This window comes from Papaver somniferum, chromosome 6, assembly GCF_003573695.1.
Source record: "Papaver somniferum cultivar HN1 chromosome 6, ASM357369v1, whole genome shotgun sequence".
NCBI classification, from domain to species: Eukaryota; Viridiplantae; Streptophyta; class Magnoliopsida; order Ranunculales; family Papaveraceae; genus Papaver; species Papaver somniferum.
In genome coordinates this window covers 177,059,595-177,203,773 of record NC_039363.1, presented here as the reverse complement: position 1 = coordinate 177,203,773, position 144,179 = coordinate 177,059,595, and the positions used below count along the sequence as shown (strand labels likewise).

Below are 144,179 nucleotides of genomic sequence, written 5' to 3'. Positions count from 1 at the left end.
TGTGGTGCTTGGCAGAGACATCAGATTTTGATGTCTATAAAGGAGCGACCGTCGGATGCTTCTGAGAAATGATCTGATGGCTGAGAACGGAGGCGCTTTTGTGTGTAGAAAATGAGGTTGTGCGCACCATTCTTCGCGGCTTCCTTGCGTAATTTCTCCCGGCTTTTCACTACTTTTCTGCTCTTTTCGCTCCGCGACTTATCCGAACTTTATTTACTACCTAAAAATGCAAAATTAATTAATAAAAATATTTATTCTTGAAAACAATGAAAATACAGAATATGGGATGAAATGTAGAATTAATGCATAAAAGATGAGTTAAAATGCCAACAAAAAGGGATAAATATATACAATATTTGGCACTCATCAAATACCCCCAAACCTGAATTTTACTTGTCCTCAAGTAAAACAAAACTAAGGAAATCCTAACTATACCACTGTCGCTGGTCTCTCGAATGCATTTAGCGCATGCACTAAGCCTTTTAAACCACTAAGTGTCCCTAGTGGACGAGTTGAAGTCTCGTGAAGGTTTACCAGAGGTGTGCCTACAAAACCTAAGGACAAAATATAAGCTCATATTCCATCAAACGTGACATGTGCAAAACAGTTAAGCTCACAGCAAAATGGAGATGTCAATCTAGCTATCGAGGCACAATCCTAGCACTGATAACAAATACGGACATGTGATAAGAGTGTAAAGTGTATCTACACATGTGTAAAGAAAGATTTGAAGTCATGACTACTAATCACCAAGAGATAGTTTCTCAGGCTAAGAACTGAGGTCGAAATCTAGCTAGCTGTCCGGACTTTACGAGAATTGTGAATGAGTTGGAGGTATTTCACAATTACTCGCGTTGTACATCAATGGCTTACACCCTCCTTGCTTATTACAACGAAACAACAAAAGATGACTATTTACATGACTCTTATTTACATTGACAAATCTCTTTTTATTTTTGGAACAAGAGATGATGGAATTGATAAATACTTGATTTTTTTCTATTTTTCTGATATATTTTTTTCTGAATATATGCATCGTTTTTTTTTTTTTTTTTTTTTTTTTTTTTTTTTTTTTTGAAAGAGAACACACTTTTGATACATACTCAACAAGAAATAAAAATTACATGACACTTCGCAAGAGGTAGCCCTTTTTGATGCACCCAGTTAAATTCGATGGTTGTTTTTCTTAATGTAACCTCCATCTTCTATCCCAACCAACCAAAGAACAAGCTAGTCCAGTTTCGTTCAGTATTCTAAAGTGATTGGCAATCGTGACTTCCTATCCAACACCTTGAAGATCGAGGCCATACATGTATTGGTAGATCGTGCGCGTGCAAATTTCTTATCACTATGTGAAGTGTGCTAGAATCAGGGTGCCTAAATATCTAGACTAAGACTCCTAATAATTATACAAATTTGCACAAGAGTCAACATTTCAAGGTAAATGAGCTCCATTTTTATGATTTTTTCATTTTTTAATTTTTTTTGAATTTTTCAATTTTTTTCAAAAAGATGGAGTTCGTTTTTAATTATAGCATATTTATCGTGGTATCTACTCTATACCCCCAAACCTAAACTAAACATTGTCCTCAATGTATGGAAAGAATTAAAATGCAACATATGGAAAGGGACATGCTGAGTAGAGTAAAAGGAGAGAGAATACCCGATTTCGGCGAAAGCAGAATTAAAACTCCGTTATTCAAGGCAAAAATCCGACATATCTCAGCCGAGATCATATTGGATTAGCAAAATATATACAAAAGGAACAAAAGGTTTTTTTTTTTTTTTTTTTTTTTTTTTTTTTTTTTTAAGAAAATAAAATTAAGAAAATAAAATTAAGAAAATAAAATTTGGTTTTTGAAATGGGAGCAAGCCCACTGTGCAAGCCTCTAATGAAATGGAATGAAGGCTGCGGCCTACGAAAATCCAAGTTTTAAGTTTTGAAAGTTTAATTTGGCCCAGTTGGTTAAGGCCCGACGTATGTTTTAAAACTTTGGTTTCGAGGTCCAAGTCCACAATTAGTTATAAGCTCAGCTGGGTCTAAACCCAGAGTCCAAAATATAAGTCCAATGGAAAAATAAATACAAGCCCACAAATTAAACAACAAGCCCACAAATAAATTATTACAAACCCAAATAGAAAATAAAAAGCCCAAAAAAATTGGGTTAATTATTACAAGCCCACAATTAAATAAATTTGGAAGCCCACAGGTTGGGTTCTCTCAATTAATGGGTTTAGGCTTACCTTTGTAGCACAGCCCAGCTGCTCTGATATTGTTGCAAAAACCCAGTTGGGTTTTGGTTCTTTTCCTTGGTGGCGTCCCAGCAGAGGAAAAACAGGTTCAGAATCAGCAGGTCCAACAGCAAATGAAATGAAGCAGATGCAGATGCAAATGCTATGAAATGAAATACAAAATAGCTAAGAAACACAGATAAAACACAGCACCAATCCCCGGCAGCGGCGCCAAAAACTTGGCAGGTCCGGAAAGTGTATAGAAAATGATGCAATGGAAACGGGCCTACAGTAATACCGCAAGTGCACGGTCGTCAGTTGTAGCTCGTGCAAGTACGGGTCGATCCACAGAGATCGGGTGTGTTTTGGAAATGTGTGTTAGCTAATTGGGTTCCTAGATTTGCTTTAGGCTTAGAAGCCCTTTTAGAAGTGTTGGGCTTAATGTACTATTGGGTTTGTTCTCTATAAAAAGAACTGAGCTTGGGCTCAGTTGGTCTTTGAAAAGCAAATTGGGCTTTGGCCTTTGAGTATAAGCTTATGGAATAAGCCCACAAGTTGGATTGGGTCTTAACCTTAACCTAAACTGGGCTTTGAGCCTTAGTGAAATGGGCCTCAGTGTACTAAACCTTGGGCTTTTGTTTCAGTCAAGAATCTGGGCCTTTGGGTTCAGTTGGCTTTGTTTAGCTAGGCTTTTGGGCTTCACTAAATTGAATTTGGGCTCAGTTGAACTTTGGACTTGGGCTGAACTGTGCTTCAAAGAATTGAGAGTGAACTGAGCTTTTGGGCTCAGTTGAAGCATCAGTCTTTGGCTTGGCCTTGGAAGGCAGCAGCAGTGGAGGCTAAGTTGCAGCAGCAGGAGCAAGAGCTGCAGGGGAAAGAAATGGCAGCAGCTTGGCAGGGCAGCTGCAACAGAGAGTGGTAAACAGCAACATCAGCTAGACAAAGGCAACAGAGCAACAGCAAAAGAAATACAGAACAAGAATGGCTGCTTTACACAGCAGCAACACTGCACAGGAGAAGCAGCAGCAGTACTGCAGGAGAAGTAGCAGCAGAGGTGCTGCACAACAGGAGCAGGTGAACAGCAATGCAAGTAGTGGCAGGAGCAAAGACCATGCAATAAAATGTGAAGAAGCAAGGACAATGAAGTAAATAAAACTACCAAAATAGCAAAGAAAACAAAACAAAGAACATCAATGACAATGGAGGAAAACTAAAGTAACAAGGAAACAATGGAGGAAATGGAACAAACCAAGGCTGTTTTAGCCAAGGGCAATGGAGATGGGAAGCTAACAGTGGTGGCATTCTAAGGCATATCAATGGAATGGGAGGAGAATTAGCTTGCTATGAGCACTAATTTCCTCCCATTGCACAATAACAACAATGCAATCAGAGTTGAGCAATTACATGGAGTGGGGAGAAAATTAGCTTGCTATGAGCACTAATTTCCCCCCACTGCTCAATCAAAACAGTGCTTTAAAGCTCTATCCTAGCATACCATCATTTCTTAGCAATGAATTAAACATAACAGTGACATTTTAAAATTGCACATTGACAGTAACAAGATACTAACATGAACATTAAAACAGGAAGTACAAACATACACATTAACAGGGTATTAACATGATATGAAACTAAACATAACAGGAATACTAACATTCACATTTTAACATTAACATCAACATTTGAACATAAACAAATTGACAAAACAGCAACAAACAAACATGGATAGTGAACTGAAATTTAAAAGTGAATAGTTAACAGAACTTGGCAGTTCTGGATGTGGGCTAGTCCCAGCATAGTTTCAACACTCACCCAATGTCCCAATTTATAGTCAATTACATCATTAAGGCTTTCCCCCAATTTTCACCCAAAACAGTAGAACTAGGGTTTGGTGAAACTCACCTAATTTGTTGGAATTGATCGCCTGCATGCTAACCCAATCTTCTTCTGACTCTACTGCTGCTTTCTCACGCCCCAATTACTCTACTAACTCAACCTAATTCATCAATTTTTCTTCTAGGTTCTCAGAGGAAGATGAGAAGAGAAATTAGTGAATTAGATAGGTAGAGGGGTAGGGGATTGATGGGAGAAGGATGGGTGTAGTTGGTTTGGGCAGGTGAGGTGATTGTTGCGAAGGTAGAGCAGGTGGAGAAGGTGGTGGTGGTGATGGTGGTTTGGCAGGGTATGGTGGTTGCAGAGAGGGGGGGGGTGATGGTGGTAGATGGTTCGATTGTGTTTGGGCTTAGGTGATGTTTGGTTGGGGTGTAGTGGCTCGGTCACTAGGGTGTTAGTCGGGATCATCGAGTTTGATGTTTGGCGAATCTCGACCGTGGGATGCGATGATGATTGGTAGATCGGACGGTGATTCGGAGGCAAGCGATGAGCGACCGTTGGATTATATGATACAACAAAATGAACGGTACTTGATGGAGTTAGGTACTGTAGTGTTAGGCGGGTATATCAAACTTCGATGCGCAGCAAGGGAGCGACCGTTGGATTCAACTACCATCTAATCTGAAGGCTTGGAATTTCAGCGCTGTGGTGCTTGGCAGAGACATCAGATTTTGATGTCTATAAAGGAGCGACCGTCGGATGCTTCTGAGAAATGATCTGATGGCTGAGAACGGAGGCGCTTTTGTGTGTAGAAAATGAGGTTGTGCGCACCATTCTTCGCGGCTTCCTTGCGTAATTTCTCCCGGCTTTTCACTACTTTTCTGCTCTTTTCGCTCCGCGACTTATCCGAACTTTATTTACTACCTAAAAATGCAAAATTAATTAATAAAAATATTTATTCTTGAAAACAATGAAAATACAGAATATGGGATGAAATGTAGAATTAATGCATAAAAGATGAGTTAAAATGCCAACAAAAAGGGATAAATATATACAATATTTGGAACTCATCACAAAGCCGGGATCATCAGGACCCTCCTTGGTCTCTTTAGAGAGTCTATCAGTCTCTTCATTCTCTGGATCAGCAGGGTGAACTACAACATGTTCACTATCAGGCATGGCAACCTTGTTGTCAACCTTCTTTCCACTCCTCAGGGTTGTGACAACATTCACATGATTGTACGATTTCTCTCCTTTGGGGTTAGGATCAGTATGACTAGGGAACCTTCCATTTTCTCTCTCACTTATAAACTTAGTTATTTGTCCTACTTGAAGTTCTAATTTGGCAAGACTCTGAGAATTATTCTTCAACTCTTGCCTAGTTTCTTGTTGAAAGCTAAGGTGGTTTTTTGATAACATGTCATGGTTATTTACTAACATAGTGAGAGTTTCTTCTAAGGTAGAGATCTTTTTCTCAGAAGTGTTCTGAAACTGGGTTTGACCTGAAGAGTTCTTAAAAGAAAAACCTGGGGAGGCTGAGAATTGCTAGACTGGCCTTGACTCTGGCCCTTAGACCAAGAGAAATTAGGATGGTTTCTCCAACCAGGGTTGTAGGTTTCTGAGTAGGGGTCAAACTTCTGACGGTTCTCAAAACTAGCGTTGTTATAGACAGCATGGGCTTGTTCTTCACTAACTTGACCTTCCAAAAATGAATTTTCGGGCTCTATTCCACAACTAGAGACTTGAGAGGCTCTATTAGGTTCAACAAGGGACCTATTTTTAGTCTGACCCATTTCCAAAGCTTCTAACCTTCTGGACAAAGCAGCAAACTTAGCATCTGACGCAAAACTCGTATCTCCATATTGGTGCTACTTCTATTGACCAAGATTCTTTTAGGGGGTTCAACACAAGATTCCCACTATTGGGATTTTTCAGCGATAGCTCCTAAGAAGGTAAAAGCATTATCAGCATTTTTACTAGTGAACTCACCAGCGCACATAGACTCAACTATGGCTTTGGTCGAATAGTCTAAACCATCATAAGTAATCTGTACGAGTTTCATATTATCAAATCCATGGTGAGGAAACTGAGATAGGAGATCACTGAATCGCTCTAAAAACCTATAAAGAGACTCTCCCTCTTGTTGCACACTAGCACTAATTTTCTGCCTAACAGCTGCAGTTTTATGCTTAGGGTAGAACTTCATATAGAAGGCAACGATAAGTTCCTGCCATGTTTTTATGGATTCAGACGGTAGGTTGTTCATCCAGGTCTTGGCTTTGTCTCTCAAAGAAAAGGGAAACATCTTAAGTTTCAAGACTTCATCGGTAAGGTCCTTTATTCTAATTGTCCCACAGATTTCCTCAAAGTCCCTAATGTGGAAATAAGGGTTCTCATCATCTTTTCCTAAGAATATAGGAATCATCTGAAGAATACTAGGTTTTATCTCGAAATTGGCCGTAGTGGTTGGCAATTTAATGCATGAAGCTCGGTTGGTCCTATTTGGGAACATGTAATCTTTCAAAGTTGCCATCGATGGCACAACAGAAATACTAGGGGTACTTTCCTCACAAAGAGACAGATTCTCAAAACTGAAGTTTCCAAAAACGGGGCTCTCAAAAGAAGAGTCTTTGAGCTCCCCGCTTCCAAAAACGGGGCTCTCAAAAGTAGGTCTGTTCTTCCTCTTCTTCTTCCTCCTCGAACAGCAGCAGCAGCAGCACTGTAACTCTCTGTAATCGCTTATCCTCGGATATCCTAGACTCTAAGCTCTCTCCTAAAGGTTTCTACCCCTTCTATGACTTAAACCCAACTATTTATAAGCTTCGAATCACCTTGAAACTCGATCAAACTCGTTGAAAATCTCCATTATTCTCTACGGGCAGTTTGAAGAATAATCCTCTTCTTGTTGCGTTCCACCCTGTTTTTAGCTATTCTCTCGTCTCAAATATCTTGTAGGACTTGGACTCAACTTATTTGAAGTATATCCCACGCAAGAAAATCCCATACATCTCTCTGACCAATCCCAAACCCTAAACAGAGAAGACGTATCCTGTTGGGACTTTGATCAATTATTCCGACTTATCCATCCCAATTAGATGGGTCTAGACGGTTGCATTAGGCCTTTTATGTCTTGTAGAGTCCGTAGGTACCAAATATGCCCATTGAATCTCCTCCTAAGTCTCTCAAATCTCTGCTCAAAAACTGTTGTCGTTGTTGCCTTTTTTTCCCGCCAATTTCTGTTTTGAATTTTGAAGATGACCTCCCCATATCCAGTTCCGGTGTCCCTTTAGTACATGCCCTGAAATGGGGTTCCCCTTATCCAAATTAGGGGTGCCTTTAGCAATTCTTCTGGGATGTTTTCCGCACTTTTTCAAGGTTCCTCCGGGGTATTTCCAGTACACTTCTGGGCATTTACGATACACTATCATCGGCAATCCAAGGGCCACATTTTTAGCCAATTTTTGCCGCAAAGCCTTATTTATCCAAAAACAGCTACAAAGAGATTAAAAACCAAAATAAGTACAACAATGGGAACTAACGATATACACAATTGAGATAAATTAGACACATAAATGCGTCTATCATTGTCTTGTCTCGTGTTTTTGAGTGTTTTGCTCAGTTTCGTCACTTATTCCACTTCTCTTGGAATTGGCCACTTGAATTCTTGGAGTACTACTCTTATAAGCTAATTTTTATCTTTTACAAGAATGTTGTTGGTGAATCACTAAGAAGGGAGTTCAAGAATGGGCAGTAGTTGGCATTATTATGGAATTCTTGAATGTTCACAATCATTTTATGTGAACTATGGTGCATGGTCGTTAATGACTTTGTATGATCTTCTTTGTTAATAAAATCATTTTATACGCCTTTGGTAGCTATTGTTGGTATAAATCCGGGAGTAAAAGATTGATTCTACCCTCTAAGGACAAATCATCTTATATGTGCATCACGAGTTTGTCTTGATGCTTAGGAAACTTCTTATGAGAATTTATTCTTGTTTTTGAGAAGGATTACTAGAGTTTGGAATAGCTCTTATTGCGATTACGCATAGATATGTCCAATATTTTCATCTTTATTTTTTAGGTTTATTGGTTTTAAATTCTAAAAATATTCGGAGGATGATGATTATTGCAGTATTTTCTTGGTTTGCTATATTGCAATATTTTTATGGGATATGTATTGTTTGCGTCCGTGAACTTGAAGGTCCCATATTGCGGTCAAAAGTAAAGTCGTCCATGAATTGGTATTCGTATTAATGAAAGGACGAATGGACTTTTGACATATACAAAACCTATGCCTATGCAATCATGTATTCGATGGAAAATAGGATTAAATCTTTTGTATGACAAGGATAAAGTCTATTATGTTGTTATGCATATAATGATGCAAAGATAGAATAGATCCTTTATGTTATCCACGGTATTGATCTTCATTGATCCATTTTATTATGTTTTACCATGAAGGCTCCATTGTGTGTCTTATGTTGAGCACCTTACAACTAAGTCATTAACCTTGGCTTTGTTGGTTATTCCGTAAGATGCTATATGTTGAGCATTATGAACTAAATTAATCACCCTTGATTATTCAGTTTTGTACTCCATAAGTCTTCTTTCTTATGTTGAGTACATGTACGGTTAAGGTTGCCATGTCTTATGATAATCTTAGTCGGGGTTCCATAATCTCTTATGTTGATCCCAAAATAATTAAATTGATTACCTCAGTGATTAGTTTGGTTATTTGTTTGTATTCCGATTAGATTAATTATAGGTTCTCTTTTAATTAATCTAATTGAGTTTTCATATATTCCACAAGTTCTTGTGTTGAGTATATGAACGGCTACACTATCATGTTTTATTGGTTAATGTAGTCACGTATTCCTTAAGGTTTTCCTTATGTTGAGTAATTCAACGGTTAAGTTAGTCACCTTCATATGATTAACTTAGTCGTAGCCTGCTGCTCCGTGAGTTTACTTATGTTGAGCACTTTCAATTAAATTGATCACTTTTGTGTTTTTGATTTAATTGCGTATTCCAATTAGAATACTCATGGGTTTACTTGTGAGTATTTTGGTTGAGTTTTGGATATAAAAAATCATTCACATGATTTTTGGTGTCCAAATAAAAATCCTTATTTTCTTTCGAAATTAAGGTCGCTCTTGTTGTTCCTTTGGGAATGACATCAAATGGGGGAGAGTTCTTTTGAACTTGTGCTTAATGGTAATATCTTGCGGGGAGTGCCGCTGTGGAATTTTATAGGGGTTATCTTGCGTCATAAAACTCCTTGATGAATGCTGTTAGCTTCGGCTATAAGATTGCATCTAAATTAAGATGATATGTTGTCTTTCTTTTGGTCATGAAATGGCTCTTGTGGAAATTTCATTATCAACCCGTTCTTGTACCTTTGCCAATTTTATTGAAAAAAAGGGGGAGAAATATTGTAGGTCACACTACAAATACATATGGTTTTCGGATCATTGTGTAAGGGGGAGTGGTTTCCATGATCGAGATGGAGTATTGACTAAGGGGGAGTGATACATATCACCATAGTATTATTGTTAAAGTCGTGATGCAATTGTACTTTGATGTTCATAATAATACTATGACATTGTATAATAATGATCGAGAATCTAAATTTCTATCATTGTTATAGCTACGGATCTTCAACAACGGTGATACTAAACTTACAACCTTTGGGATCATTGGAGTACTTGGAAGGACGAAGATTTCAAGGAACGTTGAAGATTGGACTATGGAATAGGAGCCACTAAAGTTTATCCTTTTTGTATTCCATATGTATTAATAGTTTTGTCACTAAAATTGACAAAGGGGGAGATTGTTAGAGCATAGCTCGGTCAACCTCGCATGCGTTGCTATATCAAGCATGTTTGTCAATGTTAGTAATCAAAACTATAAAGTCTTGATTTCTAGCCTATTATCTATGTCTCGGACTAGGATAGGAAAAGCGTAGTTGAGCTCAAGGACTTCATGGTAATTCAACGACGACGACGAAGATCTACACCAAGGAACCGTGGAACTTCATCAACAAAAAGGTATGTGAAGACTTGAACATATCTATCACTCTAAAGTTTATTTATTCTTCTCCTACTTTTTATGAGACAAAAGTCGTATGCTATATAGACTAGATCATATACACTTGATATTTCGAGTTGAGTATTCATTGCTTATCTTTTACTCGAAATCATGTATTGGTAAAGCGTTTCGCTTTGATCAGGTTTATCTTCACCTAGTGATGAAAGTCATGAAAGTTTCAATCACTTCGGAAATTGCTCTGACGAGAAAGGTTTGTTGTTCTTCACGACTTAATATCGCCCTCTGAGAATGTTTCAATGATTGAAAATAAAGTTTAGATTATATATCCATGTATTCCTCGAACCGAAGTTTTCGAACTTTGTTGATCAAGAGAAATCGGTAGGATTGTGGAATTGGCTTGCCAAGTCCGCGAACCCAGTCCGCAGACTCAATCCGCAAACTGACGGAAGTTCTCGACCGAGAATTTCTGCTGGGATTTCCAAAACTCGTTTGTGTGCTAAGTCCGCGAACTGGAGGAAGTTCCCGACCCGAGAATTTTTGCTGAGTTTGGAAAACTCAACCGATTATCTTAAGTCCGCGAACTTGTTTGTGAGCTTAAGAGGTTATGATCTAAAGATGTGCTATGAACATGAAACATTAATTATTAAGGAATGCTTTATGCAAACCGTGGATATAATGTTCATGAGCCGATTCTAATCGAATCGAATCATCTTTGTTTCAATTGTGTCTTGTGTAGTTACATAAGATCTCATAGCAATTGAACAACTCTAAACTAGTTCATTTGAGTCAATTGAACTAGTTATGGTGAAGAACATGATTAATATGAGATGCTCATATGGTTGACCTTTTGGGTTATCATGTTGAACAAACATACGTGTACTCGCTTGGGCATGGTTTTTCTCAAACCCAGTAAAGGTGTACCCAAGTGTGTGTGACAAGCTATGTCTTTCGGTCTAACGGTTGAGAGATATTGACTTGAATCTAAATCAGGTTTTCATCTAACAGTGAATAGAGTTTGCTTTGTACCTAAGGAAAAATCCTGATTTGAAGGCTATAGAAAGGAGACATCTAGCAATGAGCAAACCCAATCCCCACACGTCTGTGTGCTACTAGTGCTCTCGCTAGAGTCGATCTCCATTAACTCTTGAGTTTCTCCTCTAAACTCGAGTTAACGACTTAAAGACTTCATTGGGATTGTGAAGCCAGGCCGATACTACTTTTATCGTAGTTGTGTGATCTGATCTTGCATCTTCTATCGTACGAGTACAATACATTGATTGTCTTGAGATCGTGAGAGTTCTCCGATAGGCAAGATAAAGAAGTCACAAACATCTTCGTCTCACTGTTTGTGATTCCTCGACAATCCGCTTGTGTAGTCAGGAAGGATTGTAGAGAGGTGATTGATTAATCTAGGCTGTTCTTCAGGAATATAAGTCCGGATTATCAATTGGTTCATGTTACCTTGATTTTATATCTAAAGACGGAACAAAACCTAGGGTTTATCTGTGGGAGACAGATTTATCCTTTCGATAGACTTTTCTGTGTGAGACAGATTCGTTTATTATCAAGTCTGTGATTTTGGGTTGCATCAACTCTTAGTTGTGGGTGAGATCAGCTAAGGGAATCAAGTACGCATTGTCCTGATAGTATCAGAGGCGTAGGAGTACAACTGTACCTTGTATCAGTGGGAGATTGGTAGGGGTTCAACTATAGATCATTCCGAAGTTAGCTTGGAGTAGGATAGTGTCTGTAGCGGCTTAATACAATGTGTATTCAATATGGACTAGGTCCCGAGGTTTTTATGCATTTGCGGTTTCCTCGTTAACAAAACTTCTGGTGTATGTGTTATTTCTTTTCCGCATTATATTTTATATAATAGAAATAATACAGGTTGTGCGTTCGTGATCATCAATTAGAAATCCAACCTTTGGTTGTTGATTGATATTGATTGATCCTTGGACATTATTCTTTGGTACCGTACAAGTTATTCCTTGTATTTGATAAAGACTCGCTATTGATTTTAGCTTGAGTAGAAATCAAATCAAGAGAGAGATATTAACTCCTTGAGATATTTTTATCTAGATTGAGTCTGACTGTCTAGTTTATTCTCTAGCAAAGTATTTCGGAGTTAGTCCATACAGATTGCTAAGCGAAATATTGGGTGGTGTTGTTAGACCACCGATTTTTCAATTGGTATCAGAGCAGGCAAACACGTTTAAGAGCTTACAAGTCTGTGTTTGTAGCGATCTGACTCTATGGACAGTAGTGCTATCTCAATAAATGCACCACCAGATCCAGGGATTCCAGAATTCTCTTCCATGACTGATTTGATAAAATTTGTAGAAGAAATTCTATCTAAACATCCACCAGGTTTAAAATCCTTTGAAGTGTTTTCAGGGCTTGAAAAGAAGCTTGAGTGCTTATCTCTTGATGTTGAGTTATACCTCCAGAAAGAGCAAGAATCTCTTGACAGGCAAAATCAAGTTATGATAAATAATATTCATGTTGAGGTTGATATTGATTTACTAATCAGTGAGAGCAATGCTCCTCCTCTGCGTGATCCAATTAGTTGTGATAAACTAAACGAATTACAAGAGGAGTTTGAGTCTCAGTCATCTGAGTATATCACCTCAAAGCATGAATTGATTCGTTGCTCAATTCCTGATACTTCCTATCAAGATAGTAGTATTGTCTTCTTTTATGAAGAATTTAGGACGTCTCTTTTTATCAAAAGAGTTTCCTTTCGGAGTACTAAAAACTATATGCAGAAACTATTTTTTATAAGTTGGAAAACAAGAAATCAGAAACACAAATCTTTTTGGGTTCTATTGAAGTTCTTTGATAGACTTATAAAAACAGTTCCTTGGGTGTTTCTCAACACTACAATATTTAAGAGTTGTTGGAAAGAAACTCTTTCTTGGTGCCATGATGATCAAGACATTGTTCACCTCAACACAACTTTTTTGTGCTGAAAGTGCATCCTCACCAAGAAATGCCCTGCTAATTATACGGTGAGGGAAGCACAACAACTGGGGCGCACAGATTATATTCGATAAGGCTGTAGAATTGAATTGGACGTTTCTAAAAAAGGTATGTCTATAAACTTGAGCAAGTTTTATGTTTTCATTACCTGTTTGAGTACTTATAATGATCCATGTACCTTGATTATCGTTCATTTCTACCTAACTTGATCTGTGTTTAAGGTTCTTATTTGTGTAGGTTTGAAAATAATAGTTCGGGATGTTTGGACTTCATGGTAGACATATCAAGTATGCATAACATCTTTAAAAATCAAAATCCAGGGGTTTAAGTCCAAACCCAGTTTGCAAACTGCTAAAAGTCATGAAAATTCGTTTGCGAACCCGTATGCATACTTGCCTATAGACATCGATATTCGGCAAACTTGTTTTGGCCGTACTTTCTTCGTCCGAACTCGGAATGACCTTATTGTTTTTGCTTTCTCTTTCTCTTTGAATTCTCTTCAAAATAGAGATGAGAAACCTTGAATTTGGATGAGTTAAGATTGGTATTTGTCCTGTCTCTTGTTTTTGAGTGTTTTGCTCCGTTTCACCACTTATTCCACTTCTCTTGGAATTAGGCACTTGAATTCTTGGAGTACTACTCTTATAAGCTAATTTGTATATTTTACAAGAATGTTGTTGGTGAATCACAAAGAAGGGAGTTCAAGAATGGGCAATAGTACGCATTATTATGGAATTCTTGAATGTTCACAATCATTTTATGTGAACTATGGTGCATGGTCGTTAATGACTTTGTATGATCTTCTTTGTTAATAAAATCTTTTTATACGCCTTTGGTAGCTATTATTGGTATAAATCCGGGCGTAAAATATTGATTCTACCCTCTAAGGACAAATTATCTTATATGTGCATTACGAGTTTGTCTTGATGGCTAGGAAACTTCTTATGAGAATTTATTCTTGTTTTTGAGAAGGATTACTAGAGTTTGGAATAGCTCTTATTGCGATTATGCATAGCTATGTCCAATATTTTCATCTTTATTTTTTAGGTTTATTGGTTTTAAATTCTAAAAATATTCGGAGGATGATGATTATTGCAGTATTTTCTTGGTTTTCTATATTGCAATATTTTTATGGGATATGTATTGTTTGCGTCCGTGAACTTGAAGGTCCCATATTGCGGTTAAAAGTAAAGTCGTCCATGAATTGGTATTCGTATTGATGAAAGGACGAATTGACTTTTGACATATACAAAAGCTATGCCTATGCAATCATGTATTTGATGGAAAATAGGATTAAATATTTTGTATGACAAGGATAAAGTCTATTATGTTTTTATGCATATAATGATGCAAAGATAGAATAGATCCTTGTATGTTATCCACGGTATTGATCTTCATTGATCCATTTTATTATGTTTTATCGTGAAGGCTCAATTGTGTGTCTTATGTTGAGCACCTTACAACTAAGTCGATTAACCTTGGCTTTGTTGGTTGTTCCGTAAGATGCTATATGTTTTGCATTATGAACTAAATTAATCACCCTTGGTTATTTAGTTTCATACTCCATAAGTCTTCTTTCTTATGTTGAGTACATGTACGGTTAAGGTTGTCATGTCTTATGATAATTTTAGTCGGGGTTCCATAATCTCTTATGTTGAGCCCAAAATAATTAAATTGATTACCTCGGTGATTAGTTTGGTTATTTGTTTGTATTCCGATTAAATTAATTATAAGTTCTCTTGTAATTAATCTAATTGAGTTTTCATATATTCCACAAGTTCTTGTGTTGAGTATATGAACGGCTACACTATCATGTTTTATTGGTTAATGTAGTCACGTATTCCGTAAGGTTTTCCTCATGTTGAGTACTTGAATGGTTAAGTTAGTCACCTTCATATGATTAACTTAGTCGTAGCCTGTTGCTCCGTGAGTTTACTTATGTTGAGCACTTTCAATTAAATTGATCACTTTTTGTGGTTTTGATTTAATTGCGTATTCCAATTAGAATATTCATGGGTTTACTTGCGAGTATTTTGGTTGAGTTTTGGAAACAAAAAATCATTCACATGGTTTTTGGTGTCCAAATAAAAATCCTTCTTTTCTTTCGAAATTAAAGTCGCTCTTGTTGTTCCTTTGGGAATGACATCAAATGGGGGAGAGTTCTTTTGAACTTGTGCTTAATGGTAATATCTTGCGGGGAGTGCCGCTGTGGAATTTTATAGGGGTTATCTTGCGTCTTAAAACTCCTAGATGAATGCTATTAGCTTCGGCTATAAGATTGCATCTAAATTAAGATGATATGTTGTCTTTCTTTTGGTCATGAAATGGCTCTTGTGGAAATTTCATTATCAACCCGTTCTTGTACCTTTGCCAATTTTATTGACAAAAAGGGGGAGAAATATTGTAGGTCACACTACAAATACATATGGTTTTCGGATCATTGTGTAAGGGGGAGTGGTTTCCATGATCGAGATGGAGTATTGACTAAGGGGGAGTGATACATATCACCATAGTATTATTGTTAAAGTCGTGATGCAATTGGACTTTGATGTTCATAATAATACTATGACATTGTATAATAATGATCGAGAATCTCAATTTCTCTCATTGTTATAGCTACGGATCTTCAACAACGGTGATACTAAACTTACAACCTTTGGGATCATTGGAGTACTTGGAAGGACGAAGATTTCAAGGAACGTTGAAGATTGGACTACGGAATAGGAGCCACTAAAGTTTATCTTTTTTGTATTCCATATGTATTAATAGTTTTGTCACTAAAATTGACAAAAGGGGGAGATTGTTAGAGCATAGCTCGGTCAACCTCGCATGCGTTGCTATATCAAGCATGTTTGTCAATGTTAGTGATCAAAACTATAAAGTCTTGATTTCTAGCCTATTATCTAAGTCTCGGACTAGGATAGGAAAAGCGTAGTTGAGCTCAAGGACTTCATGGTAATTCAACGACGACGACGAAGATCTACACCAAGGAACCGTGGAACTTCATCAACAAAAAGGTATGTGAAGACTTGAACATATCTATCACTCTAAAGTTTATTTATTCTTCTCCTACTTTTTATGAGACAAAAGTCGTATGCTATATAGACTAGATCATATACACTTGATATTTCGAGTTGAGTATTCATTGCTTATCTTTTACTCGAAATCATGTATTGGTAAAGCGTTTCGCTTTGATCAGGTTTATCTTCACCTAGTGACGAAAGTAATGAAAGTTTCAATCACTTCGGAAATTGCTCTGACGAGAAAGGTTTGTTGTTCTTCACGACTGAATATCGCCCTCTGAGAATGTTTCAACGATTGAAAATAAAGTTTAGATTATATATCCATGTATTCCTCGAACCGAAGTTTTCAAACTTTGTTGATCAAGAGAAATCGGTAGGATTGTGGAATTGGCTTGCCAAGTCCGCGAACTGGCGGAAGTTCCCGACCCGAGAATTTCTGCTGAGTTTGGAAAACTCAACCGATTATCTTAAGTCCGCGAACTTGTTTTTGAGATTAAGAGGTTATGATCTAAAGATGTGCTTTGAACATGAAACATTAATTATGAAGGAATGGTTTATGTAAACCGTGGCTATAATGTTCATGAGCCGATTCTAATCGAATCGAATCATCTTTGTTTCAATTGTGTCTTGTGTGGTTACATAAGATCTTATAGCAATTGAACAACTGTTACTAGTTCATTTGAGTCAATTGAACTAGTTATGGTGAAGAAGAACATGATTAATATGAGATGCTCATATGGTTGACCTTTTGGGTTATCATGTTGAACCAATATACATGTACTCGTTTGGGCATGTTTTTTCTCAAACCTAGTAAACGTGTACCAAAGTGTGTATGATAAGATATGTCTTTCGATCTAACGGTTGAGAGATATTGACTTGAATCTAAATCAGGTTTTTATCTAACGATGAATAGATTTTGCTTTGTACCTAAGGAAAAACCCTGATTTGAAGGCTATAGAAAGGAGACATCTAGCAATGAGCAAACCCAATCCCCACACGTCTGTGTGATACTAGTGCTCTCGCTAGAGTCGATTTCCATTAACTCTTGAGTTTCTTCTCTAAAATCGAGTTAACGACTTAAAGACTTCATTGGGATTCTGAAGCCAGACCGATACCACTTTTATCGTAGTTGTGTGATCTGATCTTGCATATTCTATCGTATGAGTACAATCGATTTATTGGCTTGAGATCGTGAGAGTTCTCCGATAGGAAAGATAAAGAAGTCACAAACATCTTCGTCTCACTGTTTGTGATTCCTCGACAATACGCTTGTGTAGTCAGGAAGGGTTGTAGAGAGGTGATTGATTAATCTAGGTTGTTCTTCGGGAATATAAGTCTGGATTATCAATTGGTTTATGTTACCTTGATTTTATATCTAAATACGGAACAAAACCTAGGGTTTATCTGTGGGAGACAGATTTAGCCTTTCGATAGACTTTTCTGTGTGAGACAGATTCGTTTATTATCAAGTCTGTGATTTTTGGTTGCAGCAACTCTTAGTTGTGGGTGAGATCAGCTAAGGGAATCAAGTGCGCAGTGTCCTGCTGGGATCAGAGGCGTAGGAGTACAACTGTACCTTGTATCAGTGGGAGTTTGGTAGGGGTTCAACTATATAATAGTCCGAAGTTAGCTTGGAGTAGGCTAGTGTCTGCAGCGGCTTAATACAGTGTGTATTCAATCTGGACTAGGTCCCGGGGTTTTTCTGAATTTGCGGTTTCCTCGTTAACAAAACTTCTGGTGTCTGTATTATTTCTTTTCCGTATTATATTTTATATAATAGAAATAATACAGGTTGTGCGTTTGTGATCATCAATTGGAAATCCAACCTTTGGTTGTTGATTGATATTGATTGATCCTTGGACATTGGTATTTGATACCGTCCAAGTTATTCCTTGTATTTGATAAAGACTCGCTATTGATTTTAGCTTTAGTTGAGATACTTTTATCTAGATTGAGTCTTACTGTCTAGTTGATTCTCTAGCAAAGTATTTCGGAGTTAGTCCATACAGATTGCTAAGCGAAATATTGAGTGGTGTTGTTAGACCCCCGATTTTTCATTATTATCATTTTGACAAATAGAAAAAAAAAAGTTAAAGGAAGAACCTTTTTCATCATTTATAAACTTCTCCTTTTTCTTCCTTGAGGATTGGATTCCTTCACAAATATACATATTAACTGCTTCTACTGCATCCCTTTTTGTGGTACCTCTAGTTATATGAGCTATGATATTGTATCTTTTAAAGAAAAAAAGAGTGAAGGGCATTTTGATCAAAAATGAATATAAACGGAGCACCGGACAACTAAACTTTAAAAAGAATTTTGAAAAAGTCTTCACGATTCGCAATCAATTATCTATTTTTGATAAGAAAATATTTGATTGCAAATCTTAACTTATATAACTTTAAAAATTCGAAGATAAGGAATTAATAACTATATATAACTTGATCAACCTTGATGAAATCCTCATATTCCCAAGTTAATAATGAGGCCGCATATTGGTGTAATTTCTAAGATGCACACAATATGCTTGCAAGTATACAAGGTCAATATTTGTAATAAAAGAGTGAGTAGGGGTTTGTCCACAGGGAGAGGAGCATATGAGAAGTTTTCCTAGCTAAGGTGTGTGACAATGCACTATGGCAGTGAGCTAAACATGTAACTGATATGAACCAAGGCTTGGAAAGTAAAGCAGCAAAGAAACAGCTAAAAGAAGCAGCAAATAACCAAGGCTTGGAAGCCAAGGGCAGGTTGAGTTCAGTGCACTGACTTCAGTGCACAATAGCTACAAAATGCATGAAAATGAAAGGCAAGAAAAGTAACTGAAATACAAGCATACAGGACTGAAATTAAAAGTGACTGAAATTAAGATTGACTGAAAGAGAAGTGGTGGTAAGCCAAGGCTTATGATCCACCTTGTGTCCTAATCAAGTGACATGGTCTAGGTTATGTTCAATCCTAAGCATACACTAGAAATGAAAGAACACCAACTTGCTCACTAGTCTACCCCTAGCATTGGCTGTCTTTTGACAGTACAGCCAATCACAGGCTCTATGAGCATTGGCCTCTCTCAATTACACAATCAAAACACAGCAGGGAAGAACTATCCTAGCTCAATCACACTTGACAGTGCACAAGGCTTCACTGAGCCTTGGCCTGAAGATGATTAGCTCATGCTAACCATGTTTTGGCAACAAACATACATCATATGAGATAAGTTAAACATAAATTGCAGCATATCAAATAACTACAACACATAAGCAAATTGCAACTGTAAACATACAAGCACTGAAATTTTCAGTTCATAAAATTTTTCTCCAATTCTCTACTGGCTAGTCCAGAGACGTAAATAGTGTCCTTCTAATACTTCCCCCAACACCCATTTATACCCCATACACATAATTTTGGTTTTCCCCAATTTTTCCCAAAGTCAGTAAAATTAGGTTTTGGTGAAAAATTAATTTACCTACTGTTGATGAAATTCTCGCTCCATCTCGTCGACCCAATCTTCTCCTGCTTCTTCTCGTTCCTCTCCAGCTCCAATTGATGCTTTAATCATCATATATATCACCAATTTCTCACCTAGGGTTTTAGGCAGAGAGATGAGAAATTGAGGTTGTAAATGATGATTAAAGAGATGGTACGTGATGGGTTTAGGTAGAATAGAGAGTTGGTGGTATGGTGGTGTTTGGTGGCGGTGTGGTGGTGAAGAAGACGGTGGCAGGACATGGTTGCAGGGAGATGGTTCTGCAGAGGGGGGTGGTGTAGGTGATGGCTCGACTGTTTGGGAGAAGGGGGTTGTTTGGTTAGGTGGATGGGTTCGGTTGCTAGGGTGTGAGGCGGCTTCATCGAGTCTTGATGTTCTGTGACGCTGAGTCATTGGATGCGAAGCTGGTAGGTAGATCGGACGGTGATGTGGAGTGAAGCTTGGAGCGACCGTCAGATTATATGATACAACAAAATGAACGGTACTTGATGGAGTTAGGTACTGTAGTGTAAGGCGGAGATATCAAACTTCGATGCACAGCAAGGGAGCGACCGTTGGATTCAACTACCATCTAATCTGAAGGCTTGGAATTTCGGCGCTGTGGTGCTTGGCAGAGACTTCAGATTTTGATGCTCTATGAAGGAGCGACCATCGGATGCGTCTGGGAACTGATCTGACGGCTGAGAACGGAGGCGCTTTTGTGTGTAGAAAATGAGGTTGTGCGCACCATTCTTCGCAGCTTCCTTGCGTAATTTCTCCCGGCTTTTCACTACTTTTCTGCTCTTTTCGCTCCGCGACTCATCCGAACTTTATTTATTACCTAAAAATGCAAAATTAATAAAAAAAATATTTATTCTTGAAAACAATGAAAATACAGAATATGGGATAAAATGTAGAATTAATGCATAAAAGATGAGTTAAAATGCCAACAAAAAGGGATAAATATATACAATATTTGGCACTCATCAAATACCCCCAAACCTGAATTTTACTTGTCCTCAAGTAAAAAAAAAACTAAGGAAATCCTAACTATACCACTGTCGCTGGTCTCTCGAATGCATTTAGCGTATGCACTAAGCCTTTTAAACCACTAAGTGTCCCTAGTGGACGAGTTGAAGTCTCGTGAAGGTTTGCTTAGAACGTACCTACAAAGTTCTAGGTCAAAATATAAGCTCATATTCCATCAAACGTGACATGTGCAAAACAGTTAAGCTCACAGCAAAATGGAGATGTCAATCTAGTTATCGAAGGCACAATCCTAGCACTGATAACAAATAAGGACATGTGATAAGAGTGTAAAGTGTATCTACACATGTGTAAAGAAAGATCTGAAGTCATGACTACTAATCACCAAGAGATAGTTTCTCAGGCTAAGAACTGAGGTCGAAATCTAGCTAGCTGTCCGGACTTTACGAGAATTGTGAATGAGTTGGAGGTATTTCACAATTTCTCGCGTTGTACATCAATGGCATACACCCTCCTTGCTTACAACAAAAACACAAAAGATGACTATTTACATGACTCTTATTTACATTGACAAATCTCTTTTTATTTTTGGAACAAGAGATGATGGAATTGATAAATACTTGATTTTTTTGGTATTTTTCTGATATTTTTTTTTCTGAATATTACATCGTTTTTTTTTTTTTTTTTTTTTTTTTTTTTTTAAGGAAACACTTTTGATACATACAAAAGGAAAAAAAATTACATGACACTTTGCAAGAGGTAGCCCTTTTTGATGCACCCAGTTAAATTCGATGGTTGTCTTTCTTAATGTAACCTCCACCTTCTATCCCAACCAACCAAAGAACAAGCTAGTCAGTTTCGTTCAGTATTCTAAAGTGATTGGCAATCGTAACTTCCTATCAACACCTTGAAGATCGAGGCCATACATGTATTGGTAGATCGTGCGCGTGCAAATTTCTTATCACTATGTGAATTGTGCTAGAATCAGGGTGCCTAAATATCTAGACTAAGACTCCTAATAAAAATACATATTTGCACAAGAGTCAACATTTCAAGGTAAATGAGCTCCATTTTTATGATTTTTTTTTTTTAATTTTTTTTGAATTTTGATTTTTTAATTTTTTTTGGAATTTTTCAATTTTTTCAAAAAGAAGAAGGAGTTCGTTTTCAATTATAGCAATTATCATGGTATCTACTCTATACCCCCAAACCTAAACTAAACATTGTCCTCAATGTTTCAAAATATGGAAAGAATTATAAAACAATATATGAAGGGAACATGCTGAGTAGAGTAAAAGGAGAGAGAATACCCGATTGTACGGTGGTAGCTCGATTAAAACTCCGTTATTTCAAGGCAAAAATCCATCATATTAGCAGTCACAATGGATGAGCACAAAATATACAAAAGGAAATTTAACTAACACATTATCTACAAGAAAATTTGGTTTTTAATGGGATTGGACTTTTTGGAAAAAATTTGGTTTTGTTGGGAAAACGAAAAATTTTGGTTTTTAGGGAAACATTTGGAAAACTGTTTGGTTATTTAGGGAAAGAGTGGACCAGTTTAGTCCACATAGACTGGGTCCTCCAGGTCGGTTGTTTCAATGTCGGGTGGAAATGGCTCAAGGAATGGCTTTAATCTCTGCCGTTGACTTTGAAAACGTTCTTGTTGGAGACATCCCAACTCTACAGCTCCATGAGGAAAAACTGTGCGTACTAGGTACGGACCCTTCCATCTGGAACGCAGTTTTCCTGGAAAAAGATGTAATCGGGAGTCATACAGCAAGACTTTCTGACCAGGAGTGAAGGATTTGCGTAGAATACGCTTGTCATGAAACATCTTCATCTTCTGCTTGTACAGCTTGGCACTGTCATAAGCCTCATTTCTCAATTCTTCCAACTCGTTGAGTTGAAGTTTCCTTGAATTCCAGCTTCGTCCAGAGGAAAAGTTCAGCTCTTTGATTGCCCAGTAGGCACGATGTTCTAATTCCACAGGTAGATGGCACGGCTTTCCATACACTAGACGATAGGGGGACATGCCAATTGGTGTCTTATAAGCTGTTCTATAGGCCCACAAAGCATCATTCAATCTCAATGACCAATCTTTCCTGGACGGGTTGACCGTCTTCTCCAGAATGTGCTTAATTTCCCTATTAGACACTTCCACTTGTCCACTAGTCTGAGGGTGGTACGGAGTAGCAACCTTGTGAGTTATGCCATACTTGCGTACTAAAGACTCAAAGTACTTGTTACGAAAATGTGAACCGCCGTCACTGATGATAGCTCTAGGGGTACCAAAACGTGCAAATATGTTTCCTTTAGAAATGAAAGTACCACCTTGTGGTCATTTGTTCTGGTTGCTATGGCTTCTACCCACTTAGAAACGTAATCAACTGCGACTAGGATGTACAACTTGCTGTCAGACATGGGAAATGGACCCATGAAGTCTATCCCCCAAACATCAAAAATCTCCACAATCAAAATGGGGTTCAATGGCATCATGTTTCTCCTCGAAATGCTTCCTAGCTTTTGACAGCGTTCACAAGCAACACAATAATCATGGCAATCCTTGAACAATGATGGCCAATAGAATCCACACTGCAAGATCTTTGCAGCGGTTTTCTTGGCACTGAAATGGCCTCCACATGCTTGGTCATGACAGAAAGATATCACATCTTTCTGTTCAGTGTTGGGGACACATCTCCTAATGATTTGGTCTGGACAGTACTTAAACAAATATGGGTCATCCCAAAGGAAATGTTTGACTTCAGCCAGGAATTTAGAGCGGTCTTGTCTCGACCAACGTGAGGGCATCCTACCTGTAGCGAGGTAGTTAACAATATCAGCAAACCAAGGAAGGTCTGAGATAGACATCAGCTGTTCATCTGGGAATGATTCTCTAATCAGCTCACATTCATCAATAGACTCTAAAGTTAATCTAGACAAATGATCAGCAACCACATTCTCACAACCTTTCTTATCACGGATTTCGAGATCGAATTCCTGTAATAAGAGTATCCATCGAATAAGGCGAGCTTTAGCATCCTTCTTGGAAAGAAGATACTTCAAAGCCGCATGGTCTGTGTATATGATGATCTTAGACCCTATCAGATAAGATCTAAACTTGTCTAATGCGAAAACGACGGCAAGCAATTCCTTCTCGGTAGTTGAATAATTGAGTTGGGCATCATTAAGGGTTTTGCTAGCATAGTATATCACATATGGTAGTCTATCAACTCGCTGTCCTAAAACAGCACCAACAGCATAATCAGAGGCATCACACATAAGTTCGAACGGAAGCTTCCAATCGGGTGGTCGGACTATAGGAGCGGTGGTGAGAAGGGTTTTTAATTCCTCCCATGCCTTCACACAGCAGCATCGAAATTGAAGGCAACATCTTTGGAGAGAAGACTGCACAGAGGTCTGGAGATTTTGCTGAAATCTTTGATGAATCGCCGGTAAAAACCAGCATGACCTAGAAATGATCTGATCTCCTTCACAGAGCAAGGTTGTGGTAGATGTTGAATGAGGTCAACTTTAGCTTTATCCACTTCAATTCCTTTTTCTGAGATGATGTGTCCTAGAACTATTCCTGAATTCACCATAAAATGGCATTTTTCCCAATTTAGAACAAGGTTCTTTTCTTTACATCTGGATATCACGAGGGCAAGATGCTTCAAACATTCGTCAAACGAGGAACCAAAAACAGAGAAATCATCCATAAAGATCTCGAGAAAACTATCTATCATGTCAGAAAAAATGCTCATCATGCAACGCTGAAAAGTAGCAGGTGCATTACACAACCCGAAGGGCATACGTCTATAAGCAAACGTCCCAAATGGACACGTGAATGTAGTTTTTTCCTGATCTTCCGGAGCAATGTGAATTTGGTTATAACCGGAAAAGCCATCTAGAAAACAGTAGTGACTGTGTCCAGACACACGTTCTAGCATTTGGTCAATGAAAGGGAGCGGGAAGTGATCCTTCCTTGTTACTGTGTTCAACTTCCTGTAGTCGATGCATACTCGCCATCCTGTGGTTGTACGAGTAGGGACTAATTCATTCTTGTCGTTCTGAACAACAGTAATGCCTGACTTCTTAGGCACAACTTGAATGGGACTAACCCATTTGCTATCGGGAATTGGGTATATGATACCCGCATCAAGTAGTTTCAGGATCTCTCCTTTGACTACATCTCTCATGTTAGGATTAAGTCTCCTTTGCATTTCCCTCGATGGTTTGGCATTCTCTTCAAGGTTAATGTGGTGCATGCAAATGGTGGGACTAATTCCTTTGAGATCTGAGATGGTCCATCCTAAGGCCTCTTTGTGTTCCTTAAGTACTTCTAAAAGCTTACTTTCCTGTTCCGTGTCTAAACATGATGAAATAATGACAGGTAAAGTATCAGAAGAACCTAGGAATGCGTACTTCAACGTACTAGGCAATGTTTTCAATTCAAGCTTGGGTGGCTCAACAATGGATGGAAAGCTGGAATCAGAGAATAGGGGTTGTTCCACTTCATATTTCCTTTCAGTGACGTCCATTTGAGGTACAGATTCGAGCAGAGATAGGACGTCACTACAGTATGCATCATCATAGAAATCAGGGTTAAAGTTCTCCATACATGCTTGAAAGGGGTCAACGGATAGAATGTTAGTCAACGAATCTTGCATTAATCCTTCAATCATATTAACTTCATGCACATCATCATCATCAAGATTCACAGGTTGTTGACTAATAAACACATTCATTCTACCGTCATGTTACCAAAAGACAGTTTCAACACTCCATTCCGACAGTTGATGATCGCGTTGGACGTAGCCAAGAAAGGACGTCCTAAGATGACAGGAATGTGACAGTCTGGGTTTTGTACAGGTTGAGTGTCTAAGACAATGAAGTCTACGGGAAAATAGAATTTGTCAACCTTGATCAAAACATCTTCCACCACTCCACGAGGAATCTTGACAGATCGGTCTGCCAGTTGTAGAGTGATAGATGTTGGTTTCAACTCCCCAAGACCTAACTGCTCATAAACAGAATATGGCAGTAGGTTAACACTTGCACCTAGGTCTAATAACGCTTTATTGACCGTGTGTTCTCCTATAGTGCAAGAAATTGTTGGACATCCTGGATCCCTAAACTTGGGTGGAGTTTTGTTCAGAATGATGGAACTCACCTGCTCAGCTAAGAAAGCACGTTTTTGCACATTGAGCTTGCGCTTTTGAGTGCACAAGTCTTTGAGGAATTTGGCATAAGCAGGGATTTGCTTGATTGCTTCAAGAAAAGGAATGTTGATGTTGACTCTCTTGAACAGATCTAACATCTCATTGTAATGGGTACTTTTCTGTTGATAGATCTCTGAGGAAATGGAGCAACAGGAAGATGAGTTGGCAAAGGGACATTCACAGCAGTAGAATTGTCAGATTTTCCAACTTGCTCAGATTCTTTGGTTTTCTGGGGTTGTGGAGACAACGTGGAATTTGTATCAGACTCATTAGGTTCGCCTACGTTGTTCTCGATGACTTTACCACTTCGGAGGGTGGTAATGGCATGGATTTGATCAGGTGAGGTTTCAGTGCAGGATGTTGTGCCTGTTTGAAATATCCTCTTTGGATTGTGTTGGGGTTGGCTCGGAAGTTTACCCTTTTCTCTCTCACATATTTGATCCATCTTTTGATCTAGATTTTTCTGACTTTGCATCAAACTCTGGAACATTTCCTCTAAGGTGGATAATCTCTTGTCTGTATTGTGCTGAGGATATGATTGTTGTTGAGAGTTTGATTGTTGTGAGGGTTTCTCGGGTGTTGATAACCTTGATTGTTCTGATATCCCTGATTGTTTTGATAGCTCTGATTGGGTTGAGATGGTCCTCCTTGAGTGGGCCTTTTGACCATGAAAAGTTAGGGTGGTTTCTCCATCCTGGATTGTAGGTCTGAGAATAAGGGTTATGCTCTGGTTTCTGAAACATGGCATGTGCCTGTTCAAGCCTAGACTCCTGGACTGCAAGCAAATCTGGACAATTTTGGAATTGATGGTTGGGGTCGTTACAAGCAGCACAAATAGATGAAGCGACATGTTCTCGGAGAGTAGTGGTGGAAGGTTTTGAATTTTTATGTAGTTCTAACTCTTCTAATCTCCTAACTATTGATGCCATGTTTGCTCTACCCTCAAAATCCGCTTCAATCCTAAAAGCCTTTGCTTCGATGTAGTCTTTCTGGTTTCACGGATGGATTCCCACTGTTGCGTCTTTTCAGCTACTTCAATCAAGAAGTCCCAAGACGCGTCAGCAGTTTTATCTACGAATAGACCATTACACATCGACTCAACCGTTGTTCGGGTGGACACATCTAGACCTTCATACAAAATTTGCACAAGTCTCCATTTTTCAAAACCATGATGGGGACATTGGAGCAATAATTCATTGAATCTCTCCAGGTATCTAGCTAAGGTCTCACCTTCTAATTGCACAAAGCTATTCAGACTTTGACGAATTGTCGCAGTCTTGTGGTTCGGGAAAAACTTTTTGAAAAACTCCTTTGTGAGGTCATCCCATGTCATGATGGATTGAGGCTGTAAAGCATAGAGCCAGGCCTTTGCCTTATCTTTCAGGGAAAAAGGAAAAAGCCTTAACTTCAGGGTTTCGTCGGTCATTTGAGTGAAACGCAGAGTTCCACAAATTTCCTCGAATTCTCTCACGTGGTGGTAAGGGTTTTCATTCTCAACACCTCTAAAAATAGGAAGCATCTGTATTGTGCTAGATTTCAGCTCATAATGGCCATTAGCCTCGGGCAGCAAAATACAGGACGGTTGACTGGCTCTAGTTGGGTACATATAATCCTTGAGGGTACGTGGTTCTCCCATTGTTTCTGGTTGATCTGGACTGTCTCCCTCAGAACTTAGAATTTCGATAGGTTCGTCTGGGTTAATTCTAACAAGTCTGTTTGTCTGGTCTCTGTAGGTCACAATCATGTCCTAGTAGGTACCTTAACTAACATGTTGGTCAGACAGAGCAATCAGAAACAATTTGGCCCAAGGGTTATGAAGATTTGGTTTTGTATGGGTTTTGGTTTAAAGAAGGGGTTTTGTTTTTGGGTTTAAAAATTTTGGGTTTTTGAAAATTTTTGAACTAAACCTATCATAAATTATCACAACTCATAAAAGAAAATAAAAACAATAATAATAATTTAAACAAACCCATAAAAGAAAAAAGAAAAATAAAAGAAAAAAAAGAAAAAAAAAAGAAAAAGAAAATAAAAATTATTACAATCCCAAAATAAATAATTAAATAAATTATTACAAGCCCAAATTTGAATTTAAATGAGGCCCAAGTGGGTTAACTCATGGGTTAGGCTTACTTGTTTTTTGGAGGGAAGCCCAAAAAGATAGGCTTTTAGTCCCCTTTTAGTTGCAAGGCCCAGTTGGGCTTTAGGATCGTCCTAGCAGCTCACGTCCAAGCCCAGCAGCAGCAAGTGAAGCAGATCCCAGCAGCAGCAGCAACGGAGCCCAGCTGAAGTTGCAAGCCCAAGAGCAGTTGAGGTTACTGAGCCCAACTCAGTTGGTTCAAGCCCAGTTCAGAAGAAGTTGCACAAGCCCAGTTCAGAAGAAGTTGCACAAGCCCAGCAGCAGAGGTTGGCAGCAGGCCTGGCAGCAAGCTTGGCAACAAGTTGGCAGCAGTTGGCAGCAAGCTTGGCAACAGCAACAGCTTGGCAGCAACAGCACCAGCAGAGCAGCAGCAGCAGTTGGCAGCAGTTGGTAGCAACTTGGCAACATCAGACTTGGCAGCAGCAACTCTACACCAGCAGCAGCAGTAACTTGGCAGGGCCAACAACAGCAGTAGACTCTGAAAACTTCAAAAATATGGCAGCCAGCTCCCCGGCAGCGGCGCCAAAAACTTGGTGTAATTTCTAAGATGCACACAATATGCTTGCAAGTATACAAGGTCAATATTTGTAATAAAAGAGTGAGTAGGGGTTTGTCCATAGGGAGAGGAGCATATGAGAAGTTTTCCTAGCTAAGGTGTGTGACAATGCACTATGGAAGTGAGCTAAACATGTAACTGATATGAACCAAGGCTTGGAAAGTAAAGCAGCAAAGAAACAGCTAAAAGAAGCAGCAAATAACCAAGGCTTGGAAGCCAAGGGCAGGTTGAGTTCAGTGCACTGACTTCAGTGCACAATAGCTACAAAATGCATGAAAATGAAAGGCAAGAAAAGTAACTGAAATACAAGCATACAGGACTGAAATTAAAAGTGACTGAAATTAAGATTGACTGAAAGAGAAGTGGTGGTAAGCCAAGGCTTATGATCCACCTTGTGTCCTAATCAAGTGACATGGTCTAGGTTATGTTCAATCCTAAGCATACACTAGAAATGAAAGAACACCAACTTGCTCACTAGTCTACCCCTAGCATTGGCTGTCTTTTGACAGTACAGCCAATCACAGGCTCTATGAGCATTGGCCTCTCTCAATTACACAATCAAAACACAGCAGGGAAGAACTATCCTAGCTCAATCACACTTGACAGTGCACAAGGCTTCACTGAGCCTTGGACTGAAGATGATTAGCTCATGCTAACCATGTTTTGGCAACAAACATACATCATATGAGATAAGTTAAACATAAATTGCAGCATATCAAATAACTACAACACATAAGCAAATTGCAACTGTAAACATACAAGCACTGAAATTTTCAGTTCATAAATTTTTTCTCCAATTCTCTACTGGCTAGTCCAGAGAGGTAAATAGTGTCCTTCTAATACTTCCCCCAACACCCATTTATACCCCATACACATAATTTTGGTTTTCCCCAATTTTTCCCAAAGTCAGTAAAATTAGGTTTTGGTGAAAAATTAATTTACCTACTGTTGATGAAATTCTCGCTCCATCTCGTCGACCCAATCTTCTCCTGCTTCTTCTCGTTCCTCTCCAGCTCCAATTGATGCTTTAATCATCATATATATCACCAATTTCTCACCTAGGGTTTTAGGCAGAGAGATGAGAAATTGAGGTTGTAAATGATGATTAAAGAGATGGTACGTGATGGGTTTAGGTAGAATAGAGAGTTGGTGGTATGGTGGTGTTTGGTGGCGGTGTGGTGGTGAAGAAGACGGTGGCAGGACATGGTTGCAGGGAGATGGTTCTGCAGAGGGGGGTGGTGTAGGTGATGGCTCGACTGTTTGGGAGAAGGGGGTTGTTTGGTTAGGTGGATGGGTTCGGTTGCTAGGGTGTGAGGCGGCTTCATCGAGTCTTGATGTTCTGTGACGCTGAGTCATTGGATGCGAAGCTGGTAGGTAGATCGTACGGTGATGTGGAGTGAAGCTTGGAGCGACCGTCAGATTATATGATACAACAAAATGAACGGTACTTGATGGAGTTAGGTACTGTAGTGTAAGGCGGAGATATCAAACTTCGATGCACAGCAAGGGAGCGACCGTTGGATTCAACTACCATCTAATCTGAAGGCTTGGAATTTCGGCGCTGTGGTGCTTGGCAGAGACTTCAGATTTTGATGCTCTATGAAGGAGCGACCATCGGATGCGTCTGGGAACTGATCTGACGGCTGAGAACGGAGGCGCTTTTGTGTGTAGAAAATGAGGTTGTGCGCACCATTCTTCGCGGCTTCCTTGCGTAATTTCTCCCGGCTTTTCACTACTTTTCTGCTCTTTTCGCTCCGCGACTCATCCGAACTTTATTTATTACCTAAAAATGCAAAATTAATAAAAAAAAATATTTATTCTTGAAAACAATGAAAATACAGAATATGGGATAAAATGTAGAATTAATGCATAAAATATGAGTTAAAATGCCAACAAAAAGGGATAAATATATACAATATTTGGCACTCATCACATATATCACTATAATTAGACAATGACGGAGTGGTCATAACGACTCTTACCAATGGGTAAGTTGTGTCTAGGCCTGCACGCAGCCGGTGTAAAAACTTCGCCGCATCTTTGGAGAGAATATCTTTACGAGATATTATCTCCGACCCACCCGGTACTTATTACTGGAAAAAAGGGCTCTGGTTTCTGGCTTCTAGAGTGAGCAGAATGCTCACACCTTGTGTCATATGGTGACTTATCAAGGTTTGTTGTATAAACAGACTTCTTACCTCGTCTGACTCTGGTTCTCTTAGACTTCTTCTTGTCTTCATGAGTTCCATGTTGATTACCCAAAGCCAGATTCATCCTTTGCATGTCATTCTGAAGTTTGGCAATTTGTTTGTTGTTCTTCTTGAATTTCAAACACTTACTTTGAACATGTTCAAAGAAGAATTTTTCGTTTTGCTGATTTGACTCATGTTTATCACAAGTTTCAATATCTATTACTCCAAAACTGGACGGAATAAAAAGTTGTTTGTGCTCACAGTCTTGCTTTTAAACCCTCTAACCCATTTGTGTTTCTGAAAGACTTCTGACCAAATAACATTGCTGAAATCTTGTCAGAGCCTTCAGACAAACTTTGCAGGTCACGCTTAATAGTATTATTCTTTTTTTTTAGAGACATGGTTCTGGTGAATACATCATTAAGAGAGACAATCTCAAGATTTTTCACCTGAAGTGATGATTCAAGTTTCTCCAACATCATCTTTAGTTGAAGGTTTTCTTAGTGAGTTTATTTATTTTTATCCAAGATTTTCAAAATCTCAGTGTCAGACTCGTATTCTAAATCATAATTTGAGTTAGAAGAAGTTTCTCCTGTGAGAGCTGAAATTTATGTGCAAACTTCGGAAATATGCGAATTGACCAACTAATGTGATTTTTCTTGTATTGAATCATCTGAAGCATCAGAGAGAGAGAGAGGGAGAGGGTTGTTGCTCAGGTCTTTTGATTCTTTTCACAATATCCTTGATATTCTTTACAACCAATGACCTCTCAAGATCAATATGATTAGGACAACATTCATCAGCCAAGACAAGTTAGGAGAAACATTTGTGTTAGTCACAAAATTGAATGTGGATGTTTTGACTGTGTTCTGATCATGATCAAAAACTTTTGACTTTCCATGAGTGAGTTTTTGGAAATTGTTTCAATGTTATTTCCATCAATGATGGCATGTTTCTTAGAATCGTATCTGGCTGGAAACGATCTGAGAATTTTCATCATAATGTCCTTTTCAGTTAATAGTCTTACCCAATGCAAAAGATGCATTAACAACTTCAGACACTTTGTGACTAAACTCATCAAATTAATATTCATCATCCATACGAAGGTTTTCCCAATACGAATTTAGGTTTTGAAGCCTATCTTCTTTCTCAGAGGTATTCCATTGAAATACGATTTCTAAGATATCTCAAGCATCTTTAGACTGAATGCACGTAGAAACATGGTGCTGAAGATCTAGGGTAATGGCATGGATAATAGAATTTAAACCTTCAGAATTTCTTTTTGCAGCAAGAATCTCATGATCTTCATACTCACCAAAATCCTTTGGAACTGTTATACCGTCTATTGTAACTGTTAGAGGATTATAGCTATTAACAACACGAACCCATGATTTTCCATGATTGAAAATCACGCGCTTGAAGAAACGAACGAATAGAAATTTTCTACCATAAGTAATTCGAGTCATCGAAGACTGGCGGTACGTTTATAGAGACAACATTTCTGTCCATAGAGTCAGATTGCTACAAACACATATTATGAGGTCTTAGCGTGTTTTCCTGCTCTGATACCAATTGAAAAAGAGGGGGCTAACAACGACACCCAATATTTTGTTCGGCAATCTGTATGGACTAACTCCAACATCATTCCAAGCGAATCAAGTAGACAGTCAGATTCAATCAAGGAAAGATATCCAAGAGTTATATCTCTTTCTTAAATCAATCAGCAAATCAACATGAATGAATCTGTGAACTGATCGGTATCCGAATAACTTGAACGGTACCAAAGACCAATGTTCAAGTGTCAATCAATTTCAATCAACAACCAAAGTTGGATTTACCAATTGATTGAACTATGCACAACCTATGATATTTCAATTATATAAACAAATGTAATGCGGAAAAGAAATAACACAAACACCAGAAGTTTTGTTCATGAGGAAAACGCAAATACATAAAAATCTCGGGACCTAGTCCATATTTAAACACCACACTGTATTTAGCCTCTACAGACACTAGCCTACTACAAGTTAACTTCAGACTGGAATGCAGTTGAGACTTAGCCAAGTCTCATACCGATTAAGGTACATTCGTGTTCCTTACGCCTCTGAATCCCAGCAGGATTGTACACACTTGATTCCCTTAGATGATATCACCCACAACTAAGAGTTGCTATGACCCAAAGTCGAAGACTTGTAAATAAAGTTGTCTCCCACAGAAAAGTCTATTATGATAGATAAATCTGTCTCCTACAGAAATACCTATGAAGTTTTTTTTCCATTTTTTGATAAACCAAAATGAACAAGAACCAATTGATAATTCAGTCTTATATTTCCGAAGAACAACCTAGAAATATCAATCAGCTCACAATAACTTAACTATATGGTAGTAGAAGAAGTTATTGTGGAATCACAAAGAATGAGACGAAGAGATTTGTGATTACTTTTTATATCTCACCTATCGGAGATAAATTTCAAGCAAATCTTAGAGAAGATAGTACTCAATACGATAGAACAAGTAAGATAAGAACACCCAACTACAGAGAAAATAGTTGGGCCTGGCTTCACGAATCCAAAATGAAGTCTGCAAGTCGCTAACCTATAATGGTTTTGGAAAAACCTAGGTTAAAGGAGAATCAACTCTAGTCGCAACTAGGACACATGAAGTTGGAATTAGGTTTTCCAGTTGCTAGAGTTCTCCCTTATATAGTATTCAAATCAGGGTTTGATATCTTAGAAATAGAGCAATCAGTATTCACCGTTAGATGAAAACCTGATTTAAGATTCAAGCTAAGTTTGCTTAAAACCAAAGCAATATATCTCTACCGTTAGATGGTCTTAGCTTGTTAAACACAAATGAAAAATACCTTTATTTAGATATGGGTAACCGTACGTAAACGTGTACATGGAGTTGGCTCAACAATAGTTAACCGAAGTTAGCCATATGAACACTTTTGTATTAACCACATTCATCTAACACTTCTAGATCAAATATGATGATCAATCAAACATGAAAGATAAATAAATGAATCTAATTGTGTTACTCATAGAATTGTTCATATCTCATAGAAGTATATAAGAAACAATTGAAGCAAAATCGGGTTGATTCGTAATCGTACAAAGTACTTATACCGAAATGAATTCATGAACATTAAGACACGGTTTCTGCATTACTTATATTACAAATGTATTTTTTCATGAGTATGAAAACATACTTGACCAATTTCAGAAGATAACCAACTAAGTTTGCAAAGCGGTACGTAAAATATAGTTTCGGACTTTGGTCTTGTCCAGCAGTTTGCAAACCGGTAGGCATACTGCCATCCCGGACCTAACTCAGGTAGAAACGTTCGCATATTGTTATGCAAACTTGGTTCCAGGACTTTAACAGTTAAAACCGTTCACATACTGTTATGTGATGGGTTTCAAAAGTTGTTGTAATAGTAGAGTTCGTCTAAGACTTGTGAAGGTTCGATTTTTAAATTTAATAAAAAAAATATACAAATAATGTTAACAATGGTGAGAGGTACTACGACTAGGATTCCACCAAATATTCAAATTCATGCGATTCACCTGTTTATTCTAAACCATTATAGCTCATTCAACAAGTATTTTGACTCTATTTCTTTGCCTAAGGTATATTCTTAAAATATTAATTGTAAATCTTAAGCATGGCATATCAAAAGAATTAATCCTAAGCATAAACCATCAAACGAAATGATAATTAATTAAGAATTTTTTTTTTTAATTTTTTTTAATTCAATGCAAATAGTCAAATAAAGAATTAAATGAATTTACCGCATGATGAATTTTGGTTTCCTCCGTCGTCTCAGCATTGGGTTTAGCTCATCATGATGAAAATACGCTCAAAAGATTTATTTATAGCTCAAATGTTGTCTAAAATGGAGAGAAACGGAGAAAATAGTGTGAAACTGTAATCTGCGACGCACAAAAGGCGTCACAGAATAAACGATAAATAGTAATGGTCACAGACGCAGTATCTCTACGACCCACGCCTGTATGTCGTTCTCACTTTTGGAAAACGACTGTCCTGACGAGTCTGTTCTTCGTGTTCTTTAGAAAATGCAGCAGCAGCAATGCTAATTCTGCAACTTGATTTTCACGCCTCTGTAATGTTCTCTATCCTCCCAAAACTCTCCCTCAATTTGTCCGAATTCAGGCCACTCTATTTATACTCACATGACCCATATATCTCGTTGTAAATGCAAATAATCTTCCAAATCTTCTCATTAACGCCCGGGAATAATTCCATTTGTTTCTCTTCTACATGCGCATGTAGGTGTCTAGCATACACCAACTCAATGCAGCACGACTCATAATATACTGAACATGCTTCTTACGCAAGATTTCTTTCCAAACAATCAACTAAAAGCCCGAGATATCCTCAAGATACGTATCTTCCTCTGCTTTGCTTAATCTCGTGTAAATCTTCTTTATATTCAAATTCAAGACACGTACCTCCCCTGTTTAGATAAAACAGGGTCAAAGCAATCCAAACACTGCAAGAATCTCGCCAAATAACTCCACAAATTCTCACGGAATAAATGCAGGAGAAACCTGAGCTTGCTTCCTGTTTTGCTTCCTGTTTTGCTTCCCAACGATTATCCAGCCCAACTTAACTCAATCGAACACCCATACCAGTATTGTATAATGAAAACAGGTCTAAACCATGAGAATCAGCGATTGAATCTCATTAAATCCCTTCCAAATCACAAACCCTAATCTGGATAGATGCTGCTACATTTTCCCGCCAAAAATATAATTCAAATGGAGAAGATGACCCGAAGCTTGTATCTACCACATTGGTGCTACTTCTATTGACCAAGATTCTTTTAGGGGGTTCAACACAAGACTTCCACTGTTGGGATTTTTCAGCAATAGCTCCTAAGAAGGTAAAAGCATCATCAGCATTTTTATTAGTGAACTCACCAGCGCACATAGACTCGACCATGGCTTTGGTAGAATAGTCTAAACCATTATATATAATCTCTACAAGTTTCATATTATCAAATCCATGGTGAGGACACTGGGATAGGAGATCATTGAATCTCACTAAAAACCTATAGAGAGACTCTCCCTCTTGTCGCACACTAGCACTAATTTTCTTCCTAACAACTGCAGTTTTATGCTTATGGTAGAATTTCATATAGAAAGCATCAATAAGTTCCTGCCATGTTTCAATGGATTTCGATGGTAGGGTTTTCAGCCAGGTCTTGGATTTATCTCTCAAGGAAAAGGGGAACATCTTAAGTTTCAAAACTTCATCAGTAAGGTCTTTTATTCTAACTGTCCCACAAATTTCCTCAAAGTCCCTAATATGAAAATAAGGGTTCTCATCATGTTTTCCTAAGAATATAGGGATCATCTGAAGAATACTAGGTTTTATCTCGAAATTAGCTGTATTGGCTGGAAATTTAATGCACGAAGCTCGGTTGGTCCTAGTTGGGAACATGTAATCTTTCAAAGTTGTCATCGCTGGCACAACTGAAGTACTAGGGGTACTTTCCTCATGAAGAGACAGATTCTCAAAACTAAAGTTTCCAAAAACAGGGCTCTCAAAAGAAGAATCTTCGAGCTCTCCGCTTTCACAAGAAGAACTTCTAGTCTCGTCACTAATCAAACGGCCAAAAGTATTTCTTTTCCAAGCCATTTCGGGCATACACTAGGAAAAAATAATATATCCTAAAGAAAGGGGGGTTCTAAGCAAACACACAGCAGGCTGACTCCACCAAAACAAACCTAAAGATTTCTAGCAAACAAAAAGCATGATGGCTCTACTTAGATTTTTTCTAGACCAGCTTCTAATCTTTCGAAAAGGAATTCGTTAAAATCTGAGCAAACCTGTCTGGAATCAATCCGAGTTTAAGTAAGTTGAATTGAGACGAGGGAAGCTGCGAGGAGCTTTGATACCCAAGGTCTCACCGGTATTATAAGGCGGCGCAGTCACGCATTCAACTCGCACAAACTATCATGAACTTCAAAGTATGCTCAAAAGAGTAACCAATATTTTTCGAACGACTTTCCTATTAAGCTCGTTACCCTATAGGTCTCGTTCTAGTCAAAATTTGAAGATTAGGTTCGCGTTTGGTTTCGTTTTCCTAATGCGGGCAAGAAAGAAACGGTGATGAAATCCGAGTCCTTATCTTAATTTGTCCAGGCCTTGCCCTTTACTAGGAAATTAAAACAACCGTATTCAAATCCTCAGCATATATTCACCTTAAGGCATACAATAAACCCGCTGACAGGGGATTCGCAGGTGTTTCGAAAGCTTACCTCCCGTACCAGACGGGCGAAGAACCGCTGAAGTCGACTCGGGCCACGACTCCTATGTCATGTGCGAACCCGAGGGACCGAGACGATATTGTAATCGTCGTCCTTCCCTGCAAACAGTTTTATATTTGATGTACCCTTCCTTAGGGTTTAAAAAAAATAATTGTCCAAGTCCAAAGTCCAAATAAAGTGCAAAAGAACAGAAATAAAAAAAAATAATTACAAAAAATGGAAGGTCTCTAAAAAAATAAAATAATAAATTCTCTTTTTTTTTTTTAAATTTTTTTTTCTTTCGCTCTTTTTTTTTCTTTGTCTTTTTCCTTCTCTTTTGGCTTTAAGCTTTGATTCCAAGTCTTTAGTATCCAACTTCAAACCTGTAATACAAAGACACACCCAAAGAAACGTAAAAAGAACAAATGAAATAAAAAAACCTAAAAATTCTACCTAAGCACAAATCCGCGTCGGCGGCGCCAAATATTTGATGGGTTTCAAAAGTTGTTGTATTAGTAGAGTTCGTCTAAGACTTGTGAAGGTTCGATTTTTAAATTTAATAAAAAAAATATACAAATAATGTTAACAATGGTGAGAGGTACTAGGACTAGGATTCCACCAAATATTCAAATTCATGCGATTCACCTATTTATTCTAAACCATTATAGCTCATTCAACAAGTATTTTGACTCTATTTCTTTGCCTAAGGTAGATTCTTAAAATATTAATTGTAAATCTTAAGCATGGCATATCAAAAGAATTAATCCTAAGCATAAACCATCAAACAAAATGATAATTAATTAAGAAAAAACTTTTTTTTTAATTTTTTTTAATTCAATGCAAATAGTCAAATAAATAATTAAATGAATTTACCGCATGATGAATTTTGGTTTCCTCCGTCGTCCCAGCGTTAGGTTTAGCTCATCATGATGAAAATACGCTCAAAAGATTTATTTATAGCTCAAATGGAGAGAAACGGAGAAAATGGTGTGAAACTGTAATCTGCGACGCACAAAAGGCGTCACAGAATAAACGATAAATAGTAATGGTCACAGACGCAGTATCTCTACGACCCACGCCTGTATGTCGTTCTCACTTTTGGAAAACGACTGTCCTGGCGAGTCTGTTCTTCATGTTCTTCAGAAAATGCAGCAGCAGCAATGTTGATTCTGCAACTTGATTTTCACGCCTCTGTAATGTTCTCTATCCTCCAAAAACTCTCCCTCCGTTTGTCCGAATTCAGGCCACTCTATTTATACTCACAGGACCCATATATCTCGTTGTAAATGCAAATAATCTTCCAAATCTTCTCATTAACGCTCGGGAATAATTCCATTTGTTTCTCTTCTACATGCGCCTATAGGTGTATAGCACACACCAACTCAATGCAGCACGACTGATAATATACTGAACATGCTTCTTCCGCAAGATTTCTTTCCAAATAATCAACTAAAATCCCGAGATATCCTCAAGATACGTATCTTCCTCTGCTTTGCTTAATCTCGTGTAAATCTTCTTTATATTCAAATTCAAGACACGTACCTCCCCTGTTTAGATAAAACAGGGTTAAAGCAATCCAAACACTGCAAGAATCTCGCCAAATAACTCCACAAATTCTCACGGAATAAATGCAGGAGAAACCCGATCTTTCTTCCTGTTTTGCTTCCCAACGATTATCCAGCCCAACTTAACTCAACCGAACACCCATACCATTGTATACCCAAAACATGTCAAAACCATGAGAATCAGCGATTGAATCTCATTAAATCCCGTCCAAATCACAAACCCTAATCTGGATAGATGTTGCTACATTTTCCCCCAAAAAATATAATTCAAATGGAGAAGATGACCTCCCCCTAATCTTGTACGGACGTCCCTTTAGCACTTTCCTTATGGTGTGTAGATAGCAGTTGGTGTGCCCCTTAGTAATTGGATGCCCCATAGTAATAGGTTGCCCCATATCCAAAACTGCGAGTCCGGATAACATGTGTCCTCCGGGTGCCTTTAGCAACTTTTGGAACCGAGTTTTCCAAAGATGTTTGTTGCCCAAAAATACCTACAAACACACAAAAAAACATAATAAGGACGAAAACGAACAATGCGAAACATTGAGGACAAATTAGACACATAAATGCGTCTATCAGTATGCAAACTTGGTTTCCGGACCTGAATCATACCACAACAATGTGCATACTGTGTTATAGCCATACAATGGATAATTGTTCTAAAATCCCATTTCAATCACTGAAACATCCTAAACATCCTTAGAAGACGACAATAGCTATCTCACAAAAACTATTAGCTTATAAGTAATTTTCAAGTGATCGAATTATCAATAGGAAACATTCTGAGTCGACATCAAATGAATTTGTCACACAAGTCATGTAAGATGTTTCAAGGCAACACATGATCATCTTTTGACTTATTATGTACTTTCCAGCAAATAAATTATTTCCAACTAAACTCGTCAAGAATAATGATGAACGTAGCTAAAGCAAAAAGCTTCCAACCCATATTTCGAGAAATAGGTTAGCGAGATAAACTCGGCTCGAAATATCAAATGTACATAATATAAAATTCTACATAGCTATACGACTTAGTATCATTAAGATATAGAATAGAATAGACTTTTGAGTGATAGATAAGTTTTAGTCTCCACATAACTTTAATTTGTTGGTGAAGTTCCTCCAAGCGCTCCTCAGTAGATCTTCGTCTTTAATCGATGTACGATGTGAAGTATAAAGCTCAATTACACATTCTATCATAATCCGAGACATATCTATAAGTAGTGTAGAAATCAAGACTTAAAGTTTTGATTACCTAAAATTGACAAACAAGCTTGAGATAGCAACGCTTGCGAGTTCAACCGAGCAGTTCTATAACAGACAATTTATTTGTTGTCTTCCAAGGATGTTTTAATGATTAAAACAGAATTTTAGAACGACTACCATATCTGGATATAATACAGGTTGTATACTTTGTATACTAACTATGTAAGTTTAGTTGAGGTCTAGAACTATACTTTGCGAACCTTGTTTGCGAAATGGATTACCTGTAAAGGTACAGAGCTGTTGTTCGCGTACCATGTTGGCGAACGAGTTAGAAAAATCCAAGTCCGTATATGGTGTTCGCGTACCTTGTTTTTGACGTCTGGACAAATCCAAAGTCCATAACTTTTGTTGGTGTACTCAGTTTGCGAACAGAATGCTCAAGTTCTAAAATCGGCAAGTATGGATTTTCATATTAATGTATTAATGTATGTGAACTAGTTTTACAAACCTTGGTATTACTTTCATGAATTGGTTCTTGTCTAAGAAATTTGTACAGTTACAAACCAAAACGATTTTGTTTCAAATGGTTCATATACATATTCCTATAAGACGATGAACATTTGAACAACTCTTTTGAAACACATTTAGATTCATTTGGTTATCTGTCATGATTGATTGATCATCATATTTGGTCTAAAAGTGTTAGATGAATATGACTAAGTTATAAGTGTTAATATGGCTAACTTCGGTTAACTAGTATTGAGCCAACAAGGTATACACGTTTGGGTACGGTTCATCTACATATGAATATAGATATATTTCATTTGTGTGTATCAAGCTAATACCATATCTAATGGTGGAGATTGATTGCTTAGTTTCTAAGAAGACTTAGCTTGAATCTTAAATCAGGAGTTCATCTACTGGTGAATATCAATTGCTTTGTTAAGTCAAATTCTTTGAACCTTCAACTCAGTTGCTTCTTCTACTGTTAAGTCAAATTATGGTGGATTCTTATACCCAAGGGTTTTGTTATCGATTCTTACAAATTCAGCTATCCACCTAATTTCTTGTGAACTAATATCCTCAAAGATCAAAAGAGGTTTTCTTCTATTTGCACCATCAACACCAACACCACGGAAACCTCGATGTTCAAGAACTCATTCTTCACCTTCACCACTCCGAGCAATCATTTTTTCCCTATGAAACTCCATCATAGGATTCTAAAAATAGGAAGAAGATATAGTCATTCCAAGAAAAATGTTAAAAGAGAGAAGAAAATAAAGGCTACTTGAAAGAAAACAGTTGAGTAGTATTTAAAGAGAAAGAAGATTTCATATGGATTAATTGTAGACTCTTTAACTAATTTGGGTTGATCAAATAATCATCAATGATGATAAGTTAAGTCTAGCAGGTGAAGTTAAGTCTAATCATCCGCATTAAAAATTATCCTCGAATTTAACATCTCTTTTTTACTTTTCAATTTTACTTCTGTCTATAGTTCTTGCAGATCAAACTCAACAACAAGGTGATGTATGAGTCAACTGTTATGATATAAAACTACACTTTTGTTATACACGACAAGCTTATGGCATCCCATGTGTGACTAACACTTATATAACATTTGAATCAAGATTAACATGTGTCCTTATAATTCCAGAAGCATAAAACATGTAAATCAATTTTGTGCCAATTCAATATAAAAATGTTTTGGACAATGTTAGGCAGTATCTATTTCCAAGTTAAAATTTTCCAAACACACCCTTATTTGTGCTATATAGATAATAGTGTTGGGAATGAGACAAAGGGTAAACCAAGAAACATAAAGATTCCAAGTAATTTTCTTAATCTAAGAGAATTGTCTCTCTCCGCCTATATATGTGGTACGGAGGGAGTACAATTGGGTTCTTATAAACATTGAACAAGAGAAAGTACTGTAATAATTAAGATAATTAAACACGGTTGTTTAATGGAGTTATTGAGTTTTTTTTTCTTTTTTTTTTTAAGCATGAGTTATTGAGTTGATATAACAAAAAGATAGTTCTTGGAAATGACTGCTATATAATCCCATATGGACCATTGAAAAAAGATTCTCTTGATACACAATCCGTAATTTCTTTATACACAGTCCAAAGAATACAATGCCGACCGATATTTAACAATAGAAAATCATAATATCTCCATGAAATGTTTTCAAAGATAAGGAAGTAATTTTTCATCTTCGATCTATACGGGATGAACTTATATACTTTATTTTATCCATTTATAAAACCCAAAATCCCCAATAAAGACAATGCTTCTTCAATTGTTAAGTCAAATTCGGGTGGATTCTTATACCCAAGGGTTTTGTTATCGAATCTTATAAAGTCAGCTATCCACCTAACTTCTTGTGATCCAAAATCCTCAAAGATCAAAATAGGTTTTCTTGGATTTGCACCATAAACGGCAACACCACGGAAACCTCGATGTTCAAAAAATCTTTCTTCACTTTCACCACTCTGAGCCATCATTTTTCCCCAGTGAAACTCCATTATAGAATTGTAAAAAACAGGAAAAAGTTGATTTCCAAGAAAAATGTTATATAAGAGAGAATAAAATAAATGCTACTTAAAAGAAAACAATTGAGTAGTATTTAAAGAGAAATAAGACTTCATCTGGATTAATATTAGACTCTTTATCTAATTCGGTTTGATCAAATTATCATCAATGATGATAAGTTAAGTCTAACAGGTGAAGTTAAGTCTAATCATCTGGATTAAAAACCATTTTTGGGTTTAACATATCTCTTTTTTACTTTTCAATTTTACTTCTATCTATAGTTCTTGCATATCAAACTCAACAATGGAGTGATGTATGGGTCAATTGTTTTCACAAAAAACTCCACTTTTGATATACACGACGGGCTCATGAAATCACATGGGTGACTAACACTTATATAATATTGGAATTTAGAAATTTAATATTGACATGTATCACTATAAATCTAGCAGCATAAACACATGTAAATCAATTTTGTGCTAATTCAATAGCAAAATGTTTGGACAATTTCCAAGATATTTTCCAAAATTACCCTCATTTATGCTATATAGATAATTGTGTCGGAAATAAGACAAAGGGTAAAGCAAGAAACATAAAATTTTGTGAATTCCAAGTAATTTCTTAATCGGAATAAGACAAAGGGTAAAGAAAAAAACATAAAAATTTATGAATTCCAAGTAATTTTCTTAATCTAAGAGAACTGTCTCTCTCCGCATATATATGTGGTGCAGAGGGAGTACAATTGGGTTCCTCTATATATTGAACATGAGAAAGTAATGTAATAATTAAGATAATTAAACAAAGTTGTTTAATGGAGTTATTGTGTTTTATTTATTTTAAGTATGAGTTATTGAGGTGATATAACAAAAAGATAGTTCTTGGAAACGACCACTATATAATCCCATGTGGACCACTGAATAAAGATTTTCTTGATACATGTGTTGGAAAGTAATTTTGTGTATATTTGTGTTGTAGGATTAGATGTATTCCGAAAATTTACAACATGTTATGGAACATACAAGTCCATTTTCTTCTAAATACCATAGTGAGCACAAGGTAAAATGCCGAATGGTAGAGTCTAGGCTTAACCAAGAAGACATCGAAGCAGTATAAGAAATGTTTATCAATATTGTATGGCGCAATTTGCATATTTCCACACGCTAGACAAATTGTGGACAACCGTGGTTGGATCTATTTTCAAAATACGTTTTCCAAAACCATAAGACTTGTGTCTAACTAGTGGTATATTCGAAAGGTGGTGGCACACCACCAATACATTTTGTTTCCTTAGTTTTTATATAGGGTTTACCCCACTAAACTTCACACAACTTGCTAGAATTCCTATTGTCTAAGGAGAACCCATATAATTGCAGAAAATCAAAGCTGAAGAATTGCATGAACTTGCACCCTTTACCTTAGATTGTTTTCTCCCATATATTGGCGCGACAGTGGCAACAAGAAAAACGAGGGAAGGACAAGAATCCAAATTCAAGTAATTAACATGATTAAGAGAAGTCAGACACGAAGACAAAGTCGATTTGAGAAAAAAACTTGTGATCGTAGTAGCCAAGGGATCAAGACTAGTTTGATTAAAATGTTTCTTGATCATAGAGTTTCCAAATACAATGATATTGAATTTAAGAAACAAATGGAAGGTGGTTTTTGATGTGGGTTTTTGGGAATGTGCTTTTCCCAAACAAGAGCGATGTTGTTAAATGGCTACCGAATCGAGGGATCTGAATGTGATTTATTCTTATAACTGGGATTCGGCGATTTATGGTTGTATGTTATGAGGATTGAGTAAGGGAGTAACTAGGCCCTTGGCTGAGATGCAATTCTTCTCGTATTTGTTAATGGTAAGATATTTATACATACTTGCAAATTTACTTTCTTTACTTGTTTCTTATTGTTGAACGTATAATGTCGTTAGTCGTTAATAATATTTAATGATTTTGCTGCCTTGGTTTTAGTCATATTTCCGATGGATATTTCCCAATATACAAACGGATGATGAGATAAATCTAGATCCATGGTCGGCGAGTATGTTATATGATAAAGACCAAAGAGTAAAAACCAGAGACGCACAACATGATACCGATTTAAATTAATTAAAGTCACACTTATTAGTGTGACTACTAATGTGTAACAAAAGAATAACATCATATTTATTACACTAATAAGCGTGATAATAAATAAGATGTCACACATATTAGTATAACTAAATGTCTGATTAGGTGTAGTATAAAATTTTAGGGTTTTATCGTGTGCGAAAGAGATGCCAGAAGAGACCAAAAAATAAAATAAAAGTACACTTATAGTATCAAAGGAATTTGTTTTTATTAAAAGGTTGTTTGGGGAAATGCTAGGTTTACCGACGAGATACCCCGACTGAAATAACTAGTTTTTCTCATGTGCGATGCACGAGTCTGTTTCTCGCTTATGAGATATAAAATCCATGTTTTGAAATTAATTACTAATAAAACATTCAATAAGCTAGTGAATAAAATATTTTAACAAACTCATAAAAATTCAACGCAATAGAAAAATAAAAATGTCTTGGACCTGTTTTTCAAAATCAACAAATATTACGACACTTATTCTAACTTGATAAACTAACTAAAAGTTATGCTACTCCAATCCTCCGATTTTAATATTCATTAACTTTTCAATATAGATCATCAGGAGAAGCGTCATCAAGATCGTAGTACATCGTATCTTCAAACAAAAAAGAAATCTTGTTTAAACGCTTGTTTTTTATAGATTCTTGTATCTCGATTATGTCATTAGATCTTGTTGGTACTTTATTAAGGTAAATTTGACGTCGAGCAGTGATTTAATTTCTTTGGTAACTTAATGACGTTTTTAGTTTTCCATCTCTCTAACCTAAAAATGTTTTTATATGGAAATTATGAGTAACCAAACATATAACAAATTTTATATATATCGAGTGTATTTAAACCCGTGAATTATACTAACTTATGCATTTTAAACACGTAAATATATTGCATTCATGTCGAGTAATTTATACAATCATTGCATGTGTACTTGTAAATTCCAGTCTATTAAAAGGGATAATTAGACTTTGGTACTTAGGTTTTGCCCAACACTAGGCTTTGGTCTAACATTTGTCCAACATTAGTGCTTGGTACCTGGACTAGATGTTGACCCACGTTGACTAAGTTAAGTCCCAACTTATTTTTAGTAATTATTAAGAAATTTATATAAAATGTGAATATTTAACGAAATTACAATTATACCCTTTTCTCTGCTAATATTTACACAGTAATCCTTCACCTTCTCCTCCTCCATACCGTCGCCTCCACCACTATCAAATTCTAAGCAAACCCTGTTTTTTCTCATGTTTCCGAGTCCAAAAACAACCGAGTCTTCAACAATCTCTGCACCATTGGTTCCTTGTTCTTCTTAGTCGCTAAACATTGTTCAAGTCCATCGAATCAACACCGTGAGTGAGTGGAAGAAACAACTCCTTGTTCGTCTTTATCTGTCAGTTTCTCGCTGCCAAAACCCATGTTTAAACCCTTTCTTCTTCATGATTCGAATTCCTAGTTCTAACAACAAACAACAACAACTTCTGAATCAAACAACAAACCCATATCCTCTATCAATTTCGACCTAAACAACGTCTGAATCAAACAAAACCCAATTTTTCGAATCAAATCAAACCCAGACTTTAATTCCTTCTTGTCCATCACTGATTGAACCTTCAATTATATTCTTGTTCTTCAGAATTGAAGTAACCCTAATTTCTTCGATCTTAAACAATCAACACTATAACATAAATCAACGATAACCCTTTCGTTCTTCAACTATCAATAACTCAATTATCCTATCAAATTTGTTCAATCTCAAAAATCAATCTAAAAACCCTACTATGATACTCTGAGATGCATCTCCGATCTCTTCTACCATTTACATCAACCTTATCACCTTCAACGTCCTACACTTGCATCAATTTATTTCCCCCAAATCAAATCTCAATCAACACTCACAAATCAGCTGAACTCAGCAGCAAAAGAGAAGAAGGGAGGAGAAGAAAGAAGAAACGAGAAGAGGAAAGAAGAAAAATAAAAGAGAAAAGATTTCTCCTTGATCTGGTTTTGGTATAATCCAAAACTAAAGAATTTTTGTTTGGATTTTAGCCGTCGGATCAGATTCTATTTAGGGGTACATTTGTAAACTAATAATTTTACTCCCTCCGTTACTTTTTAATAGGCCAGTTTCTATAAATAAATATTTCAAAAAATAGGTCAGTTTCCTAATTGGGAAAGTCAAATGTTACTTTAATTTTCTGGGACCACTTTTCTTTTAACTTCTTTTGATGACAAGTGTTATGTGGACCATTTCAGTTATTTCTTTGGCTGACAAGTGTCATGGGGACCATTTCACTTCACTTCTTTTATTGACATTTGTCTAGAGGACCACTTTCAATAATTAGTTCTCTTAATTTCCTTAATTTTCTCAAATAAAGAAACTGGCCTATTAAAAAGTAACGGAGGGAGTACATGATTTTTATTTTACAAAATTAAGTGAAGCCAGGTCATAAACAGTCAATGCATGTCAACGTCTGGTCCAGGTACCAAGCCATAACATTGGAAAAATGTTGGACCAAAGCCTAGTGTTGGGCAAAACCTGAGTACCAAAATCCAATTATCCCCTATTAAAAAGAATGCGTGTTTTGCTTCGACACAATAAAATATTTAGGATTATACCTGTGATTTGATCCGAGGAACTATTGTCTCTTGCAATGTTCCACTACTTTGGGGTAATTAGTGCTCCAATGGTCATCCTGGAACTCCTTTAAGTTTCTCTCATATCTTTCCAAACTCATCGACCAAATAAATTTTTCCTACGCTTTCATGAATAACCCAAATTTAATCCCACCTTCTTAATTTCCAATCTTCGTCTTCTTTCTTTTTCTCCTCTTTAATTAATTAGTTAGTTTACTAAGACGTTCATCTTCCTCTTTTTCACGTTTACTACCTTTCTTTGCCTTTCTTTTTTGGATATGATTCCATCAATTCTTTATAAAATTGCATTGTATGTGCCACATGCAAAACAAAATTTGTGCTTTGGGAAAAACTATCCTCACGGCATTCACTCTTGCTTGCTCATTGTCGGTCACTACAACCCCAGGAGCTTTGCCTTCGTGGTAGAGAAGCTTCAAAGTTTCCAATTCCCAAATACAACTCTCATCCTTCTCATAATCCATAAAACACAATGCCGCCGTGAATGATTGCTTGTCCGATATTTTTCCTACAATGTTCGACAAAGGAATGTTGTACATATTCGTCTTATAAGTACAATCCATGAACAAAACTTGGTAAAAGCACTGGGCCAATTGAATCATATCGGGATGCGCAAGAAAAATACGATCCATCCTCCCCTCTAATGACTCCTGGTGTCTCACTGTGTAGTTATATTTGTAGGCCAACCATTGTGATTCTTTCGTTAAATTTCTTCTATCCCATTCAATTATTTTGATAGTTGCTTTGGCCACATAAATTGTAGACAATGAAGATAGGTTATTATTATCATCCCTCTTGAACTTATTAATAAGTATATTACTTGGTTTAATTCCCCAACTTGTTCTTAGTTGTTCGAACTCGTGGGGTTTCAACTTGGAAACTTGGGGGTGTCCAACAAGACTTTGCGGATCTTTATGGTTACCAACATCAACTATATTCATTCTCCACATGTAACTCGGGTGTTCGTTCCTCCAAAAAATAATCTTGAATGGTCATCCACACTTCTTTGACTTCGTCTTGTACACCCTATTCGTCTTCTTAGGATACACATAACCCTTTCTCTTGTTCCTTACATCCAATCCACTACACTCTCAAACCATTTCAAACCGCGTATATTTTTGTTGGTTGTTTTTCACTAGAACACACATCTTCTCTTTTGCTTTCTCAACAACCCAATTGATTACTTCGTTTTTATCCAACCATTCCAAATCGTTAGCATTACGTGTGGAAGTATCAGGACCCCTAACACTTTGCGCTTGAGGATGATCGTTTAACACCAATACAATCTACAGAAACATCACAAGTTAGTAGATAATTAGCATAGATAATTAAACGATAGTAGGTAAGGTCGTTATATAAAATAATGACGATCAAACAATGGTGGGTAAGGTTGACAATTAGAATACTGACGACCGAAAAACGGTAGGCTAGGTCGACATTTTCAAAAAAATGACGGCTTAAGCATTCCACAACCCAGTTCTCTGTGCTGCAAAAGACAGTTAGCCGATAGGGTTCTTATTTATGATCCTGGCGACTTAAACAAGGGAAAATAGTCGTTACGTTTGTTTTTACAAAAATGATGACGACTTAAATAATACCCATGAAAAGTCATCGGATTTGGTGATAAAAACAATGCCGACTATAACAGTCGGCACAGTTGGACCATCATCGACCTTGACGATACTGGGGAGCAAAAGGTGAAAAACCAAAACCCAAATCCATCATTTTCATGGAAAAATCAAAATCTTCACCAAGTATGTTCTATGCCTGATTATTTTCATCTCCCTTTTCTTCTCCTGGGTCATTAGATTCTACAGATGGCTAAAGACATTCATCACTTCCCAGTCTTGAGTTTGAAGAAAATAAAAGTGAGGATTATGCATATAATCCATTTCATCATGATTTGATAAATTATCATACAAATATTCATCTCTAGGAGGAAAATTAGAAGACTCCCCACTTCAAAATCAGTATTAGAATCACTCATCTTGGCAAGGTTTACAATTAGATTACAGACGATCAAAAAACGGTCAGCAAGGTCGACATATTCAAAAAATGACGGCTTAAGCATTCCACAACCCAGTTCTCTGTGATGCAAAGACAGTTAGCCGACATGGTTCTTATTTATGATCTTGACGACTTAAACAAGGGAAGATAGTCGTCACGTTTTTTTTACAAAAATGATGACGACTTAAATAGTACCCATGAAAAGTCATCGGATTTGGTGATAAAAAAATTCCAACTATAACAGTCGGCACACTTGGACCATCGTCGACCTTGACGATACTGGGCAGCAAAAGGTGAAAAACCAAAACCCAAATCCATCATTTGCATGGAAAAATCAAAATATTTACCAAGTAAGTTCTATGCCTGATTATTTTCAGCTCCCTTTTCTTCTCTCGGGTTATTAGATTCTACAGATGGCTCAAGACATTCATCACTTCCATATCCATCTTGAGTTTGAGGAAAATAAAAGTGAGGATCATGCATATAATCCATTTCATCATCATTTGGTAGATCATCATACAAATATTCATCTATAGGAGGAAAATTAGAAAACTCCCCCCCCCCCACCCCCCCCCCCAAAAAAAAAAAAAGAAAAAAACTTCTTCTACTGCTTCACTATATCTCTCTCTCAATTATTTCTAAATCCAATCATATAAATCAACTAACTAACTTAACTAATTTAATCATATCAATTAAGTTATAGTGTTAATCATTGCCGGGACAATTTAGCCATTTAGAAAATAATTGGTTAAGGGTGTTATGTTTTACTTCAAAATGCCCCGAAACTTATCTCATTAAAGCATCTCCATCGGAGGGTGAATCTTCTATTTTTTTAGTGACACGTAGGATTTTAGACCCCCATTTGGAATAAATCCATTTGCAACAGTAGGGTCCTACAAACTAGGAGGGACCAATTACTAATTATGAAGGTGTTCAAGAAAGTGTTATCTACACCTCCGTCTCTACCTGCACGTCATATTTTTCGCTAATTTTTTTAATTAAAATTCTATGTTGTTGGAGATGGTGTTTTAGACGTGAAGTCCTATATTTACTCTATGTGTATGTCCCATAAATAAAATGGCTAAATAGAAAAGCCACATAGCATTTTTTGCAACTTCTGTTGAAGATACTCTTTGGGTAATCGGGATATACCCCAATCTAGCCACGTATTTTTAGTTTAATTTAATATATACTCCACTTCCATTATGTGGCACCCTATAGTTATTTCCTTCGAGCACTTTCATAGTCTCAATCATGCAAGCTTGGAATGGTAGGAAAAGATAATTGAGGCTCTCAGCAGAAACATTTTCAAAAGTGACTTCTACTGCTTCAACCAATTTATCAATTGTTTTGGGTGCATATTGATATTGTAGAGATTGAACAACTCGGAAATAACCAAGAATAAAAACATTAAAATCTGGACTATTCCGTGGTTGAATGTCGAATCCATCTTTGGAAGTAACTTCAAGAAAGTCTTGGTCATTCGGGTCAATATGTGGTCTTGCATTGTCCCGTAGAATGAATATAGTCTCCGTATTCTTACCACGTGGCAAGGCGCTCTGGATTGGTGGCAAAACTTTGTTTATCAGACATTACCGGATGACAACCTTATTAACATGTAAAATTCCTTTGTTATTGCCTTTTTCTAGTCTCTTCGACAGTGAAAGGAAAAATTCCTATTTTTCCAGAAAACCTTTCATCCAACCTAGGACGGAAAACAACCGATAAAAACATCACTTTGGTGGCGAAATGCTTACTCTCTAACTCCCTTGTTAGATAAAACCACCTTTCGTCAATGTGCAAGTAATTGAACATGCTTTTGAAAGGAGTATTGGGGACAAGATAGCTTTCGAGCATAGATACAGAAAAACGAAGCCTTGCATCTCTATTGTCATTGGTTAACACTGGTCTCTGTACAACAAGAAAAACAAATGGGTGTATCAGTAAACATGATTTTCTACTGTTCAAATGGGAGTAAATTACAAATGGGTGTATCAGTAAATGCGAATAGTACATGATACAGTAACTCAAGCAAAAACACAAACATTTATGGGATACTATTGTACTACTCCAGGACACTACCAGTATGGCAATATCAATTACATAGGAATTTCGTATTCCAAAAAAATGAATTTGTATACAGTATAAATCATCTCTTGCATCAAGTAAAAGATCGGGCCTTACAAAATAAAACAATCACATAAAGAAACAATCAACAAAATGAAATGGAGGATTGGTCGATTAAAATGTGTACCTGCATTTTCCTTGCTGCATGGAGACGTTGCTGCTGGGAGACGAGAAACATAGAGACTTGCAGGTTTAGAAAGAATAATTGATTATGGGTACTGGTTAACATGGTTATATACATGGGAAATGATCAAAAAAATTTATGAAAAAATCTCAAATTCACGATTGAGTATATCTAAAGAGAAAATAATCTACAATTTCAATTTTTTTCCCTCTCAAATAAAAATTCCAAAAGCTCCAAAGTTTTAGTGCGGGAAAGGAAAATCAAATGGAGGAAATTTTTTTCTTAAATTGTGGATTTCATAATAAAAGCCGTATAAATTTGCTTTTAATTCTTAAAATATTTTCTAAAATAATAATACTATCCAATTTAGAATTTTAAAACTAATAATTTTAGTTTTAGTAATAACATAACATTAAATAGGTTAGTCAAGGGCTAATCATGACATTTTATAAGATTTCCTTAATATCTTGGAAAAATTTAATTTAGGACGGAGGGAATAATATATTACTACAATTTTTTTCTTTACAGACGGAGTACAATTTTTTTCTTTATATTCTTTACTCAAGGATTTTGTTGGGTGCTAATAATAATATCTAAAGCGACTATTTAGGTTCATAATGATATCGAATTTGAAATGGTTTTTTCTCTATTGTTTTCATCTATTTGTCCACACTCGTACTCCCATTTATCCTTCTCTAAATTTGGGGAGTTTATGATTAGCTGGGTGCACAGCGAAAATCATGTCTCGATGAGGAGAACACATGATTTAAACGTGCATAGTCATTTAACAAAAAAAATAAAACTCATCTCAAATCACTCCCAATAGATCTAAAACAACATCAAAGGATTAACTTCTTTAATTTGTCATTCAACTATCTGTTTTAGAATTCCTAAATGTCTTTAAAAATTTTCTGATTTAAATTTTCAAAATTTCTAAATGTCAAACTAGGTTTCTTTTTCTCCCCCGTGTTTACAGATTGTGTTTTCCAAAATGGTGTTGGCCTGGTATCATGTGGTGATTATAGCGTTGGCTGCTGTTATTTTCTTGCTTGTTGAAGCTACAATTTCATCTGGAAATCTCATTGTTATCAGTGTTCTCATGAAGAAAGTTCTATACATGGCCGATTCAATCAATCAAAGAATTAGATAGGTGAATTGCTCAAGGATGAAGAGGAAAATCCGGTACAAATTTGAAAATTTTGAATTCCTCCTTCTGTTTTGGTCAATTACTGCTCAATTTCTTTCATTTTCGGTTTCAATCATGCATAAAAATATCTCAATCCCCAAATTCCAGGGATTTTATTCCCCCTATTTTCAGTAACCCTAAGTTGAATTGTATTTATCTAAACCCTAAAATCTATAATCTTATTCAAGTTAATCGAACCCGTCAAATGGCCGAAAACAACACTTCTAAAGCTATAGAAACCAGCAAAACAATTGAAGTTTCTGATTTAGCTATGAGATTCAGAAAAGAAACAATTGAGTTGAAGGCTGCTGAAGATACCATAGTCCTGCACCAGGAAGTATCAGATAATAAAGTTTCCGAGGAAGGAGAATGGGATTTCTGCTTGATAGGTAAGATAATTACTGAAGGAAAAATGGGACATGCTGCGGTGGAGAGGAACATTGTTTTCACCTGGAACTTTATTCCTCCTGAAGAGATCAAAATTATTGATGTTGATACAAATATAATGATATTCAAGTTGAAGAATAAGGATGTTGTGGATCAAGTAATTGTTGAGGGACCATGGAACACTGATGGGTATCTGTGCATTTTGTTTGACTACTTTCAAGGCTTAGTTCACCAAAATCTTGATTGGACTAAGCAAGAGTATTGGATCCAACTGAAGTACCTGCAACCGGAACACATGAACGTGAGATCAGTGGAGGATATGTGGAAGCTATTAGGAGAAGTGCTTGCGATTGAACCTTCAAATGCAATCCCAATCGATGGAAAACCAGTGAAAGTATGTGTGAATATTGAGCTTACCACACCACTAAGAAGAGGGGTCTTCGTAATCACGGCAGCTGGAGTCACAAAATGGGTCAAATTCTATTATGAAAAGCAACCTCACAAGCTATGCAAAGAGTGTTTTCTGATTAACCACTGCAATGATGCATGTAAGGATGCAGCGGAGTATGTGAAAGTTGTTCATGCCAAGCAGTTACCTTTTGGAGGAGTTGGGAAACTTAAGACAAAACCACAAGTTCGAAGCACTGCCTCGATTACTCCCAAACCAATGACGAGAAGATTTGCCAAAGATCCTCCATTTGTACCTCCAAAAGATGGAATCCAAATTAAGGTTCAAGAAGTTCTAGAGGCTGAAGACGTACATGAAAGACTGGGAAAGCGACAACGCTTTGTAGAAATTGAAGATGGAAATATTGGTCAACTTACTGGGAAGGAGAGCACTGATAACAATGAGGGGAAAATGGTGAAACAAATAACAACTAGAATCCCACATAAGGACAAACAATCTGGAACTACTGCAGGTGAGAATGAGGTAATCTCTAGACATTCCTGCAATCTTAACTTACTTAATCTGTTTTTCAATTCATTATATCTGTTTTCCCATAAGTTTTTTAGCATGAAAAATCCCCTCTTGGAATGTTTGTGGGTTTGGAAATAGGAACACTAGATATTATTTAAAAGACCTTATAAGGTCTAATTATCCCCACATAATCTTTTTAATAGAAACCAGAAATATGCAGAAAAAATGTCTCTTTACATTGCCCAATTCAACTTCCCAAATGTGTGTTATATTGATCCTATTGGTCTTTCAGGTGGTTTGTGTTTGCTCTGGAAAGATGGCATTGAAATGCAAGTCCTAGATATATCTCTCAATATGATACACTGTAAAGTGAATATAGATGCTAAAAGTGGATATTCTCTAGTTACTTTTCTTTACGGGGCTTTAAATGATGTTAATAGGAATCAGCAGTGGAATCACATGCAAAATATTGCCATACAAACTAATATTCCTTGGTTAGTTATTGGTGATATGAACTTTATTCTAAAATAGGAAGAAAAGGAAGGTGGTACTCCAGTTAGCCAAAACACTCTAGATAAATTTAATGACTTACTTGATAGTAATGATCTTCACTCACTCCCATTTATAGGTAATCCCTTTACTTGGACAAATAGGAGACAAAATCATGAGCTAATCCTGGAAAGGTTACATAGAGTTGCTGCTGATACATGTTGGTTGCATCATCCCAAGGCCATTAACCAGCGACCATTGCCCCCATAGTGCTTGTTACTAATAGAGATAATGCTAATACCTTTAAACCCTTTAGACTAAACAAAATGTGGTTTAGAGATGTTAGATGTAAGGATTTGATTTCAGAGAATTGGCATATGTCTGAGAATGGTTATGTAGCTTTTAAGTTCTCTAAAACTCTGTTTCATACTAAGCAGATTTTGAGGAAATGAAACATGGAACATTTTGGTAACTTTAATACCAAAACTGCTCAAATTAAAGCCCAAATTTAGAATTTGAATTCTCATAATATTAGTCCCAATGACCCTCAAATAATTCAGTTGCAGGATAGTCTAGCTCATTGGTACAATGTTGAGGCTGATTTTTATGGCCAAAGAGGAAAGGAAGATGATATGCTCGTAGGGGAAAGAAATACAAATTATTTCCATCACAAAATGAACTTTAGGAAAAGAAGAACTCAGATTGATACACTCCCAGATAGCACATATATTTGGTTAACTGAAAGGAATGATATTGCAAACTGTCTAAAAGCCCACTTTGTCAGCATGAGTAGAACCTCTAAGCCTCCTCCAGCTAATAATTATCATGATTTTATATCTCCATGTATTTCTGATGATGATAATGCTATGTTGATTGCTATGCCTACAAGTGATGAGATTAAATCTGTTATTTTTGATATGAAACCCTGTACAACCCCAGGCCCAGATGGATTTTCACCTGACTTTTATCAAATTATGTGGGATACTGTAGGAGTAGACATTGTGAAAGTTGTGCAATCCTTTTTTCATTCTGGCCATATTCTAAAACAGATGAATCATAACTTTATTACTCTTATCCCTAAGAACAATTTTCCAAAACATGCCGTAGATTTTAGACCTATAAGTTTATGTAATACCTCCTACAAGGTTATTTCTAAACTTTTAGCAGCTAGAGTGAAGACCATTCTAGGTAAAATCATTACTCCTTTTCAAACTGCTTTCATTGCAGGGAGATCCATAACAGATAATATCGTGATTGCACATGAGTTAGTTGATTCCATGAAAAAAAGTAAAACCAAAAATGGGTGGATGGCTATGAAACTTGACATGTCTAAGGCCTTTGATAGGATAGAATGACCATTTTTTATCAGCACTCTTCAAGCTATGGGATTCTGTGATTTTTTTTGTGATATGATTTTTGAATGTATAAGTACTGTGTCAACCTCTAGTTTACTAAATGGTTTACCTGGTGAAACATTTAAACCTGAAAGAGGTTTAAGACAAGGAGATCCTTTATCTCCTTATCTCTTCATAGTTTGCATGGAATCCTTCTCCAGAGCATTACTTCAAGCTGAAAATGGTAATCACATTCATGGTATCCAAATGAATCAAAACTTCCCCTCTATTTTTCACTTGTTTTTTTTCTCCAGATGATTGCTTAATATTTGCAAGAGCAAATGCAACTGAAGCTAGACATTTGGCCAACATTATAGACCAGTTCAGCAAATACTCTGGCCAATCCATCAACTTCCAGAAATCTAGTATGGCTTTTAGCACTGGAGTTTCTAATCAGGTTGAAAATGAAATTTCTGGTATCCTAAACATTAAAAAGCTTGCTTTGAATGATAAATACCTAGGAGTTCCCCTCTTTTTGCAGAGAAGTAAAGTTAAATCCTTTTTCTCCTCTGTTAGAAACCTATGATGATAGGTTAGCCACTTGGAAATATAAGTTTGTTAAACAACCTGGTAGAAATATTCTAGTACAGTCTGTTCTTGGGTCTCTAGCTACTCATCATATGGCTGTCTTCCCTATGCCAAAACAGCTCACTGACCAAATGGATAATATACATAGAAAATTCTAGTGGAACAAGAAAAAAGGTATAACTCTTAAAAAATGGGAAGGCGTTGCTCAACCAAAAGTTTATGGGGATATGCGTATAAAATAATCTGCCATCTTGAATAAAGCTCTCTCAGCCAAACTGGCTTGGAGGATGATCAATTGTCCCGATGATATGTGGGTAAAGCTCATGAGAGGTAAGTATTTTTTTAATCTTAATCCTCTTACTGATTCTGTCTCTGATAATGGCTCTTGGGTTTGGAAAGGTATTTGTGAAGGGCTGGAAACTATTAGAAAACATGCTTGTTGGGAAGTAGGTGATGGAAATCATATTCACATTTGGAAAATTAGATGGATACCTAGTATTCCAACTACTGTTGATAGTAGAGTGTCTTCAACCAACATGAAATATGTCTCTCAGTTAATTGATTATGATACCAAAACTTGGAAAATTGATGTGCTTCATGCTATTTTTGATGATGATACTGTCAACAAGATTACTGACATTAGAATTCCCATGCAGGGCAGTGATCATATTAGGTGGCAACCTAGTTCAAATGATGAATTTAGTGTGAAAACTTCCTACAAAGCTATTTTGAATGATGCCAATGCTGAAAATGGTTTCATTCCTAATACTTTAGTGAATTGGAAGGTGTTTTGGAAAAAAAAAATTCCACAATCCATCCTTCACTTCTTGTGGAAATGTATTAGTAATTGTTTACCGACTAATGATAGGCTATCTAGATACTGCAATCACTTTAGCACTCTTTGCCCTCATTGCAATACTTTTGATGGATCTATGCAATACCTTTTCATAGAATGTGATTTTTGCTAAATTGGTCAGGAATGTTGTGAATGTCAATTTCCCTCTTGAAATTGCTAATGTAAATGTGCAGGAATGGATCATAAATATGTTTAAGGTAAGTACTTCTCAACACACAAGTATACCAATGCTTGATTACTATGATTTTGTCTTGTGGAACATATGGAAATCCAGATGTAAAAAAGTGTTTGATAATATTCAGCTGACATATGCACAAGTTGCACATAATATTCAATCTGATTATTCTGCTTGGTATAGACTGCACAATAATCCTACTGTTTCTCGTAATATGTCTTTTGCTGCTCATAATATATGGGAAAAATCTATAAATGGTTTTGTCAAAGTTAACTTTGATGCTTCATTCTTAGAGTTAACTAAAAACATGGGAATTGGCCTGATAATGTGTGATGTTGCAGGTGACTGTCATGGAGGTAGATGCTGGCACTCAAAAGCCTTAGATCCAGAACAAGCTGAAGCTTTTGCTCTCATGGAGGCGATTAAATGGGCACAAAGGAAATGAGTTAGAAAGCTTCACTTAGAAGGCGATTGCTCAAATGTTATAAGAGCTTTAAATGGTAGTTTAAATGTAATAAAGTGGACAACTAGAAACATTGTCCTAAATTGTCTAGTTCTGTTAGTAGATTTCGAAAACTAGTTATGCACTTATGCTCATAGGGATGCAAATCATGTTGCAGATTCTCTTGCAAAACATGCAAGAAATCTCAACAGTGAGGAGGAATGGAGTGAACAAATACCCTCTTGGATTATAAAATGTCTCCCAAAAGATATTCATTTGCAATCCTTATCTTATCAATAAAATTCCTTTCGTATTAAAAAAAAAATCACTTCCATACCCAGGTCAATAAAAACATTAAAAAATAATCCTTTTTTTTTAATAGTCCCTTGTTTTCTCTTTCTCAACTCACCATTTACATGGTAATATATCTTGTATGCACTAAGAATGGAGTTAGCCATGGATCATCCACAACAACATGTAGCTTGTATGCCACTCTCATGTGGATACCGAGGGCCCGGTCTAGTCAGAATGCTATTTGTCTGTTTAGGTGACGGATAATTCTTTGAATATCAGAAGAACATGGCAAAATATTATTTGTCATCTCCCAAAACTTTCAAGAACATAACCGCACATCAAGGTAGTTGGTACCTTAAACCCTAGTGATCAGAGAAGGAGAAAATGAGAAAATGAGTCTTTTAGGAGATATGTATATTATTGTATATTTTGTATATATGGTCATTAATAGGTTAGTTAGGAAAGATATTATTTTATGTAATTATGCTAACCATGTCTACCAATTTAGTCTGGGAAGAAACGATTTGTAATCTAAGCTTTCAATAATAAGAAATATTCATCTTCTCTACCTTGTCGTTTCATGGCATCTAAGCTAGGAAAGACTTAACCTAATTAAAATAAAATCAGAAAATTATGCTTAAGATTAGCACCATGACTTGTGTAGCTAATGTAGCGATCACAACCATTAATTCTGGTAGGAGATCTTTATTGTTTCAAGATCGACTAGGTTTTGATAATACTCTTACTGATACCCAATGGGAAAGCATTATGCAAATGCTTAAAAATTCGAATAATTATTCGAAGCTTTCTGGTAAATGGATACTTGATACAGGGGCTTCACGACACATGACAGGAACTAAAGAATTTTTGTTTAAAACTCATGAAATAGAGTTTTCTTCCGTAAAGCTTCCGAATGGCACATATTCTCATGCTCCATGCGAAGGCACTGTGGTGTTTGGAAACAATTTGAAATTATTCTGTGTTTTATTCGTTCCGGATCCCCACTGCAACTTGATTTCCTTAGCATGTTTAATTAAAGATTTGAGATGTATTGTCACTTTGACTGATAAATTATGTGTGATACAGGACCGCACTACGAGGACGGTGATTGGTGTGGGTGAGGAAAGAGACGGGGTCTATATTTTTCATAGCGGAACGCTCATTACTGCAAATCGAGTATCTGATGGAGAAGATTATTGTTTATGGCATAGACGTTTAGGTCACGCGTCTAATAAGGTTGTTTCTTTACTTCCGGGTATGAATAAAGTTGATTGTCGAAAATTTCTTAATGAACCATGTGATATTTGCTTTAAAGCTAAACAAACTCGGACTACTTTTCCGGTTAGTGAGAATAAAGCGGATGATTTCTTCGATTTAGTTCATTGTGATGTATGGGGTCCTTATCGTACTTCATCTTCTTGTGGTGCACATTATTTTCTTACCATTGTCGACGATTACTCTCGTTGTGTTTGGGTTTATCTGATGGCACATAAAACTGAGGTGGTGCAAAATTTTCGGAACTTTTGTGCTATGTCGAACACACAATTTGATAGACAAGTTAAGAAGGTGCGCAGTGATAATGGCACAAAATTTCTTCCATGAATTCCTTTCTTTATTGAACAGGGTATAGAATTTCAAACTTCATGTGTGGACACACCGCAGCAAAATGGGCAAGTTGAACGCAAACATCGTCATATATTGAACGTGGCGCGTGCTTTACGCTTTCAAGCCAAGTTACCTCTTCGGTTTTGGGGTGAGTGTATATTAAGTGCTGCTCATATTATTAATCGCACACCTACTCCCTTACTCAATGGGGGAACTCCATATGAATTGTTACATAAGAAGCCTCCCATTTATACTCATATTAAAGTATTTGGATGTTTGTGCTATGCAAGTCTTGTCCCTCGTGATCATAATAAGTTCAATTCACGAAGTCGAAGATGTATTTTTATTGGTTATCCTTGTGGAAAAAAGGGTTGACCGTTATTTGATTTGGAAACGGAAAAATTCTTTATATCTTGTGATGTGGTTTTCTTTGAAAATAAATTTCCTTACGCGGTTGTTTCTTCGGCCGATGTTTCTTCGGATGATAATAATAATGAAGAACGCCGAGTTGAGTTGGAGCTCCCTACAAAACAGTCTGATTTTTTATTGTCTGACACAGCCACTCCAAGTCCAGCACATAGGGGGAGTAACATATTACATACGGATTTGACAATGTCAGATAGTATTCCCATGCCCGCAGTTAGTTCAAAGAAACGGACAGATGGTATTCCTGTAATCGGTACACAGGAAATGTCAAATAGTTTTGTCTCATCTGATGTTAACAGTCAGAGTGCTCCAGGCGAGATAACCAGAACTGGTGTTGGACATGAAGTCAGCAGGTGTCCCGTGCAGTGTGTTCCAAACACTGCTGTGCAGATTTTGTCCGGTATTGACAGCAATGCTGCTCCAGGCAGTGATGTAGGTGATTCTTGTAGTGACATAAGTCCAAGTGGGCAATGATGTACAGATTTTGTCCGGTAGTGACAAGACTACTGCTGCAGGCAGTAATTTGCGTGATGTGCTTTATAGTGACAGAAGTCGAACAGTCACAGGAAGTGACAGAAGTCGAACAGTCACTGAATCATCTTTAGTTTTAAGAGAAAGTGATGATTTTGTCTCTTCTGGGCTCCAACGGAATACGTCATCCGTCAGGGAAAGAATTGGTTATAGTTCCGATGCAGCTTTATCACCTGCTAAGGAAAGTGATGCTACGGGTGATAGTTCTGATAAGGCAGTTCGACGAAGTGTTCGGACTCAGGATACCTAGTACTCAGTTAAAGGATTATATATGTAATACTATCAAACCAATAGACCCGCCTCCTCCACTCCCCACTCGTCAACGTCCTTGGATACGCCTTACCCATAATTAACTATGTGTCTTATCAAAAAAAGTTTGCTAATCATATTCATTTTTTGGCGGAGATTACTACTCTTAAAGAACCTACGAGCTATGCTGAAGCTGTTCGTCTTCCCGTTTGGGATGTAGCTATGTCTAAGGAGATTAGTGCTCTTGATAAGAATGGCACGTTATGTGTTACGGATCTTCCCCCATGTAAGAAGGCTATTGGTTGTAAATGGGTTTACAAAATTAAATATAATTTTGATGGTACTGTCGAGTGATATAAAGCTCGCTTGGTTGTCCTTGGTAATAGACAAGTGGAAGGTGTGGATTATCATGAAACATTTGCTCCCGCAGCTAAGATGGTTTCAGTTGGAACATTTTTAACAGTCGCAGTTGCTCGTGATTGGGAGTTACATCAAATGGATGTTCACAATGCTTTTCTACATGGGGATCTTGATGAGGAAGTATATATGCAACTTCCTCCAGGATATTCGACTAATTCTTCTGGTAAAGTGTGTCGCCTCCATAAATCTTTGTATGGTCTTCGTCAAGCTCCTCGTAATTGGTTTGTTAAGCTTGCAGGTGCTCTTAAGACTTTTGGATTTATACAATCTTATGCTGATTATTCTTTATTTACCCTGCGACGAGGTGAGAGTTCTATCAACGTACTTGTCTATGTGGATGATTTAATTATTGCTGGGAAGAACTCCGCTACTATTAATGCTTTTAAAGCATACTTAAGCCATTGCTTTCATATGAAAGATTTGGGCCATCTCAAGTATTTTCTTGGTAATGAAATGTCTCGAGGAACTGATGGTTTGTTTTTATCTCAACGGAAATACACCTTGGATATTTTGTCTGAGACTGGACTTCTTGGAACCAAACCAGCTTCTTCACTCATTGATCAACATCATCGTTTAGCTCTAGATGATGGACCATTGTATTCTGCTTCATCCCGGTATCGTCGGCTTAATGGACGTTTCATATATTTGACCATAACTCGTCCTGAATTGTGTTACTCGGTGCATGTTTTGGCTCAATTTATGCAGTCTCCTCGGGTGTCTCATTGGGAAGCTGCTTGATGTGTTTTCAAAGTTGTTGTAGATAGTGATAGAAGGGTTGTTTTAAGACTTGTGAAGGCAATAAATTTTAGACTTAATAAAAATTTAAAAACAAAGAAAACTTATTACAAAATTGACTTCAAGATATTAGAAAACAACCAAGACACTGATTTCACTATTACACATGAATAAATTATGGTAAACAATCCAAAACTCTAATTATCTTTTAAGACTCTTATTTCTTAATTCAAAAATAATCTGGAAAATTCTCAAAAATTAATTGTATCCCTAAACATAGATTATCTAAACAAAGCATAACCTATCTAATTGAATCACAACTAATGAAGAATTTTTTTGCAAACAATTAAAAACTCTGCAAAAGCAGTGATTGAGTGAATTATAAATTATAAATTATAGGAAATAAATGATTACCAATTATTCATGCGTAAATATCTTCCTCACTGCCTTGGTTGTGGGAGAAATTAGCCTCTCATCATGTTGGAAACACGCTCAAAAGTTGATTTCATTTATGCTCAAAGATGGTTTTACAAATGATGGAAAGGGAGAAATATAATGAAAACCGGGTTTGTAACAGTTATATGTGTTATTGTTTATCTAAGACCCACGGTTATGTGTCGCTGTCACTGTTGCAGATAAGTCTGCCCTAGTGTCGCTGTTACTGTGCAAATAAGTCTGCCGCTCCACTGTAGCATGAACGACGGTTCTCTGTGGGTCGTTGTTCTTCGTGTGTTCTTCACCAGAAGCAACAATGGAGTTCTCTGCAACTTTGATTTCTCGCCTCTGTTGTCTTCTAAAGTCTCCCTAACTATCCCCCCCTTCATCTCTGTTATCCCAAAAACTATTTATAACCCAACAGCCTCAAAATATCACGCAATAACTTCATCGAATTCTCCATTACTCGGCATTGATGAAAAAATATTCTCGGGAATATTTTCTTCCACTTTTAGCTCTTCCACGCGTATACATCTACTGAATCTTCCTCATTTAACTTCTCCACGCTTCTGCAAAGACCCAGCTCAATCCAAACACGATCAGCACACGTTTAACCATGCTGTAATCCCGTGGATATCTTCTTCCATGTACGTGCTGCCCTGTTTTCTTCTCACGGATTTTTCAGCCAAATTTGATCGAAACAAACACCCATACCAGCTTTGTTATGACATATCATGTCTACCCATTAAGTTTCAGCCCTTTAGTCTACCCAGAACTCCTTCAAGAATCGATCGAAAGTTACACAGTTGAGAATAAAATTTTCCCGCCAAAAAGAATTTTTGAAATGTTGAAGATGGTGTCCCCCTAACCAAACTGGGGGTGCGAATAACAGGTGCCCAACTAAGGTGCCCCTTATCCAAATTGAGGGTTCCTTTAGTACTTTTCTCTGGGAGTCCAAATAGCACTTTTTGAGCAACTTTTTCCACACAAGTGTATTTCTCCAAAAATACCTACAAACACACAAAGCATCAAAATTAGTACAAAAATCGAGCACTAACAATAGAGACGTTGAGTACAATTTAGACACAAAAATGTGTCTATCATTGCTCTTCAAGTTCTTCGCTATCTAAAGGGTCATCCGGGTCAAGGGATTATTTTACGCAAGGATAGTGCTCTTCAGCTTACTGCTTATTGTGACTCTAATTGGTCCTCATTTCCTCTTAGTCGTCGTTCGCTTACTGGTTACTTTATTTTCTTGGGAGTCTCACCTATATCTTGGAAGACAAAGAAGCAACATACCGTATCTCGTTCTTCTGCTGAGGCCGAGTACCGTTACATGGCTCATACTTGTAGTGAACTCACGTGGCTAAAGGCATTGTTGAAATCTCTAGGTGTGTTTCATTCTCAGCCTATGCGTCTTTATTTTCATAGTCAATCCGCGCTTCATATTGCTGCTAATCCTGTTTTTCATGAGCGTACCAAGCATATTGAGATTGATTGTCATTATGTACGCGATCAAGTTCAGTCCGACGCTGTTACTACTTCTCATGTTCGCACAACCGTCCAACTTGCAGACATTTTTACCAAAGCTCTTGAACGACCCCAATGTGAGATGCTTCTTAGCAAGTTGGGCATTCGTGATCTTCATGCTCCAACTTGAGGGGGATATCAGGAGATACGCATATTATTGTATATTTTGCATATGTGGTCATTAATAGGTTAGTTAGGAAAGATATTATTTTGTGTAATTATGCTAACCGTGTCTACCTATTTAGTCTGGGAAGAAACGATTTGTAATCTAAACTTTTCAATAATAAAAAATCTTCATCTTCTCTACCTTGTCGTTTCAGAATCATAAAGGAAAAGTTGAGTAATTTAGGTGTTTTGTTTATTAATTCACCCCGGGTATGAGTATCCACTTGGTACATCCCTTGTTTCTTGTTACATCGCTTGTTTCTAGTCTCTAGTAGTCTCTAGACATCTTGGGAACATGGCTGGAAAATAACTTAAAACAAAACAAAAATTTAGAATTATAAGTATAAATTTAAGAGAAAAAAAAACACACGTAATAATTATCTGTTCCAACAAATAACATAAAAATATAACTCTCAATCTCCTTATCTTATTAGATTTTTTTGTTAAATTCTCGTCTTGGACTTCTCTCCCAATGCTTTAATGGAAACAAGGCTGTTTAAGTGCGGAATTGCTTCATTCAAAAACAACCTGCCCTCACCCCAAAGTTTGGTTAAATTTGTAGTCTGCGGATCATAGTAAAAGAGAAATCCGCCACACCACAGTAGAACTTGATTACTGTTTGTAACTGCAAAAGGAAGATACGCACGGTCCATCGTACCAGTGTTCTCCCATGAGAAACTAAACTCTTCATTCCAATACCACAAATCATCGAATGCGGGTTCTTCAATTGCGGAACTAGTACACTTACTCTTTTTCTTTAATGCCCATATACGAAAAAATGTTCTTTCTTCCCCTCTAGTGGAATTAATAACAGATAAATACCCTCTCAATAATCTTAGACAAGCTGGAACCGGATTCTTCTTCTTCAAAGGTATAGGTGGTAAAGGAATTATACTGAACTCTTCTTTGGCTAAATCAAAAGACACTATCTTACCATATCCAGACCAGTAAAGGGCTCCATTTGCACAAATACTAGGGCCAATTCGACATAAAAGGTGGTCGAGTCTTCCTTTATCTCTCCACCCTTGACCGCTACCAAGGGTGTATACTTGGACTTTGCTACTAACGTCCAAGTAAACACCAGACCTGCGGTACATTCTAACAACTTTATACTCATCAGTTGAGTAACTGTAACCGAATCCACACACAAAATAACAACCACAGTGAAAATCTCCGTCTCCGTAGATGTATTTTGGGAGATAAACATATTCTCGGGTAACGGGATTACAGATGTAGATGGGATCTTGCACCCAAGCGTCCAGATCAAATATCTTCAAACATACCAACCCATTACAGGAACCAACCAAGTCGCCCAAGGCCCGCAAGGGTTCTTCCAGGGGATAAAAATTATCCATCTTGGGAAGTGTCTTATAGGAGTACTCTATCTCATGGATATTTATATCATCGCAGTATTGCTCTCCTCCATAGTAGAGCCTTCCTCTGAAGCTTCCCAACTTAAAAAGGAGACCTGCTTTGATATTACTTAATAAGTCGCGCCAGCGTTTGCAAACTAGTTTGCAGTTAATGATGCATCGGTATGGTAAACGAGACAATATGTTCAATATGATATCATGGTGTAGATTCTTCATGCTAATGGATTGGTAATTCGCTGTTCACAAAAAGATCAGGATCTCAAAATTAGAGAAGGCAACTGACAACTTGTAATAAGCAACATCTGATTGATAATAATCCTATGGCCAATCTAGGTTTAGGGAAATTAATCATAAAAAGAAAAAGAAAAAAGGTGCAGTGAACAAGTGATAATCCATAAAAAATATGCTTCAACAAAAAGAAAATCCAGAAAATACTAATATGTAAGAAGTTGTGGTCACCTGTTGTTTGGATTTCCCCCACTACACCGTTCCTCTTTTGCTCTGCATGCAGCCCGCAGGGGTGGTCGATTTGGTTTTGCTATATTTGCTTTAAGAGTTAGATACCTATGCACCCTGTATAGGCGCTACTTAAATAGGGGATCGAACTTAAATAGGGAAAGTAGTACGATGACAACAGGTTTCGACACCGCAGAGTACTTTTGATTGCTATTCTTTGTCCCGTGGTTAATACGCTTACAACATTACCATAAAAGCAAAAGGGTATTTAGTGAGTGCATCTAGGTACAATTAGTAAATAGAGGTTGCACCTACTCCGTGTCTCCGTCCAACAATTTTGAGTTCACACCCATTGTTGATTTTCCATCCAAATTTGGAGCACTATGAATGTAATTGGTGGAAGTTAAACCAAGATATGGTGATTTGGTTAGTGGATCAACACGTGTTGTTGACACAGTATGAAGAAGAGTATGGATCAACTACTGTAGTTGACGTAGTCAGATTGGATCAACAAGAGAAGTTGACACAGCGTGTCATATTTGGAAGTCGAGCTAACTTGAGAAGCAAGTTGAGCCGGTTGCTGGTTTTAGAGTTTTACTATGTTTAGAGTTTCTTTATGTTTCTAGAAGTGTGCTTTATTTAGATTTTGATTTTATTAGGAAAGTACTCTGAGTTGATCGTCAAATTTGTGAGACTATAAATAGACTATTGAGCCATAAGAATTGTAACCAAACTGATTATCAATGTAATCGTTTTATTTGCTTCTACATGTGCTCTCCTCTCTCTTGCTCGATCCTACAGTAATACAAATATTTTTACCTTAATGATCATCATGTACCCTTCCTACTCAAAAACTTGGTGAGCTGAAAACCATTAATCCACTCATTTGAGGAGCCGTGTTTTACTTTAATGTATATAGAAAAAAGAAACGAAAAGAAGTGAATCAAGTGATAGTGTTTTTATCATAAAAGATAGAAGGTGTGGTTGTGAGAGAGAACGAGAGGGGAAGGTGGTGGTGTTGTGACAGAGAGGGAGGGAAGATTGTGTTACGGTGGTGGTTTGCCATGTGAAAGAAAGAAACAGAAAAGAATCGCGAGAGAAAGCCCCTAATATATGATCCTAGAGCTGTAAATTTGGTCGGGTCAACCAATTTATGGAAAATTTCAGCACGTTAAAATTCGACCACAGCACGACACAACACGTGACCTCGTACAGTATAAGTACAACATGTTAACTTAGTGTGTTACGTTGTGTAAGACAAATAGACACATCAACATGGTACAACACGTGACACATGTCACGTGTAAGCACGCGTCACAACACGGCACGCGAAGAAGCACATATCAAGCATAAAATAGAACACTATACATCAGATTTAATGCACAAAAAAATCTTTATTTTTATCTGTCTTTAACATTTTATTTTATTCTTGATTTCTGTAATAGTACATATACAAAATAAGGTATCTATAAAATATATACTTTGGAAAACATATGGGAAAATTAGGCTAAGGCCCAACTGATGTGGCCGGAAATGGTCCTAAAAATTCTACTGCAAGTGCACAGTGTCGGCAAGCAACACAAGGCAAGCACAGGTCAGTTCCACAGGGACAAGGGGGAGCAGATTTGATCTTTCTTATTGTGACACTAAACAGAACCAATCATCAGCATTAAACAGCACTAATCATTAGCAATTATCAGCATTTATTTCTCACTAACAATCATTAACAGAACAGGCATTAACTTCACAACCATAAACATTTATTACTGAGCTAGCATTAACTTCTCAATCATTAACAGAACTAACATTTATTTCAAACAGTTGTTAATCATTAACAGTTGCTAATCATTACTCAAAGCTCTCATTTATTTCAAACAGAAAGTCACAGAACAGCATTGATTTCTCACTAACATTTATTTCTTCACTGCATTAATTTCAGATTATCCTCAGATTCAACACAGCTTTTATTCCTTTAAGCATTAATCACAACTACCAATCATTAACATTAACTGAGTCATTACTATTAATCATTGACCACTAACTGAGCTTTAATACTAGCATTTATTTCTAGAGAACCAATCATAAATCATTAAAACCAATCATTCACAATAACTAAGCAGCAGAATTTGAGGCTAATCATTGCACTAATCCAATCATTAAGACTGAAGCAAATTAAACAGAGAACTGATGTGAATCAAGCAAGAGAGCAGGGTGAAAATTTCTGAACTGTAAACAGTAACAAGGGTGATGGGAATTAGATGAGTGGAAACTGGGGTTGAGAATTCACCTCTCAGCCCATACTAACATGTGAACTAATGAACTACTTCAACTTCTTTAGATGGATAAATTACCTCCAATCACTCAACCAAGGCAAGTATGAGTTGTCTGTTTAAAGCACAACTAATCAAACACAATAACAAGCAATGTAGAGTTATTGAACAAACATAGAGAAACTCTAACTACCTAGGATGCTTGACATTCTAGGTGAAAGCAACATGTGTTCAATACAAAAATTTAATCCTACACAGTGACAATGATCATTTCAGTAGCATATCAGCACACATATTAGCAATCAGGCTAAGGGTTTCATCTTAACCCCCGTTAAGGTGCTTAGCTTATAGTTAGAGAACCTAACATGCTGCTAAGAGTGTTGGTGTTCATGGAGAAAAATTAACAGTAGCAGGACACAGAACAAAAACTTGAAAGAGAAATTTCTACTGAAAATAAACTTGGGTTTCTTCTCTCTTTCCCCTTACAATGTTACAGTGCACACTTTTATATCAAAATACACAACCCACATGATGAATCCCCAAAAACAAAAATTAGGTTTTTCTGAAAAATAAAGAAAGTGATATGACAATTCTCACCCATACTTCTGCTGCTCTTCTTCCTGCTCCTCTTCATGTCTTCCATGCCGCTACGCTCCAGCTCGACCTTCCTCTGCTTATCAACCTAGTTCATTGATTTCAAAACCCTAACAGAGAGAGGGAGTGTGAAATCAGTGAAATAGGTAGCATAGGATGATGGGGGAAGGATGGGTTTTGGTTGTATTGGATGTAGGGTGGCTGTAATGGCTGGTAGGGGTGGGGCGATGGCAGAAGGTGATGGTGGTGGCAGAGCTGTTCTCTGCAGAGGGAAGAAATTTTCGATGGGAAGAAGAGAGGAGTGTTTGGTTGAGAAGAAGATATTTGTTGCTAGGGTGTGAGGCGGGGATTATCTGAGTTGATGTTTGGCGAGCTGATCCGTAGGATGTTCAGATGGTAGGTGGATCCAACGATGAGATGGAAGGCTATGGGTAGCGACCGTTGGATGGAGGAATACAACAAAATGGATGGCCCAAGATGGAGATCTGCGTTGCGATGTAGAGCAGGAGCTTCGGAGATTGATATGCTACGATGGAGCGACCGTAGGATGCTGAGAGGCGTCAATCTGACGGCCGAAATTCGAGACGGGCTTGGGTAATGGAAATGGGTTTGAGAAAGGATTTTGGGCTTTGGATATTCCAGGTCCATAACTTCTATGAGAACAATTCTTCCTTCTTGAGCCCATTTCTACCCTCTTGGTCTTGTGCACAACATTCTTCGCGGCTTCCTTGCGTAATTCCTCCCGGCTTTTCACCACTTTTCTGCTCTTTTTGCTCCGCAATTCATCCAGACTTTATTCATTACCTAAAAAATGAAAAATTAAGTAAGAAAAATATTTATTCTTGAAAACAATGAAAATACAGAATATGGGATAAAATGTGGAATTAATGCGCAAAAGATGAGTTAAATGCCAACAAAAATGTATATAAATATGCACTATTTAGCACTCATCACCAACCCATGGATAACCCATAGTATGAGGCCCCTAGTTAAAAGAAGTTTAAATCTAGGCCCGAGTTATTAAAAGACATCCATACCCTTTTTTATATTTCCAAACCCCAAATTAAATAAAATTTAAATTTAAGCTCAAAATATTAAAATATACTAAACATGATGTCACAACCATCTTTAACGACCGCCACCACCACCAACCACCACCTCCGACGACCGCCGCCACCAACCACCACCTCCGACGACCGCCACCACCAACAACCACCACCAACAACCACCTCCGCCGGCGACCACCAGCGCCTCCGACCACCACCACCGAAACCACCACCAACCACCACCTCCGACTACCGCCACCACCAACCACCACCGCCAACCACCTCCGCCAGTGACCACCAGCAGCAGCAGAAACCACCACCAACCACCACCTCCGTCGTCGGCGGCCACCACCGCTGACCACTGCCTCCCACCAATAATATATGGATGTGTAATCTGAAGTTACACATGCAACGAGCATGTGTATCCAGAAGTTACACATGGGTATGGCATGAAAGGGTTACACATGTGTACGACATGTGTAAGCAGAAGTTACACATGCATATAACATGTGTATCCAACGGTTACACATCCATATGGCATGTGTAATGAGAAGTTACACATAAAAAAATAGACATAAAAAAGTAAACACAAAAAAAATACATGTATTACACTTTAAGATTTATTTACAATAATTTCTTAGCATTAGTTACACACGTATCTGTCTAGTGTAATTGGGAGTTACATATGCATCTATCTAGTGTAATTGAAATTTACACAACACTATGCACACTTTCAACAACATTATCCTACAGCTACCACCATGACTCATTTCATCATTCTCTACCAGCATCAATTCCTGACAAATCCACTGCAATAGCAACATACATTGGCAACTCTGCACCTGTTTATCCTAACATGCATCTAGCATGCAATATTGAGTTCTCAGACTCAGGCCATAACTTACCACATATCAATTCCATCGGAACCCATGTCCTGCAACTGCAACCAACACCAACTGAGTACAAATCTCAGCACCAGCCAGCTTCATTTCCTCTATTCCATACCACTGTCTTAACTGTAGTTGCACCAGTACATGTAATGTTAACTCCTAACATAAATCTACCTGAGCATCATTAACTCAAACCATTCTGATTCTTCAACCAGTGCATACCTGAGCTATATGATAGCAATAACAGTACTCGTTCATTACAAACCAATGCCAAATCTGCATCTGTACAACTTGCACACTCCTACAGCTCTCTATGAACTTTCATACTCTGAAATCAACACATCCATAACCTGTTCAGTACCATTTCATTACAAAAGATCAGCATACCTTCCACTACAAATTTCATCAAATCATAGCATATGTATAATCAGCTAACTAAACACTCATAAACAAGCATGTATAATCATCTAGTACACATAAAATGCATGTGTACTTTGGAGTTACACATGCATATAAAATGTGTAATTTGGAGTTACACATGCATATGAAATGTGTAATCAACAGTTACACATGTCATATAAGGTGTGGTGGCTCTGGTAGTCACTCCAGCAGCTGCAACCATTCTTCAGTATAGCACCAGCCATCACTCTGTAAGCACCATCACCTGCACTTCCTACCACAGCCACCACACTTGTATATTTGACAACTGAATATAGCAAAATCATGAGCATCTTCCTAGATGCTCATATACAAATCACCTCCAATACATGAATACTAGATACTTCAGTTGTAGAAGGCCAAGGAAGTACCTATTCAGATATAAACGAAGACTCACAAACATCAAAAAAACATACAACTACAGGCCAGGAGCAAACAGCTAAAAAAGGATTGGTTTCACATGAACATCATTCTTGGTTCAGTTTAAATATGTCAATATATGTGATGATATCAAGTGCCAAATCTAGTCTATCAGTCAAGTCCAGTGAATTACTTGTAAAAGTTTCAGACAAAAAAAAAGGTACTGGCATTTAAAAATCGAAACACAAACCTTCATCCTTGCACTTCTGATACAATTAAGCAAGCTCTATGTAGTTTAACGTAGTCAATCCACTACAAAAGAAAAATTCAGGAACAAATAAAATAATCAAAATTATTGCCAGCACCATTCAATATTTTCTAAGAACTGTATATGCATATCTCATCAAATTAGCATGTGTAACTTATAGTTACACATCTAATTAACATGTGTAACTAGTAGATACACATCCATTTAGCTTGTGTACCTATAAGTTACACATTTAATTAGCATGTGTAACTACTAGTTACACATCCATAGTCTACCAATGCTAGTTAAACACGCAGACTGTCACGTAGAGTACACATAGCTGCAAACTGATAAACAAGGATATGGTTATAGAAATCACATGATATCCTTCTCAGAGTCGATAAAAGATGAGATTATAGATGGCTAACATATTTAAAACATGATGTGCATACAAATATATTTCATACCAAAACACCACCACTAAGACAAACAGAATGTAAAGTAGATCCAACTTACAGTGTCTAACACAGCTCCAACATCCATACCAAACCTCTAAGCTTCATACCAAAACACCACCACTAACTCCAAATACAAATTATCCATACTAAACCTCTTAGCTTCATACCAAAACACCACCACTAACTAGCAATTACACGAAGATAAGACCTTGGGTGTTTTGGAAGTAATGTCTCAACAATGGGGGGAGGAAAGTGCCTGCAATTGCTTTTGTCTCAACAATTGGGTGCTTTTGTTTGCTTAGCATGTGTAATTAGGAGTTATACATGCACCTGACTAGTGTAACTGAGAATTACACATCCATATATGACATGTGTATCCAGCAGTTCAATGAAAACACATATGTAACTATAAGCTACACATTCAATTAGCATGTGTAACTCCTAATTACACATGTGTATACGCAAATTATACATGTGTATACGCAAGTTACACATGAAATTTGGATGTGTAGACGCAAGTTACACATGTTGTGCATCAGAATTCTAAGACTCATACACTTGCACAGTAATTTCTAAGTATCAAACTATCCATACACATTAATGAAACAACACAGAACATGTCGTATTGCTATAAATTTGTACACAGAATACAAAATTAATGAAACAACACAAAACATGTCATATTGCTATAAATTTGTACACAAAATACATCTATTCATAAAAAATGTTGAAAATAAAGCAAGTTATGTCAAATAAGAAAGAAAGAATCAGCTTACTTACCACTGACTTCAGATCCTCCTCCAAAACTTCTCCAATACCACCAACTCAACCACTACAACCTCCTCATCTTCCACCAGAACCTGCATATCCACCACCAACACTGCCACAGATTCATCAATCAAACGATGTGTAGGCGAGATAAGCAAAATAAAAACAAAAACAAGTCAACAACAACAACAAAAACAACAGAAACAACAATATCCTAAACGCATACCTAGATTTAAAACTTTTTGATTCAATTAAAAACGAGAGAAATCTTATTGATTTTCAGATATTTTCTCGTACGACGAATTCATTTCTGCTGCTGTTGAAGATCTTCTTAGTTCCATTGTTGAATCTGCATAAAAAGTAAGTAATTAGGGTTAAAACTACATTAAAGATCTTCGATTGATTCAAAAAAAAATCAGGTTCTTCTTCTTCTCATATATGAACAGAATCAATCAAAATAAAAATCAAAAACCTAATCGAATTAATCGAACTAAGAAAAGTAAGAATGATGAACCTAATCGGAAATGATTTCTGCTGCTTCGAATCGACTGAAACTTAGATTCGATTCAAAATCTTCAAAAAAAACAGTCGATCCAACGAAAACCTAACCTGATGCAGCTTAAAAACCAACTAAAACCTAGATTCAAATGAAATCGATTGAATGATTGATTCATACTTGAAGATTAACTGATGATCAGCTGCAAAACTACTGGATCGATTCGTCTTCTTCTTCTTCACAGATCTGAAACGCTGGAGCCGAGAGAGAAAGAGATAGAGAAGAAATAGAAAGAGAAAGAGAATGAAGAAATGAAATATCTTCTGATATATTCCTCTTGTATATATACTAAAGGTTAGTGTTGCCATTATTAAAATTCATAATAATTAATTATGGGCCAGATCTGAAGAAAATTTGATGTTTTGGGCCTAATAATATCATTTTCTGAAAGTATGGAGTTGACAATATATGATCCATTTAGTGAGGCTTCTATATATTGAACCCATATAGTAGGGGGTTCTAGTATTTTTCACAACATAAAACAAGTGTGTTAGCACATCATGATGACACAACAGGTTTATATTTCTGACACAGCACAACACGTCATTTAGCATCGCACATCACAATGCTTCTGAATCTCTAGAACAACCCAGCACGTTAGGCATGCAACTTCGTGCGCTACGTTATGCTGGGCTGGCACATTTTACACCTCTAGGTAAATACCCTTTCTAAGTACCCACATAAAACTCACTGTTACCTAGCCTAGAGTCTGTAAAGACTAATGACAATGAAGAACATTCTACTCATATTTGAGACATGAAAGATACTTCTGAAAGGATTGAAGATATTGAACCTAGAAGGAGTAAGAGGGCTAGGATAGAGAAAAGTTATGGTCCAGTTTTTATAACATATTTTGTAGAAGGCAGTAAGAATGAAATTCTTAGTGTTACCAAGTATGTTATGCATGTTGACGATGATCATAAAACTTATGTTGAGGCTAGTTTCTGGAAAGAGTCTATCAAAGATGAAAAGAATTCATTTTTGACCAACAGTACTTGGATATATTGTGATTTACCTCCAGGCGTAAAGCTTATTATATCAAATGGATATTCAAAAGAAAGTTGAATACTGATGGATCCATTGATAAATTCAAAGCCATATTTCTTGCTAAGGGTTATAAGAAAAAACATGGAATAGCTCACATTGATATATATGCTCATGTTGCTCGCATCACATCTATTTGTTGTTTAATTGCACTTGCATTTGTTCACAAGTTAATTATTCATCAAGTGGATGTCAGAACTGCTTTTCTAAATGGTGATTTAGAAGAAGAGATACATATGGAACTACCTAAAGGTTTCATATTACCAGGACAAGAAAAGAAGGCTTGCAAGTTGGTTAAATATCTATATGGTTTGAAGCAAGCTCCCATGCAATGGCATGAAAAGTTTGACAAAGTAGCTTAGTCATATGGTTTAGTTGTTAATGAAGTGGATAAATGTATCTATAGAGTTGGATTTAGCCCAATATCATTACATTGAGAAATTTCTCAAGAAGTATCGTCATTTTGATGACATTCCAGTCATCACTCATTTGGATCCTAACTGTGATTATCAGCTAAGATTTTTGATGTCACTAACAAGACATATAATGGGAAGTCAAGACATGAAAATCTTACACATCAAATTGTAAGACAACCACTGAAGAGAGGAGTAGTTTCAGTTAACTTTATTGAATATCAAAGAAGAACTTGGTAGACCCTTTCACAAAAGAGTCTACAAAAAGCAGTAAAATGTGGGGAAATGAGACTAAGGTCTGTGAAAGAAAGTTGATCAGTCATAGCAAAAAAACTCAACTTATGTTTTGAAAAAGATAAACAAGGTTCAATGTGGTACCAACAAGTTATGGATGTGGTTCTGGTGCAGTAATTATAAACTTAACATTTCAAACCAGTGCAGTGGTTCTGTAAGAAAGATGGTGGATAAAAATCCTTAATGAGTCTATAGTTCTTTACAGTTGTATCGCTGGAACACCTTATAGACTTACCTATATGAGTATGGAAATGAGGCAAAAAACCGCTCTCTGAGAAGACTCATGAATACAGGATAAGCACAAAACCATTAATGTGCTGGGCTACATAACACATAGTCTTTGAAATCAGTACGTGTGGAGATTCCAGTTTTATGATCACATGGTTCAAGATTGGTTTCACTACTGAACGATCTTCAGAAAAATGCCAACAATTAAGATTTTATCCCGTGGCGTGATCGTTAGATTCACTTTTGCCCAACTTTCCACGTGTTTTCATCCCAAATCCATAGGCAGTCGAAGATATCTTGAATACGAAAGAGGTTCTCGCGTGCATTAAGAATCATCACTTTATCTTGCTAACTGCCTTGGATGCCTTCCACGTGACTAGCAAATATTTAGTTCTAGTGTCAATTATCTAAATGTCTCTTGTTAAAACGGTCGTGTGAATTAATGTTTTAAGACTAAAGTACACTTCGCCCATGGTTTCGGAGAAACGGGTTAGTTCTCCGGATAAAAATGGTTGTTTTCATTTATTTATTTATTTTTATTTTTTTTGCTCGATAAAGAAAATTATATTAAGACAGAGGGCAATTTACAAAGCTGCAACGCAGAGAGCCACCAAACAGAGAAAAAAGAAAAATAGAATCCAAAAGCAAAGAGAACTGACTAAGGAGGATCAGAAAATAAAGCCCTCCAGTTAGATATTACATCATTAAGACGATAACCAACCATAGAAGGAATAGCAGTAGCCCAGTGGAAGGCACTAATTTTAGACTCAACAATGGTAGCCTCTGCAGATCTCTTCTTCCCAGTGAAGATTCTGACATTCCTTTCGAGCCACACATTCCAACAATTGCTTGCGTGAAGGCGTTTCCAAATCTCCTTACCACTTGTGGAGATAGAGAACTGACTCCAATTCTTGAAAAGGTCTAATAGGGAACGAATAGAAGGAAGTTGAGAATTATTTTGAGAAAAAATAAGCTCACACCTGATTTGTATAGATACAATCCCAAAACAAATATTTGCCACACCCCGGCACCAAATTGCAAAGAGGACAGAGAGAAGAAGCTGAGTTACCATCAAAAGCCACCAACGGAATATTTCTTCTATGAAGATTATCAACAGTTGGATGCTTCTCTAATACCATTTTCCACGAGAAAAAAGCTACTTTATGAGGCCAAGCTCGAGACCATATTTTCTTCTTAGGAAACGCAACATTATTAATAGAAATGTCGTCGTCGTCATAAGCATACTTGGTTGTTTTCAATTCTCCCATCGAAATGGTTCAAATTTGTTATGTAATGAAAAGAGTGGTTCGAGAATATTTTGTAACGCCCTACTTCGAATTCTAAGTCGGACGTCCTAAAATTTCAAGTATGACATATTCATGAACGACTTTACACACTCAAACCGTCAAGCCAACAAATAGAGACCCGACAATTGTATAGAGCACATTAATAAGATCCATAAATAAATGAATTTTATTTAATAAAAATGATAAAAGTTGTAAGGTTTAATAATATCTTTAAAATAAAATTAATCTGTAACACCCATGTCGGTTCCCAAAATAAATACTAAGAATTTATTTAAAAGAATCAAAAGTATAAAGTAACGACGAAGTAGCTTTTCGGAACATAATTCAATCTACACGGTTTCCTGCAAAAAATAGTAAGTTGGGTTTGATCCCAACTAATAGGAGGCTCTCCTACCCTTGTAACATTTATAAATGATATACAAATCTCAAACAGTGCATAAAAATTTTAAGAAGTAAAACATTATAAGGATAACATTTTTCTAAGTTTTTTAACCAAACCGCTACCGCATAAGAAAATGGGCTAAGGGAAAATTGAACCGATATTAATAACCAAAAATAGATTGTTTTATATAATGAAAACATGTCGTTTTAAATTAACCCTCCCAAAATCCGTTTCTAACTATCGACTATCCCGCTCTAGTGTTTACTCTAACCATAAAATGCACCGTCTCATCCCTGGAATAGTCCAAATAATTCTCCTACGTCGTGTCGGAGAAATTAAATGTTATTGATCTTAATACAAAATAATAGAGCCATATCTTTTAGGCGACCTCTCGGTCATCATCTAGTAATCCATGTAATAATCCATGGGTGTCGAGCCACTATGGGCAACGATCAACACAAATGATAGTTAACTACACGTACAACATTTGTTTGTTCACTGTACACCTAGATTCACTTAGAATATTACCTCAACTGTCGAAAGAAAAACCACACCAACAAATAGCAGATACACAACTTCTGCCCAATTGGCTAGCTAGGCCCATAAATACCATACAGTATCATTCAAAATGCAACTTCCCGTCCACATGGAAGTAGTAACTACAAATCGTCCATACTAGCTCATACACAAACAGTAGTCCAACACCCGTTGCCTATACTGTATAACCAACTAACTTAATTACCATTCCTCCCCACTATTATCAGCTAATACTAGACAGAGCCTATTACATCAAATACATATACTTGATTCTGGAGTTACAAGCTCTTCAGATCAATAGGAGATTCGCTTGGAGGTTTAATTGATATTGCATCAAGCACTCTAAAGAAGGAAAGTCTTCATCTTTTCAGAATATCTGTTAAGGGTGATTTTTCGGAAACTCCAGCGGTTTTTGTGGTCGAAGACGGTGACCAAAAATGGGTTGTTTCCATTGAATGGGATTACAAATTCAACCCTATGAATTAAGGCATCTTTGGAGGAGTTTAATAGGCTGTTAATTTGAATTTGAAAAAAAGCAATTAATTTCAAATTCAAAAATAGTCTCCACCGCTATATCAGGTGCAAGATCGGTTCGAGTCTTGGAGTCAACTCCGTGTGATTTGAGGCAGAAAACTCAGGTGAACGAGTCAAGTCTTGGCTTGGCTTACAAGACAATTTTGGCAAGTTCGAGTTTGTCTCAGTCAACACATTCAGAGGGTCATGTTCAGGAGGTTGTGCATGATCGTTCTGCTTCTCTTAGTTTGAATGGATCAGCAGGTGGAGATTCAGTTCAAGCTAGGGAGAAAGGTATGGTTGTTTCTCTTGAAGAGAGAATTGGAAGTGTAGGTGTGGTGCCCAACTCTCATCAGGGAGACAATGTATACTCTATCAATAAATTTCAGCCTGTAGCTGTGGATAGATGTGAAGGGGTAGATCCTATTCCAGCTAGATTGGAAATAATTGATAGCATTTTGGCGGCTGAATCTAATCATATGCAGGATGTGGATCCCAAGAATTCTTGTATTGACGAGATTTCAGTTCGTCGGGGTTTTTCTTTGCCTTTTAATGGCAGTGGAGGAGATGTTGATACTGCTATTGGGGTTCAGAATCACTCTTTAATGGTTGCAGATAATGGGTTTTAATTCCTCAGGTACACCTGACGACCGTCAAATTGTCTTGCATAATGGTGATTTGGAAGTGGGAGACTCACCATCGGGTGTTGTTAAGGGTACGCTGCCTCTACAAGTTATCAATCCTAAACAGTTATTCAATGTGACAGGGGACCAAATAGTTATCAAACTGGGTGATATACAGGACACCAATATTGATTCTAATGAGGTCATATTCTCAACTTCTAAAATAGTGTTTGAATTATGTTGTCGTCTGGGGAGCATAACTGATAAGGATGAAAAACAAGTTATTGAAGAAATCCTATTTAAATACAGGGATAAATATAAGGCGATTGCAGATGGGAAAAAGGTGCAGGATAGTTGTGATTCTACCAACTCAGGTGACTCTAGCGATAAGGAGGTGGAGATTGATGAGGTGAACTCAAGGGAGAATATGGGTTGTAATGGGAAATAAAATCCTTGATTGGAATATTCGGGGTCTAAATTCTTATGATAAGCAGATTGCTTTGAGAGATCTCATTGCTACTCACAAATGTATGATATGTACTGTTCAAGAGACGAAAATGGTTCAAATCTCGAGCTGGTTTGCTAGACAGTTGTGGTTCGATGATGATTTTGGAATGGAAGTTTTGCCTTCACAAGGAAGTGTTGGAAACAGTGGAGGACTTATTACAATGTGGGATGCTAACGTTCTGGAGCTATTGGATAAGCGATTGGGTCTCAACTCAATTACTTGTCTCTTTCAGTACAGGTGTAACGGTTTCAAATTCATTCTTACTAATGCTTATTCATCGTGTGATTATAATCTAAGGGAGGATTTTTTGAGGGATTTAGCTGAAGTAAGAGATTGGAGTATGGAACCTTGGTGTTTTGTGGGTGATTTAAATTCAGTTAGAAGTGATGCAGAGAGAAACAAGAATGGTGGTGATGCTAGAAACATGAACTTTCTTAACGAGTTATTCTTGAACAGGAGCTGATAGACTTGCCTCTTAATGGTGGATCTTTTACTTGGAGTAACAGGCAAGACGACCCACTATTATGCAGGCTTGACAGATTTCTTGCATGCACAGCGTTTGATGCTAAGTTTAGCGGAGCAACTCAAACAACTCTGGTGAGAACAATTTCGGATCATAACGCATTATTGCTGGAGTTATCTTCGAGTGTTAAGGTAATCTCTAGTTTTAAGATAGAAAATATGTGGCTTAACCATCCAGATTTTGTTAAGTCAAGGGAGCAGTGGTGAAAGGATTTGGTTTTTGTGGGCACTCCAGATTATGTTCTCTGAAAACTTCAAAATTTGAAGTATTTTATTAAGAATTGGAGTAGGACAGTTTTTGGTAATGTGAGAAAGGAGGAGAACGAGCTAACTGAAAAGATTAAGGCTTTAAATATGGAATAGGAGAGTGTTGTTTATCATCCTTTCAAATAGAATAAAGAGCTAAGCTCTTGATGAAGCTAAATAAAGTTAAGGTTAATAGAGCAAGGATGGCATTTCAGAGAGCAAAAGTTAGAGGTTTCAAGGAGGGTGACAAGAACACGAGATACTTCAATCAGATTGCTAATGCGAAAAGAAGAAGAAATTGTATTACTAAATTGGATGTGGCAAGAGTAAATGTGTTTAACTAGGAGATCATTAAAAGGGAGATTCAGCAATATTCTTCTTCTTTATTTACGGCTTCTTCTTCGGTTAGTCCTTCGTTTGATAATATGTCTTTCAAGAGTATTGACGGCACTCAAAGAGCGTGGCTGGAGAGAGCTTTTTCCGAAAAGGAGGTCTTGGAGGCAATAAAGAATTGTGGTGCTAATAAATCACCTGGACCAGATGGGTATAATATTCAGTTCTATAAAGCTTGTTGGGACTTCATGAAGCAGGATGTCATGGCAGCATTCAATTCTTTTCATAGTAAAGGTAAACTCGGCTGGAGTCTAAATATGTCTTTCATTAAACTCATTCCTAAGAAAGAGGATTCTGCTACGTTAAAAGACTTTAGACCGTTAAGTCTTATTAGTAGTTTCTACAAGATTATTTCTAAGTTGTTAGCGGAAAGAATCCAAACTATTATGCCTTGTCTCATCTCTAATTCACAGGGAGCTTTTATCAAGCATAAGCAAATACTGGATGGCATTCTAGTTGCTAATGAGTGTATTGATAGCAGGCTAAGACAGAAAAAACCAGGAATCCTATGCAAAATAGATATGGAAAAGGCTTTCGATAATGTAAGCTGGCCATCTCTTTTTACTATTTTGAGAAAGAATGGTTTTGGAGATAAATTGATTCAATGGATCCATTGGTGTGTAACTGGAGCTCAGTTTTCCGACCTGGTTAATGGAGAAGCTACAAGTAGAATCAAGTCTTCAAAAGGGATTAGGCAAGGATACCCTTTATCACCTTTTTTGTTTCTTTTGGTTGTGGAGGTTTTATCCATTTTACTCAATGAGGCAGTAACAAAAAATAAAATTGGTGGATTTCAAGTACGAGAGGGTGGCACTACTGACTCTCATCTTCAGTTTGCGGACGATACTATAATCCTTCTCAATGCTTCGAAGGAGGAGGTAAGAAGATTGTTGATTATTTTAATGATGTTTGAGATTTTAACAGGTCTTAAGATGAATTTGGATAAGAGTTGTATGACTAGCATTGGCGCTGATGACTTAATCAATGATTTAGCTTTGGAGCTGGGGTGTAAGATTGAAACTCTTCCTATTATATATTTGGGCATGTCAATTGGTGCGTCAAAAAGAAGTGTAGTTATCTGGGATGTGATTATCGAAAGGATGAAGAGGAAGTTGGCTCCATGGAAAAGAAAGTTCTTGAACAAAGCAAGAAGGGTAACTTTAATAGAGAGTTCTCTTGAAAGTATGGCAATATACTTCTTATATGTTCATTATTTTCCTGTGGCGGTGGAGAAAAAGGTCAATACCATTATGAAAAAATTCTTATGGGGAGAGGATGAAGATAATAGAAAAATGAGTTGGGTGGCGTGGAGGTCTATTGCTAAATCTAGGAGAAAATGAGGTTTTGGAATTAGGTGTTTACGTCGCATAAATAGATCATTGTTAGCTAAGTGGCATGGTCGATATGTAAGTGAGAAAAATGCTTGGTGGAGGAAGATAGTTTGTGAGAAGACAAATTCTAATGAAGATGGCTTAGTTCCTTTGCAAAGTAATGAACCAGTTGGGAGGAGTATGTGGTTTGAAATTCAACGAGCTAACAAAGATTTTTTTGATTGTGTTAATATTCAGGTGAAGAATGTAAGAGGTTTATGCTTCTGGCACGACTGGTGGGTTGAGAAAAGATCTTTTAAAGAAAAGTATCCAAGATTATACAAGCTTAGTCGTCAGAAGTTTGAAACTGTTGCAAATATGAAAAACGTTCATTGGGAGTTTGTTTTTTCAAGGGAGCTGAACCCGACAGAGAGGATTGACTTACTTGAACTTAAACATGATTTGAGGAACGTAATTCTGGTGCAAGGCGAAGAAGATGCAGTGGATTGAGATTCCTCGGCAAAGGCTATTTTTAACAAGTTAGAAGAAGCTAATGATGACCGGGAGTTTCATGGCGTCGTGCATAACAAGCTAGTACCTCCAAAAGTAGCTTTTCTCATCTGGGCGAGTATGCATAACTCAGTCCCTACAAGGTTAATCTTGCAGAGAAGAGGAATGGAGATTAATTCAAACGTATCTCTGTTCTGTAACTCGGAAATTGAATCTCAAGAGCATATTTTTATACATTGTAACTGGGCTAGGGATATTTGGTTAAACTTCATAGATTCATTGAAGATTAAGTGGGTGCTGCCGGCAAGTTTACAAAGTTTGTTTCTCAGTTGGAGAATTGAAAGGGTTTCGAAGAGAGTTGGATTGATTTGGCAGGTCCTTCCTTTTGCGATTTGCTGGGAGTTGTGTTTAGAGCGTAACAGAGCGTTCATGGAGGAAGGAATAAAGATAGGGGGAAGTGATTCATGCAGTTAAGCTAGATGTTTTCCTTTGATGTTCTAAAACGGATGTTTTAACAACTTTACAATGAATCAAATTACGCATCACTGGGAAGAAGTAATCTACATGTAATTGAGGTTTTTTTTAAGTGCTTTGGGAGGTCTTTAATCTGACCTGTTGTAACCACCGTAAATACCCTTGTAATTACCATTTTTTTTCCAATATATAACCTTTTTTCATCGAAATAAAAATAAAAATCACAGCATGGAGTCTTAAAATGGGCTTAATCCCAACTCTAATCATCACAGCACGTTCATTAGCCAACAGACCAATGGTGGAACGATTGGAACATAGATATATGTTATTTACTGCCCCACCCAAAATTTGAATGATCCAGACAGATCTAACAAAACTATTGCCGATTAATCATTAATGGCATATAGGTACACCTTACATCTCTAAAAACTTCAGAGTACTAACAACTCCTTTTGTCTCACAACCTAGTTAGTAATTCGGCAAATGATCCGCGAATCATTCGTGAATATGAACGTATCATCGAATAACGTTCTGTTCGTCCGAACTATTCCAACACCGAACTGGCTATGCGCATTATATGGGAATTCCGGATTATCAGCGGATTATTCGGTCAGTTAGTTCGGACAGCTGTCAGACTGAGTCAGCAGTTGTTAGTTGGTATCAACTATGCTTTGGACTAGTACTTGCGGGTTATCCATTTTTCCTATAAAAAACGGACTATAAGTAATGGGCTTGCGGGGAAAATATTGCAAATTTGTACTTGTCGAACCAAAATTAATTAAAATAAAAAAATTGAAACAAAATTATTTCTAAAAACATATTTTTCAAAATATTAAAATTAGAATAATATAAGGATTGTTATAAACCATTGTTTATTTACTAAGATGTTCTTTGTGTCTAAATTTAAGATTTACACATCTTGAACACCAAGTATTCCATCCATATAAATAGAGGCTTAAACATTGTATTCTACACACATGAATAAGAAATCTCTTTTTTTCTGTTTCCTTCTAATTTTACAAGACGTTATCAGCACGAAGCCCTACCGACTAAGCGAAAAAGAAAAATATATACTCCCTCCGTTCCATTTTAGATGAGTGTTTAGGATTATTTTTTTGTTCCACATTACTTGATAGTTTTCATATTTTGTCCACAAAATTACCATCAACGCCCTCACATTTTATCTTGGAACCATAAGTTTATTTTTAAACACACTAATAGCAATTAATGCTTGAAGATTTTTCTCAAGAGCATAAATAGAATTTTTTTATATCTCTCAATTTCTTAATTTACGTGAAAACTCCAAAAATATCGTCTAAAGTGGAATGGAAGGAGTATTATTCTCCGTTTGTATAGTGCGATCAAACGGGGATAAACTTTTCATCACATATGGGAATATGGAGTCATTAAGGAGAAATCTTAATCTTTATTTTCAAGTTTATCATATACACTTTTATCATGTAACAAAGATTTGTTGCGTGTTGGTTCATATTTAATATCTCAGAACTAACTTTCTTTTTCTCCTTTTGTAGATCACGTCGGAGCACTCACAGTAAGCTAGGGAGATTTTAATTCTCCAATCCTAGTTAACCGTGGTCTGCAAGATGAATTAAGTCTGCTCATGGATGATTTGTCATTTGTGCTTACGAAGTTCCATTAGTATATTTCATCAAAGGCACGCGAGCCATAAGGTATCAATTAAAAGAGACATCTGTCAACCACCACAATACATTAAAATCTCAACATAATTTTATGTTTTTTTATTTTGAGTTTTTTTTTTCTTTTTAGTTATTGTACATACTAAGGTAATCAATTTTTATTTTAATCGTTGATTTTCCTTTCTTCTCTATATTTTTCATTGAGAAAGAAGAAAATAAATCCATCAAAAGATGGCTTATAATTTCTATTCCTCTAATGAAATTGTAATCACCAAAAATTGGTGTTTTGTTTCTTCTCTAATTTTTTCAAAGAGAAGAAAAAGGATAAAAAAAGAAAAAAAAATCCATCGAAATATGATTTACAATTTCTATTCTCCTAATGAAATTGTAATCATCGAAAATTGGTGTCATCGCGATTTAGCTGCCTTTACGGTATTTCATCACATGCATGGTTGAAAAACCTACGGCCAATTAAAATAGGTATTCTTGTCCCTTAGATAAGGATCATGTATATGGTTTCTATTTCTTTATAAGAAACCATACATCGACCACAAAAGTGGATTTTTTTCATTACGATGACTAAAACGACGACTTTTTATATTTATTTTGTCCATACGAGAGTTTGATAAATCGTATAAACTAAATGGTGCTAATTCTCTCCATCGTTTCCATAAATTGACATATTTTAACAAAAAAAAATTGCCAAAAGGGAGTGAATTTTTCAACTACATAATGGATTTTGTTCTTTCAAAGTCGATAATGACAATGATTTTTTTATTTATTAACAAGAATCATATAAGTCAACCGAAGCTGGTTTCTCTGTAAATCCTAGAAGGATGAGATGTCGTTATCATGTATTCATAATTGCAAATATCAATGAGATGGAGAATTGTTGCGTTCCTGAGGGATATTTAGCAATATTTAGTTCTCTTCTGATGGAGAATTGTTGCGTTCCTGAGGGATATTTAGCAATTTTTAGTTCCCTTTCCTTGTATTATTCTCCAAAATTTGAAGTTGTTTCACTTGTAGTTGGAATTGGACACTAAAGATCAAAGGGTGCGCACCCAGCTTATTAGCCTATATTTTTAGTTCTTGAGCGACTTAATTGATCTTTTTATAAATTTCTTTTGCTAATGTATATAAGTGTCCATAATTTTATTCTAATTTTATTTTTTGGAGAGTTTCCGTATTTTATATGCTTTTGTATCAATTAATTTTGGGTTCCAAACGGAATCCATGGTTGATGTTAAAAATGTATGTTTATTAAGAATACATTTTTTATGTTGAAAGACATATGTCATAATGAGTATATGTCTCGAATTAATCGGTTAATACTTTATGAAATTTGAAGTTTTCGTACATGAGATAAATATAAAATTTCCACCATGATCAGCGCGAGGGCATACATTATCTTTTTTTTTTTTTTTTGATCGGGAAAGAAAAGATTGGATTGATCAAAAAAGAAGAGGGTATAAAAGAGTTATACCACCAGTAGTTACAAAAACACAAGAAAGAAAGAAAAGATGGTAACAGGGTGCCAATCTTAGTGAGCAAATTAAATAGTAGACCAGTTTCTCATAACAGTATTCGCATCCACAAACTCAAACTCTTTTATAGCTAAAGTCCAAGTAAACAAGCAATAAACTGCTTTGCTGATAACAGCTCTTGCACTGCTGCTTTTGTCATTAAAAGCTCTATCATTTCTTTCCTTCCACAGGCACCACATTATAGTTGCATGAATTAAGTACCAAACAACTGTGCTTTCTTTGCTACTTTGATTTATACCCCAAGCTTGCATCATAGTGGTCATGTCAGCTGGCATGGAGAAGAACCAATTTAAATGACGAAAGAAATCATTCCAAACCTGTCTTGCAAAGGTGCAGTGAAGTAAAAGATGAGTAGAAGTTTCTTATTCATCACAGAACCAGCCTTGTGGTACTTCCATCCCTCTTCTTCTTAAAAGATCTCTAGTTGGAAGTCTGTTGTAAGCCAACAACCATAAGAAGAAACCAATTTTAGGTGGACATTTAAGCTTCCAAATCAGATTGAAAATTGGTCCAGTAAGCAAAGTATCACTATTATCATTTAGTTTGTCATAGACAGAACTAATAGAAAACTGCTTTGATTTTGTAAGAGACCATTGCAGTTCGTCAGAAGCAGACATATTGAAGCTGAAACCATTCAAATCAGCAGAGAGAAGAGCAAACTCAGTTCTAGCAGCAACATTTAGTCTTCTAGGAATAATACACTATCAGAAGCTTGTGTTAATTAACTTAAAAGTTATATCCATTTTTCTCCCAACATGATCAAATCGAAAAAAGGCTGTCATTATCAATAGGTGTGAAATGTTACATATTGCTTTTATATAAGTTTTTGCCTCTTGATAGGCAAATCCAATCACATATAGCAAAACGTAGCATTTTAGAATAAGCTACAGATAGTACTTCAATAGGGTCTATCAAAACAAGATCCACATCCTCATAGTTCATATCTCCCCACTGGAAGATGAGGTGATTATAATGCCTGAGGGCGCTGGTATCAGTAATTTTGTGAATTCTTCATGATATGCATTTTGTGGGATCATGGTAAGCTAATTTTGTTGTCGAATATTACAGTAGCTACTAAAATAATAAAGATAGTGGTTGTTAACCCCTCTGCAGAGGAATATCGGCACATGTGATTGGTTGGCATACAATCCAAATATATTGGATTATTATAATTTCTAGATTAACGCAATTTTGAATCCAAGACTCAACACCTTAAAATTTCCAAGGCCTATTACTTACAGGTTGGTATAGTCATAATGCGTTATAGGAGAAATAAGTTTGTTGTATAAACGATTTGAGGGTTTTATTTTTTTTCTCAGACCCAATGATTGATTCAAAAAAATTTTGTTCTTCATGTATGATGCTTTTAGCGTGGTAGTACTTGAAGGACTCGCATTGCATTTACACAAGAAATGTGGTTCTGAACATATTCAGGCAGCCACCTGATTTGATTATGTCAGGTTGAACAGTCCTTTATATTTTTTTTTCGAAATTTGGTACACAACCAAAAATCCGGATTAATTAGTTGATGATTTCAACGTAATAGATCTCTTTAGGAGTCCTTAAAAACATTAAAATCTGCGTTTTGGCAGCATAAATTCTATTATTTTTCTTTCTTAATCTACAGTTAGAATTATGCTATCTTAAACTCATCTTTGAGGTAGACTAGAGTTATGATTTTGATGCTCATTTTCTGTAATACTCATATAGTTGAGTTAGCATCCATAAATCGACAAAAGTTGTACTCTTTTTCTTTCGTTTCAGGTTTTGTCCCACGTGGTTTTTCCTGACAAGGTTTTAACGAGGTAACATCTTGTTGACGTTTAATTTTCTTTTAAAATGTTGATATTTGTGCTCTTTTCCTTCGTCCAAATTTTTTTCTCATTGGGTTTTATTGGCAAGGTTTTATTGAGGGAATTTAATTCAACATGATGGTCATCCAAGGGGGAGTTGTATCAATTTTGGTTGTTTAGTGGATGCCCGCATTTGATTAAACCAAATCAACTTAATCATCTCCTAAGAATTTGGATTTCCTTCTCACAAAGACGATTTTTGTTCACTATGATAAGGTATTCATATCTTGGCATTTTGTTGAAGAACATCAACTATTTCTGCAAATCATCTCCAAGAAATTAGCAATCCAAGACTCAAGTACTTATTGTATTGAAAGAAACATGAAGACTCGAGAACACCACTATTAGAAGACTAACACAAAAGAAGACTTCATCAACTGGAAGATTTCTCACTAAAGCATTGCTATCTCCAGCACTCAAGAAATTCGTTTATCGAAATTGGGAAGTGTCGACTCAAAGATTTGCAAGCCAAGATTTAACTGAAGTACTCATCAGGGGGAGCACCATCATACAAGGAACATTTTACTGGACGTAACGCGTTGTACTCTTTTTCCTTAGTCAAGGTTTTGTCCCACTGGGTTTTCCTTGTCAAGGTTTTAAGGAGGCAACATATGCGTGTCCAACACTGTCAGAGTCTTTACATGCTCATGTAATTTCAGGTTTTTCTCTTCTGAGTTTTCCTGGTATGCTTATAATGACTTAGCCACATTGGTCATCAGGGGGAGTGTTATAAACCATTGTTTATTTACTAAGATTCGCTTTGTGTCTAAATTTAGGGTTTACATATCTTGGACACCAAGTCTTCTATTCATATAAATAGAGGCTTAAACATTGTATTCTACACACACATGAATAAGAAATCTCTCTCTTCTCTGTCTCCTTCTCATTTTACAAGAAGGACATTTGGTCATTAGCTAAAGTTTGTGGACAAGGATAACTTCACTTTACTTCTAAAAGTATAATTAAAATTGAAACCATGGTCCCTTCATTTATGTGGCCATAACTCCATACTAATTATATCCATGGGGTCTTATGAGATTGAGCTCATTCACTAATCATAACATCCTAACAGGCTAAAAACTATTAGGTGTAATCCTGAAGATACATATGAATCAAAACATCAGGTCAAGAATGACCAACTGAAGCGAGGGAGGACCTTAATATCACCATTTTTTTGTAAAAAAATGTAGATCAGTTTCAATCAACAATGAAATGTCAAAAGAGCCCCTCTAATTCATTTTTTCCTTTAGACATTTTCGGAAATAAATCGAAGAAAAAGGGAAATATGTATTAGACATTTTCGTAAATAAACCAAAAATGAAGGACAATAAGTATTAGGTATTTTTCTTAAATAAACTAAAGAGGAAGGACAAATAGATATAAGTGTCAAATTGTATTATAATTTTTTATGTATCATTATTTTATAGGGATATAATTGACAACCAAACTTTAATATAACATATATAAAAATCCTTTCGTTGGAATTTTACAAATTTTATCCCGTTGGAAAGGTTATAAAAAATTCTATCCAATGAGTACAAATAACAATATCAAATTTAGAGTTTTTACGAAAAAATTGGAGATACTTATCGTTTTAGGCACAATTTTAGAAAATTAGATGTATATCCATTATGCAAACCACTACAAAACACAAATGATACATAATACTTCATGTGGCCATTATGTAGCCATATTTTGGTTTATGCATCGACTAATTTTTCGTTCCAAATGATAAAAGGGTGTTTTGAGTTTACCCCTAAACGAATTAGTGATTGAGTTTTCCCCCCTAGTTTGTTAATCTTAGTAGCTTTCCCCCTAAAACAACATTTTCGTCAAAAATACCCTTATTTACATCTACCATACATACATATGCGCACCCATCACCACCACGGTACCTCCTCCTCCCATCACCACCATCAACAATAAAACTTGAACGTCATTCCTTCTGGTAATAGATCAAAATCAATATTAAACAAGCCCAGTAATAGACCATTTAATAAAAATCAACATTAAACCTAATATACCTATCACAATCTTGTTCAATCTCCAATACTAGTACGACAAAGTTGCTAGAGAAGGAGAAAAAATGGCATGTTTCGAACGTCATCCAATCAAGCCCTACAAACCTAATCTTGCACCGGATCCCTAAACTTAATTGATATTTTGATTCTCTTTTATGCGGAGAGCCATGACATACAACCCTAAAATGAGATATCAAATGAATAAATTTGTCGCATCAATGATACGTAGAGATCATTGTAAATAGTCTTTACAAACATAATTAATTTTCGCAAACAATCAACAGGTTTTGATTAAACCTAATTTCTTAATTTATTTGTTTGTAATCACTTTTAGTGGATGTACTGTTGACGGTGGTGCTGGGGAGGTGCTCAATAGTGATGATGGTGGTTGATCCGCACATGAAGGTCGCACATGTTAAAATAAGGGTATTTTTGACAACAACATTGCTTTAGGGGGAAGCTACTGAGATTAACAAACTCGGGGGTAAAGCTCAATCACTAATTCATTTAGGGGTAAACTCAAAAACCGCATAATAAAACGATGTACTCCTTCCGTTTCAAGAAAAGTGATACTTCCACTTTAGGCAAAATTCTCGAAAATTGAATGCACAACCATTATGCGAACCACCACAAAGGATGCATAACACATCATGCAAATGCAACCACATTTTGGTTTATGGATCTACTAATTTTCCAATTCAGAAAAAATGATACTTTCATATTCCATTTCAGGAAAAGTGATATTTTCGCCCCGTTTTGGGAAAAGTGTTACTTTCGCTATGTTTCGGGAAAAGTGATACTTTCGCTCTGTTTCGGGAAAAGAGGTTTGCGTTCTCTCCCATTCAAAACTGATATACACTTGTCTTTATGTGCTTGTTGTCTAGCCCAACTCTTCTGTCTCTGCTGGATCATTGAATATCGAGTCATTCATGTAGTGATGGCATGTGTCATCATACAAAATATCAACCGGGGAAGGTTGATTTTCCATTGGTATTGGATTACATGCAACAATATCACAACGTCAATGCCAACCACAAAAAAAAACACTTAGTTGGTCGGCAATGTAAAAGTTTTATCGACCATGCCGAACAGAGAGTTCGGTTATCTAGTATCTAAAAAAATTGCCATCTTGCCGAACTTAGGATACCAATTTTCTTCTTATAAGTTCGGCAAAAAAAATTAGTAAACTCGACTAAACCGAACTCCAAAGTTCGGTTAGGAAATCTAAAATAGTAATCTGCAATCATGCCAAACTAAAGGTTCGGCAACCAAAATAACAAACTATACTAAACCGAAATATTATCTTTCTACTCTATGCAAATAGTTCAGCAACGTTTTTCGGAAAAATATAACTGAACTCCGAAAAACCTCCATTAAAATGGAGTTCGGTTACTTGCGTATGTTGCATCAAGTAACCGAACTGCACATATAGAAGAATTCGGTTAAATTTTCTGCAGGTTAGGTAACCGAACTACTTTGACCTAGCCGAAATGTGTTCCTGAAATTTTCAGTTTGACCAATTTTTTGCACAATTCAAGCTACATTAACTAAATTTGAGCCGTACCTGAATACCCATAACTTCATCTTCTGGTTGTGGCTTATAAAATCTATCATTTGGGTCGTCAGCTTAAGTTTGGAAAAAAGAAACATTCATCATCTAACAAATAACTCATACCCGGATCGTTAGAAATATTGACATGTACACGATGAGATGAAGGAGGTTTTGATTCTGAGGAGGAGTTGTCATCACAAGAATCACTCATATCATATTTACAAAACTCAAAATAAGATTTTTTTGGTTCACTCCTCTTTTTCTTCATATTTTCTTCTTCTTCTTCTTTGTCTCGATAATTCAGATTCTAGCAAAATTATCCTATTAATAACTTTCTAATCACTAATTAATCATTACACTAACACTAAATAATCATTACACTAACACCACAAAGGGATTTTTTAGCATTAACAAAAAAAACTCAAATAAGAAGTGACGTAAACTTACTTCAAATATTCATTCCAAAGAAATATTGTAGTCCCCCACCAAAATTGGGTAGTGCCCAAAATACCGTTCACAAAAAAGGTCCTAATGGGCTTAGGCGAACTGGTGTTATAGAAAGGGCCTTAATTGGTAACTGTGACCCATGCTTTGATCAAAGTAAAAAGGGCAGTCAAAGTCAAAATCCAAACTAATAATATCCACGGGGTCTTATGAGATCGATCTCATTAATCATAACATCCTAGTAGGCTAAAAACTAATAAGATGCAATCCAGAAGATTCATATGAATCAAAACATCAAGTCAAAGATGGTAAAAAATTAGACCTTAACCTAGTGTCGATAGCATGAAACTTTTTCAGCCATAAGAGGTACACCCTTAAATCTTATGTTGCACGGACACACCTAGAAATACGGTGTAACAGTATCGGACACGTGATCAGTCACGACACGGTTACGATTGTTTATGACACGCGATGGACATGCCACACCATGTGTCCCGTAAAAATCGACATTGAACATTTTGTGGATGCTATTTGGACGCTCGGACACATTAAAATTATTAATTTTGGTATGGAAAGTCAAAATAAACTAAATGTGAAGCTAATTTACCTGGCTAAATTGGGGCCTATGCCACTTAATTGGGGCATATAGATTTCTTCATCCCCCAATAGAGAATGATAAGGGGTGTCTAAAAGATTGTAAAATTACTAAATTAACCCTTAAAGAAACCTTAATTATTCTAACACAAATACAAAATTAAAACTTAATTATCAAATACCAAAATCATTAATCAAAACTCAATTTATTTTTCAATTTCAATCAAACTTAAAACTAAATCCTAATCAATCACAAACAACAATTAAAATCTAATTTTCCTATTGGTTTATAAAAAGAAAACCCAAAAACAGACAATTCAAGTGATGGAGTTAAATCCCTTTAAACCATACATTCAAAGAGATACTCTACAATGATTTACCTCTAAATCTTTAAAATTCACTCATCAATTTTTCTGAAAATCCACCTAGAATCAGTTTATATGTGCACCATAGTAATCTGATTAAGGACTTAATTGGTTTTTATTGTGAACCTACATAACCCGATTCTGGGTTGATTTGATTAACATCAACTATAATCGGATTACATTAGTACAAACATCAACCAATTCAGGCTTCTTGTTCGGATCGTTGTAGACCATATATAATCCGATTGTGTAGTTAAAAATATCTTTATCAACATTCGGATTACATTGTCATCCATATAAACCGATTCTTAAAAAGCTGCAGACTACCTCCAGAATCGGACTTTATAAATGTATTTTAAGTCCGATTCTGAAGCAAATTTCATGAGTCCAAGTTACCCAGAAAAAGAAAACCACTTTCATTCATTAAGCTTGGTTCAAGTTTGTAAATCACAATATAAGAAAGTGACAAAATATAAGCATCTGATAGATCAAGTTTTTAACATAAAGGAAAATACTCATTCCAACAAATGAAGACCATCGAATTGATCCGGCAATTCCTCTCATCGCCTCATGTTGGGATCGTATTTTTTTAGCCATTCCTTGGTGACCTCCCTGATCTCATTAAACTTATCTATCGGTGGTAATGAACAATCATCACGTACTGTAAGACCGATATAATGTATGTTGTTATGGTTGAATAAAACAATTCTCCGATCCTTAAGCGATTCATCCCAAATGGTGTATTTTGGTGCATATGTATAACATGATCCCTTAACAAATATATGAACAACGCAAGTCCACTTTTCCTCCAAGAGATGTCCATATAGAGGCATACGCATCCAATGCTCTCGGGTAATTGGTCCATTCCCCTTTGGCCCTTGTACTCTAGCAACCATTTTTTCAAAAATTTCTTCTTTGTCTTGTCTTGTTTTTCCTTCCTTCATCATCGATATGTAAATTTCCTTGTCTTATTCTAGGCGCAACGCCATAATCTTTATAAATTATTGACATTGGGTTAGGTTCTCATCGTCCGCCAAACTTATATATCCTATTTATTCCGACGCAACATGATAACCACAATTCCCATACGCATCAACGTCGTCGGTGGATAACACATATGGCTTAATGATTTCAGGAAGTCACGCTCGATGGGGTCTACCTCGTTCATCCCTAGGCGTGCTTCCATCACCAAGAGCGGCCCTTATAGCCACCATAGAACAATTTTGTCTTTCTTTCCCTTTCTATGCACGTAACCTTGATACTCGTGTTGTACTCGCTTGACTCTCTTGAGAAGGAACAATTACATTGTTTCGCGCTTGACTTTCTTGAGAAAGATCAATTGGAGCCTCATGTTGTGAAGGAGCGATTGGATCATTTGAAAGGATCACATTTGCTCTACTTGTCCCACTTTCTCCCTTCTTTGGTCGACCCTTTTTCCTCTTAGCCGGTGCCTTTTAATGCTCAATTTTTGAAGGAACATTTGGAACATTTTTCTTGGCTTGTGTGCTACTTGTCCCAGTTCCCCCCTTCTTTGGTCGACCCCTTTTCTTTTGAACCTTCGACTCTTCATATTTAGCATCTTCCTTCTCATGTTGACAAAACATTCTTTTATGACTCAATAAGGGGTTTTTCCGGTTCTCACTGCAACCCTAAACTCGTTCCTTTCTTCCTTCCTATCCATGTTGGTAGTTGGTCTACCTGTTGGTGGTAGCACCGTTGGTTCTCCGACCGGTACCATATGGGGGTTAGCTGCTAGTTTTAAGTCGTATATCAAAACTTTTCCTCCCAAACCATTTTTTTTTTGCGAATTTCTCGATGAGTTCTCTTCCAGTATCCGTGTCCATAAAGGATTGGAGTGGTTCTTCGGTTGGGGGTGGCTTGAAAGTTAGTTGCTTCCAAAATGGATCAATGATTTCAAAAGGAATTGCTTGTTGGTACCTCGCAATCATATGACGACATGGAAATCTGAAGGCCGTCATCGTCATACATGAACATTCAATTCTTCTTCTCCCCACCTCCTTCATCTCGTTTTCCACATAATATTTGTAATCCTTCATCATATAAATGATTTCCCAGTGAGGCACCCTATAATTTAAATTTCTAATCAATCGATGGTGTTCCTTGTAGCTTGTGATGATTTTCATCCTACTCTCTTCCATTTGCGCGGTTATCTTGATGATATCATCCTTGGTGTATTCATGGATTGCTTTTTGTACCGTAACCAAAATGTTTTGGCTCCCTCGGAGCAAGCATTTCAAACGTCCATGAGATCCTTCGGCGATACTTGTCGCCTTAGTCTTGTAATGCATGTGTTGTTAGGTGTAAGCATACACAAATTTTTCCTTGAAAGGATCCAACAATTTTTTCATGCAATAAACCACACATTTCTCGTAATCCATTTCCATAGCCCAATAAAACCCTCCAAATAAGAATCGAACTCGGACATGGACATTGAGTGTACCATTAAATCCCAATGATGTTGAAAATCCTTCCATAGTAACCCATTCGCTTCATATTCCGATTTCCTTTTCTTCTTGTCCTCCTCTCGTTGTTCCAGAGTTAGTTTTTGAAGACGCTCATCTTCGGCCTTTTCACAAGCGGTACCTTTCTGTGGGTTAGGCTTTTGGATATGACCCCTACAATTACTTATAATATTGCATTGAATGTGCCATGTTCAAAGAAAATGCTTAGCGTCCGGAAAAACCACTCCCACGACATTCATTAGTGCTTGATCCTTATCCGTTACAATGATTCTCGGAGTTTGATCGCCACGGTATATCTCCTTCAACGTCTCTAGCATCCAAGTAAAGCTCACATCATTCTCCCGATCCATAAACCCCCATGATACCGTGAAAGTTTACTTGTCGGAAGTATGACAAGCAATGTTTAACAACGGCGTGTTGTACTTGTTTGTCTTGTACGTACAATCTATTAACAAAATTTACGGCGTGTTTCTTTCTTTTCATTCATAATCGGTGAAATAGTGGGCAGAGGTATGGGGACCAAGCAGAGATACGGCTTTGTGTTGATATTCTTCAAACGCCATAACAATCTATAACAAATATCAACAAGTTGAGGATTCATAATCGGTTTATATGTCACAGTCGAGACAACCGATTATAGATAATCAGTTTATATGTGTAACCATAAAAACCGATTAAGGACTTGACCAAAAAAAATCAAAGTTAACAATAGGTTCATTGATGGTATCATGTAATCCGGTTATTGTTAACATTTCTCCCGCAACTTTTTTCTTACAAAATCGGATTACACATAGACGTAAATAAACCGACTGTGAACTTACGTGATTCTTGATGTGAAGAAATCGATTATGCACATCACCAACAAAAACCGATTCTCGCCACGTACCATCGCGCCGAAAATTTACTACAATCGGGTTATATAGTGACTAACAAAGACAGATTGTAGATCCAAATTTGGGGATTTAACCCAGAATCGGTTTATGTAGTGCTATCGAATAAACCGATTCTGAGTTAAAGTTTTGAAAATTTTTCCCTTTTTGGGCGACTAGGACATGCAAATACATTTTTGTAGATCGTTACAACTCATACCTATTTATTAAGAGAATTATCACCTTCTTCTTCCCGACGAAATTGTTCTTGTGCTTGAATAATATCCTCAAGCATTCTTTGGTTGAATTTCTGTTCTTCGTTCAATAAATTATCCAACTCGGTAGGATCAAAATCATGATTATCTAATGCATCCACTTCTTCATCACTACTAGAATCTTCATCATCACTAAAGAGTTTCATTTTTTCTAAGAAAATTACAAACCCTAATTTTTTATTTTTTCCCTCTACTTCTTCTTTGCCTCCAAACCTTATAAAAGAAAATGATTTTCTATTCTAGTCCTAACACTATAATCAAACTCAAACACTAATTAATTTAACAAATATTTTACTTAATTAATCATCACTAATTGAATAAGGGCATATTTGCCATTAACATAAATAGTGGATAAGGGGTTTCCACAAATTATTCGTTAATGATCCTATTTTTTCATGTACCTATAAGCCCAATTAAGTTGGCCCCAATTTAGGGAGGCTAATTTAGTCATTTTCAGTCAAATCCAAACATCATTTATGAAAAACTGGGTCATACTTTGATTATTATTAATTTTATTTTATTAATAATCAAGTATTTTGAAAATAAGAATAATTATTATCTGAAGTAGATTTCCGTAGAATTTCATTTTAATAATGTGTGTAATGCATATTACGTGTCCCCGTAACCAACTTTCTTGAGATTTGACTTGTCCCCGTAACCGTGTCGTGTCGTAACCGTGTCTCGCGTCTATGTCTATGCAACAATCCTTCGTTTTAGTACACTTTTGAAACTATCCGACTGAGCTTTTCTTGTAGAAATGTTAGACCAAATATTAAGGACGTAAGAGATGGAAAAACCTACATGTAATTGCAGCAGAACCTTTAGCTTTAACAATTTTCCATTCACAAAATTGTCAATTAACTCAATAACGACAATTACTAGATGAAAAAGACATGTAAAATTTGATACTGTTAAATGGACGAGAATGTAAAAATAGCCAGGATGTAAACAGTTTCATCTTACCCACTTTTAAATACTTTTTCTTATTTTTGATTTACATCAGGATGGATCCAGTTTCATCTTCGCTATTTTATTAGTTTAAGCCAGGATGATTCCAGTTTCATTCTTGCTATTTTTTGGGTGTCCATTTCACCTATACTAATTTTTACTCGTCCATTAGAAACATGTTTTAAAAATATTTGGACAAATGACCCATTTTTCGTTCTCCGTTTCCTCTTCCGTCTTCTAAGATCCAGTCGAAGACGTTTCGGTGGTTATTTTTCTCCCCCTCTTAGGTTTTTGTTTTCTAAGAGAAAAACTCAGCTACTTTTTTTTTTCTTTTTTTGTTGGAAAAAGCCACAGGAGATTTTATTAATGAAAAGGCAAAAAAGTAATAGAAATAGGGGGGCTAGGCCAAACCTCAGGAAATGGAGATCAATAGAAAAAGAACAAAAAATAACATGCTACAAATTATTTGAAACGATTAGAAGACATCCTCAATTTATCGCTACCCAAAGTTGCTCGGATAAAATATAGTGGCTCATTCCACCATTGAGACCCTGTAGTAGCTCCACGTTTAGCCAACAAATCAACCACTGCGTTACCTTCTCTATAAATATGAGAATATCTGAATTCTATCGATGATAAAAATCTCGAACAATTTTTCCTAATGAATGGCAAACCTCCACGGAACCAGAGAAAGAATCACATTCAAACCATCTTATAATTAATGCGGTAATTAATTTTGGATTAGGATCCCTAACAACTATCTTAGATATCCATCTAATTGTAGTGATCTATTAGGAAATAATATATATGAGAGTCTATATTTAGGAGATATGTCTATGTTTATGGAAGGCAGTGGATCTCTTGCCAACAACTGTTCACGCAAGGGACCATAGACAGCATCCAGTCCAATTAAGAAATGATGTAATAAATCTTCTTCTCTCAAAGTACTAACCTGTGTTGCAATATCACATTCGCACTTGCCACACTTGCACGTTGGTACCTTCATATATGTGATCATCTCATCCCATATCTTATTCAATCTTCCAAAATAAGCAACCACATTTTCTGTTTGCTTTTGTTTACATTCACTTAAAGATGTCTTCAGCTGGCATGTCCGTGTTCCACTTACAACACAAAACCGTCTCTTCAAGTGGTTCCATAATAAGTTTGCATCATCAAAGTCTCCCAAACTGGATCTAAGTGACGGCTCCAATGTGTTACTGATCCAAGAAACAAGCATCGACTGAATTGCCACCCATTCTTCCAACTGTTCACTTTCTTTAGGTTCTTTGATTGTTCCATCAATGAAACCAAACTTCCTCTTAGCTATTAATGATCTTCTTATGGCTCTAGCCCATTCATCATAGTTATGTCCTTTTAGAACAACCGGTGTGATAATTATACCTGGACCATCACTTGATCCTAGATGATATACTGGATTCTTCTTTTGCGTATCATATTCTATATTCTTGTCCTTGCTTGATTCTTCATCACCACCCATTTTTTTTTTTTTTTTTTTTTTTTCAATCAACTGGCTCTGAATGGATACCCTGAATGGTGGGGAGATAAACCGAGAAGTGGAAGAGGATATGGTAGAGGTGGAAGAACTGGTGGTAGAGGACGTGGTGGTTTTGCGAATGGAAGAGGAGGCAGAGGACAAGGAACGGGAAATCAGGTTCGAGCACATAATCTAAATATAGCAGAGACAAAGCAGTCAAATAACACATATTCCTCAGACGGCTCAGATTTGATGGGAGTAACCGCAACACAGCTCAGACAGGTGCTTGAGTTTTTGAATGCAAAGAAAAATACGTCCCAACTACAAGGTACGCAAACTAAACCGAATTGGATTATTGACACGGGAGCTACGAATCATGTCACGTGTAGAAGAGATGACATGATTGATGTGAAAGATATTGTGAAGTGTACTGTTGGACTCCCAGATGGGAAATATGCACAATCTGAGAAAATAGGGACTGTTATTCTACAGGGCGGTTTGAGACTTGATAATGTGCTTTATGTGCCTCAAATAACCTGTAACCTAATTTCTGTCACACAACTTATTGATGAATTAGTTTGTACGGTGCAATGTACTAACAGTTTATGTCTTATACAGGACCGGTTGACGAGGAAGGTGATTGGTATGGGTGAACGACAAGGTGGACTATACATTTTCTGTGGTGTGCCTCAAGTTGAAGTTATGGCAGTCAGTGGAGCATCATACGAGCTGTGGCATCGACGAATGGGACATCCATCAGAAAAAGTATTGCAAAGGTTGCCGGGTATAAGTAGATTGAAGAAGCATAATGAAGTTTGTGATATTTGCCCAAGAGCGAAACAACATAGAAGTAGTTTTGCTAGTAGTCTAAATAAAGCCAGTTGTATTTTTGAATTGATTCATATAGATCTATGGGGTCCTTATAGGGCTACATCGTCTTGTGGAGCACAGTATTTTTTAACAATAGTAGATGATTTTTCAAGAGGTGTGTGGATTCATTTGCTTCAAAATAAAACTGCAGTTGAACGAACGTTTTGATTTCATAGCTCTTGTGAAACGACAGTTTGATAAAGATATCAAAATTGTTAGAAGTGATAATGGTACTGAGTTTAATTCATTGCGTGGATATTTTAAGACTAATGGGATAGTGTTTGAAACATCGTGTGTAGGCACTCCGCAACAAAATGGAAGAGTGGAGAGAAAGCATCAACATATATTGAATGTGGCAAGGGCTTTGAGATTTCAAGCCAACTTGCCAATACGGTTTTGGGGAGAATGCGCATTGACGGCTGCGTATTTGATTAATCGTACTCCTACACCTATTCTGGAAAATAAAACGCCGTATGAAATATTGTTTGGAAAGCAACCTCCGTATAATCAATTGAAAGTGTTTGGATGCCTGTGTTATGTGCATGATCAAAATAACAAAGGGGATAAATTTGCAAGTAGAGGAAGGAGGTGTGTTTTTCTTGGATATCCATTTGGTAAAAAGGCATGGCAAGTATATGACTTGGATGAAAGAAAATTCTTAGTGTCAAGAGATGTCCAGTTTTATGAGAATAGTTTCCCATATAAGAATGCAGCGTCTGTGGTACAGCAGTCGACAGTTACAACTCGCACTGCGAGTGATCAGCCTGGTCATTATATTGAGACCGAGGAGATTGGGGTATCAGCTGAGACTGCTCAGTTGAATCCAGCGTGTGACTGGAGCGATGATGAAGAGGTGACGGCAACAGCAACAGGAAGTGAGAGCGTGACAGTACCGAGTGTCACAGCAACAGCAGGAGACGCTGTAGGCATAACAGCAACAGCAGGAGACGCTGTGGGTATGCCTGATGAAACTGCGACATACGAAGAGGACCGAAAGATGTCCTTAAACTACGAAAATGGGACCGAAAGCGTAATGTCCTTAAACTATGAAGGGGACCGAAACGTCCTTAAACTACGAAAATGGGACCGAAAGCGTAATGTCCTTAAACTATGAAGGGGACCGAAACGTCCTTAAACTACAAAGAGGATCGAAACGTCCTTAAACTACGATCTGAAGATTTTTTTTTTTCCGCAAAAGCGTTAAAAAAAAAAGAAAAAAAAAAAGAAGAAGAAAAAACCGAAGTTAAATTTCTTTTGTCCAAGATGGGCATTCGTGATCTACATGCTCCATCTTGAGGGAGGGTATTAGGAAATAATATATATGAGAGTCTATATTTAGGAGATATGTCTATGTTTAGAGTTTGATCTTAGTTAGGAAAGTAGTTTGAGTGGTCGACAAGTTTGTGAACAATATAAATTGGTTGTTAAGCCATGAGAATTAATATACCAAGAATTATTATCAATGTAGACGTTCAATGCTTCCGCGTTTATGCTCTCCTCTCTCTTGGGGATTTAGCATCCAACCCCATTAAACAACCTAGGCAGCCCAAAAGAGTGATATCCAATTAATTCCAAATTGGAAGTGGAAGAAGAATGGGGATATTACATATTTCCATCCAGATTCAATTACTTATCTCCCTGTCCACAGAAGAGCAGACCAGAGTTAAGGAGAAGAAGAAAAAGTGTGTACATTTTGTTGATACATCCAGAGAAAAGTTAATCAGAGATTCCAAATCATTGAAAGTCAATAACTTGAATTTTCGGGGGCATGGAACGGGGGAATTTTTTTGCTTGTGTTCTTGGTTTCAGGTGGTTGCTAGGTTAGGGAAATCAGTATACTGTATATACATAATGAAATATACAATGAACTTACAAAGTTATACTATCTATTTTTATGTAACAACCACAAGCCTAATTAGCGAATACTGTGCCGCTTTACCACATCTTAATATTATGGTAAACATTAGACATTGAATAGTTTGTTCCTTTCTCTACAAAATGCAGTATACGTTTGGTGAGCAGTTGCAGCCCTTGTTAGATGTATTTAACTCGAGATATCTATCGATTAATAGGGTTCTGCTCCACTAGCCAAGTGAGTTTTGGAACTTGTTGCTTTTACTCTGCCGCTATTATTTTTCTTATATTTTACTTTGCTGTCATGCACTCAACTCCTGTGGTATTGCATGCTACTGGGATCCTATTATGGTTTTCTTAACAACATGTGACTACTAGTAACACTATTTTAGTTGGACAGTACCAATATCAGTAAGACTATTTTAGTTCTACCCCTACCAGTTAACGAAATCATTTTAGTCTGACTACTCTATATATAAGTATAACTATTTTCGTCCGACTCTAACAAACATTAGTTACCGGTTCTAGTTAATGACCTGACTAGAATAACTGATTTTTTAGATCTCATTTGAATTATAACGTGCCTTCATTCCTTCAAGCGACACCCTACTATTACATTGTCTCAACCTTGTAAGATTAGTGAGCTGTCACAGAATCGTACCTTTGTAACATTCTGAGCAGAAGCAGCTACAAAGCAGAACATTATCAGTGTTGTTGTTATCTTGTAGGTTCCATGGCAGCTCAAAAGTGTAGACTACGAGAACATCATACTCATCAAGCATGTCTTATCCAGTTTGCCATTATATTATTTCAGTACTTTTAAAGCACCAGCCTCTGTCATTCATTTATTTGAGAAGAAAATAAGGGACTTTTTGTGGAATGATGGTGAAGACTCTAAAAGAAAGCATTTGGTCAGTTTGGAACTTCTATGCACTCCAGTGGATAAGGGTGGTTTGGGTTCTAGGGATCTTAAACATTTCAACCAAGCAATTGTTGCTAAATGGGTTTGGAGGTTTGGCAATGAAAAAGATTCTCTGTGGTGTTATGTTATCTAAGAAAAGTATGGTCCTTCTAATTCTTTATGGCTGCCTAATAAAGTTAATAACTCATATGGGTCCTCCTGCTGGAAAGCAATTGCTAATCAAGATGACTTGGTCTCTCAATATTCATCTTTATCTGTTCAAAATGGTGAAGTAATCTCCTTCTGGTTTGATGTTTGGTGTGGAAATCAAGGTTTTAAATGTGCATTACCTTCTTTATTCAAGCTTAGCAGAACAGAAAAGGCTCAATAATATCTGGTAATTGGAATGTTCATTTCAAAAGAGCTCTCTCTGACCTTGAAGCTGAACAACTGATTTCTCTCATTGATCTTATTGGTTTTGAACCTCCACAGTTGTGTGACGCAATTGATAGAAGAAGACAGACTTTATCCTGCACGGGTACCTTCTCTACTAGCTCTTTATATGCTGCATTACACCAAGCAACTGATTATCCTTTGTTCTCTCATAAAGCCATTTGGAATAATAAAGTTTCATCCAAGATCAACTTTTTTATTTGGACTGCTGCTCATGACAGAATTGTGACCATTGATAAGTTCATTGAATTTGGAAATTTGGAGGAGGTCACAATTTGGGTTACTATGATGATAAGGAGAATGTTAGACATTTGTTTTTTTGACTGTCAGGTATCAAGGCAAATTTGGAAATCGTTGCTTCCATCCTATGGATTCTCTGGTTTATGGACCTCCACCATACTCGGTTCGATGGAGTCTTGGTCCTCTTTAAAAGCAGATGACAAAAATATGGAATGAACGGAATCTTAGGACGTTCGAAGAAAGAAGCAAAAATGTTGTGCAACTCTGTCAAAATGCTAAGGCTCTTTTATTATCATGGGCTTCACCGAGTAATCCTAGTTCTAAGAGGGATCTCATGTAGTATTCTATGTAATTGGGATGTAATTTTTATTTAGCTTGTTATGCTATTACCCTCCCTCTCAAGTGGGTTGTAAAAGACCACTTGAGATTGCACATACACACACATACACAATTCAGCACAACAGTAGGGATTAGGGGTGTGCAACGGACGGGCGGTTGCGGATTAGGGGTCACCCGCAACCAAACCGTCAAAATTGTGGATTTGGAAAATTGAACCGTGACCGGCCCAATCACCCACGGATTTGACCTCTGCGGATCAAAGGATTGTATGGGCCGGTTGCGGATTAACCGCGAATTTAGTCAAAAAAATAATATTCATCCATCCCAACATAGAGAAAAGTTCGATGAAAAAGGAGAAAAACTAATATTCATCGGAAACAACGAAGAGTCTAAAGCATATAGACTTCTAAAGCCAGATACAAAGGAACTCGTAATTTCAAGAGATGTTATCTTTGATGAATTCAAATCATGGGATTGGAATGATGAAGCAGACACCTACGAGTTGCCACTACTCATCGAAGACGAGCCAGATCAGCCACGTCAAGAAGAAAGTACTCCACCAGCAAGCCCGCGATCTCCTAGTCCAACACAACAAATTCCAAGTTCATCGGAAGCAAGTGCCCCACCTAGAAAGGTTTGTTCCCTAAGAGATATTTATGATATATCTAATTATGCATTTATAGCACTAGAACCTCAAAAATATGAGGAAGCGGCAAAAGAAGAAAAATGGAGACATGCCATGGACGAAGAAATGCGAGTAATCGAGAAAAATAAGACATGGGAGCTTGTCAATCAGCCAATTGACAAAGAAATAATTGGCCTGAGATGGGTCTATAAGACAAAAAGTAATGAAGATGGGTCAATTCAAAAGCATAAGGCAAGGCTAGTTGCAAAAGGATATTCTCAACAATCAGGAATTGACTACAACGAGACATTCGCCCCAGTCGCTCGTATGAAAACAATCCGGATGGTGTTAGTTTTGGCAGCTCAACTCAAAATGAAGGTCTACCAGTTGGACGTAAAGTCGGCGTTCCTAAACGGAGAACTTGAAGAAGAGGTGTACGTTGAACAACCTCAAGGATATGTCCGAAAAGGAAAAGAAAAAATGGTTTATTATCTCCGAAAATATCATTCAAAGTTAAAATCATAAGAATTTCCAACACTATGCACTCCAGTGGATAAGGGTGATTTGGGTTTTAGGGATCTTAAACATTTCAACCAAGCAAAGGTTTGGCAATGAAAAAGATTCTCTGTGGTGTTCTGTTATCAAAGACAAGTATGGTCCTTCTAATTCTTTATGGCTTCCTAATAAAGTTACAACTCATATGGTCTTCCTGCTGGAAAGCAATTGCTAATCAAGATGACTTGGTCTCTCAATATTCATCTTTATCTGTTCAAAATGGTGAAGTAATCTCCTTCTGGTTTGATGTTTGGTGTGGAAATCAAGCTTTTAAATGTGCATTTACTTCTTTAATCAAGCTTAGTAGAACAGAAAAGGCTCAATCTCATCTCATATTGTATCTTATGCTATAACCCCCCCCCCCCCCCCTCAAGTGGGCTGTAAAAGACCACTTGAGATTGCACACAGACACACACACACACACAATTCAGCACAACAGTAGAGACGGTTGGTGTAAAATATGCAAAAGGTGTTGATGCAGTCGCAGGCAAATTGAACAGTAGTGACAGGGAAAACGTGGTTGCAGAAGAAGTGCAGTTGATGTATACCTTGCAATTTATGTATCAGTATAGGTATAAAGCATGATGGCAGATGGTGTTGCAGCAGAAATAAAGGTAGTTGAAATAAGAACCACATACCAGAGCCACAAACGAAACTCAAGTCCACTGCATATGAACCAAAAACCAACGGAATTTGGGTATCATACTCGGCACCAGTAGCACCATAAGCATCATTAGCTCCAGCATCACAAGTTGAATCAGAGAATAAGCGTTATGTATTGCAGGATAGAAGGCAGGCCCGGCAGAGTACGGTGCACCTAGTTGCAGAGCATTAACAATCGTAACAGCAGAAAATAATATCTCCACTAAGAACCCAAGCAATACAAACACACACAGCAGTAACCAACATCACCCTGCGAACTCAGACTTGTTGCACAAGGAAATATCCCTAGTAAACACTCACACACTGACAAAATATGACAGACCAGAGGGAGCAATTGATGGGTATCGTGGCAATCCGTAGTATGAGTTGACCAAGATAAACCATAAGCAATATTACAAACCAACAGCTACACAGACACATACGATGCCATAATGACCTGTACTAGATATCAACCGATGCAAATGTAGTTGATATAGTGAGAGATAGAGCACGCGAACAGGGGAAATAACAGCTCCAGAATATATGGCAAGAGAGAAGTACAGGAGGACAAATAGGTGCAGAATCACATGATATAGCAATAACAGTTGATGCAGGTGTAAAAACAGCATTAGTAGTATTTGTTAAAATTAATAGATAATTTGTGATGGTCAACCATGTTTGGATGGTCAAAGAAGATAAATCATCTACACTAAGTAAAGCCCAGGACTATCTAGGACTATCGAGCATGGACTAGAGAATTCCATCTCTAGAATCTTCTTAAGTCAGTCGGTCATCTAGACCTAAACCATCTAACAAAAGTCAACCAGAACAAATACTGAAACCATGAAACAAAAGAATTGGTCTGGCATTATTCAGCAACATAAAAAATCAAAAGGAGATGGGAGAATTAACCATAGGGTGCACACAGAGCTATGTACAGACTCAATAAAGAGGACTTTTAACTTGTACATTAGAATCAACACCAATTCCAAAATCCCAATTTTCACTCTCAGCTCCACCACGCAAGACATTCAAGACGATGCAGGTGAGGATCGTCTTGAAGCAAGAATTGAGACATGAGTATGAATATGAATTTGAGCAATTTAAGCACTAGATGGATACCATGATAGATTTGTTAGAATCTACATCTCTTCAGACGATGTAATCATTTGATCCCAGAGAGACCTCACATTTTGATACCTTTGATCCCAGCTAACAAACTCTTTCGGCCATGAAAGCATTTCCTGTGGATAAAATTCATTTTGCCTATGTTCTTCACTGTTAGAATCAAGCATATAATCTCCTACGAAATCCTGAAGAGAAGCCCTACATAAAGGAGGAAAAGAAGACAAAAATTAGTCAATCAAAATTTAGTATTCAAATTACTTGGATTGTTATATCTATGTATCCTCAATCAAAAGTTTTAAACATATGTTAGAATATGACACTTTATCATGATTACATTTCTGGATCTGTAAAGAATCTAAACCACATGCATGCAACAAATTCAGACAACCATCAAATCCCAATTTCATCTTTCCACAATGAACCAGCAAGAAAAATAACAAAGAATTCATAACAATAACAAAACAATGAGGATTTAAAATAGCATACCATACGAAATCAAACGATTTGGAGAAATAGTTACATATAACAACTCTCAGGAAATCAAATATAGCACCCAACTACCTTTATTAACTGAGACCATTTATAAAACCCCCAAATCCAAATTTCGTAGCAACAAATTCCAGCATACATATTAAAAAGAAAAGACAAAGAAAGAAGCAAGCAACAAAACAACAAAGAGTTCATCCATTAATCTTTTGCAACTAAATCCAGGCAAGTATGGAGTCTCTGATCCAAACTAGGGTCAGAACTCGCACAGACCTTCCTTTAACTTACTTTAAAGACTCATTCTACTAAGAATAAGAAAGAAAAATCATTCCTTCCCACTAAGATTGATTCAAGAGGAAGGTGAAGAAATAAATTCCTCTCATATATCTATTCTATGCCCTTGTCTGAACCGAATGTGGTCTCAAATTTCCACATCCAGTTATTCCAAGGCAAATCAGAACAGAAACTTGATTAATAACCAACCAATAAAATAAAACAGAACATGGAGGACCAATGCAAGTATTAGATGTATCAAAGCTGATTTAAGGACTAGATTGAAAAACACATAAAATTTTCTGTCAAGTCCAAAATCAAAAACCTCTCAAAATAAAAAAAAACATTAAAAACTAACAGGGATTTCGTCTTGTTCAACTTTTGATTGCAAAATAGTAAAAGGAAAATAATCAGTATTCAGTAACTTCAGGCATAGCTATCTATCAATCATTGTTTGAAACACCCAAAAGACTAAGAAAAAGACAAACATACTAGAACAGAGAGAAAACAAAGCAAAGGACAGCCAAAAGAACACCAAAAAGTTCGTATCAAAACATAATATGATTTTGCTTAAAAATATATATATAATAACAGAGGATTATTACTTCAAAAAATGAAAAACAAAGGATTCTTTTAAGGTTGAAATAACTTACCATGTTGAATCAAAGCCTTCTTGTTCTTCAAACCTCAGAAATGTATAGCAGTCTGCATTAACGATCTTTCTTCCAACATTATCTTCATTTGCTTCTTCTTCCTCATACTGTGGTGGGTCTTTGTATCCAAATGTTTTGTTGTCAATTCTAACAAAGTCAACAATCCATCTTATCTCCTGAGAACCAAATTCTTCAAAAACCAAAAGGGGCCTTCTTGAATTACCTGCATCAACACCAACATTGTGGAATCCCTCATGTACAAGAATCTTTCCTTCATCTTCACCACTTTGTGCCAATTCAATAGCAAATTGTTAGGTGAATGCTCGGCACATTAAAATTGGTCACTTCTTCAAAAGCCTTTATCAAAGCAAGAACAGAGTCCTTTAAGAAAGAAGAGTCATGCAACCAAATTCAAGGCAGTAGTGTCTTTAGTTACCCTCCAATACAGTGAGGTGGCTCATATCCATATGGCTTTATCTTTTAGACAAGCACTAGAACAAGTCAGTTATTTATTTAAAGGATTGGACCTTTAGAATTGAAGGTCATTGCTTTGAGTGGCAAAATGTTCAGTAAGATATATATTAAAAAGACTAGAGACCTGAATGAAGTTTAATAAAATATATAAACCGACCAACAGATCAAACACTTGCAAATTCGTAATATTAGTTTGGTCTCACACCGGATGACAGTATCCCAAGCGTGAGCAGCCAAACAAAAGAGATTAAGGTTTTGATCTCAATGATGGTGGCCCCTGTGTAGTTTTCTGTCTACTACGTAGTGCCATGAAAATAGAGGTGTCAAAAAGGCCAGGCCAGCCTGGGTCTGGACTGGCCCGGCAAGTTAAAACAGGCCAAAGCCTAGCCCGGTCCGTATGAAAACAGGCCTGGCCAATTTAATTTGAACTTGTGTATTTAATATTCATCTGCTATTTATTTGGTTGCTTGAAGATAAACATCACATGCTACTTGTAGGTACACATTTCATCTTCCGCCACGTGTCCATAAAGACACACATGGAGGACATGCGGCTGAGAGCATCAAGATATGATATCACACGTGGACAGCCAAGAGTCACTTTATCCTATCCCCAGAAAAATCTAAGATCTACGGCTGGGGATAGTCCGACTGACGTAGACAAGACAGGGGCAGAGGACAACTGTCTACCGCGGACAGACATCTCAACTACCCGCATTAAATACCCTCAAACAGCATACGTGTCAGTCAGCCTGTGGAGGAAGCACATATAGCACTGCATATTCAAACAGAACACGCAGAGAGAGCCGAGAACACGAAGACTTCTGCGTAAGCGGCACAAGACACAAGAGGATAAGGTTATAACGGGCTTCAGAAGTGGACCCCACGTAACCACCCTATAAGTACCCCTCTCTCCCAAGTGAAGAAGGGGATCCGAGAATATGGAGAGGAGAATAGGAGAGAGGCAGAGAGAGATAGAGAAAGTGTAAGTGAAATTCCTCCTGCTACGCAGGCCTATGTTGATCTCAAAGTCATTCGACTATTTCTGTAACTATCGTACATATAATGAAAAACCCAAACCCGCAGACAGAGATCTGTGTGCTGAATCATATAAGTTAATTGTTTCATCTATTCATGCATTTATACTTTACATATTCGATTCGATATTTATGGTACATCATGTTCGTACATTTTATACTTAATCCATTATTTATCTTATTGTGCGAGCTAAGAACAATGATTGTAGTTGATGAGACGAGGAAGAGTTTTAGGACTCTGAGTCAAGGATTCAACATAACCGATTCATCCCCCTCAGGCGCAGCCTATCTACTATATTATCATGAGTCTACGCGCATTATTTGTGAACACTCAGATGACAATGATCTTTGTGTTCACAATCTGGCGCTAGAAACAGGGATCTTCATCCTGGTAAAAGATTTATTTTCTCCTATGACTTGTTTCAGGTTTCGTTCTCTGAAAATAACGATGCATGGAACACTACGGTTTTTTCCGTGCATAATTTCAAAAACCAAAATTATGAACATATCTACTTTTACCTAAGCAGATCTGATTTTCCATGCATTTTCTAAGTTTTCACATCTATGAAGGTCAAAACTTCGAACAAATCTACGTTTATCCAAGTAGATCTGCGTTTTCATACATTTTGAAGATGTCACGTCTTTGATAATCAAAACTATGAACATATCCACGTTTATCTAAGTAGATCTGATTTTCCATGCGTTTTCTAAGTTTCACATCTTTGAAAATCAAAACTTCAAAACTTCGAACAGATCTGCGGTCATCTAGATAAATGGGCGCCTTATGTATTTTCAAGATTTTACACCTTTGAGAACTCAAAACGCTAATAGATATCACGTGGGGTCCATTTTCTTCGTGATTTTTTTTCTCTCTTTCAGGAAAACATTAAAAGATGGAGAAAAGCAAAGATGTCGGGAAGGAAAAAGCTTCGTCAAAAGAGACATCAAGGACAACCCCAGTTGTAACCAGGAGTAAGCAGAGAGGTGAAAAGCTAAAGGCAGCGGATAGGGTGCAGGATAATGCAGAAAGCACGGCCCCCATCAATGCCAACATCATCGCAGCAAACACAGTAAATGCCGCGGCAGCCAAAGATGGAGCTTCAAGAGCTGGCATATCCAAAGTTGGAGCTCCCAGAGTAACCAATGATCAACTACAGGAACATCAGGAAGTCGTAGAAGAGTCAGGAATACAACGACCCCTCTATGGGATGCCCTTAACCAACGAACAGAACATACCCTTTCCATCCAAACAACCGCTTCTAATAGCAGGTCAACCCGCACAACAACCGTCGGGGTCCCAAGGTACACGGTTTGACCCACCATAACCAGTGATACAGATCGTGGATGAGGAACAAACCATAGCCGTTGATGAACAATCGTGGGAAGGAACACCAAATCAAGGGTCAAATCATTCCGCTCAGATGATAGCCGAACTGACAGAATTAAGGAAGAACCAGAAGGCATACGTAGATGCTGTGGCGATATTAGCACAAGAGAACCAAACGCTCAAGGAAAGAATCATTCATAGCGCATAGGTAGAAAACCAACGCGAAGAAGATAACTCCAAGGCCCTAGCACCTAATCAAGACAGAAGAATGGTGGTCGCAAACAACCCACTTCCATTGAATCGAAAAGGAGCAAGGAGCAGCCAAAGATCAGACCCTGATTACAATCCTGAGAACTCGGCTACTACGATGGTACCACCCTCCTACGAGCGAAATCTACCATTCATGAAGAGCACCAGGTCGCAATGGAAAATCTGCGTGCTGAGATGCTGGCAGAAATCAAGGAGCTAAAGACTAGGCAGGGAGGCGGAAGACTAGAACAAGTGATGAAGGAAGCAAACACTACTCCGCTAACGCAACACTTGGCCAGGGCTTCCATACCGCATAAGTGTTCGATTCCCGCCTTCGATTGCTATGACGGGTCAACTGATCCTGCGGCTCATCTTCGATATTATAATCGAATGATGGACCGGTGGGATAACGAAGACTCCATACTGTGCAGATACTTCCCATCAAGTTTGAAAGGGTCCGCGTTGTCATGGTTTGATAACTTGCTATCAAACTCCATCGACTCCTACGACCAACTCACAGAAAAATTTCTAGCAACATACATATACAACAAGGTTGTCAATACCGGCATGGACAAGCTATTCTCGCTGGAGATAAAATACAAAGAGACCATCAGAGAATATACTGATAGATGGCATAAGATTTGCCAAGCTATTGGCAACGTACATCCCGTGGTTAGTATCAACTGCTACAAATGGGGGATGGACAGGATGAGTCCTTTGTTTGTCGAGATCCACGGAACCATCCCAACCACCGAAGGAGATCTCCGGATAATCATAGAAAAGCATGCAAGGTTAGAAGAAATTCAGCGTGAAAATCCCAGAGCTCATACTCAACGTCCCACACGCACAAATTCCATGGATCAATCCAGCGGGTCCAAAAGAGGAATCACAGAAGAGCGTCCCAACGAAGAAAGGAAAGAACGAAGGGATGATAGACGAAGAGATGATCGAAAATTTGAAGATCAAGTCTATAGCAAGCTGAATACCAGTTATTCGCGCATCCTGAGAGAGATCAAGGGGAGAGAGAACCTCGATTGGCCATGGTCCAAGGGAAAGCAGCCTCCTAGATCAGAAAAATCCAAGGAATACTGTGAATACCACTGTTTCAACGGTCATCAAACAGAAAAAGTGCAAAAATCTCAAGATAATGATTCAAAAACTAATCGACGCAGGAGACCTGAAGCAATATATACAGAAGATTGATAACGAAGATAGAACCAAGAGAGGCAAGCAGGTTCAATTACCGGAAGGCAACCGCACCCTCAACACGATTTCATGTTTAGAGATTCAAGTACCATCCCTAACCGCCCAGATTGGGAAGAGATTGAGAAAACAATTCGAAGATTATTGTGAGCTTTATAAGATCGATGGGAAAGAGGTAAACGATCACGAACAATGGACGGACGCGCCCATGACTTTCGATGCAGACGATGCGGAAGAAGATATGGAAGACCATAATGATCCTCTAGTCCTCACACTCCCAATAGAAGGGTGCAATGTCAAGAAAATTCTCATCGACGGAGGAAGCTCGGTCAACGTCCTGTTCTATGACACATTCAAGCGTATGGAATTCAACGACGAGCAACTGTTGTTATCTTACTACACCATCTACGGATTCAACGGCGCAGCTACAAAGTCCCTAGGGGATATTGTCTTGCAAGTAGACGCAGGGCCCATGAAAGTGGACACTCTATTCAGCGTCGTAGATGCACCTTCACCCTACAATGCCATCATCGGAAGAAGATGGGTTCACAAGGTCAAGGGAGTATCTGCAACCTACCATCAATATCTCAGATTCCCAACACCTCTGGGAGTCATGGAAATTAAGGGAGACCAAGTAACTGCGCGGGAATGACAGACCTTACAGAATCAGATCAATAATGAGCAGGAAGAGAAGCACCAGTCCCGAAGAGCCAAAAATAAGAAGATAACCATAGATGCATATCTGGAAGAAATCTCCGGAAAAAGCCTTCTGAACGTAAGCACCACGGCAGCAGAAGCAAGCACCTCCGCGACAAAAGAAGACGGAGAGCCTACCAAATAGCAATCAAGAATGTTCCTCTCTTGGGGGAACCAAAACCCACGTTTACACCCGTCGAAGCAGCTAAAGAAGTCAATATAGGACTGAGGGAAACCCGAAGATGATCAAATAGGCACCTTGATGGATGAAGAAAGAGAACCGCGCTAATCAAACTTCTAAAGGAATACGCGGACATCTTTGCTTGGAAATTGGGGGACATGCCGGGAATTGACCCAAATTGTTCATCACGAACTTCGAATAAAACCAGGTACCCCCCCTTTTAGGCAGAAGGTGCGCAAAGTAGCTCCAGAATACCATCGAGCAGTTGAAGTGGAACTCCGCAAACTACTGGACGCAGGATTCATCAAAGAAGTTAAGTACCCAACATGGATCTCTAACATGGTCATCGTACCGAAGAAAAATGGCGGAGTAAGGATATGCATCGACTTCACCAACCTTAATAAGGCTTGCCCAAAAGATAGCTATCCACTGCCAAGCATTGACCAACTTGTCGAGGCAGTCGAAGGATACGAAGAAATGTCATTCATGGATGGATACTCTGGATACAACCAATTATTCCTAGCAGAAGAAGATCAGCAACATACAACATTCTATACACCGCACGACCTCTATTGCTACGTAAGAATGCCCTTTGGACTTCGAAACGCAGGGGCAACCTACCAAAGAATGGTGGATGCAATTTTCAAACCATGGATTGGAAGTACACTGGAAGTATATGTGGATGATATGCTCGTCAAAAGCAAGCTGCGCAAAGATCATCACCAAGACCTAAAAGATATTTTCCAAGCAATGAGAGAGCACAACATGAAGGTAAACCCAGAGAAGTGCACTTTTGGTGTAACTTCCGGAAAGTTCCTCGGATATTTGGTGACGAAGAGGGGCATTGAGGTCGATCCCGCTAAAATTGAAGCCATCGTAAGAATGCCATCCCCAAAGAACTTAAAAGAGGTTCAGAAACTCAATGGTTCACTGGCTGCGCTGGGGAGGTTCATATCCAGGTCCTCGGATAGATGTAAGCACTTTTTTAACATTCTCAAAAAAGGAAGCAAATTCGAATGGACGGCAGAGTGCGAGGAAGCTTTCAAATATCAAAGAATACCTGAGATCCCTATACTACAAAAACCAGACCCCGATGAAGTGTTGGCACTATACATAGCAGCAACAGAAGATGCAGTCAGCGCAGTATTGGTTAAAACCAACACGAAGATAGAGCAGCCCATCTATTACATCAGCAAGACTCTGAACGCAGCAGAGAGGAACTACACGAAGATCGAGCAGCTCATCTTGGCATTAGTATGGGCAACCCTGAAACTCAGAACTTACTTTTTGACTCACTACGTCCGCGTCCCATGCAAAGCTCCGCTAGAAGCAGTCCTTAAAAACGCAGGAAAGTAGGCAGAATTGCAAAATGGAATACTCACCTAGATCAATTCAATATCATCCATGAGCTACAACACTCTCAGAAGTCACAAGTATTAGCAGATTTCCTAGCAGACTTACCGTTGGATAACTACGAAGAAGTCATCATCGAAGGGAAGGCAGCAGGACTACCAGAAATGGACGAAGGTAAAGACCCTATAGACATCTTGGAACCAAAAAATCCTAGGCAATGGGAAGTCTTCGTAGATGGATCGAAAAATAAAGAAGGGGCGGGGATAGGCATCGTAATCACCACCCCAACAGGAGACAGGATCATACATGCTTTCAGGTTAGAATTCAAGGGGCATACCAACAACATAGTTGAATATGAAGCAGTGGTGCATGCCCTTCAGTTGATAATAGAAATGGGCATAACTGACGTGCGTCTGACAAGCGATTCGCAGCTGGTCATCCGACAAATAGGGTTGCAATATAATGTTTATGACAGAACATTGTCAGCATACATGGAATTGGTGCAAACACTGGCATCACAAATTCCAAACATCAAATTCCGACACCTGGAAAGGAAGGAGCTCAGGCACGCGGACGCCCTGGCCTACATATCATCGATGCTCAGAAACAAGGACGCCAAAGCAATCAAAGTAACCAGGATTTACGAGCCTTCAATTGATATTCAAGAATTCTGCGCTGCACAGCAAGGGAACAACGCAGAAGAAGATATTGCAGATGATGACGTGGGAGAATTCATCGCGGATGATTTCCAAGAAGACGACATCATGACTAAGGAAGACCAATATGAAGACTTCAGCAAAGAAGAAGATTGGAGATCTGAGATTCATCTTTTCCTAAAAGAAGGAATACTACCCTCGGATCTAAAGCAAGCCAGAAAAATACAGTCAAAGGCAGGAATATATGATCTGAGAGAAGAGATTTTGTACAAAAATCTTTTCTCGGACCGTTATTACGCTGCCTATCCAGATCCGAAGGCCATTTGATTTTGTAAGACATACACCGCGGCGACGCAGGAAATCACAGCGGAATGAGATCCCTAGCAGATAAGGCGAAAACTCAAGGATATTACTGGACAACAATGATACGAGACGCTGCAAGAATGTCACGAAGATGCGAAGAATGCCAGCGTTTCGCCAAAAAAATCCACGCACCCGCAACAATGTTGAACCCAGTAGACAGCCCTTGGCCATTCTCAAAATGGGGCATATACATCGTGGGTCCCCTAATCAAAGGATCAGGGAATAGAAAATTTTTGATAGTGGCCACGGACTATTTCAGCAAATGGGTAGAGGCTAAAGCCCTGGAAAGGATCCAAGACGCAGATGTCTTCACATTCATCTTTCAAAACATCATTTGCAGGTTTGGCATACCAGCTGAGATTGTATCTGACAATGGCAAGCAATTCCAAGGAAAAAACATCGACTTACTCTTCGATACTTTCAAAATTCGAAAGAACAAGTCAACACCAATTTACCCTCAAAGCAATGGTCAGGAAGAGGCCACAAACAAAACCCTCACACTCATCCTCAAAAAGCAGTTAAACGAATACAAGAAGCGTTGGTGTGAGCAACTACACAACATTTTGTGGGCTTATAGGACAACTCGAAGATCAGCCACGGGAGAATCCCCATTCTTACTCACCTATGGAGCCGAAGCTATTATCCCAACAGAAATAATCATGCCAACTACGAAGACTGAAGCATGGGAGAATAACCTCACAACGGAAATGATGTTGGAAAAGTTGGATGATCTGGAAGAGAGGAGGGAGGCAGCACTACAAAAAATGGAAAACTATCAAAGGAAACTAGCAAGGGAGTACAATAAGAGGGCTAAGCTTAGAAATTTCGTATAAGGGAAGTATGTGCTGAGGACCATTCCCCAATACCAACGAGAAAAGAAGTGGGGAAAATTAGCAACAACATGGGGGTGACCCTTCGTCATACACGATGTTGCAGTAAATGGATCTTATTATCTACGCAACCTAAAAGGGGAGATCCTCAAACACCCATGGAATGCAAAATATCTCAAGCCATACTACCCATAGAAAGAAAGGCAGACCTGCATCTGCAAGAAGAGCACCAGAAGAAGAAAACGACGCTTGCGATCGACATGTTTATACCTCTGAGAGAGGAGTATCAAACTCAACTTATCAATCAAGCAAACTTTCGTCAAAAAATATTCAAAATACATGGAGCAACATAGTAACAAGACGACCACGTGTAAATACAACACCTCACAAGAACCGTACACCTGTAAATACAGAGAATTGACCTCCGCGACAATACTTGATTCTCCTATTTTTTGCTATTTACTACCTCAGAGGTTCCATCAATGGAATTCTTCCAAATGTAACTCAACAAACTGAATAGACACTTTTTCACCCGTGGACGTAGACACTCTGTTGTCGAACCACGTAAATACTTGTGTTAATTATTGTCTTATTTTACTTGGGGAAAGTAGTCACCTACAATCTCTCGGGACTCCCCTATCAGCGTCTATAAGTGTAGGACCATGGGGAAGGCATCCGACAGAAATAGATACCCAACCAATCTTATGGCAGCGGGTTGACGGAATGAATGTACATTACAAACAACTCATATCCTAGAACTCTGCCCCGACCCCCACCGTATGGGAATCCTATGGCCCAGGATTAGCCAGCGGGGTGACAGGTCTCAAGACATTCATGAAGATACACATATCTTCGGGTTCGCACTCAAACACTTCGCTATCCTTGATTACATTCAGTTATATTCCAAATTAACCGTAACAATACTTAAAAGGAAATCGGACAACACAAATAAAAATTAAAACGATGATCAATTAATAAAAATTGATTACAGGCTTGGCAATGATACGCGGGAACAAGAAAATACAAAAGGAATCTCAAGAAGCTTTATAATCAACAAAGATCAACTTTCTACAATAATCTACTTGGATAGTTCAACCCTACCAGCAGGTTTAGCATTCTTCCCCTTCTGCGGTGAAGGTACGCTCCCACCCGAGGAAGGCCCTGAAGAACCATACATAGGAGGCGGGGGTTTCTCACGGCGCGGATAGACCTTGATAAGGCCATGCTCGGTCTTAAGATCATAATCGATGCTGTCCAGAATCTTGTTAGTCTCTTCCACTAGTTGACATCGAGCCTTGTACGTAACAGTATTCATCATCTCAGCCTTTGAACTATCCAAGGAAAGGCGACTCACTTCCTTCTAAGCGGCTTGGGCAGCCTCATCCCTTGCTGTAGCTAAACCTTTGTGATGATTAATCTGGCTTTCCTGATGCGCTAATTTAGATTGAGCCTTCGCAAACTCTTCATTTGCAGTGGGAAGCTGTCCCTGGAGCTCTGCAAGGAAAAGAAAAATGCAGATGGTTAGGTCCAGGAAATTACAGAATCACACTCGATAATATAAGCATATATTCGTTAACAACAGCATCACGGGCTTCATCAAGAAAGTCATACTCATCTGAAAACTTCTTATAATCCGCTTGAAGGATTGAAAGAGCGTACTGACTCGCATCTAATTCTACCTGTTTCATTGAATCAAAATGACGAAGATGGTTGACTTCGTTGTTTAATTCCTCCAGACCCTTATTGAGCCGATACATATTTACTTCAAGATTCCTCTCAGACTTAGCTTGGCGTACCACATCGGCCCTAGACGCAGCTAAAGCTTTGCTAAGAGCACCAGCCTCAGCCCTAGCGTCATCTCTCTCCCTAGCAAGACGCTGAATGTAATCTCTAACATCAGAAGACTGAGAAGAACGAGCTTGACGCAATTCTTCTTCCAAGAGATTGATTTAGCTTCTAAAGATGAGACCTGTTCTCGGGATTCACGAAGATTATCACGCGTCCACAACAACGTTCCATTAAACAAACGACGATCATTGTTATATTTGTTCTGCATATCAACATTTGGACTCGTCTGCCCCCCACTCCTCTGCCAGAGCATTATGTTCATCGGCACGAGCATTCCACTTATCAGCCTCGCTCTTTATCTTCTCTACCAACTCTGCGATGCGAGATTTTGACGTTGCCGCTCTTCCGAAGCCATACTAACTCGGAACTCCACCCACTGAAGATAGGGTGGGGGAGGGAGACTCAGACAGAACACTAATTACAGTAAAGGACAACAGCAAGGAAGAGAAACAGATAATCAAACCTGTAACATCCGAAGAATTCTTCTTGCCTCTTCCAACTCACTACGAGCCATAGCAAGTTCCAAGCGAAGCTTCTCCTCCTCCTTTCCTTGTTGCTCCTTAGCCTTGAGGAGACTCTTCAACTCACCTATCTCCCTATCCCTATCAGAGATAACAGTCTCAGCCGCGTAAGCTCCTCTTCCCGAAGACGAAGCTTAGCTTCCAACTTGAGGGATTTGGCCTTAAAAAACTGGTACAACATGTGGTTGCAATGCTCACTCCTCATCATCTGCGAATCAGAAATTAGAACACCCAGACTCTAAAATTGCTAAATATTGATACAAGGAAATGATAAGAGAACTCACTTCTAACATCCGTGTTGGGGAAATCCATACTGATACCCATCAGCCAAGGCCATCATATCAGCAACAGTCGAGGGAGCGTCGATCACTAGAGCAGCCTCCAAGGCCCGAAGATTCTTATCCCACGCTTCTGCACCTGGTCCTCGGGAGACAATTGCATCATCTTACGGGTATAGGCATCAGATTTCTTCTCACCCTCCACCACAGGAGCTGGATTGGGTACGAACATCAAATTCTTCTTTTTAAACCAAGCTAAGATGGCATCATCACCCTCAAGGATCAATGACTGAGGAAAATCATCTCCAGAAGACCCAACCGAGGCCCCACCGTCCGTGAACTTAGCACCCGAAGAGTTCGAGGCTACTCCCGCATCCAAATCTGGAAGATCTAGCACCGCTCCCCTTGGAATCACTAGCATTCCACGACTCCCTTGCCCTTTCCATCCGCCTTGCTAGAGTTACCAAGCACATCCCAATCATCGTTTGGGGAAAGCAGGTTGAACTCAGAAGCCAGGCCCAGGGCAGCGTTTATATCAAAACTATCCCCGCAGAATAAATCCGGCCAAAGGAAAACTCCTGGACGCAGCGGAATTTCACCACCAACACCCTGATCACCAAGGCAATGTTATCATCACCAGCATCGCTGCAACCCGCGGATTAGCTTCGGCACCAGCATGGCAACCTGCGGGATTAATTTCACCACCAATACCGCTGCCACCAGCGGTAGTATTCCCTTCAACAAATTCTTCATCATCATGACCTGGAGGGGATGTATCAGTACGCTCTCCCTATCAGACATATCTTCATCCCTCCAAGCTCAGTCACAGGACTGTTAACTTCTTCATGAACCTCTGCCTCCTCGATTGTTGCGGTGGAGGACCGCTTGGGATTTATCCTCCTCTTCTTCATCGCCTAAAAAAACAAGGCATATAAGAATAAAAATCCCTAGCTTTGAAAAGAATTAAAATTGCCTCAACTAAAGAAGGACAAGGCATATGGAAATCTTACCTTGACAACCGCAGTATTCTTCGTCTGAAGATCAGCATCGGAACTCTCTTCGTCATCTCCATCAACAACATCGAGGGCATATTGGAAATTCATGCCCTCAAAATTCAAATGCCAAGGACGGAAATTCCCATAACGAGCAGGAGGAGCCTCACGTATCTGGCTATCTGCGGTAAGACGCCATCCTTGCGGACCTGAAACCCACCCCCAAGCCCAGGGACCAACAACCTCAATAACAGTCGCGTGCCACTCATAGTCATGATCACGCTTGATCCGCTCACGAGTAGGAAACACCAATTTGTTAGTAGAATTCTCTGTACCCGGGACGTACTTCACCTTAGCACCACTTACTTCACTTAGAAGACGGATCTCACCACGCGGAGAGGCAATATTACGAAAACTCACCTCCATGGTTTACGATTCCTACTGTTAACATAGTCACCAAAATACTTGTTAAAATTCTCAGGCGTATACCACTCCCTTTCTTCAGGTTTGGGAACATAAAGGGTCATCATTGTCTCTCCTTTGCTCCGAAGATAACACTCCCTCAGTGCACGAAGATAATTCCCATGAATTTAGGAAATAAAGCGACAGTGAGTGTTCTTCGAACAGCCCTCTCGACCAGCCAGCACATCATAATAAAAGGAATCCCCAGACTTGTACAAAGGAAACATAAGACCCGCTTCAAAAGCCCCCACCGTGGTCAGCAGATGAAATTCATCAAACTTATACGTCGATATCATCTCATAAGTAATATCATCATCATCAGCGTAAAAACGAACATCGAATAGCTGAAGACCATGCTTTTCCTTAAAAACCTCCAGATCAATATGTTTGAAGGTCACTTTCTTTTCCCCAACAGTGACGCTGCGTATTTCCTGAGAAATATCTTCCTCCTCCGCGGGATCATGCGCAGAATCCTTCGAAGGATTTCTATCGGAAGCTTTTCTCTTAGGATGAACCTTAGATGCCTCAGTCTTCGAAACCACTTCTTTCGAAGACCTCCCCTTGGGTTGAGACACTGAAGGGGGAGGTAGAGGATGTTGCTGAGACGCGGAAGGAGGAGCCACTAACCGAAGAGGCGGTACATCCCGCGTTTTTTTGGGATTATCATGCGGATTAACAGAGGGATGAGAAATAGCATACCGGGAACCAGGAACCTCTTTTGGCCGGTCCCCTTTCTGTGTATTCCCTCTCTGCGACTCACCCTTCTTAGAAGATGAGTACCTCTGACCAGAAGAAGATGAAACCCTATGAACCCGGGCATCACCTTGGGAAGACTTAGACGAACCTCCACCAGGCGTAGAAACATCAGGATCTCTATGCGGAGGAGATCTACGCGGACTCGGCGGTGAAGTTTGATAAGAAACCCGCGGACGGTCAGCCATGTCTGCGTAATACACAAACAAGTTTCAGATTTCCGCGGAGACAAAACGAAAATCAAAAAAACCCAATCTCATCCAGTTTTTCATAATCATGAACCAGATGGAAAATAAGAACAAACCCTAAATAAAAAGGCGAAATAACAAATAGGGGCAAGCATACACGAAGGAATAAATCATTACTGTTTGTAATAACGAACAGGGGCAATCATACACACATCTATATATATGTTATTCATCACAAACACATATAGCAACAGCAGAAAACGAATATATTTTTCATCAAAAGATAATCAAACACATTAAAACCACTTACCTATAAATGAAAAATCAGGAAGAAAGCCTCGACGAACAACAACAGCAGCAGAAAGCTTCGAGGAACAACAACAACAGCATTAGAAAGCTTTGAGGAACAACAGTAACAGCAACAACAAAAATCTTTGAGGAACAACAGTAGCAGCAACAGCAATTAATAACAAGGATACAAAAGCAGATAACAAAAAATAAAAGCTCTGAGGAAAGAGAAGGAATGAAATTTATGACTAGAGAATTTTCACATTCCTTCTCATATATATATGCAAAGAGAAATAAAACCTCCCCACTACCCAAGAAGAAGTTATTGCAAATAGTGGGAAACGTTCCCTAAAATCTAGGAAAATAATAAAGAGAAGATGCAGAGAGTAACACGTTTTTCCCCACTACCGGAGAAGAAGTTATTACAAATAGTGGGGAAACAAAAGAGATTAAGGTTTTGATCTCAATGATGGTGGCCCCTGTGTAGTTTTCTGTCTACTACGTAGTACCATGAAAATAGAGGTGTCAAAAAAGCCAGGCCAGCCTAGGTCTGGACTGACCCGACCAGTTTAAACAGGCCAAAGCCTATCCCGGTCCGTATGAAAACAGGCCTTGCCAGTTTAATTTGAACTTGTGTATTTAATTTTCATCCGCTATTTATTTGGTTGCTTGAAGATAAACATCACATGCTACTTGTAGGTACACATTTCATCTTCCGCCACGTGTCCACAAAGACACTCGTGGAGGACATGCGGCTGAGAGCATCAAGATATGATATCACACGTGGACAGCCAAGAGTCACTTTATCCTATCCCCAGAAATATTTAACATCTACGACTGGGGATAGTCCGACTGACGCAGACAAGACAGGGGCAGAGGACAGCTGTCTACCGCGGACAGACATCTCAACTACCCGCATTAAATACCCTCAAACAGCATACGTGTCAGTCAGCCTGTGGAGGAAGCGCAGACAGCACTGCATATTCAAACAGAACACACAGAGAGAGCCGAGAACACGAAGAATTTTGCGTAAGCGGCACAAGACACAAGAGGATAAGGTTATAACGGGCTTCAGAAGTGGACCCCACGTATCCACCCTATAAGTACCCCTCTCTCTCAAGTGAAGAAGGGGGTCCGAGAATATGGAGAGGAGAATAGGAGAGAGACAGAGAGAGATAGAGAAAGTGTAAGTGAAATTCCTCCTGCTACGCAGACCTATGTTGATCTCAAAGTCATTCGACTATATCTGTAACCATCGTACATATAATGAAAAACCCAAACCCGCAGACAGAGATCTGAGTGCTGAATCATATAAGTTAATCGTTTCATCTATATTCATGCATTTATACTTTACATATTCGATTCGATATTTATGGTACATCATGTTCGTACGTTTTATACTTCATCCATTATTTATCTTATTGTGCGAGCTAAGAACAATGATTGTAGTTGATGAGACGAGGAAGAGTTTTAGGACTCTGAGTCAAGGATTCAGCATAACCGATTCATCCCCCTCAGGCGCAGATGACAATGATCTTTGTGAACACTCAGATGACAATGATCTTTGTGTTCACACTACTGGCGGATATCTTGACTCGTCTTTGGACGTGCTTGTTAACAATTTTATGCCGCACTTGTCTTTTGTTAACGAGCTAATAAAACTCGTGGCGTCGTAAAAAGAGAACAAGTGCTTGATCAAGGGAACAATTATTACACAAAATTTGTTAAAAAGACCAAAATCAATAACTTCTGGGTGAAAAGGACATTTGGATTTTGATACTGTTTAAATGGACAAAAATGTAAAAACAGCAGGATGCATCCAGTTTCATCTTTGCTATTTTTTATGTTTAACTCAGAATGAATCCAGTTTCATCTTTGCTATTTTTTTGGTGTCCATTTCACCCGTACTAATTTTTAATCGTCCATTAAAACCATGTTTTAAAAATATTTGGACAAATGACCCATTTTCCGCAATTATTAACGGAAACTTACAAGACTAAACAAAGATCATCGTGTAGGACCCAAGAGTTGAAACAGAGAAGCATTATTAAAGACTTGACCTACTCTCTAGATTCGATCTTTGAGTTGAACTTTGCCGATATGAGGAGAAAGATTAATAATCTTTCTCTTCAGAGACGTGTTTCATGGAGTGTTTTCTTTAGACGTGTTTCAGTTCCCCATACGAAAATAAATTGGTGTTGCAGGTGCCAGTGTAGTACAATGATATGGTCACTGGCTGATGATACCAGTGACCTGAATTCGAAACTCGCCAGCATCAAAAATAAATAAAAATAAATGAGTGTTGTTAATAATTTTGTTTTTATTTTATAGTCCTATTCACCTCCGCCCCTTTCTTCTTCTTTTCTCTCACAATACTATCGGTCAGTTTCCTCGTCGATATTTCTGTCTCCAAGGGTTTACACATATCCAGTGCGTACAACAGACAAAGAAACTGCTTAGTGATATGCACATGCATGATATGTATGCACTTATAGTTCTGATGTATTATCCAACGTACATGCATGATATCTATGCATGTATACTTCTGATCATAAAGAAAATCGATCTAGAAATTTAATTGCAGTGCATGATATTTGATATTCATCCTCCTCAAGGTCTTGACTCATTTTGCACAATGGCTTAGTTATGTTCGCAACTAGCTAGTCTAGTACAATTGGCCTCCTCTATACATTAATTGCAACCAACATAGGCACAACATTAAACAAAGAAAAGACCATCAAAGATTTTTGTTTGTTTCTTTCTTTTATTTTTGTTTGAACAAAGATATCATCAAGTTCCCAACACTCAGGAATACAATTCATTTCTCTGGCCCACTGCATATACGCGTATACGTATACCCTTTTGTAATCATTTTGTTTGCCTTGGAAATGATGGCTACTCCATAATCTGGTAGGCGGCGTGTAGATTGTACTATAGACTAGACTAGAGGGAGGAGAGGAGAGGCAACGGAGGAGAGTAAAGACTTGGTTTTTTTGCAGCACTATTTAAAAGACTTGGTGTTAACATCTTGTAGTTAAGACTTTGAAAGAGAGAAGAAAATTGAGATTTGCATTCGATGCATAGCCATCTATATATCTTACTGAATATAATTGCTGAACAGATTTACTGCACATTTAGTTACGAATTTTTTAATTTTTCAATTAAAAATTATTTCTCCATAAGTTTTATTTTCTTAATGAAGTAAAATTATCTTGGTAGTGCAAGCTCTCTTTTTTTCAATCCATGATAATTTTTACCGATCGAGGCTAATTTGATACTATTGGAATTATCTTAAATATCCAAGATCTGTGATTGTGTATTAAGATGTGAGATAGAAATCAATGTTACGGCCAGTTGGCATGGTACTTGACATAGCAGAGGCTAGAAAGTACCACGCAAAGCATTTGTAATAACTAAGATAGCTCAACCCAGCACCGTAACACCACTTGAATACGCCACAACAGCATAACCACCCTCCCTGTTAGTGGCGTACAAACTCTCTGGATTCGATATCATTTGGATACTTAATTATCAGCCAATCAAAATTTCAGAAGAGCTTTGCCTTCCCGAGAAGAAACACTCAGTGTCCCTTCTTTTTCCTCGGAAAAAATTAGTAGATTAAAATGACTCAACCAACCAACAACTCACACAAAAAAACAGACCCCAACAAGAATTATGATCATAAAGAAAATTGATGTAAAAAGAATTTAATTTCAATGCCTGGAACCTCCTTGATATTCGTCCTCTTCAAGGTCTTGACTTATTTTGTATATGGCCTAGTTAAGCTAGAAACTAGCTAATTAAATTTTGCATAAATTGGATTTTTCTGTACATTTATTTCTTTTTTTGAATTTTGCATAAATCAAGAAGAAAATACATTGCTAAGATCCCATAATGGGAAAAAAATTACAGACTAACTGTTGCGCTAAAATCTGCGGAAGCGTTAGGTTTCACTGCGACAACGATACCTCGGTATTGCCAAGAAGACAATCACACACACAAGAAAAACAAGTATTTAACGAGGTTGAATCCTCGGGAAGAAATAGCAATTTTATATATCACCGTATAGGTTGGAATATACAAAGCTCAAGCAGAGAAGAAAAGAACTCTTACTAGTTCTGGTGTGTTTTCTTTAGTTCTCTCCATGGCTATTTATACACATCAATAGGAGTGGACACATTCCTTAACAAGGATTACTTTCCTACAAGTGTAGGGTTTCCTAACTTAGCTCTAAGAGACAAACCTCTTAAGCTGCTATAGTTAGGGCACTAGTAATTGGTTTCCTTAACCAACTAGATTTCCTAATCTAGACCTTGACCGACCTACCAAAAATTCTCCACCTCGGATCATGCATTCATGCATGAGACGATCAATAGATAAAATCACCTCCATCTTCCAACGTCGATTGAACTATCACTGACTGCCTACGTATCCTCAATAGGAATCAAACCCGACCGTAGTTCTCTGAAATGGCCTTGCTAGAAGGCCTCCGCCAGGTTCCTAAGAACCTCTACCCCAAAAGGGTCTCTTACCAAACTGGAAGGATGTGGATCAATTTCGAACATTGTCGAAACTTTGATCCCAGATACTACTTTAGTCAACATATCAGCTGGATTGTCTTTGGTATTGATATTCACAAGTAGAATGTCTTCTTCTTCAAGAATTTCTTTCACAAAGTGAAATCGTACGTCTATATGTTTGGTTTTAGCATGATGCACTTGATTCTTAGCCAAATAAATTGCACTTAGACTATCACAATGCACATGCAGTTGGTCTTGCACAACTCCTAAGTCATCTAGTAAAGCTTGTAACCATATAGCCTCCTTAAATGCTTCTGTCACTGCCATATACTCCGCTTCCGTAGTTGAAAGCGCCACAGTAGACTGCTCTACAAAACTATATAACTGGTGTAGCGTACACAAATTATGTGTTCAGAAAGCAGGCGTGGAGTGTGCAATCTAAGGGTTTGCTACTTGAGCATCATCATGTTGCGGTAGTTAATGAGGCTATTGAAGATCTACGGAAAAAAAATTCAACTGATCTAACAAACTGTAGACCAAGATCAGGTAACATGATTACTGCGAGAATTGTAATCGACTTAACGGAGCCATTAAAGAGAGGAAAATGGTGGAATTCAAATCATGAGGAACCAGTCTGGATTAGATACCATTGGTTGAAACAACCCCATAGTTTGTGTTATAAATGTTATATCATTGATCATGATGATGATATATGTGAAGAAGTAGCTGAACTACTAAAAGAAAGAGCTATGACTGTTGAAGAATACGAAGAGCATTGCAAGAACAAGGAAAAAGCTGGAAAAGAAGTGGAAAGCGAGAATTGAACCAGAAAGTGTAAACATGACTGAAGCTAAAGAGAAGATAACTGCAAAAAGATCTAGAAACCAAACTATGCAAGATAACAGATCAAATCCATCTATTCAAGGACCTATTATAGCTATGCATGGGTTATGAGCGATATACATATAAACTCAAATGTTGAAACTATGGTTGGGGTGGAAACTGGAGGAAATGAAAAGATTGATGCTGATGCAGAGAAAAATAATGTGCTTAACCTGGAGGACCATGCAATTGAGGTAAAAAGAATTTTTCAACTGATTTTTATCTGCTCATATCCTGTCTTATAAAAAAACTTCAACAATATTGGTTAGAACATATAAATTTCCAAATCATAAGTTAATTTCCTCTAGAGGATTAGCCGGGGGTCTCATTTTATTATGGAAAGATGGATTTCACTTTAGTATTGTCAATTGGGATTCTTGGATTATTAACTGTACTCAAGGTAGTTAATATCGCATATCGGTATCGTATCGGTTGGATCCTATACACCTATACAAGTGATAATATCTGTTTTTACAGGCGATACATCATTTAATATAGAATTTCAACTAATTATAAAATCATAGTAAAAAATAATAAGAATCATACACGTATCTCAAATTTCCAAATACAAGGTGGTTTATTAGTCAACGTTGTGATTATTGTCACATTATGCCGGTAAATCTTTTTTATTATCCTTCATATTTTTTTATATTTCTCTACCTTGCAATCGAAATATGGTTTCCATCTTATATCTTACCATATAATAATTGATTTTATATTATAAATAAATTAGGGCTTTTTACCTTCTCTAATTGACATTGTACTTGCCTGTAAAGACTAGATGCATCTTGATGAAAAATTTATTCACGAAACCGATATTATCAGTGTACAAGTAAAACCGATATATCGATCTGTACCGGACTGTACAACCGATAATATCATTTCGTCTTTGTATCGCCGATATTTTTGATATCGTATAGGTATTTTTCGATATCCGATAAAAACTTGTAATATCGGCCTGTACAACCGATATTGACTACCTTGACTGTACTATGTAGGATGATCCTTCTAAGCCAGAATGGATTCTTACATGTATGTATGGATCTTATTATCCTAACAACAAATAAAGGCAGTGGTCATACATAAAAGATTTAAGTACTTCTATACAGCAGCCTTGGGTAGTTATTGGAGATTTGAACTTGGTTTTTCATAATGAGGATATAATTTCTTCACATAATATTGGCAGGGTTTCTAATAATACTTCTCATCTGTTCTCCTCATCTTCAAGGGATTCCCCTTATATTTAACTAATTCATGTGGCTGGTTTGGATGATAGGATTTATACATGCAAGTATTTTACATGGTCTTTTAATGTGCATGGTACTGGAATTCGTAGATCTGACTCGACAGAGCACTTACAAATGCAAATTGGGTTATTCATTTTCTCGATGCAAAGCTTATTCATCTTCCTCAGCTTGGATCAGATCATTGTCCCATCATGCTTGACTCCTCTTATAATGATGGAGACAAGAAAAGAAATTGGAAGTATTTCCAATGCTATGAAAGAGATGATTCTTTAAAAACTAAAGTGCAAACTGCTTGGAACCATCAGATAAATGGTTCAGATGCTTATAAGTTATCTAAACGACTTATTATTTCAAGAAAATATATATCCAAGTGGACAGAGAAAAGTTTGGAGATATTCAAAGCAATACTTTCTTACTTCATCAACAGATTGAAGCAGTTCAAGAAGGCAGTCAAGATAGCAATACAACAATTCAGGTTCAACAGTTGGAAACTCAAATTGAACATTAGCATCAAGTATAAAGTAAGTTTTGGGGGCAAAAAGAAAGAGACGAATATTATTTAGAGATGGATAGGAATATAAAACATCATCATGAAATGGAAAACAAAAAAAAGTCAAGAAATAATATTGTGGCACTGAAGGATGGAAATGGACATTGGTCCACATCAAGAAGTGAGCTACAGAGTTTACTTACTGAATATTATGGGGCTCTGCGTACAATCAGCACACCAGTAAGAATTGATAAAATATTACAATGTATCCCAACTACTATCACTGCAGCAGACAATATGGAGTTGATGCGCATGCCAGATGATGTGGAAATTTTCAGAGCTTTGAAGAGTATGAAGTCTTGGAAGGCACCTGGACCTGATGGTTTTCCACCAGGCTTTTTCGAATCCCATTGGAATATTGTCGGGAAAGACGTTATTCACATGGTGCAACAATTTTTACGTACAAGTTACTTACTCAAGAGTTTAAATGCTACTAACGTCTGTTTAATCCCGAAGACAAAAAATAAACAGTTTCCATCCGATCTAAGACCCATTGCTTTATGCGATACATATTACAAAATAATTTCCAAGATTATGTCATTTAGAATGAAGAAATTAATGGGTAAGATAATCTCTCCACTTCAAGCAGCGTATGTACCAGGAAGAAAGATCACAAATAATATTCAACTAGCTGAAGAAATCATGCATACAATGAAGGATAAGAAGATAGATGAAAAGTACTTAGCTCTAAAGCTGGATATGTCTAAAGCCTTTGATAGGCTTGGGTGGTCTTTTATCAAGGATGTAATGGTTCAAATGGGTTTTTTCTTGAATGGTGTAACCTCATTATGCAGTGTATTACAACCACTAAAATTTCAATCTTGTTGAATGGAGATCCCTGTGCTACTTATCAACCATCAAGAGGGATATGTCAAGGTGATCCTTTATCACCTTATTTATTTATCATTGCAATTGAGGCTTTTTCTAGACAATTATATTAGGCTGAACAACAAAAGTGTATAGAAGGAATCAAAATATCACATGCAACTCCTTCCATATCACATCTTTTTTTCGCGGATGACTGTCTGTTATTTTTGATGGAAAAACAGCTGATAAAATATTAGGTATGAGAATACCAAACACTGCTGAAGATAAGTTAGGTTGGAAGCTGACTAACAATGGGAATTTCACTCTTAAGTCAGCTTACAATAAGTTGAATGAACAAATTCTGGGAGCTATGCAAGTTTCTCTTGCAGTACAAGGTACTAATATCATATGGAATGAATTCTGGAGGATTAATATATGGCCAAGGATAAAATATTTTTCTAGAAATGCTTACTCGATATTTTACCTACAAAAAAGAGGATGTGAAGGAACTGCCAGATATCAACAGACAATTCCCTCTGTGCAATCAACATGATGAAACTATAATGCATGTGTTATTCACTTGTCATTTCTTAAGAGCAGTCTGGATGCTCATCCCAAGCGGGTCGACTGTTTTATCTTTAATCCACAATAATATAAGGGCCATGTTTGAAAGCTGGATACAACTGAATTTGCAGCAGAGTCTACCTAATAACTGGATTTGTTGGGTAATGGTGGTGACTTGGAACATATGGAACATAAGATGCGATGTTAACTTTCAGAAGCTGAAGATTGAACCACAAGCAGTAGCAAAAAAGGCTTTGAGCTTTTCTCCGTACTTGGAAAATTTCTACAACAGACAATCTAATCACAATACTTTAGTTGCCGAACCTTTGCTTGTGGGGCAACATTGGAAACCACCTGCAACTCCCTTTATTAAAATTAATTGTGATGCTTCATATGACCCAAATACATGACTAACTGGCATTGCTTTGATCTTACGTTATTTTACATGAACCTGAAGAGGAAGCTTCACCAAATGCTATGCAGGAATAAGGAGCTCGGAGCAAGCAGAATGTTTAGCTTTTTATGAGGCAGTTACATGGAGCATGGAATTGCAGATTACACACATCATAGTAGAGACAAGCCTGCAAGGTATTGAAGGCTATATAAACAAAGATGCTCAAGGGATTTCCTGGGAAAGCGAAACTATTATGCTAGATGTTATGGATAAGCTTTGTTCTTTTAATAGATGAGAATGTCTTTTTGTTCCTATGAAATGTAATAAACCTGTTGATGTTCTTGCAAAACATAGAAGAAACTTTAGAGTTAACAAGGTCTGATTAGATAGCCTCCCTGATTTCATTGAGTCTCGGTTATTGTCAGACAATTCTTTCCATTCAAGCTAATAAAATTCTTATCTTTGCATTAAATTTTTTTTTATCAATATTTCTTATAGTAACAATAATCAATTAAAAAGGTAATTTTATAAATACCCCTTATTAGTGAGATAGCTTAATTATTTATGGGACAAAATTCAAAACCAATTAGCTCAATTAATTTGGGGCGGAGGGAGTATATAAATCCTTATTTTGTCACACTATCAGCGCCATCTTAATTATGTACAATCTTTGAGTATTTCTCTTTGAGTATTGCCAATACAACTATCGTGCCAAAACTTTCGACTTCTCCCACTTACTTTTGCATTTAGTCCCCGGGTATTACCACCGAGGACATTTGGCGGTTTGGTTAAAAGTAAAGGTTAAATTGTGACTGATTATAAGCTTTTATCCCGCTCTAGTACGATCCCCCTCTCACTCATTTCGCTTCGCCATTCCTGAACTCTGGTTTTTCTCTGCGATCTCTATTAGGAAGTATAGGTATGTTTGTCAAGTCAACATTAGTTGACTTGACTTGTTCTGTTTAGTATTGTGAGTGTGAAATAAGTGTGTGTTAGTCATTACCTATTTAAGGTATATGATTGTCTCTGTAAGAACTATTTCTTTAATCAATGTTATTACAAGCTTTCTCATGGTATCATTCAGGTTGATCCATCGATCCTAAAAATTTCTTCAAACTCTTCTGCAACAAATTTTAGTCAAAACTTTTTTACGTAGTCTACTGAATCATTCAAACAAATTTTATCATTATCTTTTTCAGATTCATCTTTTATATAAACAATCATTCAAGATCCAAAATTAGGGTTCTTGTATACTGGTCAATAATCTTTTTTAAAATCTTTGATGTCCATCATTACTTACACCTGAAGAAGAAATATGTCTAGCTAATAATTCCGTTGCTGATGGTAATTTTACTATACCTTTCACAAATATTGGAAAATTTGTTTCTTCAAAATTGTATTCCACAAACTTTCTTTTGTGGCGTGATCATTTTGAATCGATTTTATATTCTGCTTCTTTATATGGGTATGTTAATGGAGAAGAAGTTGAACCACAAAAGCAGATTTTTATTAATGGAGTTCTTTCTCTTAATCTTAAATGGGTGTATTGGAAGAAAGATGATAGTTTTGTGATGAGTTGTTTGAAGGCTACCTTTACACCATCTGTTGCTGGAGATGTGTTGGGTCTGTCGACTGCACATGAAATTTTGTATATTCTTGAAGTCAGCTTTAAGAATCAGTTCATGGCAAGGAAGAGTATGTTAAGAAATCAGTTACAACAATTGCAAGAAAGGTAACTCTACATGTTAGAGCACTGCTCGGTTGAACTCGCATGCGTTGCTATCTTAAGCATGTTTGTCAACGTTAGTGATCAAAACTATAAGTCTTGATTTCTAGTATATTTTAGCTAAGTCTCGGACTAGGATAGTAAGTGTATTTGAGCTCAAGGAATTCATGGAGATTCATCATACTAGTAGAAGGACTACTCAAGGAACCGGTGGAACTTCTCGACAAAAAAAGTATGAGGAGACTTGAAATTATCTGTCACTCAAAAGTATATCTATTCTATCTCCTACTCTTTGAGACAAAAAGTCGTATGCTATATATGTAGACTAGATTATACAAATTTGGTATTTCGAGCTGAGTATACCTTTCCTATATATATCTCGAAATATGTGTTGGTAAGCTTTTCGCTTCGACCAAGTTTATCTTTACCTAATGACGAAAGTCATGAATGTTTCAATCACTTTGGAAATTGATTTGACGAGAATGTTTCAGTGATTGGAATGAGAGTTTAGATTACATAACCAATGTATTCCTTGAACCGAAGTTCTCGTACTTTGTTGATCAAGAGAACCGAAAGTATGGCAAGTGCCAAGTCCGCGAACTCAATCCGCGAATTGCCGAAGTTCTGAAACCCGAGAATTTCTGCTGGAGTTGACAAACTACTTGCGTGATCCAATTTCGCGAACCCAGTCCGCGAACCGCCAAAATTCTCATCCCGAAAATTTCTGCTGGAGTTTGTAAACTCTGTCCGGTGTCTTAAGTCCGCGAACCTAGTCTGCGAACTTGAGAAGGTTATATATCTAAAGATGATTTATGAACTTAATCTTAAAAGACTAAGAAATGCCTTTGCAAACCGTGGCTATGAAATTTCATGAACCGATTCTTATTAATCAAATCATCTTTGCTTCAATTGTGTCTTGTGTAGTTACATATGATTTCCTTGCAATTGAACAACTCTCTAACTAGTTCATTTGAGTCATTTGAACTAGTTATGGTGAAGAAGAACATGGTTGGTATGAAATTCTCATATGGTTAACCTTTTGGTAAACTATTGTTGAACCAACAATGTACACGTTTGGGTGAGGTTAACAAACCTAGAAGCATACAGTCATTTGTGTATAACAAGCTAAGTTTTCGACCTAACGGTTGAGAAATATTTGCTTGAATCTAAATCAGGTTTTCATCTAACAGTGGATATTGATTGTTTTGTAACTAAGGCAAAAGCCTGATTTGAAAGACTATATAAGGGGACATCTAGCAACTCTGCAAAACTAATCCCCACACCTTACGTGTGATACTAGTTTGCGTGCTAGAGTCGGTTCTCCTTTAACCTTTGGTTTTCTTCTTCTAAAACCAGGTTAACGACTTAAAGACTTCATTGGGATTGTGAAGCCAGACCGATGCTACTTTTATTGTAGTTGTGTGATCTGATCTTTCATCTTCTATCATAATAGTACAATCATATTCATTGGCTTGAGATTGTTTGATTTCTCCGATAGGCAAGATATAAAAGTAATCACAAATACCTTCGTTTCATTGTTTGTGATTCCGCAACATCTTGTTTCACTACCATACGATTAAGATTGTTGTGAGGTGATTGATTAATCTAGGCTGTTCTTCGGGAATATAAGACCGGATTATCAATTTCACCTTGATTATTATCAAAAGACGAAACAAAAACTTTAGGGTTTTTCTGTGGGAGACAGATTGATCCTTTGATAGACTTGTCTGTGTGAGACAGATTTGTTTATTGTTATAGCCTGTGATTTTGGTTCGTAGAAACTCTTAGTTGTGGGTGAGATCAGCTAAGGGAATCAAGTGCGCAGTATCCTGCTGGGATCAGAGGCGTAAGGAGTAAAAATGTACCTTGGATCAGTGGGATACTGATTGGGGTTCAACTATAGTCCAGTCCGAAGTTATCTTGGAGTAGGCTAGTGTCTGTAGCGGCTTAATACAGTGTGTATTCAATCTGGACTAGGTCCCGAGGTTTTTATGCATCTGCGATTTTCTCGTTAACAAAATTTCTGGTGTATGTGTTATTTCAGTTTCCGCATTATATTGTTTATCTTTATAATTAAAATAATACAGGTTGTGCGTTTAGATCATCAATTAGATTAATCCAATATTTGGTTGTTGATTATCATTGATTGATCATTAGACATTGGTCTTTGGTACCGTCCAAGTTATTCCTTGTGTTTGATTAGGACTCGCTGATTTCTATTAGCTTGAGTAAATCAAAACAAGAGAGAGATATTAACTCCTTGAGATACTTTTACCTAGATTTAGACTGACTGTCTAGTTGATTCTCTAGAAAGTGTTTTGGAGTTAGTCCATACAGATTGCTAAGCGAAATATTGGGTGGTGGTGTTTGACCCCCGCTTTTTCAATTGATATCAGAGCAGGCAACCACATTTGAGACCTCAAAATTCTGTGTTTGTGGCGATCTGAGGATGGAAGATATTATCTCTAATGACGCAACATCAGTTCAGAATCACTCTGGTGTGTTTCAAAGTCCTGAAACCTCTAAGAAAACCTCTGTCTCCTGTCCCGTGTCTGAATCTACATTCGATTGGGAAAAATCTCTTGATGAACAATTGGATGATCTTTCAGATCATAGTGACTCTGAAGAAGGGAAAAGTGTTGATGATGAAGTTACTCAATATATCAAGTTGTTTGATCGTGCTTTGAAAGAAAAGAAGTCAAAAACTTGCTTGAGTAAATATATGGCTCCTCTTTGTCAAGAAAACAGGAAATTGAGAAAAATCTTTAAAGGATATGATGGTGGGTACAGACTCATAAAATTTATCGTTAAAGATCGTGATGAAGACTTACGCACAAAAAGGTCTGAATGTGATAATCTTCTCTGAAATCTCTGTTTGTTGAAAGAAAACCTTGTAGATGCTGATGCAAGATATGACTCTCAATAAAAATATTTTAATGAAAAAGAACTCAGTTTCCTTGCCAAAGAAAAATCCTTGGAAACAGACCTTGATGCTGCTCTTGATAAGGTAAAATCACTGGAAGAGAATCTGAGAAGGTTCAACTCTAGATCTACAAAATTATCTTCTATGATTGGAGCATGTAAGGAACATCGTGATACATGTGGTATGGGATATAAAGGAATAGACACTAGAAAAACTAGTAAGATCAATTTCGTTAAGGCTATCGAAAATTCCTCATGTGAAAAACCACTCGCAGCTTGCAATGTTTCTAAAGACAAGGATTGTTCTCCTTCTAAATATACTCGCATAAAGACAGGTCAACCCTTGAACTGATACTACTGCGGAAACAAAGGACATCCTGAGCGAAAATGTCGTTTTCATTTGAGGAATGAAAAACTTCACAACATCCTTGCATGGGTGTCTAAAGAAGTTATTAAACCTGTCCCTCAATGTACTTGTCAAAACATCCTTTTCTACAATCCAGGAAGACACCTTGATAAGTTCCTTCCTGATTATGCTGTTGGAACAAAAATGCCAACAAAGGTAGAAGGAAGAACGTCAGTAGAGCAACTGACACCTTAAATAACTCTGAAAAGAGAAAAAGGCATAGGAATAAGAAAGGAAGGTTAAATTCCCTATCTCACCCTGAAGGAGGATGTGGTTCCAAGAATCATGATCCAGATTTCATGCATATTAATAATCGAGTCACAGAACTTAAGGTCAGCATAAACAAACTCAAACAAGGCATCAAAAAGACCTGGTTCGAGTTCCCCTCTTGATAAACCTTCTTCAACTTTGTTGTGTGATTCTTCTCTAAATCCCCTTGAGGGAGAAAAATATGAAGTCAATAATGATGAGCCAAATGCTCATCTTAATGCACTATGACGGCATAGGGTTGCATCTATCTTTTAAATAAGAAGGATGCTCTTTGTTCTCAAGTTGCTTTTCTTGAGAATGTTGGCAGGAGTGTATTGTGTTAGGAGTGTATTGCTTTTCTTGAGAATGTTGGCAGGATTGTATTATGTTGGCATAGGGTTGCATCCATCTTTTAAATAAGAAGGATGCTCTTTTTTTTCTTTTTCATCTCTCTTGTGGCTAACCGCTCGTACACGCACGGGACCCACACGAACGCTATGGTTCCTAGGATTTTTGGAATACTTTATAAATATTGTCTCCATAAGGTCAAAAGACTCTATTGAATTCCTTCTGTGTGTGCACAATGGATGAAAGCAACAAGGTTGATGAAGTCAAGCATGACAAGACCAGTGAGTTGATTGATGTCTCCATAATTGGTGGACCCGGGAACGTGTATAAATTAAAGCGCAATGAAAACGGGCCTACAGTAATACCGCAAGTGCACGGTCGTCGGTTGTAGCTCGTGCAAGTACGGGTCGATCCACAGAGACTGGGTGTGTTTTGGAGTTTTCTAGCTATTTTGGGCTCTAAAATTGCTATTGTTGGGCTTTGGGTACCAATGGATTTTGGTAACCAATGGGTTATGATTGTGCTTTGGGCCTTTGAGTTCTTTGGGAATGAACTGGGCTTTAGCCTTAGCCTATCAGTACACTAGGCTTTTGGAGAGAATTGTGGACTGGGCTTAACAGTTCACTTGTGAACTGGGCTTTGGTCTCTCAAACTTAGGCTTGGGCTCAGTGGACTATGGAATTACCAGTGAGTGGGCTTTGAACCTGGGCTTTTAGCCTTTGGTTTCAATGAACTGAACTTGGGCTTTGTAACTTATGAGCTTTGGAGCATCAGCAGACAGGGAACAGGCAGCAGCAGTGGAGCAGCACAACAACAGCAACAGCAGCAGCAGCAGCAGCACAAGGCAGTGAATGCAATGCAGCAGTGCAAAAAGGCAAGTGCACAGCAGCTGCACAAGCAGTGGAAGGGAGGCAGCAAGAGAAGAAGTGGCAGCAGCATGATGAGTGCCAAATATTGTATATATGTATCCCTTTTTGTTGGCATTTTAACTCATCTTTTGTGCATTAATTCTACATTTTATCCCATATTCTGTATTTTCATTGTTTCAAGAATAAATATTTTTATTAATTAATTTTGCATTTTTAGGTAATAAATAAAGTTCGGATGAGTCGCGGAGCGAAAAGAGCAGAAAAGTAGTGAAAAGCCGGGAGAAATTACGCAAGGAAGCCGCGAAGAATGGTGCGCACAACCTCATTTTCTACACACAAAAGCGCCTCCGTTCTCAGCCGTCAGATCAGTTCTCAGAAGCATCCAACGGTCGCTCCTTCATAGAGCATCAAAATCTGAAGTCTCTGCCAAGCACCACAGCGCTGAAATTCCAAGCCTTCAGATTAGATGGTAGTTGAATCCAACGGTCGATCCCTTGCTGTTCATCAACGTTTGATATCTCCGCCTTACACTACAACACCTAACCCCATCTAGAGCCGTTAACTTCGTTGTATGAAAAAATCCAGCGGTCGCTACAAGCTTCACTTCATCTCACCGTCCGATTGATCTTTCATCTCCCTATCCCACGGCTCAGCGTCGCAGATCATCAAACTCGATACACTCGCCTCACACCCTAGCGACCGAGCACCTACACCTCAAACAAACGCACCCTTCCCTTTTCTCCATCGAACCATCTCCTCCATCACCCCCTCTGCAGAACCGCCATGCCCCGTACCACCACCATGTCCGTCTCCATCACCACCACCTCACCCCAAATCACTCCACTAATTTCTCCCCAACTATATTCTACCTAAACCCATCACGTACCATCTCTTTAGCATCACTAATAACCTCAATTTCTCATCTCTCTGCCTGAAACCCTAGGTGAGAAATTGGGGATATAAGTGATGATTAAAGCATCAATTGGAGCTGGAGAGGAACGAGAAGAAGCAGGAGAAGATTGGGTCGACGAGATGGAGCGAATATCTCATCAACAGTAGGTAAATCAATTTCACCAAACCCTAGTTCTACTGATTTTGGGGAAAAATTGGGGAAAACCAAAATTATGTGTATTGGGTATAAAGGGGTGTTGTGTGAAGTGTGTAGAGGACACTGTATACCTCTCTGGACTAGCCAGTAGAGAATTTGCTACAATTTTTATGAACCTCAAATTTTAGTTGCTTTTCAGTTGGCAGTTGCAAATTGCTTCTGTTTGTAGTTATCTGATATGTTGCAATTTGTGTTTAATTTATATCATATGATGTATGTATGTTGCTACAACATGGTTAGCATGAGCTAATCAGCTTCAGGCCAAGGCTCAGTGAAGCCTTGTGCACTGTCAAGTGTAAATGAGCTAGGATAGTTCTTCCTTGTATGTTTTGATTGTGCAAATGAGAGATGCCAATGCTCATAGAGCCTGTGATTGGCTGTACTGTCAAAAGACAGCCAATGCTAGGGGTAGACTAGTGAGCAAGTTGGTGTTCTTCCATTTCTAGTTGTATGCTTAGGAATGAACATAACCTAGAAACATGTCACTTGATTAGGAAACAAGGTGGATCATATGCCTTGGCTTACCCACCACTTCTCTTTCAGTCAATTATAATTTCAGTCCTGTGTGTTTGCTTCCTGATCAGTTATTTTCTTCAGTTAATTTTCTTGCTTTTTATTTTCTTGCACTTTGTAGCCTACTGTGCACTGAAGTCAGTGCACAATCCTGCCTCTTGCCCTTGGCTGCCAAGCCTTGGTTATTTGCTGCTTTTCTTGGCTGTTTCTTTGCTACTTTACCTTCCAAGCCTTGGTTATTGTCTGTTTTTCTTTACTTAGCCTGGTTCTTTGCTGATTTGCCCTTAGCTCACTGCCATAGTGCATTGCCACTCTTATTAGCCTAGGAAAACTTCTTATATGCTCCTCTCCCTGTGGACAAACCCCTACTCACCCTTTTATTACGAATCTTGACCTTGTATACTTGCAAGTGTATTGTGTGCATCTTTATAATCACAACAAGTTTTTGGCGCCGCTGCCGGGGAGCTGGCTGCCATCTTTTTGAAGTTTTCAATGTGCTGCTGCAAGTGTTGCTGAAGCTGCTGCAAGTGCAAGTGTTGCTGAAGCTGCTGCTGCTGCTGGTGTGGAGCTGCTGTTGCTGCTGTTGCTGTTGCTTCTGCCAACTTGCTGCCAACTGAAGCTGCCTAGCTGCTGCTGCAAGTGCTGCTACTGGTGTTGTTGCTGTGCAGCTGCTGCTGTTGCTGCTGCTGCCAAAGCCAAAGCCTGCTTTCTCTGCTGCTGGACTTGTGCCAACTCTCTGCTGCTGGGCTTGCAACCTCTGAACTGGGCTTGAACCAACTGAGCTGGGCTCAGTAACCTCAACTTCTTCTGGGCTTGCAACTTCTTCTGCTGGGCTTGCAATTTCTGCTCTTGGGCTTCGCTGCTTCAGCTGGGCTCCGTTGCTGCTGCTGCTGGGCTCTGCTACACCTGCTGCTGCTGGGCTTGGACGTGAGCTGCTAGGACGATCCTAAAGCCCAACTGGGCTGTGCAACTAAAAAGGGGACTAAAAGCCTATTTTTGGGCTTCCCTCCAAAAACAAGTAAGCCTAACCCATGAGTTAACCCACTTGGGCCTCATTTAAATTCAAATTTGGGCTTGTAATAATTTATTTAATTATTTATTTTGGGATTGTAATAATTTTTATTTTCTTTTTTTTTTTTTTTATATTTGGGATTGTAATAATTTTTTTTGTTTTTCTTTATTTTTTTCTTATTTTTCTTTTTCTTTTATGGGTTTGTTTAAATTATTATTATTGTTTTTATTTTCTTTTATGAGTTGTGATAATTTATGCTAGGTTTAGCTCAAAAATTTTCAAAAACCCAAAAATTTTTAAACCAAAAACAAAACCCCTTCTTTAAACCAAAACCCATTCAAAACCAAAACCAAATCTTCATAACCCTTGGGCCAAATTGTTTCCGATTGCTCTGTCTGACCAACATGTTAGTTAAGGTACCTACTAGGACATGATTGTGACCTACAGAGACCAGACAAACAGACTTGTTAGAATTAACCCAGACGAACCTATCGAAATTCTAAGTTCTGAGGGAGACAGTCCAGATAAACCAGAAACAATGGGAGAACCACGTACCCTCAAGGATTATATGTACCCAACTAGAGCCAGTCAACCTTCTTGTATTTTGCTGCCCGAGGCTAATGGCCATTATGAGCTGAAATCTAGCACAATACAGATGCTTCCTATTTTTAGAGGTGTTGAGAATGAAAACCCTTACCACCACGTGAGAGAATTCGAGGAAATTTGTGGAACTCTGCGTTTCACTCAAATGACCGACGAAACCCTGAAGTTAAGGCTTTTTCCTTTTTCCCTGAAAGATAAGGCAAAGGCATGGCTCTATGCTTTACAGCCTAAATCCATCATGACATGGGATGACCTCACAAAGGAGTTTTTCAAAAAGTTTTTCCCGAACCACAAGACTGCGACAATTCGTCAAAGTCTGAATAGCTTTGTGCAATTAGAAGGTGAGACCTTAGCTAGATACCTGGAGAGATTCAATGAATTATTGCTCCAATGTCCCCATCATGGTTTTGAAAAATGGAGACTTGTGCAAATTTTGTATGAAGGTCTAGATGTGTCCACCCGAACAACGGTTGAGTCGATGTGTAATGGTCTATTCGTAGATAAAACTGCTGACGCGTCTTGGGACTTCTTAATTGAAGTAGCTGAAAAGACGCAACAGTGGGAATCCATCCGTGAAACCAGAAAGACTACATCTGAAGCAAAGGCTTTTAGGATTGAAGCGGATTTTGAGGGTAGAGCAAACATGGCATCAATAGTTAGGAGATTAGAAGAGTTAGAACTACATAAAAATTCAAAACCTTCCACCACTACTCTCCGAGAACATGTCGCTTCATCTGTTTGTGCTGCTTGTAACGACCCCAACCATCAATTCCAAAATTGTCCAGATTTGCTTGCAGTCCAGGAGTCTAGGCTTGAACAGGCACATGCCATGTTTCAGAAACCAGAGCATAACCCTTATTCTCAGACCTACAATCCAGGATGGAGAAACCACCCTAACTTTTTGATAGACGCATTTATGTGTCTAATATAGCTCATTTGTATATATTGTTAGTGCTCAATTTTGTACTTATTTGGTTATTTTATTTATTTGTAGGTGTTTTTAGAAGAATAAGGATTTGCGGCGAAATTGGCTGAAAATAAGGCGTTTGGACCTCCGTTGATAGAGTACCGGAAGCGCCCCAGAAGTGTACCGGAAGTACCCCAGAAATACCCCGGAGGAACCCCGAAAAAAGTGCGGAAAATGCCCCAGAGGACACTTGCTATACGGATCCTTGATTTTGGATAAGGGGTAACCTAATTACTAAGGGGTGACCCATTTCCAGGCAGCTGCTAAAGGGACACCAGAACTGGATAGGGGGAGGTCTTCTTCAAATTTCAAATACTGGTTTTGGCGGGAAAAGCCATGCATTTCGCTGTTGATTTTTGATCCGATTGTTGGAGCTTTTTTAGGGAGATTAAACACCGGAAATTGATTGGGCTGGACGTGATATGGATATAAAATTCTAGTATGGATGATTTCATGGGCTTAATTGGGCTAGAATATCCGGGAGAAGCAATCAAAGTTAAAACAGAGAGACGTGTCCTGTTGTGCACTTTCAAAGATTTTTGAGAGATTTCTGGAGGAATTTGATGATGGATTAACATGTACATGGTCTTATTCAAGTCTAGGGAAGAGTTTGGTAGCTATTTTATAGCTAACAACACGTGAAAAAGCTCAACAGAAGGGATTATTCTCTCAACAGCGCAGAGAAGAAAAAGTCGGAATTTTTACGAGTTATTTGGGATTTGAGGGCTATATAAGAGTGGTTTCAAGTCATAGAAAAGTTTAGAAACCCTGAGGAGAGAGTTTAGAGTCCAGGAGAGCCGAGGAGAAGCGATTACAGAGAGTTATTGCTGCTGCTGCTGCTGCTGCCATTAAAGCTTCTGAAGAACACGAAGAACAGACTGCTCAGAGCAGTCTTATTTTCTGCAGCGTCAACAGCAGCAGCGGGGTGTCGTTGTTTTACAGCAACGGAAAAGTATCGTTTAATTTTCAGCACTTACCTCTTTGTAACAGTGACGCTGTAACACTTTTACAGCGTTGCTAATTCCTATTTCATCATATAATCATCAATAAAAACACCTATTAAGCCATGAATACATCTTATGATCATGTTTTTGGGATGAGGAGCTAAACCCATTAGCCAAGGCGACGGAGGAAGCCATTGGTCCTTATTTATGGTATAATTCTAACTTTATTATTTATTTGCAATATTATTACATGATTATTTGCATGGAATTTTAATTGAAAAATTGATTTTTATTGAATAATTGTGATTCATTTTGATGGAGCATGCTTAGTTTAAGACTCTTGATGTTTCATGCTTGGTGTTTACATTTATTACTTCAAAAATCTACAAAAGGCATAATATTAGAATCACTCTAAAAGAAAAATTGCATGAATATTAATTATTAGAATTTATCAAATAATGGGTCAATGGTGGAATCCAAGTCTTGGTGTTTTCTCTAAAGGTTTGAACTATTTTATTTATTTGTGTGTTTAATTTAAATCTAAAAAAAATTGTTTTCTTCACAAGTCTGAAAAGACCCCTTTTTACCACTACTACTACAATCACTATTTGAAAATCATCAAATTTTTGGCGCCGCCGACGCGGACCTGTGTTTAGTTAGCATTTTTTTTTTAGATTTTTATTATTTTTGTTCTTCTTTACGTTTTGGTTTTTTTTTGTTTCCTTGCAGATTTTTGAAAGTTGGAGCGAAAAGCAAAGCTAAAGGAGCGAAAGAAGAAAATTTTATTTATTTATTTTGATAAAAAGAGAGAAAAAAAGAGAGACATTTTTTTTGTAATTTTTTTTATTAGACTTTCTTTTCTTTTGTATTTTTTTTTATGGACTTTGGACATTAATTTTGGGACATTTTATTTTTATTTTTAACCCTACGGAAGGGTACCCTTAAATATAAACTGTTTGCAGGGAAGGACGACGATTACGATATCGTCTCGGCCCCTCGGGTTCGCACACGGCATAGGAGTCGTGGCCCGAGTCGACTTCAGCGGTTCTTCGCCCGTCTGGTACGGGAGGTAAAATTCTAAACACCCGCGAATCTCCTGCAAGCGGGTTACTGGACTCCTTAAGGTGAATATATGCTGAGGACTTGAATATGGACTGTTTTTAATTCCTAGTAAAGGGCAAGGCTGGCCAATAAGATAAGGGTTCGGATTTCATCACCGTCCCTTCTTGCCCGCCTTAGGAAAACGAAACCTAAAGCGAACCTAAGCCTAAAATTTGGACTAGAAAGAGACCTATAGGGTATCGAGCTTAACAGGACAATCATTCGAAAAATATTGGTTACTCTTTTAAGCACACCTCGAAGTTCTTGACGGTTACTGCGAGTTGAATGCGTGACTGCGCCGCATTGGATCGGTGAGGTTTTGGGTATCAAAGCTCCACTGAGCTTCCCTCGCCTCGATTCAACTTGCTTTAACTCGGATTGATTCCAGAGGGGTTTGCTTAAATTGTAACGAATTCCCTTTCGAAGGATTAGAAGCTGGTCTAGAAACAATCTAAGTGGAGCCATCATGCTTGTTGTTTGCTAGAAATCTTTAGGTTTGCTGTGGTAAAGTCGAGTCAGCCTGCTGTGTGTTGCTAGAACCTTCCTGTTAGGATTTTTATTTCTTTTTGAATTCTTTTTAGTGTATGCCCGATTTTGTTAGGGCTTGGAAAAGAGATACTCTAGGTCGATTGATTAGCGAAAAACCTAGTAGTTCTTCTGATTTAAGCAGGGAGCTCGAAGACTCTTCTTTGGAAGCCCTGTTTTTGGAAACTTCAGTTTTGAGAATTCTCTGAGTGACAAATACCCCTAGTACTCCAGTTGTGCCAACGATGGCAACTTTGAAAGATTACATGTTCCCAACTAGGACC

General features: G+C 37.6%; 3 protein-coding genes, 1 long non-coding RNA gene and 1 pseudogene across 5 annotated transcripts; 2 read left to right on the top strand and 3 right to left on the bottom strand.

The window, feature by feature from the left end:
* Positions 1–51,945: 51,945 nt before the first annotated feature.
* On the top strand, positions 51,946–57,989 carry LOC113290225. Of its 2 annotated transcripts, none has more exons than XM_026539829.1 (2): positions 51,946–53,781; positions 57,564–57,989. In XM_026539829.1, the coding sequence occupies exons 1-2, from the start codon at positions 52,680–52,682 to the stop codon at positions 57,665–57,667; spliced, it is 1,206 nt and encodes a 401-aa protein (XP_026395614.1). In that variant the 5' UTR covers positions 51,946–52,679; the 3' UTR covers positions 57,668–57,989. The 2 variants fall into 2 exon arrangements, with proteins under 2 accessions (XP_026395614.1, XP_026395615.1); XM_026539830.1 differs by having other exon boundaries at positions 51,946–53,792; positions 57,564–57,978.
* Positions 57,990–58,609: 620 nt separating this feature from the next.
* On the top strand, positions 58,610–61,123 carry LOC113291895. Its single transcript, XM_026541376.1, has 6 exons — positions 58,610–58,909; positions 59,045–59,524; positions 59,582–59,711; positions 60,123–60,421; positions 60,471–60,749; positions 60,896–61,123. Exons 1-6 carry the CDS (start codon positions 58,610–58,612, stop codon positions 61,121–61,123), a joined length of 1,716 nt encoding a protein of 571 aa, XP_026397161.1.
* Positions 61,124–64,497: 3,374 nt separating this feature from the next.
* LOC113291894 (F-box protein CPR1-like) lies at positions 64,498–65,409 on the bottom strand. Its single transcript, XM_026541375.1, has one exon. The coding sequence runs from the start codon at positions 65,407–65,409 to the stop codon at positions 64,498–64,500; it is 912 nt and encodes a 303-aa protein (XP_026397160.1).
* A 5,317-nt stretch (positions 65,410–70,726) lies between these two features.
* Positions 70,727–71,794, bottom strand: LOC113286592. Its single transcript, XR_003329365.1, has 3 exons — positions 71,732–71,794; positions 70,906–71,011; positions 70,727–70,809 (listed from the first exon to the last, which is right to left on the bottom strand). It is a non-coding gene; the product is annotated as an uncharacterized LOC113286592 (long non-coding RNA).
* Positions 71,795–107,395: 35,601 nt separating this feature from the next.
* On the bottom strand, positions 107,396–107,468 carry LOC113292305 (annotated as a pseudogene).
* Positions 107,469–144,179: the final 36,711 nt, after the last annotated feature.

Bases quoted from the DNA above. Each gene is read 5' to 3' on its own strand.
- LOC113290225 (XM_026539829.1), top strand. From the start codon at position 52,680: ATGGCCGAAAACAACACTTCTAAAGCTATAGAAACCAGCAAAACAATT. The intron at 53,782-57,563 runs GTGAGAATGAGG...GTGATGTTGCAG, and splicing joins ACAATCTGGAACTACTGCAG to GTGACTGTCATGGAGGTAGA.
- LOC113291895 (XM_026541376.1), top strand. From the start codon at position 58,610: ATGACTTGTGTAGCTAATGTAGCGATCACAACCATTAATTCTGGTAGG. The intron at 59,712-60,122 runs GTGAGTGTATAT...TGTCTGACACAG, and splicing joins GTTACCTCTTCGGTTTTGGG to CCACTCCAAGTCCAGCACAT. The intron at 60,422-60,470 runs GTAGGTGATTCT...AATGATGTACAG, and splicing joins ATGCTGCTCCAGGCAGTGAT to ATTTTGTCCGGTAGTGACAA.
- LOC113291894 (XM_026541375.1), bottom strand. From the start codon at position 65,409: ATGGATAATTTTTATCCCCTGGAAGAACCCTTGCGGGCCTTGGGCGAC.